The following is a 144,179-nucleotide window of genomic DNA, read 5'->3' on the forward strand; positions in this document are numbered from 1 at the left end:
TAGAGGGATGTTGACATCATGTAGGTATGAGGGATTAATGTTTGGATGTTATTAATTTGCTTTTTAGCTGGTTTGCACAACATTGTGAGCTGAATGGTGTGTTCCTATGCTGTACTGTTCTATGTTCTATGATGCATGAGAACAACATCAAAACCCTGCGGAATATGTCGAAATGCCGGGTGTTCGTAATTGAATTATACCAATGGCAATGTTATTGATTACGTTCTGTACGGCCAGAAAATTCCTTAGCACCAAGATCCATCTGTACTGAGTTGCCAGAATAATTGGCCATGAGTGATATTTTGATAATTTTGTAAGCCTTGTTATAATTATAATTTCATACATATTTAAGGATTAGTTCCCTTTTTAAGTATTTGCTTACCATAATCGATGTAAGCACAATGGTCACAGAAATCGGGACAACAGCTGCCATAATAGTGGCAGCTGGAATCACAGGAACATCCGAATGAAGACCCCCCACAGTTGTATCTGCAAGAACCATACCCTGTTGTAAAGAGAATGATAGGTTAAAGATTGAAGGCAGTTCAAGATTTACAATTTTGATGTGAAGGTATTTTATATTTTTAAAGGAGGGTCAATATATTCTCAAAGATTGCTGATTACCTGTTGTCTCCCATATCGGCGTTGACACTGTAAAAATAATATAAATAAAGGCAGAATCATTTATTTCTGTTGAAACTTCAAACATCTATCAAACTTTCTTAATAGGAAAGAAATACAGTAGAAATGGCCGGGTGAGGAAATATCCATTCATTGGGAATGTGTATATTGAAGATAGAAGTCTGCCAGTCTGATCTATGCACAGCTAGGAAGTGCAAGAGAGAGATGCCACAGTCTGCCTTTCTCAGGTGGTCAATTAATCTCCTTAGCTTTGAATGCTGTATCTAATAATTGACATGCTTGTAATACTTGATTACAATCATAATTGATAATAATTATTGATGTGCTTGTGGTACTCAGCAGCTCTCACTGTCAGGTCAGTGCAAGGTAAGTATTATTATTTCACATGTAAAATGGACTTGATTTGTCTTTGCACAAAATTAACAACTACCTCTCTTTTCTCCAGTGCTACTTGTGGAGCTAAGAAGAGTTTTCAGTCTGTTAGTTATGTCCCGATAGGAGAAGGACAACAGGCAATTCATGAGGAGTGAATTTCCACAGGTGCAATTTGTAAATCATGTTTCTAAAGATCATGATGTGGGAACTTTGGAAAAGTGGACCTACAATATCTTTTCAATAGCTTGCTTGCACTCTTCCATGACTCCTCTGACAATGTCATGGTACACTAGTGATTCACTGCTAATTACATACAGCACTTTGAATTTGATCAGCTGAAGGGTAATATTGTAAAATATAACATTTCATCTCAATACACATGAGGAAAGGGACTGCATTTTCGACAGTCATGACTGGCTCCGTCATTGTGAACTCACTTTTGTGAACTTCAGTTCTGAATGTCATTTGTTTACTTTTATTGTTTGCACAATTTGCTTTTCTTTACACATTGTGTGTTTGATGGTCTTCTTTGTTAATGGGTTCTAGTGGGTTTCTTTGTTTTGTGGCTGCCTGTAAGGAGATGGATCTCAAGGTTCTCTATAGTATACATACTTTGATTATCAGTGTACTTTGAACTTTACTAGTGAACCCTGTCATTCCATAATTGGAATGTGGACGTAATATCAGAAGCTGCTGGAAGTAAGGTCTTTGTCACATTCTTGTTTTGAAACCCACAGGAAGAGCATCATTTTTTTTTGAAAAAAATTGGAAGTGGCAACAAATTGCTTGAAATGCTTATCAGGGAAAAGAGCCATTTAGGGTCAATAAGAGACCAATGTGGAATCTGCAATGAGCTGGAGGGACAGGATGAGGACATAATAAATACTTTGCCTTTGTAGGCATGGGAGAGAAAGATGCTCGTTGGAGAACTCATAGATGAGTATGATGTTATTTGAAAATATACAGCTATTTTAAAGGAGGAGGTCTTAGATGTGTTCGCCGACCTAAAAGTACATAAATCTCCTTGGCTAGATGAGATGTTCCCAGACTGTAATCAGAATCAAGAGAGAATACTGCTGGATCTCCAATGGAAAATTTCACAACTATTTGAACAGGAAGCAGAAGTAAAGAAGACAATAAACATGGTACCTTTAGCCAATATAGGTAGCATAAAAACAGCCAGGTATTTACAGGACAGTGAGTCTAATTTCAATCTTACAGCAAATATTGGATAAAGTTCTAATCCTCAGATGAAATGCATCAAAAAATATAATCAACAACGCACTAACTTACTATGGACTTGTTCTAAGATTTTAGGCAGTGCAGAAAATATTTAGAAAATAAAAATGAATGTTTGAAGATACCTAATAAGAGTATCAATTGATTTCTAAAAAATCCCCACATGAATAGACTAATAATTTTATAAGAAAATTGACTTAAAATATCACTGACCTGTAGTTGTAGAACCACAGTATCCTAGAGGTAAAGACAAAGATTGAGTTACTTGCTTTATTCACTGCTTTTTCTGAATTAATTGAATATGTGACGGAATTGAAACGATAAAATTCAGCAAGTGCAGTTGGAACATCCAGCGAAATCTCTATGCTAACAACACATATGAAAGTTGCTGGTGAACACAGCAGGCCAGGCAGCATCTCTAGGAAGAGGTACAGTCGACGTTTCAGGCCGAGACCCTTCGTCAGGTCCTGAAACGTCGACTGTACCTCTTCCTAGAGATGCTGCCTGGCCTGCTGCACTCACCAGCAACTTTGATGTGTGTTGCTTGAATTTCTAGCATCTGCAGAATTCCTTAATGTTTATGTCTCTATGCTAACAATCACATTATACAGAGCTCCCACATATTCTCAAGACCAAAATGTCAAACCCAGTGTACAAATCTCCACCCCTCACTTTGCTGCATACACAGCCCCAATTTCACACGAACCCCAGAATTTTTGTATTGCCTTAAGTGAGGCAATTACATTCTCATGGAAGCGGAGAGAAACAGAAGGCGGGGTGGCACGGTAGCATAGTGGTTAGCACAATGCTTTTACAGTACCAGCGATCTGGGTTCAATTCCCGCTGTTGCTGGTAATGAATTTGTAAGTTCTCTCTGTGTGGGTTTTGGCTGTGTGCTCTGGCCTCCTCCCACATTCAAGGACATCCCAGATGGTAGGTTAATTGGTCAGTATAAACTGTCCTGTGATTGTACCAGGATTAACCTGGGGTATTTCTGGGCAGCTGAAAGGGCTGGAAAGAACTACTCCACACTGTATTTCAATAAAAATAAAATAAAATTTATATCCAGTCAATATTAGTTAAGGAGTCTCATGGTCTGAAAGTCATTGTAAACCGGTGCATCACCATTCACTTGAGAAATCAGAAGCTTGCTGTAAATACTCTCATGTACAATAAACTACAAAAACCCCTGTTCAGAACCACAGTTATAAGCATTGTATATCTCGTTTATGAGGCACTTGGACACACACATGGACAGGAACAGTTTAGAGTGATACAGACTATATGCAGGCAAATGGGACTGGATTAAATGTTTTATTCCGCATGGGCCAACTGGACCAAATGGCTTGTTTCCATCTTGTATTTGATATACTGGAGAGAAATCTCGATGCTAAAGATCATATTATATAGTGCTGTCTCATATCCTATGGCCCAAGCCAAACTGCTTTCATGTAACAACCATCCAAATGATTCTTTTTAATAAATTGGAGTCCCCTTTGGAAACAAATATTTTAAATTGAGCATATATTTAAATATTAGCTTGTCTTATAAATGTATCTCTACCATAATCGATGAAGGCGCAGTAGTCACAGAAATCCGTACAACAGTTGCCATTGTAACGACAGTTGTAATCACAGGAGCAACCATATGAATATCCCCCACAGTTGTATCGGCAGGAACCGCCTCCTGTGATCCAGTAAATGACAAGTTACTACTAAATGAGAGTTAAAACTTAACAATTTTCAATTAAATGAAATGTAGTTTTATCTTTTTATAGTCAATCCATATTTTCTCTAAGGATGTTTTAATACCTGTTTCCTCTATTCTTTCTCAGTGCGCTTCTCAAAATAATAAAATCAGAATTATTTTTTTCTGTTCAATCACCAAACTTTGTTCAAAATTTCTGAACAGCATTAAGGAAAGAAACTAACGTACGCATGTCTAATACAGCCAATATCCATCTGTTACATAGGAAATGTGCATAGTGAAGGGATTCACAAGAGATGCTACTGATGCTGTATATATTGAGAAGATAGTGTAGCAGTTTCCTTCCACAATCCAAACATGTACCATCTCATAGGCGAGTTGGTGTTCGTAAATTTCTCTCTGATTAAGCTACAGTTAAATCTGATGGTTCCTGGGGCAGCACGGCTCAATGGTCCTCCAGGATTTTGTTTCTGTTGTAATTTAAGAAGCCGTCTTTGGAGCAGTAAACAATCAGCTGGAGGACAACTCCTCTCTGTCCTCCGATGCTGCTTGACCAGCTGAGTTCTCCAGCAGATTGCTTGATGTTTCGGACTCCAGCATCTGCAGTCTCTTGTGCCACTTGTTCATCTGCTTGATTGCCTGCTCCATGAACTCTTCATTAATTGTAACAGGAACAGTTATTGGCTGTCTTTGGAAATTGGCTTTGGTTTGTTAACTATAGTGTTTTCGTTATTAAGATTCCACAAACATTTAAGAGTCAGATTTAGCTGTCATTTGGTGAAGACATTCATATCTCTTTTGTAAGGATAACTGGACCCATTCAGAAATCATAAATTACATTGGCTTTTTTGTAGAAATATCTATAGCCTCAGGTCAAGATGAGTAGCATTTGAAATTAGTTACCTGTTACTAGTTTTGTAAAGAAAGAAAAATATTAAAATCTGAAAATATAATTAGCATACATAAAAATAAAGTATATTGACAGGGTATCTATTAAAGAGTGCAATCTATTGAAGCTTTAAAATTTTAATGCTCACAACAATATCAAAATCAATGTCAAGATCAATGTCAAAATTTATCTACACAGAATTCAGAAGTTCTAATTAAATTAACACTTCCTGTTTCTGCATTCCTTCAATTCGTCTTCCACACATTCAATCTAATATTGAAAGATGATCCAACTTTTTCCCCAGTCACTCAGGTTACAAGTGAATTTTACCTCCACACCATCCCATCACACACTCCGGGGGTCAGACACAGAAGCTCCCTCCACACCGTCCCATCACACACTCCCGGGGTGAGACACAGAGTGAATCTCCCTCCACACCGTCCCATCACACACTCCCGGGGTGAGACACAGAGTGAATCTCGCTCCACACCGTCCCATCACACACTCCCGGGGTCAGTCACAGAGTGAAGCTCCCTCCACACCGTCTCATCACATACTCCGGGGGTCAGACACAGAGTGGAGCTGTGCTGACTGAGCTGGGAGAAATGTGAGGGAAAACTACTGGATAAAGTTCGTGGAATACTTTGGAGGCGGCTCTAAAAGTCTCTTGGACAACTGAGTGAGTGACGGCGTTGGTGTGGAAGCTCGGTGTGGAGTTTTACTGCCAGTTTGGACTGAGTTTGTTGGCGGCTGCTAACTGCGCAGCTCCCAGCTGCGGCCGCTGACAACTCGCCAGGAAGCCGGTTCGCTCCAAATCCGGAGACAAACGCTGTCGTTCCCCCACTAACATCGGGGCAACGTTCCTCCTCATTTCTCCTCCTGATTTTCGTCCGGTGTAGGAGCCGGAGCATCTGAAAGGACGTTTCAACCTCTCCCGGCCTGGGTTTCTGCAAGTCCGGCGGAGCCTTTCCTGGCGCTGACCCAGCAAGGTACTGTCGACTGCAAACTTTCCCGGCCAGTTATTCGACTCGCTCCAGGACTTCTAACCGGCACCGCTGTAAAATTCGCGGACTGGAAAGAGCGCCAGCATGCCGGACCGGTCTCCAGGGAGTCGCGGGCCTTCGGGGAGTTATGCAAAGGCGGCTGCCTCCCCAGCCTCGGACAACGCCCTGTTTCGGTCGGTGAAGGTGGAACGCGGGGTGCAATGTATTTTGCGCCCTGGAATGACACTAGAAAAGTGTGCGGAGGCCATGGAGGACCTGGTGGGGAAAGGTGGTATTTTGGCCACCGAAAAGGAGTTCGGAAAGGCAGTGTTCTATCTGGCGAATGAAGAGTTAGTGCACCGGGCTCTAAGCAGGGGAGTCACGGTAGAAAACATCCTTTTACCGATGGAGCTGGTGACGGCCCCCACACAACGTATCGTGCTTGGTCATGTTAAGCCTTTCATTCCCAATGAGGACCTGCTTCCCCCACTGGCCCGTTTGGGGCAAGTAAGGTCGGAGATAACTGCCATCCGACATAAATTTAAGAGACGCACCCTTCGCACCGTAATCTCTTTCCGGCGTCAGGTATTCATGCAGCTGGAAAGGGAGGACGACGTTGAGGGCCGGTTTACTGTCCGGCGCGAGGGGGTAGATTATCAGGTGTATTGGAGCTCCGAGCGCCCACGGTGCCATGCGTTCAGGAAGGTGGGGCACTTTCGGAGGGACTGTCCTACCACCCGGAACCCGAGGGAGCCCACTTCGGGCACCAGTGCCCCAGCTACCTCTGCCCCTGATCCTACTGATGCGCCTGCATCTGACCCTGCCCCCGCCCCTGATCCTGCCCCGGCCCCTCACCCTGCACCTACCTCTGTCCCTACTCCTACGGTTGGGTCGGTCCCTGCTCCTCCCTGTGGTTGTGCAGAAAGCTTGTGATAGCCCTGTTTGCACAAATGAGACAACCCTGGAGACCTCCACCCAGGATTTACTAGTCAGCGCCTCCCTGGAGGCAAGTGTATCGAATAGTGTAAGAAGAGACGAGACAAAGCTCTCTCATTCTCAGCACCAGGCTGCCTGTGAACCCCTTGGACCAAAGGTGCCGGGTTTCCCTTCATACCTGGCCCCTGGGAAGGACGATATTCTATGCACGTCCACCCCATTAATGGCTTGCAAGGAGTCCCTGGGGATTATCCCTCCACTGTTGCAAATGTGGATGAGACTGATGCGACGGTGGAGCGGGCAGGTAAGAGCGGGGTACCCGCTGCGCAGTGTGGGTCACAAGCGCGGCCATCTATTGGAGCATGCGGGGAGGACGATGGGGAATCTATCTGCAGTGAAGGGTTGGAGGGGGACTCACTCGATAGTGAGACAATGGACATCCTCACCCGTCCTGAGAAATCCTCATTGATACCTATAGAGGAAACTAAGCATTTCATTATCACCTCTGAGGGTACCAAGCACCGGCCTGAACTAGCCTCGCTTCGCTGGCCCAGCATGCCGAGGCTGGTGAAGTCCCTGAGAGTCATCCTCAGATGGAAGGGGAAGAGGAATGCGGTGTTGGGGAACGACAGACGGCAACTAAAATCTTTCCTGGATGACCTGGTAAGGGACATCGGAGGGAGAAGCAGCCTCGCTCCTACGGGGGATGGTGGGTCACAGGGTGGTGTTGGTACCGCTCAAGCCCGGAAAGCAAAAGGTATCCTTGCTTTCTTTCGGGACAGTGTGGTAGAGGGCGCCTCCGCTCTCACCGGAATGGGCACAGCTGTTGAGGCGTAGTGTACTCCCGACATGAAGCTTACCATAGCTAGTCTAAATGTAAATGGTAGCAGGGGTCCTTTTCGCAGGCATAACAATTTCTCAGACCTCAGGGATAGGCGGTATGCAGTGAGTTTCCTGCAGGAAACCCATACCATCCCTGGGGATGAGTCTGTTTGGCTCCTGGAGTGGCAGGGTGGGGTCTACATGAGCCACCTCAGCTCCAACTCTAGCAGGGTGGCGATCCTGTTGGCCCTTACCTTCCAGCCAAAAATCGAAAGGGTCCAAGACGTTGTGCCCAGCCGTCTGCTCCACCTGGCTGTGCGCCTGGATGGTGTACGATTGCATTTTATCAATGTGTATGCTCCGAGGCGCGGTGTGATGCAAACGCGCCTATTCTGTCAGCTGTCCACCCTGCTCAGCTCCATCGATCCTGGGGATTGCGTCATCCTCGGGCAGACTTCATTTGTACCCTTGAGGTGGAGGACCGCTCGGGCCTCCAACGCGACCCAGCATCGGCAAAAAAGTTAAAGGAGCTAGTCGGCTCCTTTGACTTGGTGGACAGCTGGTGGAATCTTCACCCCGACTCTAGCGCCTTCTCGAGAAGGTCTAGAGAGGGAGGTACCAGGATAGACCGCATGTACATCTATCTCTTGGGCTTACATCTCCCTCATGTCGGCGTCCTCCATGCGGCCAGTGTCGTGCTCGGATCATCACCTTGTGTGGATGAAATTTATTCCACTACACCCTCGGGTGGGATCCGGGTATTGGCATTTTAACAACTGGCTGCTGGAGGACAGCCGATTCCGGGATTCGTTCGGAGCGTTCTGGGTCACCTGGAAGGAGAGGCGGAGAGAGTTCTGCTCCCTACGGCTGTGGTGGGATGTGGGCAAAGCCCACATCCAGTTTTTATGTCGGGAGTACACTAGGGGGTCGACAAAGAGGTGGGGCTCTGAGATTGAGCGGCTTGAGAGAGCATTGCTTAACCTGGAGTCCCGCCTTGGTCCTACCGCTGGAGACCAACAACTGTGGCAGGAATACCAGGAGAAGAAGGACGCACTAAGGAACCTGCAGCTCCAGCAGTCCCGAGGTGCGTACGTGAGGTCACAGATCCAAATGCTGCAGGATTTGGACCGTGGCTCACCCTTCTTCTACTTGTTGGAGAAGTGGCGGGGAGTTCAAAAGCAGCTAGTGGAGTTGCTGGCTGCCAATGGCTCCTCCATCACGGACCCCGAAGAAATTAACAACGAAGTCCGTTCATTCTATCGGTCCTTATTCTCGCCTGATCCGTCAAATGCGGAGGCGTGCAATGAGGTCTGGAAGGATTTGCCTAAGGTCAGCCCAGTGGACGCAGTGCGTCTGGACGCCCCCCTGACTCGGGAGGAGCTGTCCACTGCCCTTCAGCAACTCCGGAGGGGTAAGTCCCCTGGCTTGGATGGACTGAGTGTTGAGTTTTATCAGGCTTTTTGGAATGTCCTGGGGGATGATTACAGCTTTGTCCTAGGAGAGAGCTTAGCCACTGGAGAAATGCCCCTCTCATGGTGAAGAGCTGCTGTGGTCCTACTGCCCAAGAAGGGAGACCTCCGCCTGCTAAAGAACTGGCGGCTGGTCTCCCTCTTCTGCGCGGACTACAAGATCTTCGCCCGGGCAATGGCCAACCGTCTGGGTTCGGTAAGTGGACAGGTGGTCCATCCTGACCAATCTTACACAGTCCCGGGCCGCTCCATCCAGGACAATGTCCACTTAGTACGGGACCTGATCCACCTGCTCCAGGAGACTGGGTCCCCGGCAGCGTTTCTTTCTCTTGACCAGGAGAAGGCGTTTGACCGGGTAGATCACAGTTTCCTGGTGGGCACCCTGCAGGCTTCTGGGCTCGGACCACACTTTGTGGCCCGAGTTCGGCTCCTGTACTCTGCCGCAGAGTGCCTAGTTAAGATTAACGGATCACTGACAGCACCTATTCCCTTCCGAAGAGGAGTGCGTCAAGGGTGCCCCATGTCTGGTCAACTGTATGCGATCTGTGTCGAGCCATTCCTCAGCCTTCTTCGGCGAAGGCTGCCAGGTCTGGTTCTGTGCGAACCGGACATGGAGGTCGTCCTCTCGGCCTACACCGATGACGTACTCCTCATGCTGACAGACCCCTGTGACCTGCGGAGGATGCGCGAGTGCCAAGATGTTTTCTCGGCAGCATCCTCTGCGAGGATCAACTGGGCAAAATGTTCCGGACTCTTAGTAGGCCAGTGGTAGGTGGACTCCCTGCCGGAGGAGATGAGAGCTTTTGAGTGGAGCACCAGATGCCTTCTCCATCTGGGAGTCTACCTGAGTCCTTCTGGGGAGACCTGGCTGGCGAACTGGCAGGACCTGGAGATAAAGGTCATGGCCCGGCTGGGGCGCTGGTCAGGCCTTCTCAGGGTGCTTTCCTATTGAGGCAGGGTGGTGGTCATAAACCAGCTGGTGGCCTCTATGTTGTGGTACCAGATAGTCACCTTGGCCCCCCCTGCCCCTTTTGTCGCAAGAATGCAGAGGAAGCTCGTGGACTTCTTCTGGGGTAACAGGAAACACTGGGTCTCTGTAGCGGTTCTGTGTCTTCCGGTAGGAGAGGGCCGACAGTCGCTGGTGTGTGTACGCACATGACTGGCGGCTCTCCGCCTCAGGACTCTGCAGAGATTCCTGTACGCCGAGCACCCTCCCAGGTGGCACGTGTTGGCGACTTTCTTCCTCCGGAGGGGCTACTGTCTTCACGAAGATAAGCAGCTACCACTGGTGGGCGTCAGCCGTGCTGCTTTGCAGAGGCTGCCCGGCTTCTATCAGGACCTACTGAAAGTCTGGAACATGGTTGCCTCAGGCCGGGAAACCCCTCCTCTGGCAGAGGGTGAGGTCCTGGCCGACCCTTGCCCTGCCTCAACGGGTGTCGGTACGGCTCAGGTGTGTGGAACGACTCAAGCTGAGCTGCTCGTCGGGCCCAGGTCCCGCAGCCTTACCCGGGAGCCGAATCCACACAACTTGAGCCGTCTTTCCTCGACACCCACAATCCCGTTCAGGGATGCAAGCGGGAAGAACCTTTACGGGCTGCTGCTCCACACCCTCCACTTCCTTGCCCTTGTCCACCGTCCCGACACGCCATGGCGGTCGGTCTTTCCACCTGGAGGTGAGGGGGGTCCCCAGTGGAAGTCCCTTTACGAGGGGGTTCTTTCCATGCACCTTGGGGATCTCGGCTGGAGGGTGCTGCACAGAGCGGTACCCTGCAATAAGTTCTTTAGTTTGTACACGGATCTCCCAGCCGCGTGTCACTTCTGCGGGCTGGAGGAGACCGTGTTCCACGTGTACATGGAGTGTGCGAGACTGCAGCCCCTTTTTGCGTATTTGCGTGGGCTGCTTCTCGCCTTCTGGTTGCATTTCAGCCCCACCCTATTTATATATGGTCATCCAGTAAGGAGGGGGGCACAGAGGGATGAGGATGTCCTTGTCAACTTGCTCCTGGGGCTGGCGAAAATTGCCATCCGTGGCTCCTGGAAAAGGGTGACAGGAGGATCTCCCCGGGCGGACTGCCTGGCTATGTTTAGGGGGTATGTTCGTGTTCGGGTGAATATTGGAAAGGAATACGCGCAGTCCACGGCGACCGTAGAGGTGTTCCGGGACCGTTGGGCTCCGCGGGGTGTAAATGCCATCATTGATGCAGATGGTAATATATTGGTTTAACATGTATTGTCTGTTTGTAGTGAAGTAAATGTGTTAGTCACTGTTTTTGTACATATTGTATAGCACCGACATTTGTAATAAAGAATTTTGTTATATAAAAAAAAGGGGTCAGTCACAGAGTGAAGCTCCCTCCACACTGTCCCATCCCATACTCCGGGGGTCAGACACAGAGTGAAGCTCCCTCCACACCGTCCCATCCCACGTTCCGGGGCTCAGACACAGAGTGAAGCTCCCTCCACACCGTCCCATCCCACACTCCGGGGGTCAGAGACAGAGTGAAGCTCCCTCCACGCCGTCCCATCACACACACCCAGGGTCAGACACAGAGTGAATCTCCCTCCACACTGTCCCATCACACACTAGACAGGATGTATTTGATTTCCTTGGAGAGAAGCCGGCACTGAGGCAAATTGGATCTGATATTTATGCGGGCATGTAACCAGGGCAGATAGTGAGAAAATTTGCTCATGAGCAGATATGAGACAGAGATGGTTTATAGGGATCTGAGGAGTAAACGTTTTACACAGAGAGTACTTGGTATCGGGAATGAGCTGCCAGAGAGGGTGGAGGAGACTGGAAGAGTAACACCATTGAAGATGCATTTGGACAGGTAACTGGAATGATATAGCTCAGTAGTTCGCAAGCAGCTATGATCGGTTTAGTCACATATTCAAAGAAAACCACAGCACAGTGACAGTACCTTCAGCCTATCAAACTCTTTCTCACCATCGAGGACACACAGTGTGAACATCAATTTATTTACAAAGATTCTGTCAAGGTGTCAATAACAAATTCATTAAACAGATTGAAATTAAATATTACTGACCTGGTGCAGTGGTGGTAAGACCACAGTATCCTATAAAGACAAAGATATCAGTCATTTGCTACTTTCAGTTCTTTTTGTCAATCAGTTTCCAGTCATATTCAAAAATATGAATTGAACACAAAATAGAAAGGAAATGATCGCCATCAGCAATGATCACATTATGTATCGGCGAGAAATTTCTCACATCCACTGTGCCTTACTATTCTTCGATAAGGTTCTATTATCTGAATAATTTCAGAGTTACCAAGTATTTCAATCGGGGGACTGTTCCATTGAGCACCTCCTCTCCCTCTGCCAAACTTGGAACATACCATTGGCCAAAGGTTTTAAGTCCCATTCCCTTTCCCATTCCAACATCTCCATCCATAGCCTCCTCTTGTGCCAAGATGAGGCCACCCTCAGGGTAGAAGAGCATCACATTATATTGCATTTCGGTAGCCTACAACCTGATGGCATAAACATCAATTTCTCAAACCAGTTAAAAAACTTTCCTTTCCCCTCTCTTCTTCTTCAATTCCCCACTCTGGCCTCTTACTTCACTTCACTTGCCTATCACCTCCCCCTGGTGCCCCTCCTCCTTTCCTTTCTCCTATGGTCCGCTCTCCTCTCCTATCAGATTCCGTCCTCTGCAGTCTGCAAAGCCTGAGGTGCTGGAAGAGTCTATTTCGTGCTGTGTGCCAATCAAAATAAAAAAGAAAGTTTGTATCCGATCAAAATTATTTAACTCATGAATGTCAATGTAAAGCGGTGCATCACCATTCACTAGAGGAATCAGAATCATTACCATAATCCATGTAGGCGCAGTAGTCACAGAAATCCGTACAACAGTTGCCATTGTAACGACAGTTGTAATCACAGGAGCAATAAGATGAATATCCCCCACAGTTGTATCGGCAGGAACCGTATGCTATGATTCAGTAAATGACAACTTGCAATTAAATGAAGTTTGAAACTTAACCATTTTCAAATAAATGTAATGAAATTTTATCTTTCTATACTGGATCCATATTTTCTCTAAGGATGTTTTAATACCTGCTCCCTCTATTCCTTCTCAGTGTGTTTCTCAAAATAATAAAGTCAGAATAGTTTGTCTCTGTTCAATCACAAAACCTTGTTCAAAATTTCTGAGCAGCATGAAGGAGAGAAAGTAATGTGGAAAAGACCAGGACAGCCAATATCCATCTGTTACATTGGACGTGTGTATTGAAGGAACTCACAAGAGATTATGCAGATGCTGGATACTTTGAGAGAATAGTGCAGTGTTTGCATGATGGTATTACAGAGTCAGGTGTCAGAGTTTGAAGTTCAGTTGCAGCATTCTATATTCAGAGTCAGTACATCCCTCCTATGGAATGTGTGGGTTTTCAATGGGTGCTCCAGTTCCCTCCCAGAGCCCAAAGCCATACCGTTTGGTAGATGAAGTGCTCATTGTATAATGTCTCATGATTAGTCTAGGGTTGAATTGGGGGTTTCTAGGGCTGTGCAGCTCAATGGGCCAGAATGGCCTACGCCTCATTGTATCTCTAAATGGCCGGACAAGGAAATATCCATTCATTGGGAATGTGCATATTGAAGATGGAAGACTGCCGGTCTGATCTCTGTATCCCGAGGAAGTGTAAGAGGGAGATGCCACAGTCTGTGCATGTCAGTTGGTCAGTTCAGCTCCTTAACTGCAAATGCTGTATCTAATAATTGACGTGGTTGTAATAGATGATTAAACAAAACTAAGGATTTTCAGAGGGGCTTGAGGATCAGAGGGTAGTTGGAACTAGAATACATTTCTGAGAAGGTGATGCAAACAGTGACTTTTATAACATTTAACAAGTATTTAGATAGTTGCTTTAAGTGCCATGACTTAGAAGACTACAGGGATTAGGATGATATAGATTAGTACTTGACAATGAGTTATAAAGGGTTTAGTCCTGGATTCATGGTCATAGAAAACTACAGCACAGAATCAGGACCATCGGCCGATCCAGTCCACACCAAGCCATTTACACGGCCTAATTCCATCAACCTGCACCGGGACCATAGCCCTCCATTCCCCTCCCAACAAAACTTCTCTGAAACGTTGAAATCAAAATCGCAAGCACCACTTGTGCTGACAGCTCATTCCACACTCACACCGGCTTCTGAGTGAAGAGGTTTCCCCTCATGTTTCCCCAAAACGTTTCACCTCTCACCCATTACCCATGACCTCCAGTCATAATCATAGTGTTATTCGATGCCATTGGGCTGTGACTTCATGAATAATTGTTGCAAAATTTTTATCAGTATGTGTAGATATCATTCTTAAATCACAGTTTCCCTTCAGTAGCCAAGCTGGCCTAATGTTCTCTGATGACTGATGTGGTTTACGTAATCAGAGTGAGAAAGATGCTCATTTAAATTGCATTGAAACAGCAAAATGAAAAACAAACTATGATGCTTGGTTGCAGTATATGGTGGCAATATACAGGATTATTCAGACTCAAAATTGATTTTTTCAATGTTTCAGTGGTTCCATTCAATATCAGAGAATGTATACCATATACAACCTGAAATTCTTACTCTTCACAGACACCCGCGAAACAGAGGTAAAACCCCAAAGAATGTATGACAGAAAAACATTGGAACCCCAATGCCCCCCTCCCCGCTCCCAATCATACACAGCAGCAAAGCCTCATCCCTCATCCCTCCTCCTCCAATTCCCCCCACCCTCCAGTTCCAGAAGAACCAATCAGCCCCACCTCCACCAGCCACCATGCAGGCTAAATCAAAGCTCACAGAGAGACCTTTATCTAGAGTCCATCAAAGACCACTGTTCATCACAATACCTCGACTCTCACAAGATCTCCCTCCCTAACAAGAGAGAGAGAGGTATCACTCCTACAACAGCGAGAGAGAAGACCAGCAGCTCGCTGTCTCGATGTTACAGTCTGCAGCATCGATCCCAGAACTCGAGATCAACAGCAAACTCTCTCTCACCATCGAGGACACACATTGTGAATATCGCAGGCCAGGCAGCATCTCTAGGAAGAGGTACAATCGACGTTTCAGGTCGAGACCCTTCGTCGGGACTAACTGAAGGAAGAGCTAGTAAGAGATTTGAAAGTGGGAGGGGGAGGGGGAGATCCAAAATGATAGGAGAAGATGGGAGGGGGAGGGATAGAGCCAAGAGCTGGACAGGTGACTGGCAAAAGGGATATGAGAGGATCATGGGATAGGAGGCCCAGGGAGAAGGAAAAGGGGGAGGGGGGGAAAAAGCCCAGATGATGGGCAAGGGGTATTGTCAGAGGGACAGAGGGAGAAAAAGGAGAGTGAGAGAAAGAATGTGTGTATATAAATAACGCATGGGGTACTGGGGGAGGTGGGGCATTAGCGGAAGTTTGAGAAGTCAATGTTCATGCTATCAGGTTGGAGGCTACCCAGACGGAATATAAGGTGTTGTTCCTCCAACCTAAGTGTGGCTTCATCTTTACAGTAGAGGAGGCCGTGGATAGACATGTCAGAATGGGATGTGGAAATAAAATGTGTGGCCACTGGGAGATCCTGCTTTCTTTGGCGGACAGAGCGTAGGTGTTCAGCAAAATGATCTCCCAGTCTGTGTCGGGTCTCGCCAATATATAGAAGGCCACATTGGGAGCACCGGACGCAACATATCACCCCAGCCGACTCACAGGTGAAGTGTCGCCTCACCTGGATGGACTGTCTGGGGCCCTGAATGGTGGTAAGGGAGGAAGTGTAAGGGCATGTGTAGCACTTGTTCCGCTTACAAAGATAAGTGCCAGGAGGGAGATCAGTGGGGAGGGATGAGGGGGACGAATTGACAAGGGAGTCACGTAGGGAGCGATCCTTGTGGAAAGCAGAGAGAGGTGGGGAGGGAAAGATGTGCTTAGTGGTGGGATCCCGTTGGAGGTGGTGGAAGTTACGGAGAATAATATGTTGGACCTGGAGGCTAGTGGGGTGGTAGGTGAGGACTAGGGGAACCCAATTCCTAGTGGGGTGGTGGGAGGATGGAGTGAGAGCAGATGTGCGTGAAATAGGGGAGATGCGTTTGACAGCAGAGTTGATGGTGGAAGAAGGGAAGCCCTCTTCTTTAAAAAAGGAGGACATCTCCCTCGTCCTGGAATGAAAAGCCTCATCCTGACAGCAGATGCAGCGAAGACGGAGGAATTGCGAGAAGGGGATGGCATTTTTGCAAGAGACAGGGTGAGAAGAGGAATAGTCCAGATAGCCGTGAGAGTCAGTAGCCTTATAGTAGACATCAGTAGATAAGCTGTCTCCGGAGATAGAGACAGAAAGATCTAGAAAGGGGAGGGAGGTGTTGGAAATGGACCAGGTAAACTTGAGGGCAGGGTGAAAGTTGGAGGCAAAGTTAATAAAGTCAACGAGCTCAGCATGCGTGCAGGAAGCAGTGCCAATGCAGTTGTCGATGTAGCGAAGGAAAAGTGGGGGACAGATACCAGAATAGGTTCGGAACATAGATTGTTCCACAAAGCCAACAAAAAGGCAGGCATATCTTGGACCCATATGGGTGCCCATAGCTACACTTTTAGTTTGGGGGAAGTGGGAGGAGCCAAAGGAGAAATTATTAAGAGTAAGGACTAATTCCGCTAGACTGAGCAGAGTGGTGGTACGGGGGAACTGATTAGGTCTGGAATCCAAAAAGAAGCAGAGAGCTTTGAGACCTTTCTGATGGGGAATAGAAGTATATAGGGACTGGACATCCATGGTGAAAATAAAGCAGTGGGGGCCAGGGAACTTAAAATCATTGAAAAGTTTAAGAGCGTGAGAAGTGTCACGAACATAGGTAGGAAGGGATTGAACAAGGGATTGTCCAGCTCTTGGCTCCATCCCTCCCCCTCCTGTCTTCTCCTATCATTTTGGATCTCCCCCTCCCCCTCCCACTTTCAAATATCTTACTAGCTCTTCCTTCAGTTAGTCCTGACGAAGGGTCTCGGCCTGAAACGTCGACTGTACCTCTTCCCAGAGATGCTGCCTGGCCTGCTGCGTTCACCAGCAACTTTGATGTGTGTTGCTTGAACTTCCAGCATCTGCAGAATTCCTCGTCATTGTGAACATCAATTGATTTACAAAGATTCTGACAAGGTGTAAAATAACAAATTCATAAAGCAGATTGAACTTAAATATTACTGACCTGGTGCAGTGGTGGTAAGACCACAGTATCCTATAGATAAAGACAAAGACATCAGTCATTTGCTACCTTCAGTTCTTTTTGTCGAACAGTTTCCAGTCATATTCAAAAATACTAATTGAACACATGATAGAAAGGAAATTATCACCTTCAGCTACGATCACATTATGTATTGCTGAGAAATTGCTCACATCCACTGTACCTCACTATTCTTCGATAAGGTTCTATTATCTGAAAAAATTACTGATTTCCCAAGTATTTCAATTGTGAGACCGCTTCATCGAGCAACTCCGCACCATCTGCTAAATGTGGCACATCCTGTTGGCCAAAGGTTTGAATTCCCATTTTCGTTCCAACATGTTCATCCATGGCCTCCTTGTGCCAAGATGAGGCTACCCTCAGGGTGGAAGAGCAACACATTATATTCCGTTTTGGTAGCCTACAACCTGATGGCATAAACATCAATTTCTCCTTCCAGTTAAAAAAACTTTCCTTTCCCCTCTCTTCTTCTTCAATTCTCTACTCTGGCCTCTTACTTCATCTCACTTGCCTGTCACTTCCTTCTGGTACCCTTCCTCCTTCCCTTTCTCCTAAGGTCAACTCTCCTCTCCTATCAGATTCCTTCCTCTGCAAACTGCAAAGCCTGAAGTGCTGCAGGGGTCTATTCCATGCTTTATGCCAATAAAAATAAAAAATAAAGTTTGTATTCGATCAAAATTATTTAATTCATGAATATCAGTGTAAACTAGTGCATCACAATAGACATAGGCAACAGACAATAGACAATAGGTGCAGGAGTAGGCCATTTGGCCCTTCGAGCCAGAACCGCCATTCACTGTGATCATGGCTGATCATCCACAATCAGTACCCCATACCTGCCTTCTCCCCATATCCCTTGACTCCGCGATCATTAAGAGCTCTATCTAACTTTCTTGAAAGCATCCAGAGAATTGGCCTCCACTGCCTTTTGAGGCACAGCATTCCACAGATCCACAACTCTCTGGGTGAAAAAGTTTTTCCTCAACTCCGTTCTAAATGGCCTACCCCTTATTCTCAAATTGTGGCCTCTGGTTCTGGCCTCCCCCAACATCGGGAACATGTTTCCTGCCTCTAGCGTGTCCAAACCCTTAATAATCTTATATGTTTCAATCAAATCCCCTCTCATCCTTCTAAATTCCAGTGTATACAAGCCCAGTCGCTCCAATCTTTCAACATATGACAGTCCCACCACCCTGGGAATTAACCTCGTGAACCTACGCTGTACTCCCTCAATAGCACAAATGTCCTTCCTCAAATTTGGAGACCAAAACTGTACACAATACTCCAGGTGCGGTCTCACCAGGGCCCTGTACAACTGCAGAAGGACCTCTTTGCTCCTATATTCAACTCCGCTTGTTATGAAGGCCAACATGCCATTAGCTTTCTTCACTGCCTGCTGTACCTGCATACTTACTTTCAGCAACTGATAAACTAGGACACCTAGATCTCATTGTACTTCCCCTTTTCCTAACTTGACACCATTCAAATAGTAACCTGCCTTCCTGTTCTTGCCACCAAAGTGGATAACCTCACATTTATCCTCATTAAACTGCATCTGCCATGCATCTGCCCACTCACCCAACCTGTTCAAGTCATCCTGCATTATCTCAACATCCTCCTCACATTTCACACATCTTTGTGTCATCTGCAAATTTGCTAATGTTACTTTTAATCCCTTCATCGAAATCATTAATGGATATCACCATTCACTAGAGGAATCAGAATCATTACCATAATCCATGTAGGCGCAGTAGTCACAGAAATCCGTACAACAGTTGCCATTGTAATGACAGTTGTAATCACAGGAGCAATCAGATGAATATCCCCCACAGTTGTATCGGCAGGAACCGTATGCTGTGATTCAGTAAATGACAATTTGCAATTAAATAAGGTTGGAAACATGAATGTTCAAATAAAAGTAATGAAGTTTTATCTTTTTGTAGTCAATCCATATTTTCTCTAAGGACATTTTGAAGTCAGAATTTCTTGTTTCAGTTCAATCTCAAAACTTTGTTCAAAATTTCTGAGCAGCATTAAGGAGAGAAAGTAATGTAGAAAAGATCAGGACAGTCAATATCCATCTATTACATTGGACATGTGTGTATTGAAGGAACTCACAAGAGATTTTGCAGATGCTGGATCATTTGAGAGAATAGTGCAGTGTTTGCATGATGGTATTACAGCATTCTTTTTTCAGTGTCAGTACATCCTTCATGTGGAATGCATGTGTTTTCTCTGGGTGCTCCAGTTCCCTCCCAGAGTCCTGTTGGCCCGAAGAAACTGCAGTCGGATCAAGGACAGGGGAAGCAGACAAGTCAGTTGTCTTTGTTTCCCCGCATTTTGTGGACTCTGAACAGTTTCTTGGTCTTGGATAATCTATTCAGAGCAACTGAATGTGGACATAGGGAGCTTCAGGTAATGTTCTGCTGAACCAGAGACCATTCTCAAACAAGTAGCCAATTGTTATGTAAAGGGCATGGACTCTGAACTGATTCTTGTTCTGGGACAATCTAATCAGAGAAATATACCTGAGAGCATTCTCAGAGGAGTAGCTACTTTTTATTTAAAATGCCAGACCTGCAATTGGTAATCTTGTTTGTCTGGGTTGCCTCATTTAACTGGTTTGGACCAGTCAGAGTGCAAAGACACAAATACACAAGGCTGGGGTGGGCAGAGCCATGGAACAATGTTGGCTGTAGCCCTGGACAGTGACCAGGTAGGTCAGGTGACCTTGAGCCATTGGGATGGAGATCCAATGGTTCAGTTGATGAGGAACAGTATCCAGCTTAGGAGCTCCAAATATCTCCAGCGGCCAGAGACCAATCATTGCGGATAAGGAGGACCCCACGGACACATGGAGAACGCCTGGCCAGCGTAGACTGCTTTTCCGGGTAATATATTTTTCTCTTCATTGACTGTTCATGGAGTGTCAGGGGTTCTAGTAGGGAGCACACAGGTAGATAAGAGTATGAACCCACATGCTTTGAAGCTTTAACATTTTAATGCTCCCAACAATGTCAAAATCAATGTCAAAATTTATCTACATAAAAATTAGAAGTTCTAATTACATTAACACTTCCTGTTTCCACATTCCTACAATTCCTCTTCCACACATTCAATCTAATATTGAAAGATGATCCAACTTTTGCCTCAGTCACTCAGTTTACAAGTGAATTATACCTTCTCTCTGACATTTTCTAAATCTCACCCTTTCTGGTTATTTCGCTTGTTCTCCACTCTGGGTTGTCTATTACTGGAAACTATTTGCTTCCATCTACCCTGCATCTTTAGATTAGGAATACCAGGAGGATGATCTGGTGATGATGAGGAATGTTAATATGTTTGCAAATCCGATTATTGTGTGATTTGTATGGAAGTTTTGCATACTAACTTTCTGCCCTTTTCCTTTGGGTTAAGCTGCTTTCAAAGTGGCCACTATAGGTTACTGCACTACAGCTTGTAAAATATAAACACAGCATCCAATCACGGACAGGTGGCTGTCTAAGATAATTGTAACGGAAACAAAATATCTTGTTTAATCAATGACATTTATGAGACTGGAATAATACCAGAAGAGATGAAAAAATCAGTATTTATCGCTCTTCCTAAGAAACCTGGAGCAATAGAATGTAAATTACATAGGACCATAAGTTTAATGAGTCATATCACTAAGATACTTCTAAGAATTTTGATGACAAGGGCTAAAAGTAAGATACAAGCTGAAATAGGTAAAGAACAATGTGGTTTTGTGAAAGACAAAAGGTACAAGAAACACAATATTGATGTTAAGGATACTATCAGAACGAGCTATTCAAGTGCAAAAAGATTTGTTTGTTTGTTTTATCGACTACACAAAAGCATTTGATAAAGTGAAGCACAATAAGTTATTTGAAATATTACAGGAAACTCTAGATCCGGATTTGAAAGACCTCCACCTATCAGAAATCTGTACTGGGAACACACTGCCGCTGGAAGAATAGATGGAGAAGTGAGTCAGTTAGCAAAAATCAAGAGAGACAAGGGTGTGTTTTCTCCCCGGAATTGTTCAATGTGTACAGTGAAATAATATTACAAAAAATAAGAGACATCTTAGGAATCAAAGTTGGCGGTGAAAACGTCAATAATTTCAGATATGCAGATAACACCGTGTTATTTGCACATATGGAGGAAGAACTACAAAACTTAATTGATATAGTTGTTGAAGAAAGTGCAAACATGGGTCCATCTATTAATCGCAAAAAGACAGAATATATGGTGATATCCAAAAAGAAAGGGAGTCCAATCTGCAGGCTGAAAATAAATGGAGAAAACATAAAACAAGTACAGAACTTCTGCTACATAGGAAGGTGGGTGACATCAGAAGGCAGGTGTGACATGGACATTGAAAGAAGAATAGGGATGGTAAAAGACACCTTTACGAGAATGAAGAGTATAATGACCAACACTAAACTAGGCATGACAACCTGTCTCAGAGTACTGAAATGTTATGTTTATCCAGTTATGTTATATGGTTCAGAATGTTGGACAATATCTAGTAAAATGAGGAAACAAATTGGGGCAGCAGAGATGTGGTTTTTGAGGATGATGCAAAGAATATCGTGGACAAGATGAATATCTAATGAGGATGTCATGAACAGAGCAAGCACAAAAAGAGCAATAATGTATGAGATCATAAAAAGGCAACGTAATTTCATTGGACATGTGATTAGGAAAGAGGAGTTAGAATGTACAGTAATTATGGGAAAGATTGAAGGGAAGAAAGCAAGAGGAAGGCAAAGATAAATGATGATGGAGACAGCAGCCAGAGAACTGGAAATGAGTACCAATGAATTGATCCACTTGACCCGAAACAGGAGTATGTGGGCCATGGCAGTCAAAGCTCAAACTGGGCATGGCACCTGATGATGATGATGACGGATTTTCAGAGGAGCTTGAGGATCAGAGTGTGATTCCAAACTAAGTAAGCGAAGGAGACATTGACTTTGATTACATTTAACAAGTATTTAGATGTTTAAGTGCCAGGATATAGAAGACTACAGGCTGAGTACTGGAATGGGGATGATATAGTTTAGTACTTAGCAAGCAGGCATAATGGTCTTAGTGACACATTCAAGGAAAACTACAGCACACTAATCGGCCCTACGGACATCCAGTCTGTACCAAACTATTGCACTGACTACTTCTTAAAATTTATTTTTCCAGCTCTTGGTTTAGCCCAATGTAATCCCTCTTTACAATAATCAACAAAAATGTTTCCATAATTATTTGATTTCAGGAGGCCACTTGTGGAAAATATCCGAACGATTAAGTTTTTGATCAGTAGATATAAATGGGCTACAAAAGTTTATCCAAAAAATTTATTCATTTGCCCACGGTATTTCGTCCTTTGTTGCATCAGAACAGACTATTGGATCACTGCATCTTCTGAAATTTTGATTTTGAAATTTGAAATCTACAATTTTAATGTAAAAATATTATATATTTTAAGGAGGATCAATATATTCTCAAAAATTGTTCATTACCTGTTGTCTGCCATGCCGTCGTTCGTCCTGTCAAAATAATATCAATAAAGACAGCATCATTTATTTCTGTTGAAGCTTCAAACATTTATCAGACTTTTTGAATAGGAAAGAAATACAGTAGAAATATCTGGGCGAGGAAATATCCATTCAGTGAGAATGTGTATATTGAAGATGGAAGACTGCCAGTCTGATCTATGCACTGCTAGGAATTGTAGGCGGGCGATGCCACAGTCTGCATTTCTCAGTTGGTTAATGCAGCTCCTTAGCTTTGAATGCTGTATCTAATAATTGACCTGCTTGTAGTACTTGGTTACAATCATAATTGATAACAATTATTAATGTGCTTGTGGTACTCAGCAGCTCTCACTATCAGGTCAGTGCAAGGTAAGTATTATTATTTCACATGTAAAATGGACTTGATTTGTCTTTGCACAAAATTAACAACTACTACTCTTTTCTCCAGTGCTAGTTGTGGAGCTAACTGGTTTTTATAGTCAATTGTCTGTTTGTTATGTCCTGAAAAGAGGAGTACAGGAAATTGGCGGGGACTGAATCTCCACAGGTGCAATTTGTAAATCATGTCTCTAAAGATCACGACGTGGGAACTCTGGGAAAGTGGGTCTACACCATCCTTTCAATAGCTTGCTTGCACTCTTCCATGATTCCTCTGACAATGTCATGGTGTACTAGTGATTCACTGCTAATTACATATAGCACTTTGAATTTGATCAGCTGAAGAGTAATATTTTAAAATATAACATTTCATCTCAATACACATGAGGAAAGGGACTACATTTTCTACAGTCATGACTGGCTCTGTGATTGTGAACTCACTTTTGTGAACTTCAGTTCTGAATATCATTTGTTTACTTTTACTGTTTGCACCATTTGATTTTTTTTGCACCATGGGTGTTTGACGGTTTTCTTTGTTCATGGGTTCTAGTGGGTTTCTTTGTTTTGTGGCTGCCTGTAAGGAGATGAATCTCAAGGTTCTCTATAGTATACATACTCTGATAATAAGAGTACTTTGAACGTTGAACTTCATTAGTGAACCTTGTCATTCTGTAATTGGAATCTGGACATAACCTCATAAGCTGCTGGAAGTAAAGCCTTTGTCACATTCTTGTTTTGAAGCCCACAGGATGAGCGTCTTTTTTGTAAGTGGCAACAAATTGCTTGAAATGATTCTCAAGAAATAGGTTATTGAGGGTCAATTGGAGACCAATGTAGAATCTATGCATTGAGCTGGAGGTATGTACGAGAGAGAAAGACGTTCATTGGAGAACTCATTGATAAGTACAGTGATATTTGAAAATAGATAGCTATTTTAAAGGAGGAGGTATAAGATGTGTTCGCCAACTTAAAAATACATATATCCCCTTGGCTAGCTGAGATATTCCCAGACTGTAATCGGAATCAAGAGAGAAGACTGCTGGATCTACAACGGAAAATTTCACAACTTTTCAAACAGGAAGCAGGAGTAAAGAAGACAATAAACATGGTATCCTTATCCAAAATAGGTAGCATGAAAAAAAAACAGGTATTTACAGGACAGTGAGTCTAATTTCAATCTTACAGCAAGTATTGGATAAAGTTCTAATCCTCAGATGAAATGTATCAAAAAAGTATAATCAACACACTAATTTAATACAGAACAGTTCTAAGATTTTAAGCAGTGTAGAAAATATTTAGGAAATAAAAATTATTTCTTGAAGATAGCCAATACGAATATCAATTGATCTCTAAAAAATACCTACATGAATAGACTAATAATTTTATAAGAAAATCGACTTAAAATATCACTGACCTTCTGTAGATGGAACACCACAGTATCCTAGAGGTCAGACAAAGATTGAATTACTTGCTGTATTCACTGCTTTTACTGAATTAATTGAATATGTGACAGAATTGAAACAATAAAGTTCAGCAAGTGCAGATGGAACATCCAGCGAAATCTCTATGCTAACAACACACATCAAAGTTGCTGGTGAACGCAGCAGGCCAGGCAGCATCTCTAGGAAGAGGTACAGTCGACATTTCAGGCCGAGACCCTTCGTCAGGTCCTGAAACGTCGACTGTACCTCTTCCTAGAGATGCTGCCTGGCCTGCTGTGCTCACCAGCAACTTTGATGTGTGTTGCTTGAATTTCTAGCATCTGCAGAATTCCTGTTGTTTGCGTCTCTATGCTAACAATCACATTATACAGAGCTCCCACATATTCTCAAGACCAAAATGTCAAACCCAGTGTACAAATCTCCACCCCTTACTCTGCTACATACACAGCCCCAATTTCACACATCACCCATAATTTTTGCATTGCCTTAAGTGAGCAATTACATTCTCATGGTAGTGGAGAGAAAGCGAGGACGGGGTGGCATGGTAGCATTCTCGTTACCACAATGCTTATACAGTACCAGTGACCTGGGTACAATTCCTTCTGGAGCCAGTAAGTAATCTGTACATTCTCCCCGCGTGGGTTTCTTCCAGGTGCTCTGGTCTCCTCCCACATTATAATAAAAACCGGATGGTAGGTTAATTGGTCATTGTAAATTGTCCCGTGATTATACTAGGATTAATCTGGAGTATTTCTGGGTGGCACGACTGAAAGGGGCGGAAGGAACTACTCCACTCTGTATGTCAATAAAGATAAAATAAAATTTATATCCAATCAATATTAGTTAAGGAGTCCCACGGTCTGAAAATCATTGTAAACCAGTGCATCACCATTCACTCGAGAAGTCAAAAGCTTGCTGTAAATATTCTCAAGTACAATAAACTACAAAAAAACCTGTTCAGAACCACAGTTATATGCATTGTATATCTCGTTTATGAGGCACTTAGACACACACATGGACAGGAACAGTTTAGAGTGATACAGACTATATGCAGGCAAATGGGACTGGATTAAATGTTTTATTCTGCATGGGCCAACTGGACCAAATGGCTTGTTTCCATCCTGTATTTGATATACTGGGAGAAATCTCGATGCTAAAGATCACATTATACACTGCTCTCTCATATCGCCTGGCCCAAGCCAAACCGCTTTCATGTAACAACTTTCCAAATGATTCTCTTTAATAAATTGGAGTCCCTTTTGGAAACAAATATTCTAAGTTGAGCGTATATTTAAATATTAGTTTGCTTTATAAATGTATCTTTACCATAATCCATGTAGGCGCAGTAGTCACAGAAATCCATACAACAATTGCCATAGTAACGACAGTTGTAATCACAGGAGCAATGATATGAATATCTCCCACAGTTGTATCGGCAGGAACCGTCTCCTGTGATCCAGTAAATGACAAGTTACTATTAAATGAGGTTTGAAACTTCACAATTTTCAATTAAAGGCAATAAAGGTGTTATCTCTTTATAGATGATCCATATTTTCTCTAAGGATGTTTTAATGCCTGTTCCCTCTATTCTTTCTCAGTGCCCCTCTCAAAATAATAAAGTCAGAATTGTTTGTTTCTGTTCAATCTCCAAACTTTGTTCAAAATTTCTGGAAAGAAATTAATGTACAAATAACCAGTGCAGCTAAGATCCATCTGTTACACAGAAATGTACATATTGAAGGGATTCACAAGAGATGCTGTATATATTGAGAAGATAGTGGAGCAGTTTCGTCCCACAATCCAAAGATATACCATCTGGTAAGCGAAGTGGTTATTGTAATTTGCTCTCTGATCAGGCTAGAGCTGATTCGGAGGGGGTCTGTGTTGGGCCAGAAGGGCGCACTACACACTGTACCTCTAAATAAATACAATGCTGGAGAATCTCAGCAGGTCAGGTAGCACTGATGGAGGGTTCCCCCTCACCTGGTCTCACCTATCACTGCCTGCTTGTATTCCTACCCTCCACCACCTTTATTCTGGTATCTGCCCCCTTCCTTTCCAGTCCTGAAGAAGGGTCCCTGCCCGAAAAGCAAACTGTCTATTTCCCTCCATAGATGCTGCCTGACCTGCTGACGTCCTCTAGCATTTTGATTGTGTTACTACTGAAGGAAGCTGTCTTTGGAGCAACAAATGATCAGCTGGAGGAAAACTCCTTTTCATCCTCAGATGATGCTCAACCAGTTGAGTTCCTCCAGAAGATTGTTTGGTGTTTCAAACCTCAGCATCTACAGTCTCTTGTGTCTCTGGCCATTTGTTCATTTGCTTAACTGTCTGCTCCCTGAACGCTTTATTAATTGTAGCAGGAACAGTTATTGGCTGTCTTTGGCAATTGGCCAGAGCAGACTTATTTAATTTTCTTTCATTTGCAAACTGGGCACCTCCAATTATAACAACTTGGCAAGATCAGTGTGCTTTAGATGCGCTGATTATAATAGAATCAAATCTGAAAATCTCATTTTTTAAACCTTATTTGTCCAGAGCTCTTGCTGGAGCCCAATGTTATGCGTCTCTGCAATAATCAACAAAAATGAGGCCACTTGTGTTAAGTATCCAGAAGAATCAGTTTTTGATCAGTAGGTGTGAATGGACTGCAAGAGTTTATTCAAAAAAGTGTCCAATCATCTTCAATGACCTGTTGTCATTTGTTGCTTCAGTACAGGTTATTGGATTACTGTATCTTCCGGTCTGCCATAGATCTATATTGATAAACTGTGTTGGTTTGTTTAATATAGTATTTTTTATTGTTAAGTTTTCATGAACATTTAAGTGTCAGAAATGAAAACACTTATTTGGTGAAGACATGCATATCCCCTTTGTAGGAATTACTGGACCCAGTCATAAATCATCATGTACATTGACTTTTTGCAGAAATATCTATAGTTTTAGGTAAAGATGCATAGCATTTGAAATTAGTTACCTGTTATTGGTTCTGTAAAGAAGGAAAAAGATTAAAATCAGAAAACATAATTACCGTACACAATAATAAACAATTTTTGACAGGGTATCTATTAAAGTGTGCAAACTATTGAAGATTTAACGTTTTATTGCTCACCAAAATGTCAACATCAAGGTCAAATTTGTCTACACGGACATCAAAAGTTCTAATTACATTAACACTTCCTGTTTCCAAATTCCTTCAATTCCTCTTCCACACATTCAATCTAATCTTGAAAGATATTTCAACTTTTGCCTCAGTTCCTCAGTGTAAAAGTGAATTATACCTCCTTTTCTGACATTTTCTAAATTTCACCATTTTCCTTGATTATTTCGCTTATTCTACAGTCTTGGTTTCCATTTATCCTGCATCATTGCTTCACAAGTCTAAATGAGCACTGTCTGCATTTTCAATTACGTAAATCACAAATAATCAAATTATTTAATGATTAATTCACTGCTCATTATTTCAGGAATCCAGTCTGACCCTAGTAGCTGTGCCGTTCATTATAATGTTGGGTAAAGACCATTTCTTTAGTTCACTTTTTTGCATCCATTCTCACACATTGGTGCCTGGAGCAAAGCCAACTCTCATTGCCACACCTTCATATTGTTGAGAAATACTGACGGGAGACAACTCCAATAGTTACAGGCCTTCCATTGCTCCTCTTGCATCTTTAGATGAGAATTCCAGGAGGGTGATCTCGTGATGATGAGGAATGGTAAAATGTTTGCAAGTCAGATTTAGATGGGAGTTTTACATATCAACCTTCTGTCCTTTTCCCTTGGGTGAAGTCGCTTTCAAGGTTGCCACAATAGGTTACTGCATTACATTTTGTAAAATATACACACAGCATCCAATAACTAAAGAGATATCTGTCTAAGATAATTGAGACGGAAGCAAAATATCTTGTCTTAATTGATGCTGATGCTCGGGAGTATAGAAGATTTTAAATCCAAATAGATATACAGTACTGTGCAAAAGTCTTAGTCAATCATAAAAAGTGAAGGATGCCTAAGACTTTAGCAGAGAACTGTGTCTCTCCATGTGGAGCAGAAAACAAGTTTGTAAATATGGTGGGAGCAAAGGATATTGACAATGGCGAGGGTGGAGTGCCGCAGGAGAGGTGTGAGACAGGTGGCAGAGAAGGAGTGCCGGGGCAGGAAGTTAGGAACAGGAAGGAAGCAGTTACTCTATTGGGGGTATTCTATAGGCCCCCTGGTAGCAGCAGAGATACAGAGGAGCAGATTGGGAGGCAGATTTTGGAAAGGTGGCAAAATAACAGGTTTGTTATCATGGGTGACTTTAACTTCCCTAATATTGATTGGCACCTGATTAGTTCCAAGGGTTTAGATAGGGCAGAGTTTGTTAAGTGTGTTCAGGACGAATTCCTGTCACAGTATGTGGACAGGCCGACTAGGGGGAATGCCACACTAGATCTAGTACTAGGTAATGAAACAGGTCAGGTCACAGATCTCTCAGTGGGTGAGCATCTAGGGGACAGTGACCACCGCTCCCTGGCCTTTAGTATTATCATGGAAAAGGATAGAATCAGAGAGGATAGGAAAATTTTTAATAGGGGAAGGGCTAATTATGAGGCTATAAGACTAGAACTTGCAGGTGTGAATTGGGATGATGTTTTTGCAGGGAAATGTGGTCGATGTTTAGAGATCTCTTGCAGGATGTTAGGGATAAATCTGTCCCGGTGAGGAAGATAAAGAATGGTAGGGTGAAGGAACCATGGGTGACAAGTGAGGTGGAAAACCTAGTCAGGTGGAAGAAGGCAGCAAACATGAGGTTTAGGAAGCAAGGATCAGATGGGTCTATTGAGGAATATAGGGAGCAAGAAAGGAGTTTAAGAAGGGGCTGAGAAGAGCAAGAAGGGGGCATGAGAAGGCCTTGGCGAGTAGGGTAGAGGAAATCCCCAAGGCATTCTTCAATTATGTGAAGAAGAAAAAAAGGATGACAGGAGTGAAGGTAGGACTGATTAGATATAAATGTGGGAGGATGTGCCTGGAGGCTGTGGAAGTGAGCGAGGTCCTCAATGAATACTTCTCTTCGGTATTCACCAATGACAGGGAACTTGAGGATGGTGAGGACATTATGAGTGAGGTTGATGTTCTGGAGCATGTTGATATTAAGGGAGAGGAGGTGTTGGAGTTGTTAAAATACATTAGGATGGATAAGTCCCCGGGGCCTGACGGAATATTCCCCAGGCTGCTCCACGAGGCAAGGGAAGAGATTGCCGAGCCTCTGGCTAGGATCTTTATGTCCTTGTTGTCCACGGGAATGGTACTGGAGGATTGGAGGGAGGCGAATGTTGTCCCCATGTTCAAAAGAGGTAGTAAGGATAGTCTGTTTAATTATAGACCAGTGAGCCTTACGTATTATATATTTTTAGGGAGGATCAATATATTCTCAAAGATTGTTTTATTACCTGTTATCCACCATGCCGTTGTTGTTTCTGTCAAAATAATATAAATAAAGGCAGAATCATTTATTTGTCTTGAAGCCTGAAGACTTGTACTGCCAGAATTGGGAACAGCTTCTTTCCAACTGTGATAAGACTGCTGAACGGATCCTTGACCCGGATCTGGGCCGTACCCTCCAAATATCCGGATCTGCCTCTCAGTTTTTTGCACTACCTTATTTTCCATTTCTCTATCTTCTATTTATGATTTATAATTTAAATTTTTATTATTTACTAATTTTTCTAATTTCTAATTTCTAAGTTCTAATTATTCTAACACTTCCAATTTCCAAATTCCTTCAATTCCTCTTCCACACATTCCATCTAATCTTGAAAGATATTTCAACTTTTGCCTCAGTTCCTCAGTGTAAAAGTGAATTATACCTCCTTTTCTGACATTTTCTAGATCTCACCATTTTCCTTGATTTATTTCTCTTATTCTACACTCTTGGTTTCCATCTATCCTGCATCATTGCTTCACAAGTCTAAATGAGCACTGTCTGCATTTTCAATTACGTAAATCACAAATAATCAAATTATTTAATGATTAATTCACTGCTCATTATTTCAGGCAATCTTCTGATGAATCCAGTCTGACCCTAGTAGCTCTGCTGTTCATTATAATGTTGGGTAAAGACCATTTCTTTAGTTCATTTTCTTGGATCCATTCTCACACATTGGTGCCTGGAGCAAAGCCAACTCTCATTGCTGCACCTACATATTGCTGAGAAATACTGACGGGAGACAACTCCAATAATTACAGGCCTTCGATTGCTCCTCTTGCATCTTTAGATTGGGAATACTAGGAGGATGATCCGGTAATGATGAGGAATATTAATATGTTTGCAAATCAGATTATTGTGTGATTTAGATGGAAGTTTTACATATCAACTTTCTGTCCTCCTTTGCGTAAAGCTGCTTTCAAAGTGGTCACAACTGGTTACTGCACTACATCTTGTAAAATATACACACAGCATCCAATCACAGAAGAGATGCCTGTCTAACATAATTTCGACAGAAACAAAATATTTTCTCCAAAATGATGTTAAGACTTTGGAGTATTGAAAATTCCAAACCCAAATAAGCATGCAGTACTTCGTCAAATATAAAAAGCTATGTGGCCTAAAACTTTAGCACAGAACATGGAGCAGAAAGCAAATTTGTAAATCTGGCGGGAGCAACGGATGTTGGGAATGGCGAAAGTTGAGCTCCATGGGAGGGGTGTTCGACAGGTGGCAGAGAAGGAGCGCCGGGACATGGTGTGGAGTAGTTGCAGTCACACCTAGCCGTGAGGCACCAGGCAAGGTGATTTGATTCCAAGCCAATGGTTCATAAATCATTACAGAATGTCTCTCTGCTGCTTCCTGCACCTTCCCCTTTCCCTCTCACCAGCAGCATAACGGGCAGTAAGTATGTAGATGAGAGACTAGACAGGATGTATTTGATTTCCTTTGAGTGGAGCTGGCACTGAGGCAAATTGGATCTGATATTTATGAGGGGGGTAACCAGAGTAGGTAGTGAGGAAATTTTTTTGTGAGCAGAGGTGAGAGAGAGGAGGTTTAAAGGGATCTGAGGAGTAAATGTTTCTCACGCAGAGAGTGCTTGATATCAGGAATGATCTGCCAGAAAGGGCAATGGAGACAGCAACAGTAACGCCATTGAAGATGTATTTGGACAGGTACTTGAATGTGTAAGGCATAGAGGGATATGTTATTAATGAAAGCAAGTGCAATTAATATAGTGAAACATGATGTTCAGCATTATTGTGATGAGCCAAAGGGTAGTTGTCTATGCTGTACAACTCTATGATTCCAGATGTCTATGACCAGAAGGCTTAGGTTTTAAACAAGATGAGGGATTTTCAGAGGGGCTTGAGGATCAGATTGTGGTTGGAAACTAAATAGATGAAGGAGACATTGACTTTCATTACATTTAACAAGTATTTAGATGTTTAAGTGCCAGGATATAGAAAACTGCAGGTTGAATACTGGAATTGGGATGATACACTTTAATACTTAGCAAGCAATTATAAAGAGCTTAGTCACAGATTCAGGGAAAACTACAGAACAGTAACAGGCCATTTGGCCCGTCCAGTCTGTACCAAACTATTGCACTGACTACTTCTTAAAACTTATTTTTCCAGCGATCTTGTTTCAGCCCAGTGTAATCGCTTGATGAGTTGACCTCAGACTGCAATGGAAATCAAGAGAGAAGACTGCTGGATCTCCAACAGAAAATTTTACACCTTTTCTGGTCACAGAACAGGAGGCAGAAGTAAAGAGGACAATAAACATGGTACCTTTATCCAATATAGGTAGCATAAAAACAGCCAGGTATTTACAGGACAGTGAGTCTAATTTCAATCTTACAGCAAGTATTGGATAAAGTTCTAATCCTCAGATAAAATGCATCCAAAAAGTATAATCAACAACACACTAACTTACTATGGACGTTCTAAGATTTTAGGCAGTGCAGAAAATATTTAGGAAATAAAAATGAATGCTTGAAGATACCTAATAAGAGTATCAATTGATTTCTAAAAACCCCCACATGAATAGACTAATAATTTTATAAGAAAATTGACTTAAAATATCACTGACCTGTAGTTGTAGAACCACAGTATCCTAGAGGTAAAGACAAAGATTAAGTTACTTGCTTTATTCACTGCTTTTTCTGAATTAATTGAATATGTGACAGAATTGAAACAATAAAGTTCAGCAAGTGCAGATGGAACATCCAGTGAAATCTCTATGCTAACAACACATATGAAAGTTGCTGGTGAACACAGCAGGCCAGGCAGCATCTCTAGGAAGAGGTACAGTCGACGTTTCAGGCCGAGACCCTTCGTCAGGTCCTGAAACGTCGACTGTACCTCTTCCTAGAGATGCTGCCTGGCCTGCTGCACTCACCAGCAACTTTGATGTGTGTTGCTTGAATTTCTAGCATCTGCAGAATTCCTGTTGTTTATGTCTCTATGCTAACAATCACATTATACAGAGCTCCCACATATTCTCAAGACCAAAATGTCAAACCCAGTGTACAAATCTCCACCCCTCACTCTGCTGCATACACAGTCCCAATTTCACACGAACCCCAGAATTTTTGTATTGCCTTAAGTGAGGCAATTACATTCTCATGGAAGCGGAGAGAAACAGAAAGCGGGGTGGCACGGTAGCATAGTGGTTAGCACAATGCTTTTACAGTACCAGCGCCCTGGGTTCAATTCCCACTGTTGCCGGTAATGAATTTGTAAGTTCTCCCTGTGTGGGTTTTGTCTGTATGCTCTGGTTTCCTCCCACATTCAAGGACATCCCAGATGGTAGGTTAATTGGTCATTGTAAATTGTCCCGTGATTGTACCAGGATTAACCTGGGGTATTTGTAGGCAGCTCAAAGGGCTGGAAAGAACTACTCCACACCATATGTCAATAAAAATAAAATAAAATTTATATCCAATCAATATTAGTTAAGGAGTCTCATGGTCTGAAAGTCATTGTAAACCAGTGCATCATCGAGGAATCAGGAGCTTGCTGTAAATATTCTCAGGAACAATAGGCATCTGTTAATCTCGTGAGACCATGGATTTGCACCTTGGAAGGTTTCCAGGGCGCAGGCCTGGGCAAGGCTGTATGGAATACCGGCAGTTGCCCATGCTGCAATTCTCCCCTCTCCATGCCACCGATGTTGTCCAAGGATGGACACAAGAGCCAATACAGCTTGGCACTGGTGTCGTCGCAGAGCAATGTGTGGTTAAGCGCCTTGCTCAAGGACACAACACGCTGCCTCAGCTGAGGCTCAAACTAGCAACCTTCAGATCACTAGACCGACGCCTTAACCACTTGGCCATGCACCAACACTCAGGTACAATAACTACAAAAAAACCTGTTCAGAACCACAGTTACATGCATTGCATATCACGTTTATGTGGCACTTGGACACACACGGACAGGAATGGTTCAGAGCGATACAGACTATATGCAGGCAAAGGGGACTGGATTAAATGTTTTATTCCGCATGGGCCAATTGGACCAAATGGCTTGTTTTCATCCTGTATTTGATGTACAGGAGAGAAATCTCGATGCTAAAGATCACATTATACACTGCTCTCTCGTATCCTCTGGCACAAGCCAAACTGTGTTCATGTTAAAATCTTCCAACTAATTCCTTTCAATAAATTGGAGAGCCTACAGGAAAGAAATATTTTAAATTGAGCATATATTTAGATATTACTTTGCCTGACAAATGCATCTTTACCGTAATCCATGTAGGCGCAGTAGTCACAGAAATCCATACAACAGTTGCCATTGTAACGACAGTTGTAATCACAGGAGCAATCAGATGAATATCCCCCACAGTTGTATCGGCAGGAACCATATGCTGTGGTTCAGTAAATGAAAGTTTGCAATAAATGAGGTTTGAAACTTAACAATTTTCAAATAAATGTAATGAAGTTTTATCTTTTTATCGTCCAGCCATTTGTTTACAAGGGTCGTTTTAATACCTGTTCCGTAATTTCCTTCTCAGTGCACATCTCAAAATAATAAAGACAGTATTGTTTGTCTCTGTTCAATCACCTAACTTTGTTCAAAATTTCAGAACAGCATAGAGTTAAGAAACTGAAGTAAAATGACTAGTACATTAAAGAAAGAAACTAATGTAGAAAAGACCAGGACAGCCAATAATCCACCTGTTACATTGGACATGTGTGTATTGAAGGAACCCACAAGAGCTTTTGCAGATCCTGGATACTTTGAGAGAATAGTGCAGTGTTTGCATGATGGTATTACAGTGTGCATTCGAGTTTGAAGTTTAATTCCAGCATCCTCTTAAGGTGTCAGTACATCCCTCCTGTGGAATACATGGGTTTTCTCTGGGTGCTCCAGTTCCCTCCCAGAATCCAAAGACGTACCATTTAGCAGGTTAGTTGGTCATTGTATATTGTCGCATGATTAGACCAGGGTAGAATTGGGGCTGTGCAGCTCGATGGGCCAAAAGGGCCTACTCCACACGGTATCTCTAAATAAATAAACTGCTGCACAATCTCAGCAGGTCAGGCAGCATCAATGGAGGGTCTCCCTCACCTGGTCTCACCTATCACTGCCTGCTTGTATTCCTCCCCTGCACCACCTTTATTCTGGTATCAGCCCCCTTCCTTTCCAGTCCTGATGAAGGGTCTCAGCCTAAAAAGTCAATAGTTTATTTCCCTCCATAGATGCGGCCTGACCTGTTGACGTGTGTGTGTTACTACTGAAGGAAGCCGTCTTTGGAGCAACAAACGATCTGCTGGAGGAAAATTCCTTTCCATCCTCAGATGCTGCTCGACCAACTGAGTTCCTCCAGCAGAGGTTTGGTGTTTTAGACTCCAGCATCTGCAGTTTCTTGTGTCTCCGGACACTTGTCCATCTGCTTGAATGCCTGCTTCATGAACACTTTGTTGATTGTAACAGGAACAGTTATTGGCTATGTTTGGCAATCAGCCAGAACCAATTTATTGAATTTACATCAAAGTTGCTGGTGAATGCAACAGGCCAGGCAGCATCTCTAGGAAGAGGTACAGTCGACGTTTCAGGCCGAGATCCTTCGTCAGGACTAACTGAAGGAAGAGTTAGTAAGAGATTTGAAAGGGGGAGGGGGAGGGGGAGATCCAAAATGATAGGAGAAGACAGGAGGGGGAGGGATGGAGCCAAGAGCTGGACAGGTGATTGGCAAAGGGGATATGAGAGGATCATGGGACAGGAGGTCCGGGGAGAAAGACGTGGGGGGGGGGGGAACCCAGAGGATGGGAAAGGGGTATATTCAGAGTGACAGAGGGAGAAAAAGGAGAGTGAGAGAAAGAATGTGTGTATATAAATAAATAACGGATGGGGTACGAAGGGGAGGTGGGGCATTAGCGGAAGTTAGAGAAGTCAATGTTCATGCCATCAGGTTGAAGGCTACCCAGACGGAATATAAGGTGTTGTTCCTCCAACCTGAGTGTGGCTTCATCTTTACAGTAGAGGAGGCCGTGGATAGACATGTCAGAATGGGAATGGGACGTGGAATTAAAATGTGTGGCCACTGGGAGATCCTGCTTTCTCTGGCGGACAGGGCGTAGGTGTTCTCTAACTTCTGCTAATGCCCCACCTCCCCCTCATACCCCATCCCTATTTATTTATATACACACATTCTTTCTCTCTCTCCTTTTTCTCCCTCTGTCCCTCTGACTATACCCCTTGCCCATCCTCTGGGTCCAACCCCCCCCCCCCGTCTTTCTCCCCGGACCTCCTGTCCCATGATCCTCCCGTATCCCCTTTGCCAATCACCTGTCCAGCTCTTGGCTCCATCCCTCCCCCTCCTGTCTTCTCCTATCATTTTGGATCTCCCCCTCCCACTTTCAAATCTCTTACTAACTCTTCCTTCAGTTAGTCCTGACGAAGGGCCTTGGCCTGAAACGTCGACTGCACCTCTTCCTAGAGATGCTGCCTGGCCTGCTGCGTTCACCAGCAACTTTGATGTGTGTTGCTTGAATTTCCAGCATCTGCAGAATTCGTGTTGTTATTGAATTTACTTTACTTTCCATACTGAGCACTTCCAATTCTAACAACTTGACAAACTCTGTGTGCTTGAGATGAGCTGATTATAACAGAATCAAATCTGAGAATCTCATTTCCTAAACCCTATTTTTCCAGAGCACTCAATGGGGCCAATGTTACCCTGCTCCACAGTAATAAACAAAAATGTTTCCATAAGTATTTAATTTCAGGAGGCCACTTGTGTTAATTATCCAAAAGATTAAGTTTTTGATCAGTAGATATGAAAGGGCTACAGAAGCTTATCCAAAAAATTTACTCATTTCTGAATGGTACTTCATCCTTTGTTGCTTCAGAACAGACTATTGGATCACTGTATCTTCTGAGATTTTGATTTTGAAATTTGAAATCTACAATTTTGATGTAAAGATATTATATGTTTTAAGGAGGATCAATATATTCTCAAAAAATTGTTTATTACCTGTTGTCTCCCATATCGGCGTTGACACTGTAAAAATAATATAAATAAAGGCAGAATCATTTATTACTGTTGAAGCCTCAAACATCTATCAAACTTTCTTAATAGGAAAGAAATACAGTAGAAATGGCCGGGTGAGGAAATATCCATTCATTGGGAATGTGTATATTGAAGATGGAAGACTGCCAGTCTGATCTCTGCATCCCTAGGAAGTGTAAGAAGGAGATGCCACAGTCTGTGTGTGTCAGTTGGTCAATTCAGCTCCTTAGCTGTGAATGTTGTATCTAATAATTGACATGCTTGTAATAATTGATTACAATCATAATTGATAATAATTATTAATGTGCTTGTGGTACTCAGCAGCTCTCACTGTCAGGTCAGAACAAGGTAAGTGTTACTATTTCACATGAAAAATGGACTTGGTTTGTCTTTGTACAAAATTAACAATGACTTCTCTTTTCTCCAGTGCTAGCTGTAAAGCTGACTAGTTTTTATAGTAAATTGTCTGTTTGTTCTGTCCTGAAAAGAGAAGGACGACAGGTAATTCATGGGGACTGAATCTCCACAGGTGCAATTTGTAAATCATGTTTCTAAAGATGATGGCGTGGGAACTTTTGGAAAGTGGACCTACACCATCTTTTTAATAGTTTGCTTGCACTCTTCCATAATTCCTCTGACAATGTCATGGTGTACTAGTGATTCACTGCTAATTACATATAGCACTTTGAATTTGATCAGCTGAAGGGTAATATTGTAAATTATAACATTTCATCTCAATACACATGAGGAAAGGGACTACATTTTCTACAGTCATGACTGGCTCTGTGATTGTGAACTCACTTTTGTGAACTTCAGTTCTGAATATCATTTGTTTACTTTTACTGTTTGCACCATTTGATTTTTTTTGCACCAAGGGTGTTTGACGGTTTTCTTTGTTAGTGCATTCTAGTGGGTTTCTTTGTTTTGTGGCTGCCTGTAAGGAGATGAATCTCAAGGTTCTCTATAGTATACATACTCTGATAATAAGAGTACTTTGAACGTTGAACTTCATTAGTGAACCTCGTCATTCTGTAATTGGAATCTGGACATAACCTCATAAGCTGCTGGAAGTAAAGCCTTTGTCACATTCTTGCTTTGAAGCGCACAGGATGAGCATCTTTTTTGTAAGTGGCAACAAATTGCTTGAAATGATTCTCAAGAAATAGGTCATTGAGGGTCAATTGGAGACCAATGTGGAATCTATGCATTGAGCTGGAGGATCAAGATGAAGGCATAATAAATATGTTGCCTTTGTACGTACGAGAGAGAAAGATGTTCATTGGAGAACTCATTGATAAGTACAGTGATATTTGAAAATAGATAGCTATTTTAAAGGAGGAGGTATAAGATGTGTTCGCCAACTTAAAAATACATATATCCCCTTGGGTAGCTGAGATATTCCCAGACTGTAATCGGAATCAAGAGAGAAGACTGCTGGATCTACAACGGAAAATTTCACAACTTTTCAAACAGGAAGCAGGAGTAAAGAAGACAATAAACATGGTATCCTTATCCAAAATAGGTAGCATGAAAAAAAAACAGGTATTTACAGGACAGTGAGTCTAATTTCAATCTTACAGCAAGTATTGGATAAAGTTCTAATCCTCAGATGAAATGTATCAAAAAAGTATAATCAACACACTAATTTAATACAGAACAGTTCTAAGATTTTAAGCAGTGTAGAAAATATTTAGGAAATAAAAATTATTTCTTGAAGATAGCCAATACAATTGATAGATCTCTAAAAAATACCTACATGAATAGACTAATAATTTTATAAGAAAATCGACTTAAAATATCACTGACCTTCTGTAGATGGAACACCACAGTATCCTAGAGGTCAGACAAAGATTGAATTACTTGCTGTATTCACTGCTTTTACTGAATTAATTGAATATGTGACAGAATTGAAACAATAGAGTTCAGCAAGTGCAGATGGAACATCCAGTGAAATCTCTATGCTAACAACACACATCAAAGTTGCTGGTGAACGCATCAGGCCAGGCAGCATCTCTAGGAAGAGGTACAGTCGACGTTTCAGGCCGAGACCCTTCGTCAGGTCCTGAAACGTCGACTGTACCTCTTCCTAGAGATGCTGCCTGGCCTGCTGTGCTCACCAGCAACTTTGATGTGTGTTGCTTGAATTTCTAGCATCTGCAGAATTCCTGTTGTTTGCGTCTCTATGCTAACAATCACATTATACAGAGCTCCCACATATTCTCAAGACCAAAATGTCAAACCCAGTGTACAAATCTCCACCCCTTACTCTGCTACATACACAGCCCCAATTTCACACATCACCCATAATTTTTGCATTGCCTTAAGTGAGCAATTACATTCTCATGGTAGTGGAGAGAAAGCGAGGACGGGGTGGCATGGTAGCATTCTCGTTACCACAATGCTTATACAGTACCAGTGACCTGGGTACAATTCCTTCTGGAGCCAGTAAGTAATCTGTACATTCTCCCCGCGTGGGTTTCTTCCAGGTGCTCTGGTCTCCTCCCACATTATAATAAAAACCGGATGGTAGGTTAATTGGTCATTGTAAATTGTCCCGTGATTATACTAGGATTAATCTGGAGTATTTCTGGGTGGCACGACTGAAAGGGGCGGAAGGAACTACTCCACTCTGTATGTCAATAAAGATAAAATAAAATTTATATCCAATCAATATTAGTTAAGGAGTCCCATGGTCTGAAAATCATTGTAAACCAGTGCATCACCATTCACTCGAGAAGTCAAAAGCTTGCTGTAAATATTCTCAAGTACAATAAACTACAAAAAAACCTGTTCAGAACCACAGTTATATGCATTGTATATCTCGTTTATGAGGCACTTAGACACACACATGGACAGGAACAGTTTAGAGTGATACAGACTATATGCAGGCAAATGGGACTGGATTAAATGTTTTATTCCGCATGGGCCAACTGGACCAAATGGCTTGTGTCCATCCTGTATTTGATATACTGGGAGAAATCTCGATGCTAAAGATCACATTATACACTGCTCTCTCATATCGCCTGGCCCAAGCCAAACCGCTTTCATGTAACAACTTTCCAAATGATTCTCTTTAATAAATTGGAGTCCCTTTTGGAAACAAATATTCTAAGTTGAGCGTATATTTAAATATTAGTTTGCTTTATAAATGTATCTTTACCATAATCCATGTAGGCGCAGTAGTCACAGAAATCCATACAACAGTTGCCATAGTAACGACAGTTGTAATCACAGGAGCAATGATATGAATATCTCCCACAGTTGTATCGGCAGGAACCGTCTCCTGTGATCCAGTAAATGACAAGTTACTATTAAATGAGGTTTGAAACTTCACAATTTTCAATTAAAGGCAATAAAGGTGTTATCTCTTTATAGATGATCCATATTTTCTCTAAGGATGTTTTAATGCCTGTTCCCCCTATTCTTTCTCAGTGCCCCTCTCAAAATAATAAAGTCAGAATTGTTTGTTTCTGTTCAATCTCCAAACTTTGTTCAAAATTTCTGGAAAGAAATTAATGTACAAATAACCAGTGCAGCTAAGATCCATCTGTTACACAGAAATGTACATATTGAAGGGATTCACAAGAGATGCTGTATATATTGAGAAGATAGTGGAGCAGTTTCGTCCCACAATCCAAAGATATACCATCTGGTAAGCGAAGTGGTTATTGTAATTTGCTCTCTGATCAGGCTAGAGCTGATTCGGAGGGGGTCTGTGTTGGGCCAGAAGGGCGCACTACACACTGTACCTCTAAATAAATACAATGCTGGAGAATCTCAGCAGGTCAGGTAGCACTGATGGAGGGTTCCCCCTCACCTGGTCTCACCTATCACTGCCTGCTTGTATTCCTACCCTCCACCACCTTTATTCTGGTATCTGCCCCCTTCCTTTCCAGTCCTGAAGAAGGGTCCCTGCCCGAAAAGCAAACTGTCTATTTCCCTCCATAAATGCTGCCTGACCTGCTGACGACCTCCAGCATTTTGATTGTGTTACTACTGAAGGAAGCTGTCTTTGGAGCAACAAATGATCAGCTGGAGGAAAACTCCTTTTCATCCTCAGATGATGCTCAACCAGTTGAGTTCCTCCAGAAGATTGTTTGGTGTTTCAAACCTCAGCATCTACAGTCTCTTGTGTCTCTGGCCATTTGTTCATTTGCTTAACTGTCTGCTCCCTGAACGCTTTATTAATTGTAGCAGGAACAGTTATTGGTTGTCTTTGGCAATTGGCCAGAGCAGACTTATTTAATTTTCTTTCATTTGCAAACTGGGCACCTCCAATTATAACAACTTGGCAAGATCAGTGTGCTTTAGATGCGCTGATTATAATAGAATCAAATCTGAAAATCTCATTTTTTAAACCTTATTTGTCCAGAGCTCTTGCTGGAGCCCAATGTTATCCGTCTCTGCAATAATCAACAAAAATGAGGCCACTTGTGTTAAGTATCCAGAAGAATAATTTTTGATTAGTAGGTGTGAATGGACTGCAAGAGTTTATTCAAAAAAGTGTCCAATCATCTTCAATGACCTGTTGTCATTTGTTGCTTCAGTACAGGTTATTGGATCACTGTATCTTCCGGTCTGCCATAGATCTATATTGATAAACTGTGTTGGTTTGTTTAATATAGTATTATTATTGTTAAGTTTTCATGAATATTTAAGTGTCAGAAATGAAAACACTTATTTGGTGAAGGCATGCATATCCCCTTTGTAGGAATTACTGGACCCAGTCATAAATCATCATGTACATTGACTTTTTGCAGAAATATCTATAGTTTTAGGTAAAGATGCATAGCATTTGAAATTAGTTACCTGTTATTGGTTCTGTAAAGAAGGAAAAAGATTAAAATCAGAAAACATAATTACCGTACACAATAATAAACAATTTTTGACAGGGTATCTATTAAAGTGTGCAAACTATTGAAGATTTAACGTTTTAATGCTCACCAAAATGTCAACATCAAGGTCAAATTTGTCTACACAGACATCAAAAGTTCTAATTACATTAACACTTCCTGTTTCCAATTTCCTTCAATTCCTCTTCCACACATTCAATCTAATCTTGAAAGATATTTCAACTTTTGCCTCAGTTCCTCAGTGTAAAAGTGAATTATACCTCCTTTTCTGACATTTTCTAAATCTCACCATTTTCCTTGATTATTTCGCTTATTCTACACTCTTGGTTTCCATCTATCCTGCATCATTGCTTCACAAGTCTAAATGAGCACTGTCTGCATTTTCAATTATGTAAATCACATATAATCAAATTATTTAATGATTACTCAGTGCTCATTATTTCAGGAATCCAGTCTGACCCTAGTAGCTGTGCCGTTCATTATAATGTTGGGTAAAGACCATTTCTTTAGTACATTTTTTTGGATCTATTCTCACACATTGGTGCCTGTAGCAAAGCCAACTCTCATTGCCACACCTACATATTGCTGAGAAATACTGACGGGAGACAACTCCAATAGTTACAGGCCTTCCATTGCTCCTCTTGCATCTTTAGATGAGAATTCCAGGAGGGTAATCTCGTGATGATGAGGAATGGTAATATGTTTGCAAATCAGATTTAGATGGGAGTTTTACATATCAACCTTCTGTCCTTTTCCCTTGGGTGAAGTCGCTTTCAAGGTTGCCACAATAGGTTACTGCATTACATTTTGTAAAATATACACACAGGATCCAATAACTAAAGAGATATCTGTCTAAGATAATTGAGACGGAAGCAAAATATCTTGTCTTAATTGATGCTGATCCTCGGGAGTATAGAAGATTTTAAATCCAAATAGATATACAGTACTGTGCAAAAGTCTTAGTCAATCATAAAAAGTGAAGGATGCCTAAGAATTTAGTAGAGAACTGTGTCTCTCCATGTGGAGCAGAAAACAAGTTTGTAAATATGGTGGGAGCAAAGGATATTGACAATGGCGAGGGTGGAGTGCCGCAGGAGAGGTGTGAGACAGGTGGCAGAGAAGGAATGCCGGTGCTGGAAGTTAGGAACAGGAAGGGAGCAGTTACTCTATTGGGGGTATTCTATAGGCCCCCTGGTAGCAGCAGAGATACAGAGGAGCAGATTGGGAGGCAGATTTTGGAAAGGTGCAAAAATAACAGGGTTGTTATCATGGGTGACTTTAACTTCCCTAATATTGATTGGCACCTGATTAGTTCCAGGGGTTTAGATCGGGCAGAGTTTGTTAAGTGTGTCCAGGACGGAATCCCGTCACAGTATGTGGACAGGCCGACTAGGGGGAATGCCACACTAGATCTAGTACTAGGTAATGAAACAGGTCAGGTCACAGATCTCTCAGTGGGTGAGCATCTAGGGGACAGTGACCACCACTCCCTGGCCTTTAGCATTATCATGGAAAAGGATAGAATCAGAGAGGACAGGAAAATTTTTAATAGGGGAAGGGCTAATTATGAGGCTATAAGACTAGAACTTGCGGGTGTGAATTGGGATGATGTTTTTGCAGGGAAACGTGGTCGATGTTTAGAGATCTCCTGCAGGATGTTAGGGATAAATTTGTCCAGGTGAGGAAGATAAAGAATGGTAGGGTGAAGGAACCATGGGTGACAAGTGAGGGTGAAAACCTAGTCAGGTGGAAGAAGGCAGCAAACATGAGGTTTAGGAAGCAAGGATCAGATGGGTCTATTGAGGAATATAGGGAGCAAGAAAGGAGCTTAAGAAGGGGCTGAGAAGAGCAAGAAGGGGGCATGAGAAGGCCTTGGCGAGTAGGGTAGAGGAAAACCCCAAGGCATTCTTCAATTATGTGAAGAAGAAAAAAAGGATGACAGATGTTAAGGTAGGACCGATTAGATATCAATGTGGGAAGAAGTGCCTGGAGGCTGTGGAAGTGAGCGAGGTCCTCAATGAATACTTCTCTTCGGTATTCACCAATGAGAGGGAACTTGAGGATGGTGAGGACATTATGAGTGAGGTTGATCTTCTGGAGCATGTTGATATTAAGGGAGAGGAGGTGTTGGAGTTGTTAAAATACATTAGGATGGATAAGTCCCCGGGGCCTGACGGAATATTCCCCAGGCTGCTCCACGAGGCAAGGGAAGAGATTGCTGAGCCTCTGGCTAGGATCTTTATGTCCTCCTTGTCCACGGGAATGGTACCAGAGGATTGGAGGGAGGCGAATGTTGTCCCCATGTTCAAAAGAGGTAGTAAGGATAGTCCGGATAATTATAGACCAGTGAGCCTTACGTCTGTGGTGGGAAAGCTGTTGGAAAAGATTCTTAGAGATAGGATCTATGGGCATTTAGAGAATCATGGTCTGATCAGGGACAGTCAGCATGGCTTTGTGAAGGGCAGATCGTGTCTAACAAGCCTGATAGAGTACTTTGAGGAGGTGACCAGGCATATAGATGAGGGTAGTGCAGTGGATGAGATCTGTATGGATTTTAGTAAGGCATTTGACAAGGTTCCACACGGTAGGCTTATTCAGAAAGCCAGAAGGCATGGGATCCAGGGAAGTTTGGCCAGGTGGATTCAGAATTGGCTTGCCTGCAGAAGGCAGAGGGTGGTGGTGGAGGGAGTACATTCAGACTGGAGGATTGTGACTAGTGGTGTCCCACAAGGATCTGTTCTGGGACCTCTACTTTTCGTGATTTTTATTAATGACCTGGATGTGGGGGTAGAAGGGTGGGTTGGCAAGTTTGCAGACGACACAAAGGTTCGTGGTGTTGTAGATAGTGTAGAGGATTGTCGAAGATTGCAGAGAGACATTGATAGAGCATAGAACATAGAATAGTACAGCACATTACAGGCCCTTTGGCCCACAATGTTGTGCCGACCCTCAAACCCTGCCTCCCATATAAGCCCCTACCTAAGTCTCTTAAACTTCACTAGTGTATCTGCCTCCACCACTGACTCAGGCAGTGCATTCCATGCACCAACCACTCTCTGAGTAAAAAACCTTCCTCTAATATCCCCCTTGAACTTGCCACCCCTTACCTTAAAGCCATGTCCTCTTGTATTGAGCAGTGGTGCCCTGGGGAAGAGGCACTGACTATCCACTCTATCTATTCCTCTTATTATCTTGTACACCTCTATCATGTCTCCTCTCATCCTCCTTCTCTCCAAAGAGTAAAGCCCTAGCTCCCTTAATCTCTGATCATAATGCATACTTTCTGAACCAGGCAGCATCCTGGTAAATCTCCTCTGTACCCTTTCCAATGCTTCCACATCCTTCCTATAGTGAGGTGACCAGAACTGGACACAATACTCCAAGTGTGGCCTAACCAGAGTTTTATAGAGCTGCATCATTACATCGCGACTCTTCAACTCTATCCCTCGACTTATGAAAGCTAACACCCCATAAGCTTTCTTAACTACCCTATCTACCTATGAGGCAACTTTCAGGGATCTGTGGACATGTACCCCGAGATCCCTCTGCTCCTCCACACTACCAAGTATCCTGCCATTTACTTTGTACTCTGCCTTGGAGTTTGTCCTTCCAAAGTGAACCACCTCACACTTCTCCGGGTTGAACTCCATCTGCCACTTCTCAGCCCACTTCTGCATCCTATCAATGTCTCTCTGCAACCTTTGACAATCCTCTACATTATCCACACCACCAACCTTTGTGTCATCTGCAAACTTGGCAACTCACCCTTTCACCCCCACATCCAGGTCGTTAATAAAAATCATGAAAAGTAGAGGTCCCAGAACAGATCCTTGTGGGACACCACTAGTCACAATCCTCCAATCTGAATGTACTCCCTCCACCACCACCCTCTGCCTTCTGCAGGCAAGCCAATTCTGAATTCACCTGGCCAAACTTCCCTGGATCCCATGCCTTCTAACTTTCTGAATAAGCCTACCCTGTGGAACCTTGTCAAGTGCTTTACTAAAATCCATATAGATCACATCCACTGCACTACCCTCATCTATATGCCTGGTCACCTCCTCAAAGAACTCTATCAGGCCTGTTAGACAGGATCTGCCCTTCACAAAGCCATGCTGACTGTCCCTAATCAGACCATGATTCTCTAAATGCCTATAGATCCTACCTCTAAGAATTGATAGGATGCAGAAGTGGGCTGAGAAGTGTCAGATGGAGTTCAACCCGGAGAAGTGTGAGGTGGTGCACTTTGGAAGGACAAACTCCAAGGCAGAGTACAAAGTAAATGGCAGGATACTTGGTAGTGTGGAGGAGCAGAGGGATCTCGGGGTACATGTCCACAGATCCCTGAAAGTTGCCTCACAGGTGGATAGGGTAGTTAAGAAAGGTTATGGGGTGTTAGCTTTCATAAGTTGAGGGATAGGGTTTAAGAGTCGCGATGTAATGATGCAGCTCTATAAAACTCTGGTTAGGCCACACTTGGAGTACTGTGTCCATTTCTGGTTGCCTCACTATAGGAAGGATGTGGAAGCATTGGAAAGGGTACAGAGGAGATTTACCAGGATGCTGCCTGGTTTAGAGAGTATGCATTATGATCAGAGATTAAGGGAGCTACGGCTTTACTCTTTGGAGAGAAGGAGGATGAGAGGAGACATGATAGAGGTGTACAAGATAATAAGATGAATTGATAGAGTGGATAGCCAGCGCCTCTTCCCCAGGGCACCACTGCTCAATACAAGAGGACATGGCTTTAAGGTAAGGGGTGGGAAGTTCAAGGGGGATATTAGGGGAAGGTTTTTTTACTCAGAGAGTGGTTGGTGCATGGAATGCACTGCCTGAGTCAGTGGTGGAGGCAGATACACTAGTGAAGTTTAAGAGACAGGTATATGGAGGAATTTAAATTGGGGGGTTATATGGGAGGCAGGGTCTGAGGGTTGGCACAACATTGTGGGCCGAAGGGCCTGTACTGTGCTGTACTATTCTAGGTTTTTATGTTTGACATGGTGTGACCAGGGTGCAGTCACACCCAGCCCTGAGACACTAGACAAGGTCATTTGATTCCAAGCCAATGGTTCATAAATCACTACAGAATGCCTCTCTTCTGCTTTCTGCACCCTCCCATTCCTTCTCACCAGCAATGTAACAGACAGTAAGCATGTAGATGAGAGACTAGACAGGATGTGATTTGATTTCCTTGGAGTGGAGCTGGCACTGAGGCAAATTGGATCTGATATGTATGCGGTGGGGGGGGGGGTGTAAACTGGAAAGATAGTGAGAAAATCTGGCCATGAGCAGAGAATCAGAGGGTGGTTGGAAACGACATAGGTGAACCCAACATTGACTTTGATTACATTAACAAGTATTTAGATGATTAAGTGCCAGGATATAGAAGGCTACAGACTGAGCTCTGGAATTGGAATGATATGATTTAGTATTTAGCAAGAAGTTATAATGGGCTTAGTCACACATTCAAGAAAAACTACAGCACAGTAACAGGCCGTTCGGCCGATCTAGTCTGTACCAAACTATTACGCGGACTACTTCTTGAAACTTATTTTTCCAGCTCTTGATGGAGCCCAATGTAATCCATCTATGCAATAATTAATAGAAATGCTACCATAAGTACTTCATTTTAGGAGGCCACTTGTGGAAAGTATCCCAAAGATTAAGTTTTTGATCGGTAGGTGTGAAAGGACTACAAAAGTTTATTCAAAAAATTCTACTCATTTCTCTAATGTATTTCATCCTTTTTTGCTTCAGAGCAGTCTATTGCAGCACTGTATCATCTGAAATTTTGTATTTGAAATTTGAAATCTATAATTTTGATGTAAAGATGTTATATATTTTTAAGGAGCATCAATATATTCTCAAAGATTGTTTTATTACCTGTTGTCTCCCATACCGTCGTTGTTTCTGTCAAAATAAGATAAATAAAGGCAGAAACATTTATTTCTGTTGAAGCCTCAAACATTTATGATTAATTCACTGCTCATTATTTCAGGCAATCTTCTGATGAATCCAGTCTGACCCTAGTAGCTCTGCTGATCATTATAATGTTGGGTAAAGACCATTTCTTTAGTTCATTTTTTTGGATCCATTCTCACACATTGGTGCCTGGAGCAAAGCCAACTCTCATTGCCACACCTTCATATTGCTGAGAAATACTGACGGGAGACAACTCCAATAGTTACAGGCCTTCGATTGCTCCTCTTGCATCTTTAGATTGGGAATACTAGGAGGATAATCTGGTAATGATGAGGAATATTAATGTGTTTGCAAATCAGATTATTGTGTGATTTAGATGAGAGTTTTACATATCAACCTTCTGTCCTTCTCCTTTGTGTAAAGCTGCTTTCAAAGTGGTCACAACTGGTTACTGCACTACATCTTGTAAAATATATACACAGCATCCAATCACAGAAGAGATGCCTGTCTAACATAATTGCGACAGAAACATAATATTTTCTCTGAAATGATGTAAAAACTTTGGAGTATTGAAAATTCCAAACCCAAATAGGCATGCAGTACTTATTCACATATAAAAAGCTATGTGGCCTAAAACTTTAGCACATATTTCTCAACATGGAGCAGAAAGCAAATTTGTAAATCTGACGGGAGCAACGGATGTTGGGAATGGCGAGAGTTCAGCTCCATGGGAGGGGTGTTTGACAGGTGGCAGAGAAGGAGCGCCAGGACATGGTGTGGAGTGGTTGTAGTCATACCCAGCCGTGAGGCACCAGGCAAGGTGATTTGATTCCAAGCCAATGGTTCATAAATAATTACAGAATGTCTGTATGCTGCTTCCTGCACCTTCCCCCTTCCTTCTCACCAGCAGCATAACGGGCAGTAAGTATGTAGATGAGAGACTAGACAATATGTATTTGATTTCCTTTGAGTGGAGCTGGCACTGAGGCAAATTGGATCTGATATTTATGAGGGGGATAACCAGAGTAGGTAGTGAGAAAATTTTTTCATGAGCAGAGGTGAGAGAGAGGAGGTTTAAAGGGATCTGAGGAGTAAACGTTTCTCATACAGAGAGTCCTTGGTATCAGGAATGAGCTGCCAGAGAGGGCAATGGAGACAGCAACAGTAACGCCATTGAAGATGTGTTTGGACAGGTACCTGAATGTGTAAGGCATAGAGGGATATGTTATTAATGAAAGCAAGTGCAATTAATATGGTAAGACATGATGGTCAGCATTATTGTAATGAGCCAAGGGGTAGCTGTCTATGCTGTATAACTCTATGATTCTAGATGTCTATGACCAGAAGGCTTAGGTTTTAAACAAGATGAGGGATTTTCAGAGGGGCTTGAGGATCAGATTGTGGTTGGAAACTAAATAGATGAAGGAGACATTGACTTTCGTTACATTTAACAAGTATTTAGATGTTTAATTGCCATGATATAGAAGACTACAGGCTGAGTACTTCAATTGGGATGAAATAGTTTAGTACTTAGCAAGCAGTTATAATGGGCTTAGTCGCTCATTCAAGGAAAACTACAGAACACTATCATGCCATTCGGCCCATCCAGTCTGTCCCAAACTATTACACTGACTACTTCTTCAAACTTATTTTTCCAGCGATCTTGGTGGAGCCCAGTGTAATCCCTCTCTGCAGTAATCAACAAAGCCAACAAAGTATTTGGTTTTAGGAGGCCACTTGTGGAAAAAATCCAAAAGGTTACGTTTTTGACCAGTAGGTATGAAAGGACTACAAATGTTCTTTCAAAAAAATCAACTCATTTCTCAAATGTATTTCGCCTTTGTTGCTTCGGAACAGACTGTTGGATCACTGTACCTTATGAAATTTTGATTTTGAAATTTGAAATCTACAATTTTGATGTAAAGAGATTGTATGTTTTTAAGGAGGATCAATATATTCTCAAAGATTGTTTTATTACCTATTGGCTCCCATGACGTCGTTGGTCCTGTCAAAATAATATAAATAAAGACAGCATCATTTATTTCTGTTGAAGCTTCAAACATTTATCAGACTTTCTGAATAGGAAAGAAATACATTAGAAATGTCTGGGTGAGGAAATATCCATTCAGTGAGAATGTGTTTATTGAAGATGGAAGACTGCCAGTCTGATATATGGACTGCTAGGAATTGTAGGCCGGAGATGCCACAGTCTGCATTTCTCAGTTGGTCAATGCAGCTCCTTAGCTTTGAATGCTGTATCTAATAATTGACGTGCTTGTAATACTTGATTACAATCATAATTGATAATGATTATTGATGTGCCTGTGGTATTCGGCAGCTCTCACTGTCAGGTCAGTGCAAGAGAAATGTTATTATTTCACATGTAAAATGGACTAGATTTGTCCTTGCACAAAATTAACAACTACCTCTCTTTTCTCCAGTTCCAGTTGTGGAGCTGAGAAGACTTTAAAGTCAATCGTCTGTTTGTTATGTCCCAAAAAGTGAAGGACCACACAACTGCCTGACATACAAGATGCTCTTTCCAAGGTTCATGAGTGTGTTTGGAAGAGCTATGCAGTATTTGTCAAACGTGTAGATGTTCATTAAGAAAGAGCCCTTTAAAGCAATTTAAACCTATAATTTGTTTTTGCATTTTAAATGATGAAAAAATGAATTTTTTGAGGAACAATTTCACAAAGCTCACCATTGTTGATGGGCAAAGAATGATAGTTTGCAGAGAAACCCCGTGGTGTTACGCTCTGATCTGTTCGAAAATAAATTGTCATACTGTTGGACGATGATGTATAAGTTTCACTTGGCTGACGACAGATCTTTGCAAGCAAAGGATAACTTGTTGATGGCCCGTTGTAGATTTCAACGTAATCATATGAGCAACCTGAATTGACTTCCAGCCTGTCAACAGAATGATCACAGTATGATGATAAATTTCACTGCAATTGCCTTTTATTTATTTCTTTACATAAAACATCGAGTGATAATAAATATATCTTTGTCAATAATCAAGAGTGGAAGCTATTAGAGAAACCCAAGATAGAAGATGTGAAAATAGCTATGGACACAGCTCAGCAGCTTATGAAACGTGCATCCCCTCCATGGATTCTGTCTACACTCCTTGCTGTCTTGGTAAAGCAGTCAGCATAATCAATACCCTTCCCACACACACAGAACATACTGTTTAACCACCCTCTTGCTTTAGGCAGAAGATACAAATGCCAGAGAGCACCTACCATCAGGCTCAAGGACAGCTTCTATTTTGCTGGTACAAGACAATTGAATGGACCTCTTGTAAGGTAAGACTCTTGACCTCATAATCTGGCTCTTCATAGCCTTGCACCTTATTGTCTGCCGGCATTGCACTTTCTTGTAACTATAACACTATGTCGGAGTCGATTATTAAGAATGAGGCTTTAGGGTAGTTCGAAGCACATGATAAAATAGGCCGTGGTCAGCGTGGTTTCCTCAAGGGAAAATCTTGTTTGCCAAATTTGTTGGAATTTTTTGAGGAAATAACAAGTAGGATAGATAAAGGAGAATCATTTGATGTTGTGTCCTTCGATTTTCAGAAAGCCTTTGACAAGGTGCCACACATGAGGATGCTTAACAAGCTACGAGCCCATGGTATTACAGGAAAGATTCTAACATGAATAAAGCAGTGGCTGACTGGCAGGAGACAAAGAGTGGGAATAAAGGGAGTCTTTTCTAGTTGGCTGCCAATTTACATATTACTATTAAATATTTATGGTTTTATTACTATTTATTATTTATGGAGCAACTGTAATGAAAATCCAATTTCCCCAGGGATCAATAAAGTATGACTATGACTATGACTATGACTATGACTATATTCTGATTCCCTTTGTTATATTTCCCTTCCAACACCTTGATATACTGAGCTGATGAATTGATCTCTACGCAGGGCATGCACTGAACCTTGGTATATAGGACACTAATGACTTAATTACAATTACAATATTGAGCAACTCTTGGGTGCCTAACACATTCAGGTTGTCTTTACCTTTGCCTCAATTTACAATATAATCTGAAAACTTTACTCATAAATTTACTTGCCTAACTTTTCACATTCATGGCCACACACTCAAATATCTACCTGGAGTTTAACTCTTTCCTTTAACAAAGGCTGCTTCCTTCCAACATGGAATCATTTTGCATGGTTTTAATCAATTATCTGCTCTAAATTCAGCTTAATCAGCATCCTTACATATTGATTGCACCTCATACCATTTTACTCCATCCACACTAATAGATTTCACTTCATAAATTTAATGCTCAAAACTTCTGTGCCATTAGCAGCGGGTTTGTGGGAACTTCAGATAGGCAGCAGAATGCAACAGTCAAAAGTACAATTCAGTAATTGGAAACCCAAAGAATATTCTATGGCAGTCTTTTGTAATTCAAAAGTAGCCAGTGCTCAGTTATCAGGTTAAAATTAAGGTATTCCTGACTTAAAAATCAAATACCTGTGAGATATCTCTTGGAATTTGTGGAAGCATACAATTGTTATGACCCAGAAGACTGGTTGCCTTGTTTTGTTGGTGCTAACCTTTGGTGTTGCTGTTACATGTGTTGTTCTGCTTAATATTATGGGTATTCTACGTTGCACTGGAATGTCTTGTAACACTTGTGGGCAGCCCTCAGTTCAGCCTTGGGAGTGCTGGTTGTTGCATTTGCACAGAAATGATGCATTTCACTGCATATTTTCATGTACATGTGGTAAATAAATCTGAATCTGTAATTGACGTTTACTCGTAAATTATCTGTTGACTAATTGTTTTATTTTCAATCTACCTCTCCGTCCCATGTCCCTGCAGTTTATCTTTTCCTGCATGACTGCGGTTTCCTTCTAAAAGCCCACATTGACTCGTTTTCCAACAACTTCACGGGCAGTGCTCCAAATCATAAGCAGATAAATAAGGTCATTGAAGACATAGAAGGATCCCAACTGAATGTGGGCGTGGTTAGGTAGAGATGGACAGAATGGCCGACACGGACATACTGCACCACAGAGCCGGGTTTCTTGTTGCTACATTTAATTTCTTCAGTTCTGCAGAATTTAGGCATGAAGTTGTAAGTATGTTTCTCCACTGCTAACTCTATGGCTAAGTTCTGCAGATAAAAGAAAATTAAGTGTTTTTGATTATCACATTAAAATCACTTTTTATTTTCAAAAAGTGATGGAGAAAGAAATCGGGAAATAAATGCCAGTTAGCTGAAATCTGAATTAGGTAAAATATTAAAACACGTTGTTTCAGATCTCAGGTACAGCACATAGAAATGTTCAAAGAAATCATGCAAAAGGTCAGCAGGGTTTTCAAAAGGGACCAAAGTCATGATCCAACACAGCTGCTTTATCAACAACACACCGCAGCGTAGTGGTTAGCACAATGCCAGCGACATGAGTTCAATTCCCACCGCTGACTGTAAGGAGTTTGTACATGCTCCTCGTGATCACATGCGTTACGTCAAGGTACTCCGGTTTCTTCCCACCGTCCAAGGACATATGGGCTGGGAGGTTAATTGGTCATTGTAAGTTGCCCCGTGAGGTATAAATCAGGGGGATTACTGGGCACCACAAGTCTAAGGAACGGAAGGGCGTACTCAGCGGTCTATCTCAATAAATTAAATGAAGTAAGATAAACCTTAAATAATTAATCCCAGTAACATATTAAGATAATTTGAATTAATTCGTCAGCAATAACCAACTGACAGCAAATGTCTTGTCTCTGTTTACACTATAAAATGAAGAAGAAATAATTTTCACTTACTCGAAATCAGTAAACTGCAGATTTATTATTTGGTTGCTGTTCACTCTAATGTACCAAATGCAGTTTGCATTATTTGGATAGGAGTTTGGATAACCAGGACTGGCAAAAGATCCATAAGATTCATAAAGATAACCTCCACATGGTACATCTATGAACAATAAGGAAATAGATAAGCTTCACTACGAAAAGATATTGTAAGATAAACAATTATTTATTTCTGTTTCTCTCCCAATTTTTGTTGCCACATTTCTTCAGTTCTAAGCAATACATGTCTAAAGTGGCTAGTCATCCTCCTCTGCTGATCATCCTGGGACTTGACAATGAATATTCATTAATTTACACTAACAGCCATTGGCATGTGAACATTCCCCAAACTCCTTATTGACTTCCCATTCCATCTGGGCACATCTAATTCCAGCATTTTGACAAATTCCGTCTGCTGGAGATAAGCTCATTACAATAGAATCAAATCTGAGAATCTCATTGCTTTAACCTGATTTTTCCAGAGCTCTTGATGGAACCCAATGTAATCCCTCTCTCCAATAATCAACAAAAATATTTCAAGAAGTATTTGATTTTAGGAGGCCTCTTGTGGAAAATATCCAAAAGATTACACTTTTGATCAGTAGGTGTGAATGGGCTGCAGAGGATTATTCAAAAAATCTGTTCATTTTTAGATTATCTTTGTAGCTTCTGAACAGATTATTGGATATCTGTATCTTCTGAAATTATGGTTTTGAAAATTTGAAATTTACAAGTTTGATGTAAAGGTATTTTATATTTTAAGGAGAATCAATATATTCTCAAAGATTGTTTTATTACCTGCTGTCATTGTTTCTGTCAAAATAATATAAATAAAGGAAGAACTATTTATTTCTGTAGAAGCCTCAAATATTTATCAATCTTTCTGAACAGTAAAAGAATACAATTGTAATTGTAGGGCAAGGAAATATCCATTCATTGGGAACGTGTATATTGAAGGTGGAAGTCTGCCAGTCTGATCTCTGCACACCTAGGAAGTGTAAGAGGGGGATGCCACAGTCTGCATTTGTCAGTTGGTCAGTTCATCTCCTTAGCTCTGAATGCTGTATCTAATAATTGATGTGCTTGTAATAATTGATTACAATCATAATTGATAACAATTATTAATGTGCTTGTGGTACTCAGCAGCTCTCACTGTCAGGTCAGTGCAAGGTAAGTGTTATTATTTCACATGTAAAATGGACTTGATTTGTCTTTGCACAAAATTAACAACTACCTCTCTTTTCCCCAGTTCCAGTTGTGGAGCTGAGAAAATTTTTAAGTCAATTGTCTGTTTGCTATGTCCCGAAAAGAGAAGGACGACAGACAATTCATGAGGACTGAATCTCCATGGGTGCAACTTGTAAATCATGTTTCTAAAGCTCATGATGTGTGAACTTTGGAAAAGTGGACCTATATCATCCCTCCACTAGTTTGCTTGCACTCTTTCATTACTCCTCTTTCATGAACTTCAGTTCTGAATGTCATTTGTTTACTTGTATTGTTTGCATGATTTGTTTTTCCGCACATTGGATGTTTGACGGTCTTCATTGTTCATGTACTCTAGTGGGTTTCTTTGTTTTGTGGCTACCTGTAAGGAGATGAATCTCAAGGTTCTCTATAGTATAAATACTTTGATAATAAGTGTACTTTGAACTTTGAACTTTATGTAGTGAACCCTGACGTTCCATAATTGGAATCTGCTGGAAGTAAATCCTTTGTCACGTTCTTGCTTTGAAACCCACAGGAAGAGCATCTTTTTTTTGAAAAAAAAATTGAAACTGGCAACAAATTACTTGAAATGATTATCAAGGAAATGAGTCATTCAGGGTCAATTGGTGACCAATGTGGAATCTGTGCATTGAGCTAGAGGGTCAAGATGAGGGCATAACAAGTACTTTGCCTTTGTTGGCACAAGAGAGAAAGACGCTCGTTGGAGAACTCATTGATAAGTACAGTGATAGTCAAAAATAAATAGCTATTTTAAAGGAGGAGGTATAAGTTGTGTAAGCTGACTTTAAGGCACATATATCACCTTGGCATGATGAGATGTTCCCAGGCTACAATTGGAATCAAGAGAGAATACTGCAGGATTTCCAAAAAAAATTTCACTACCCTTCTGTTCACAGAATAGGAAACAGAAGTAAAGAGGACAATAAACATGGTACCTTTATCCAATATAGGTAGCACAAAAACAGCCAGGTATGTACAGGACAGTGAGTCTAATTTCAATCTTACAGCAAGTATTGGATAAAGTTCTAATTCTCAGAGGAAATGTATCAAAAAATATAATCAACAACACACTCATTTACTATGGAATTGTTCTAAGGTTTTACACAGTGTAGAAAATCTTTAGGAAATAAAATTGATTGCTTGAAAATAGACAATGTGAATATCAATTGATTTCTAAAATTATTATTATTGTTCCTATTTCTCTTTTGTATTTACCCTGTTTGTTGGTTGTTTGTCCGCCTTGTTGGTGTTGTCTATCATAAGACCTTAAGACCATAAGATATTGGAGCAGAAGTAGGCTATTTGGCCTATCGAATCTCCTCTGTCATTCAATCATGAGCTGATCCAATTCTTCCAGTCATCCCTATTCCCCTGCTTTCACCCCATACCCTTTGATTCCCAGGCTAATCAAGAACCTATCTAACTCTGCCGTAAATACACCCAATGACTTGGCCTCTACAGCCGCTTGTGGCAACAAATTTACCACCCTCTGACTAAAGTAATTTCTGTGCATCTCAGTTCTAGATGGATGCCCTTAAATCCTGAAGTCATGCCCTTTTGTCCTAGAATCCCCTACCATGGGAAATAACTTTGCCATATCTAATCTGTTCAGGCCTTTCATCATTTGAAATGTTTCTTTGAGATCCCCCTTCATTCTCCTGAACTCCAAGGAATATAGCCCAAGAGCTGCCAGATGTTCCTAATACAGTATCCCCTTCATTCCTGGAATCATTCTTGTGAATCTTCTTTGAACCCTCTCTAATGTCGGTATATCCTTTCTAAAATAAGCAGCCCAAAACTATACACAATACTCCAAGTGTGATCTCACAAGTGCCTTATAGAGCCTCAACATCACATCCCTGTGCATATATTCTATACCTCTAGAAATCAATGCCAATATTTCATTTGCCTCTTCACAACCGACTCAACCTGGAGGTTAACCTTTAGTGTATCTTGCACAAGGGCTCCCAAGTCTCTTTGCGCCTTTGCAGTTTGAGTTCTCTCCCCATCTAAATAATAATTTGCCCATTTATTTCTTCCACCAAAGTACATGACCATACTCTTTCCAAAATTGTATTTCATTTGTCACTTCTTTACCCATTCCCCTAAACTATCTAAGTCTCTCTGTTTCCTCAGCAATACCCACTCCTCCACCTATCTTTGTATCATCAGCAAATTTAGCCACAAATCCATTAATACCATAATCTAAGTCATTGGCATGCATCGTAAAAAGCAGCGGTCCCAACACCAAACCCTGTGGAAATCCACTGGTAACCAGCAGCCTGCCAGAATAGGATCCCTTTATTCCCACTCTCTATTTTCTGCGGACCAGCCAATGCTGCATCCACTCTAGTAACTTCCCCATAATTCCATGGGTTCTTATCTTGCTGAGCAGCCTCATGTGCGGCACTTTGTCAAAGGCCTTCTGAAAATCCAAGTAGACCACGCCTACAATATCTCCTTTGTCTACTCTGCTTGTAAATTTCTCAAAGAATTGCAGTAGGTTTGTCAGGCAGGATTTTCCTTTCAGGAAACCATGCTGGCTTTGGCTTATCTTATCATGTGCTTCCAGGTACTCCGTAATCTCATCCCTAGCAATCGATTCTAAGAACTTCCCAACCACTGATGTCAGGCTAACAGGTCTATAGTTTCATTTCTGCTGCCTCCCACCCTTCTTAAATAAAGGAATAATGTTTGTAATTTTCCAGTCATCCGATTCTTGAAAGATCATTGGTAATGCCTCCGCAATCTCTCCAGCTACTTCCTTCAGACCCCGAGGGTGCATTCCATCAGGTCCAGGAGAATTATCCACGCTCAGATCATTAAGCTTCCTGACCACCTTCTCAGTCGTAATTTTCACTGCACAAACTTCACTTCCCTGACACTCTTGAATGTTCGGTATACTGCAGACGTCCTAACACTGTGAAGACTGATACAAAATACGCATTCAGTTCTTCTGCCATTTCTGCATCTCTCATTACAATATCTCCAGCGACATTTTGTATTGATCCTATATCTACCTTCGACTCTCTTCTACCCTTTATATACTTAAAAAAGCTTTTAGTATCTTCTTTGATATTAGTCACAAACTTCCTTTCATAATTCATCTTTTCCTTCCGAATGACCTTTTTAGTTTCCTTCTGCAAGTTTTTAAAAGCTCTCCAATCTTCTATCTTCCCACTAGCTCTGGCTTCCTTGTGTGCCCTCTCTTTTGCTTTTACTTTAGCTCTGACTTCACTTGTCAGCCACGGTAGTGTCCTTCTTCCCTTTGAAAACTTCTTCTTATTTGGAATATATCTGCCTTGCACTTCATACTTTCATTACCTGCTGTTATGGTGTATTCTGTGGGTATTGCAAACAAAAATTCAGTTAGTAAAATTACTTCAACACACGTTAAAGCTCATCAACAAATAAAGAAATCTAACAACAACGATATATACCCTTGAACATCAAATGGGTCACACACGTTGTTCAATTCACCTTTATTTCTGCTTTTCTCTCTTAAAATTATGATGAGACTAATAAAATTAAAATAGGAAAACATACCCTGCATTTTGTTCAGTTTTAATTTGTACTTTTTATCTTAAAGACACTCAATCAACCCAATACAATAAGAATTGTCCTTTCATCAATTAACAATATCACTTTTGAACACTAAATGTCTTAATAATGCATAATTTCTGACTTACCATGACTTGGCACAAAGAAGGTAATGAGAAGGGCACATAAAAGAACTCTTGCTTTCAATGCCATTTTCTCATCTGGCATAAGACACCGAGAAACTCCTTTCATTTATACTTAAACTAGTGGAATGGGTATGTCATTATCTCCCACTAAATTAAGTAATATAATTTCTTATTTCCTGAAAAGTATTGATGTCTTGCATACACTACCTAATAAACACATTGGTGTAAATTAGAATGTTTGTTAATTTCAAACATAGGCATGGGAATTGGACAACTGTTACTTTATTGGACTTTCAGATGTTATCCATGTTGGACGTTGACTATAAAGTTTAGTTTTATTATTTGTGAACAAAAACATCTTGCATTATCTTTTTAAATAAGGATTTCCTTACAATTTTACACAAACTGATTAATCACAATTGGCCCCATGCCTGCTATTACTGTACGTGCATTTCTCATATCATGATATTGCTTGATTTTATTCTACACTATTTTGTACTACTCTGTTGAGTGAAACGATATCAGCTAAATTTGATCTGCATTGATATTAAAACATTTCATAAGAAGTTGCTTCAAAGTATTACTGTATTTCTCTATTGCATTTACCATCACAAATAGGTGGGCGGAGGGGGTGTTGATGCTTTTGCTGTTGCTACTTTTGAAAAGGGTGAGGGAGTTTGTTTAGGGACTTCAGTGTTCTATCATTCTGTGGGGTCTCTTGTTTCGTGGATGTCTGTGAAGACTACAAATTTCAGGTTATATATGGTATACATTCTCTGATAGTAAATCAACCTAAATGTAACTCTAATCTAAATCAATCTAGTTCATTAAACCAAGCCCATTGCATTCAGTCCAGTTATTTAAGTATAACATAATTTCTAGCCCATTGAACAATGGAGTACAGATTAATAAAGGGGAATTTCAAAAATAATATATATTATTTATAAAGAAGGAATAATGATTTTAAGCATAAATTAGACAATCATGTGAAATTTGTTATATTAATTAGATATTTTGTTCACGGCAACTTTAACAAAATTTCAAATTAAGTTTTCATAATATTGAACCAGCTAATCAGGAGAACCGAGAAGAAACTGAATTTTCTACTTTAAGATAGGAGTTAAAGCAGTGAAATAGGGGCAAAAATTACCCAGATTAAAGTTGGTTTCAGGAAGAGAGGCTTTAATGCTGAAGATATCTCAGAAAGGCAGACATGAAGAGGTTTATGGGTACTCTTTTATATTAAATCTACAGTGTGATTAAGATTCAAAGCCATGCACACAAAATGCTAGAGGAACTCAGCAGGTCAGGCAGCATCTGTGGAAATGAATAGTCAACATTTCAGGCAAAGATCCTTCTTCAGGACTGAGAAGGAAGGGGGTAGATCCCAGAATAAAAAGGTGCAGAGAGGAGAAAGAGGCCAGACTGAAAGTGATAGGTGAAACCAGGTGAGTTGGAAATATAAAGGGCCGAAGTAGAAGGAATCTGATAGTAGAGGAGGGTGGACCATAGGAGAAAGGGAAGGAGGAAGGGACCTGGGGGGAAGTAATAGGCAGGTGAGAAGAAGTAAAAGGTCTGAGTGGGGAATGAGGGGGGGGGGCGGCTGGAATTTGTTTACTGGAAGCAGAAATCAATATACACGCCATCAATCTGGAGGGTACCCAAATGGAAAATAAGATATTGCTCCTCCACCCCGGGGTGGCCTCATCTTGGCACAAGAGGAGGCCATGGACTAAGATTCATGGTGGGATATGAATTCACTGTTCTTATTGAATCATCTACTTGGCTAGCAGCAAGCCTATTGTAGGATGGTCTTCCATTTAGGTACTGATATAGCCCAAGTCTGATTAACTGGATGCTGATAGGGAGCTTGACAATCTCATCGATCCATTGTTCCTGTTGTCACTTTATTTTGTGTTGTTTTTCTTCTTCCTTCTCATGACAATGACACAGATAATTGGGAGAGGAGGTCACATTCCCATGAAGAATGACATATTGCCTTCTGATGCTGATGGAGACTGTTGATCCAGGAAATACACAAGTTTGATGAGGTCTTAACACAGGTGAGGAGAGGGGTTAGGTAGTCAAAGTGCAAAATCTTAGGGATGAAAAATGTATTGATAAACTTGGTAAAAACAACTTCTTTGAGCAAAGTTTGGAGATGGGTTTGGAACTGTAAACTGAGTGAAGTGAAGCATCACATCCCTGCTCTTATATTCTATACCTCTAGAAATGAATGCAAACATTTCATTTGCCTCTTCACAACCGACTCAACCTGGAGGTTAACCTTTAGTGCATCTTGCACAAGGACTCCCAATTTAATTTGCACCTCTGCATTTTGAGTTCCCTCCCCATCTAAATAATAGTTTGCCCATTTATTTCTTCAACCAAAGTGCATGACCATACTCTTTCCAACATTGTATTTAATTTGTCACTTCTTTGCTCATTCCCCTAAACTATCTAAGTCTCTCTGCAGGCACTCTGTTTCCTCAGCAATACCCGCTCCTCCACCTATCTTTGTATCATCACTAAATTTAGCCACAAATCCATTAATACCATAATCTAAATCATTGACATACATCGTAAAAAGCTGCAGTCCCATCACCAACCCATGTGGAACTCCACTTGTAACTGGCAGCCAGCCAGAATAGGATCCCTTTATTCCCACAATCTGTTTTCTGCGGACCAGCCAATGCTGCACCCAGTCTAGTAGCTTCCCCATAATTCCATGGGTTCTCATCTTGCTAAGCAGCCTCATGTGCGACACTTTGACAAAGGCCTTCTGAAAATCTAAGTAGACCACGTCTACTGCATCTCCTTTGTCTACCCTGCTTGTAATTTTCTCAAAGAATTGCAGTAGGTTTGTCAGGTAGGATTTTCCTTTCAGGAAACCATGCTGGCTTTGGCCTATCTTATCATGTGCCTCCAGGTACTCTGTAATCTCATCCCTAACAATCGATTCCAAGTACTTCCCAACCACTGATGTCAGGCTAACAGGTCTATAGTTTCCTTTCTGCTGCCTCCCACACTTCTTAAGTAAAGGGGTAACATTTTTCAGTCATCCGATTCTTGAAAGATCATTGTTAATGCCTCCGCAATCTCTCCAGCTACTTCCTTCAGAACCCCAGGGTGCATTCCATCAGGTCCAGGAGAATTATCCACCCTCAGATCATTAAGCTTTCCGAGCACCTTCTCAGTTGTAATTTTCACTGTACAACCTTCACCTCCCTGACACTCTTGAATGTTCAGTATACTGCAGACGTCTTAACACTGTGAAGACTGATGCAAAATACGCATTCAGTTTTTCTGCCATTTCTGCATCTCTCATTACAATATCTCCAGCATCATTTTGTATCCATCCTATATCTACCTTCGACTCTCTTTTACCCTTTATATACTTAAAAAAGCTTTTAGTATCTTCTTTGATATTAGTCACCAGCTTCCTTTCATAATTCATCTTTTCCTTCCGAATGACCTTTTTAGTTTCCTTCTGCAAGTTTTTAAGAGCTCTCCAATCTTCTATCTTCCCACTAGCTCTGGCTTTCTTGTATGCCCTCTCTTTTGCTTTTACTTTGGCTCTGATTTCACTTGTCAGCCACGGTAGTGTCCTTCTTCCCTTTGAAAACTTCTTATTCTGAATATATCTGCCTTGCAATTCCCTCATTTTTCACAGAAACTCCAGCCATTGCTGCTTTGCTGTCCTTCCTGAAAATGTCCCTTTCCAGTCAACTTTGGCCAGTTCCCCTCCAATGCCATTGTAATTTCCTTTATTCCAATGAAATATCAATAATTATATTACGATTCTTGGATTTGCTGAGTATGCTCACAAAAATGAAGATCAGGGTTGTATTGATGACATATATGTACTTTGATAATAAATTTACTTTGAACTTTAAACTTTGATTTCATACCTGTTCCAGTTGTTGTTTCAGTCGTGTCTGTTACAATAACAAAAAAAAGTTAGAATAGTTTATTTCTGTTTAAGTCTCAAACTATTTTTTCAAACACTATGTTCTGAAAGAATCTACTTCTATAGGAATACACTCCCATCACAAAAAGAATCAAATAAGAAGGAGGTCCAACATTCTGGATTTGTCACTTGGCCAAAACAGATCCCAAAAGGTAAATAATATTCCTAATTGCTGACCAGTGCATGTTCTTGCTGTTCAGCTTTTAACATTGAGTTACCTTAATGAATAGAAAGCATCAATCATTCAGATTTAAAAAGGATGTGTCTTTATTCAGACTTGAAAATTACATCTCCTTTCCCAGTACCATATGTGGGGACATGAGGTCTTGAAGGGAATCATCAATTTGTTATGTCCTGAAGAGACGAGGGGCCTTCAGATGATTGGAATGCTAGAACTGAATCCTCATCAGTGAAGTTTGTAAATGATGCTCCTAAAGATCACAGCTCAGATACTTTGAAATGGAGCTTCAGGTTTATTTTACTGTTTGTTTTATACCCTCTCAGACAATGTCATGGAACAGAAGTATTTATTCCTGTCCCCTACTGAAGGTAGATGATGTTTTGCATTTGTTCATCTGGGACTGGGTTGGGAGGGAGGAATGAATCAGGATCAGAATTAGGTTTAATATCACTGACATACGTTGCGAAATTTGTTATTGTGCAGCAGCAGTACAATGCAGTATATATTAATAGAAAAAATAATTATTAAATAGTTAAATAAGTATGCAAAAATCAAAATAAAAAGGTAGTGAGTTAGATTCATGGGTTTGGTGTCCATTCAGAAATTGGATGGCAGAAGGGAAGAATCTGTTTCTGAATCATTGAGTGTGTGCCTTCAGGCTCCTGTACCTCCTCCTGACGGTACAATGTGAATAGGCCGTATCCTGGGTGATGGGATTCCCTAATGATGGACGCCACTTTTTTGAGGCATTGCTCTTTGAAGATGTCCTGGACACTATGGAGACTAGTGCCCATGCTGGAGCTGACTGAGTTTACAGCTCTGCAGCTTATTTCAGTCCTGTGCAGTAAAGCCCTTGAAGTTCTTGATCAAAAGGTGATAACTACACTCATTTGCCCCATCATTGAACTGTTCCACGATCTCACTTTAAGGGCTCTTTAACTTGTTATTTCATGTTCTCGTTATTTATTTATATTTGCATTCGCATAGTTTGCTGTCTTTTGCACTCTACTTGATCTTTCATTGATCCTGTTATAGGTTCTATTCTATAGATTTGCTGAGCACGCCTGCAGGAAAATGAATCTCAGGGTTATATGTGGCGACATATATGTACTCTAATAATAAAAATCACTTTCAACTTTGATTTTGAATGAAATCTCTTTGGTTTGGTGGAAGTGAATTAAAGAAATTTCTCAGGGTAGGTTGTATCGTGTAGTTGGAATACAAAGTTGTTAATGAGAAAGCAAAGAGTGATGCTAAATTTATTTCTAATATTTGGGCATTCTTTCCACCAACAACACCAAAATAACTTTTAATTTGATGGAACTTCTGGTGGAAGGTCCTAGATGTAAAACATTAACTGTTTCTCTTTCTACAGAAGTTACCTGACGTGTGGAGGTTTTCCTGCATTTCCTGATCTTTTATTTTAGCTTTTCAGCAGCAGTGTATATTTATTTTGATTTTTGAAGCTCAGTGGGACACTGACAACACATCATTGGATCAAAGAGATAGAGGGGTTGAGGTAGACTGCGAGGGTTTCGCAAGGCCAAGAATATCTGAGAAATTACTATTTTAAAAAATCCCATCCAGGACTGATACAATTCTGAAGAACCTGCTCACAGATGGAATATTTCATGATGTCACCTCAAATGGAGATGAAATGTTTGCAAATGGATTGCCAAAATTGGAGAATAACTCAACCCAACCATCAACCACCCAAGCTGTACATTTTCAGTTATTTCCAATGTTGGACATATTCATGGTTGTAAAGTATAAAGAGGTGTTCAAGGGAACACAAGTATTTCATATAAATAATAAAACAAAATTGAAAGCAATGTCTTCCAGTCGAGAAGCTGGAGTAAGCTGCCCATTCATGAAAGCGAAAAAAATCCTTTTTATTATTCTAAGAAAAAGAAGAAAATTGGCTCTCAATTTTACCTCAACAAAAACAGATGATTTGTTAAACTATTAAAATGCTACTTTTGAGAATTTGTGGGATGCAATTGTCTACTGTATTTTGCACAGTACATGGCTATAATGCACATGTGGGCAATCCTAGAATTAGGAAGCTGCTACAGAAATGCAAGTCATTTCATTCTTTTTTCGGATCTCGGCTGCCTCTAACTGGTGAGCTGCCAGTTCTCACCTGGGAGTGGGGTGACTGCATAATGTTCTTGGCTAAAATAGGCAAATTCACAATAATAATGAAACCATCTTGCTTATGTTTAATTTGTTGATGGTCTTTCTGCAGGAAGTGCATGAAGGAGAGTAGTCTTTCAAGTAGCCAAGGCTATCTTTCTGCTGAATCAGGGGGAAGGCTTTTCGGTCACCTAGGTTCATTGCCCCAAGATCAATGGAGGACGATCTGCAGTTGACTAAGGTAATGTAACTGGTTATATAACTCATGAATTCGCTCCCTCTCAAAATCTATAATACCAAATGAAGTGGTTTAAGGCCACAGCGATCCTATAGTATCTCCACTACCCAAGACTAACTTCCTAACACAGATTTTCCTCCCTTTTGGAATATTGGCTACGTTGCAGGTCAGAAAAGATTAAGCTCATCATCATTGGCATGGTCTTGACTGCTTCCAGAAATTCTATGTCCTTTCCAGAAGATGTCTTCACCTCACTGAGGAAGTCATAGAAGTGATGAACCTCTGAATTATAATATCAATGAGAATCGTTACCAGTATGAAGTGCAAGCAGGATTCTCTATCATTTGATACAGTAGAGGATATTATTCAACCAACCTCATTTCACTTCTATATGACAGTCTCAAAAACATAAACTTTAAATTAAGGATATTTTCATTACCTGCTGTTATGGTGTATTCTGTGGGTATTGCAAACAAAAATTCAGTTAGTAAAATTACTTCAACACACGTTAAAGCTCATCAACAAATAAAGAAATCTAACAACAACGATATATACCCTTGAACATCAAATGGGTCACACACGTTGTTCAATTCACCTTTATTTCTGCTTTTCTCTCTTAAAATTATGATGAGACTAATAAAATTAAAATAGGAAAACATACCCTGCATTTTGTTCAGTTTTAATTTGTACTTTTTATCTTAAAGACACTCAATCAACCCAATACAATAAGAATTGTCCTTTCATCAATTAACAATATCACTTTTGAACACTAAATGTCTTAATAATGCATAATTTCTGACTTACCATGACTTGGCACAAAGAAGGTAATGAGAAGGGCACATAAAAGAACTCTTGCTTTCAATGCCATTTTCTCATCTGGCATAAGACACCGAGAAACTCCTTTCATTTATACTTAAACTAGTGGAATGGGTATGTCATTATCTCCCACTAAATTAAGTAATATAATTTCTTATTTCCTGAAAAGTATTGATGTCTTGCATACACTACCTAATAAACACATTGGTGTAAATTAGAATGTTTGTTAATTTCAAACATAGGCATGGGAATTGGACAACTGTTACTTTATTGGACTTTCAGATGTTATCCATGTTGGACGTTGACTATAAAGTTTAGTTTTATTATTTGTGAACAAAAACATCTTGCATTATCTTTTTAAATAAGGATTTCCTTACAATTTTACACAAACTGATTAATCACAATTGGCCCCATGCCTGCTATTACTGTACGTGCATTTCTCATATCATGATATTGCTTGATTTTATTCTACACTATTTTGTACTACTCTGTTGAGTGAAACGATATCAGCTAAATTTGATCTGCATTGATATTAAAACATTTCATAAGAAGTTGCTTCAAAGTATTACTGTATTTCTCTATTGCATTTACCATCACAAATAGGTGGGCGGAGGGGGTGTTGATGCTTTTGCTGTTGCTACTTTTGAAAAGGGTGAGGGAGTTTGTTTAGGGACTTCAGTGTTCTATCATTCTGTGGGGTCTCTTGTTTCGTGGATGTCTGTGAAGACTACAAATTTCAGGTTATATATGGTATACATTCTCTGATAGTAAATCAACCTAAATGTAACTCTAATCTAAATCAATCTAGTTCATTAAACCAAGCCCATTGCATTCAGTCCAGTTATTTAAGTATAACATAATTTCTAGCCCATTGAACAATGGAGTACAGATTAATAAAGGGGAATTTCAAAAATAATATATATTATTTATAAAGAAGGAATAATGATTTTAAGCATAAATTAGACAATCATGTGAAATTTGTTATATTAATTAGATATTTTGTTCACGGCAACTTTAACAAAATTTCAAATTAAGTTTTCATAATATTGAACCAGCTAATCAGGAGAACCGAGAAGAAACTGAATTTTCTACTTTAAGATAGGAGTTAAAGCAGTGAAATAGGGGCAAAAATTACCCAGATTAAAGTTGGTTTCAGGAAGAGAGGCTTTAATGCTGAAGATATCTCAGAAAGGCAGACATGAAGAGGTTTATGGGTACTCTTTTATATTAAATCTACAGTGTGATTAAGATTCAAAGCCATGCACACAAAATGCTAGAGGAACTCAGCAGGTCAGGCAGCATCTGTGGAAATGAATAGTCAACATTTCAGGCAAAGATCCTTCTTCAGGACTGAGAAGGAAGGGGGTAGATCCCAGAATAAAAAGGTGCAGAGAGGAGAAAGAGGCCAGACTGAAAGTGATAGGTGAAACCAGGTGAGTTGGAAATATAAAGGGCCGAAGTAGAAGGAATCTGATAGTAGAGGAGGGTGGACCATAGGAGAAAGGGAAGGAGGAAGGGACCTGGGGGGAAGTAATAGGCAGGTGAGAAGAAGTAAAAGGTCTGAGTGGGGAATGAGGGGGGGGGGGCGGCTGGAATTTGTTTACTGGAAGCAGAAATCAATATACACGCCATCAATCTGGAGGGTACCCAAATGGAAAATAAGGTATTGCTCCTCCACCCCGGGGTGGCCTCATCTTGGCACAAGAGGAGGCCATGGACTAAGATTCATGGTGGGATATGAATTCACTGTTCTTATTGAATCATCTACTTGGCTAGCAGCAAGCCTATTGTAGGATGGTCTTCCATTTAGGTACTGATATAGCCCAAGTCTGATTAACTGGATGCTGATAGGGAGCTTGACAATCTCATCGATCCATTGTTCCTGTTGTCACTTTATTTTGTGTTGTTTTTCTTCTTCCTTCTCATGACGATGACACAGATAATTGGGAGAGGAGGTCACATTCCCATGAAGAATGACATATTGCCTTCTGATGCTGATGGAGACTGTTGATCCAGGAAATACACAAGTTTGATGAGGTCTTAACACAGGTGAGGAGAGGGGTTAGGTAGTCAAAGTGCAAAATCTTAGGGATGAAAAATGTATTGATAAACTTGGTAAAAACAACTTCTTTGAGCAAAGTTTGGAGATGGGTTTGGAACTGTAAACTGAGTGAAGTGAAGCATCACATCCCTGCTCTTATATTCTATACCTCTAGAAATGAATGCAAACATTTCATTTGCCTCTTCACAACCGACTCAACCTGGAGGTTAACCTTTAGTGCATCTTGCACAAGGACTCCCAATTTAATTTGCACCTCTGCATTTTGAGTTCCCTCCCCATCTAAATAATAGTTTGCCCATTTATTTCTTCAACCAAAGTGCATGACCATACTCTTTCCAACATTGTATTTACTTTGTCACTTCTTTGCTCATTCCCCTAAACTATCTAAGTCTCTCTGCAGGCACTCTGTTTCCTCAGCAATACCCGCTCCTCCACCTATCTTTGTATCATCACTAAATTTAGCCACAAATCCATTAATACCATAATCTAAATCATTGACATACATCGTAAAAAGCTGCAGTCCCATCACCAACCCATGTGGAACTCCACTTGTAACTGGCAGCCAGCCAGAATAGGATCCCTTTATTCCCACAATCTGTTTTCTGCGGACCAGCCAATGCTGCACCCAGTCTAGTAGCTTCCCCATAATTCCATGGGTTCTCATCTTGCTAAGCAGCCTCATGTGCGACACTTTGACAAAGGCCTTCTGAAAATCTAAGTAGACCACGTCTACTGCATCTCCTTTGTCTACCCTGCTTGTAATTTTCTCAAAGAATTGCAGTAGGTTTGTCAGGTAGGATTTTCCTTTCAGGAAACCATGCTGGCTTTGGCCTATCTTATCATGTGCCTCCAGGTACTCTGTAATCTCATCCCTAACAATCGATTCCAAGTACTTCCCAACCACTGATGTCAGGCTAACAGGTCTATAGTTTCCTTTCTGCTGCCTCCCACACTTCTTAAGTAAAGGGGTAACATTTTTCAGTCATCCGATTCTTGAAAGATCATTGTTAATGCCTCCGCAATCTCTCCAGCTACTTCCTTCAGAACCCCAGGGTGCATTCCATCAGGTCCAGGAGAATTATCCACCCTCAGATCATTAAGCTTTCCGAGCACCTTCTCAGTTGTAATTTTCACTGTACAACCTTCACCTCCCTGACACTCTTGAATGTTCAGTATACTGCAGACGTCTTAACACTGTGAAGACTGATGCAAAATACGCATTCAGTTTTTCTGCCATTTCTGCATCTCTCATTACAATATCTCCAGCATCATTTTGTATCCATCCTATATCTACCTTCGACTCTCTTTTACCCTTTATATACTTAAAAAAGCTTTTAGTATCTTCTTTGATATTAGTCACCAGCTTCCTTTCATAATTCATCTTTTCCTTCCGAATGACCTTTTTAGTTTCCTTCTGCAAGTTTTTAAGAGCTCTCCAATCTTCTATCTTCCCACTAGCTCTGGCTTCCTTGTATGCCCTCTCTTTTGCTTTTACTTTGGCTCTGATTTCACTTGTCAGCCACGGTAGTGTCCTTCTTCCCTTTGAAAACTTCTTATTCTGAATATATCTGCCTTGCAATTCCCTCATTTTTCGCAGAAACTCCAGCCATTGCTGCTTTGCTGTCCTTCCTGAAAATGTCCCTTTCCAGTCAACTTTGGCCAGTTCCCCTCCAATGCCATTGTAATTTCCTTTATTCCAATGAAATATCAATAATTATATTACGATTCTTGGATTTGCTGAGTATGCTCACAAAAATGAAGATCAGGGTTGTATTGATGACATATATGTACTTTGATAATAAATTTACTTTGAACTTTAAACTTTGATTTCATACCTGTTCCAGTTGTTGTTTCAGTCGTGTCTGTTACAATAACAAAAAAAAGTTAGAATAGTTTATTTCTGTTTAAGTCTCAAACTATTTTTTCAAACACTATGTTCTGAAAGAATCTACTTCTATAGGAATACACTCCCATCACAAAAAGAATCAAATAAGAAGGAGGTCCAACATTCTGGATTTGTCACTTGGCCAAAACAGATCCCAAAAGGTAAATAATATTCCTAATTGCTGACCAGTGCATGTTCTTGCTGTTCAGCTTTTAACATTGAGTTACCTTAATGAATAGAAAGCATCAATCATTCAGATTTAAAAAGGATGTGTCTTTATTCAGACTTGAAAATTACATCTCCTTTCCCAGTACCATATGTGGGGACATGAGGTCTTGAAGGGAATCATCAATTTGTTATGTCCTGAAGAGACGAGGGGCCTTCAGATGATTGGAATGCTAGAACTGAATCCTCATCAGTGAAGTTTGTAAATGATGCTCCTAAAGATCACAGCTCAGATACTTTGAAATGGAGCTTCAGGTTTATTTTACTGTTTGTTTTATACCCTCTCAGACAATGTCATGGAACAGAAGTATTTATTCCTGTCCCCTACTGAAGGTAGGTGATGTTTTGCATTTGTTCATCTGGGACTGGGTTGGGAGGGAGGAATGAATCAGGATCAGAATTAGGTTTAATATCACTGACATACGTTGCGAAATTTGTTATTGTGCAGCAGCAGTACAATGCAGTATATATTAATAGAAAAAATAATTATTAAATAGTTAAATAAGTATGCAAAAATCAAAATAAAAAGGTAGTGAGTTAGATTCATGGGTTTGGTGTCCATTCAGAAATTGGATGGCAGAAGGGAAGAATCTGTTTCTGAATCATTGAGTGTGTGCCTTCAGGCTCCTGTACCTCCTCCTGACGGTACAATGTGAATAGGCCGTATCCTGGGTGATGGGATTCCCTAATGATGGACGCCACTTTTTTGAGGCACTGCTCTTTGAAGATGTCCTGGACACTATGGAGACTAGTGCCCATGCTGGAGCTGACTGAGTTTACAGCTCTGCAGCTTATTTCAGTCCTGTGCAGTAAAGCCCTTGAAGTTCTTGATCAAAAGGTGATAACTACACTCATTTGCCCCATCATTGAACTGTTCCACGATCTCACTTTAAGGGCTCTTTAACTTGTTATTTCATGTTCTCGTTATTTATTTATATTTGCATTCGCATAGTTTGCTGTCTTTTGCACTCTACTTGATCTTTCATTGATCCTGTTATAGGTTCTATTCTATAGATTTGCTGAGCACGCCTGCAGGAAAATGAATCTCAGGGTTATATGTGGCGACATATATGTACTCTAATAATAAAAATCACTTTCAACTTTGATTTTGAATGAAATCTCTTTGGTTTGGTGGAAGTGAATTAAAGAAATTTCTCAGGGTAGGTTGTATCGTGTAGTTGGAATACAAAGTTGTTAATGAGAAAGCAAAGAGTGATACTAAATTTATTTCTAATATTTGGGCATTCTTTCCACCAACAACACCAAAATAACTTTTAATTTGATGGAACTTCTGGTGGAAGGTCCTAGATGTAAAACATTAACTGTTTCTCTTTCTACAGAAGTTACCTGACGTGTGGAGGTTTTCCTGCATTTCCTGATCTTTTATTTTAGCTTTTCAGCAGCAGTGTATATTTATTTTGATTTTTGAAGCTCAGTGGGACACTGACAACACATCATTGGATCAAAGAGATAGAGGGGTTGAGGTAGACTGCGAGGGTTTCGCAAGGCCAAGAATATCTGAGAAATTACTATTTTAAAAAATCCCATCCAGGACTGATACAATTCTGAAGAACCTGCTCACAGATGGAATATTTCATGATGTCACCTCAAATGGAGATGAAATGTTTGCAAATGGATTGCCAAAATTGGAGAATAACTCAACCCAACCATCAACCACCCAAGCTGTACATTTTCAGTTATTTCCAATGTTGGACATATTCATGGTTGTAAAGTATAAAGAGGTGTTCAAGGGAACACAAGTATTTCATATAAATAATAAAACAAAATTGAAAGCAATGTCTTCCAGTCGAGAAGCTGGAGTAAGCTGCCCATTCATGAAAGCGAAAAAAATCCTTTTTATTATTCTAAGAAAAAGAAGAAAATTGGCTCTCAATTTTACCTCAACAAAAACAGATGATTTGTTAAACTATTAAAATGCTACTTTTGAGAATTTGTGGGATGCAATTGTCTACTGTATTTTGCACAGTACATGGCTATAATGCACATGTGGGCAATCCTAGAATTAGGAAGCTGCTACAGAAATGCAAGTCATTTCATTCTTTTTTCGGATCTCGGCTGCCTCTAACTGGTGAGCTGCCAGTTCTCACCTGGGAGTGGGGTGACTGCATAATGTTCTTGGCTAAAATAGGCAAATTCACAATAATAATGAAACCATCTTGCTTATGTTTAATTTATTGATGGTCTTTCTGCAGGAAGTGCATGAAGGAGAGTAGTCTTTCAAGTAGCCAAGGCTATCTTTCTGCTGAATCAGGGGGAAGGCTTTTCGGTCACCTAGGTTCATTGCCCCAAGATCAATGGAGGACGATCTGCAGTTGACTAAGGTAATGTAACTGGTTATATAACTCATGAATTCGCTCCCTCTCAAAATCTATAATACCAAATGAAGTGGTTTAAGGCCACAGCGATCCTATAGTATCTCCACTACCCAAGACTAACTTCCTAACACAGATTTTCCTCCCTTTTGGAATATTGGCTACGTTGCAGGTCAGAAAAGATTAAGCTCATCATCATTGGCATGGTCTTGACTGCTTCCAGAAATTCTATGTCCTTTCCAGAAGATGTCTTCACCTCACTGAGGAAGTCATAGAAGTGATGAACCTCTGAATTATAATATCAATGAGAATCGTTACCAGTATGAAGTGCAAGCAGGATTCTCTATCATTTGATACAGTAGAGGATATTATTCAACCAACCTCATTTCACTTCTATATGACAGTCTCAAAAACATAAACTTTAAATTAAGGATATTTTCATTACCTGCTGTTATGGTGTATTCTGTGGGTATTGCAAACAAAAATTCAGTTAGTAAAATTACTTCAACACACGTTAAAGCTCATCAACAAATAAAGAAATCTAACAACAACGATATATACCCTTGAACATCAAATGGGTCACACACGTTGTTCAATTCACCTTTATTTCTGCTTTTCTCTCTTAAAATTATGATGAGACTAATAAAATTAAAATAGGAAAACATACCCTGCATTTTGTTCAGTTTTAATTTGTACTTTTTATCTTAAAGACACTCAATCAACCCAATACAATAAGAATTGTCCTTTCATCAATTAACAATATCACTTTTGAACACTAAATGTCTTAATAATGCATAATTTCTGACTTACCATGACTTGGCACAAAGAAGGTAATGAGAAGGGCACATAAAAGAACTCTTGCTTTCAATGCCATTTTCTCATCTGGCATAAGACACCGAGAAACTCCTTTCATTTATACTTAAACTAGTGGAATGGGTATGTCATTATCTCCCACTAAATTAAGTAATATAATTTCTTATTTCCTGAAAAGTATTGATGTCTTGCATACACTACCTAATAAACACATTGGTGTAAATTAGAATGTTTGTTAATTTCAAACATAGGCATGGGAATTGGACAACTGTTACTTTATTGGACTTTCAGATGTTATCCATGTTGGACGTTGACTATAAAGTTTAGTTTTATTATTTGTGAACAAAAACATCTTGCATTATCTTTTTAAATAAGGATTTCCTTACAATTTTACACAAACTGATTAATCACAATTGGCCCCATGCCTGCTATTACTGTACGTGCATTTCTCATATCATGATATTGCTTGATTTTATTCTACACTATTTTGTACTACTCTGTTGAGTGAAACGATATCAGCTAAATTTGATCTGCATTGATATTAAAACATTTCATAAGAAGTTGCTTCAAAGTATTACTGTATTTCTCTATTGCATTTACCATCACAAATAGGTGGGCGGAGGGGGTGTTGATGCTTTTGCTGTTGCTACTTTTGAAAAGGGTGAGGGAGTTTGTTTAGGGACTTCAGTGTTCTATCATTCTGTGGGGTCTCTTGTTTCGTGGATGTCTGTGAAGACTACAAATTTCAGGTTATATATGGTATACATTCTCTGATAGTAAATCAACCTAAATGTAACTCTAATCTAAATCAATCTAGTTCATTAAACCAAGCCCATTGCATTCAGTCCAGTTATTTAAGTATAACATAATTTCTAGCCCATTGAACAATGGAGTACAGATTAATAAAGGGGAATTTCAAAAATAATATATATTATTTATAAAGAAGGAATAATGATTTTAAGCATAAATTAGACAATCATGTGAAATTTGTTATATTAATTAGATATTTTGTTCACGGCAACTTTAACAAAATTTCAAATTAAGTTTTCATAATATTGAACCAGCTAATCAGGAGAACCGAGAAGAAACTGAATTTTCTACTTTAAGATAGGAGTTAAAGCAGTGAAATAGGGGCAAAAATTACCCAGATTAAAGTTGGTTTCAGGAAGAGAGGCTTTAATGCTGAAGATATCTCAGAAAGGCAGACATGAAGAGGTTTATGGGTACTCTTTTATATTAAATCTACAGTGTGATTAAGATTCAAAGCCATGCACACAAAATGCTAGAGGAACTCAGCAGGTCAGGCAGCATCTGTGGAAATGAATAGTCAACATTTCAGGCAAAGATCCTTCTTCAGGACTGAGAAGGAAGGGGGTAGATCCCAGAATAAAAAGGTGCAGAGAGGAGAAAGAGGCCAGACTGAAAGTGATAGGTGAAACCAGGTGAGTTGGAAATATAAAGGGCCGAAGTAGAAGGAATCTGATAGTAGAGGAGGGTGGACCATAGGAGAAAGGGAAGGAGGAAGGGACCTGGGGGGAAGTAATAGGCAGGTGAGAAGAAGTAAAAGGTCTGAGTGGGGAATGAGGGGGGGGGGCGGCTGGAATTTGTTTACTGGAAGCAGAAATCAATATACACGCCATCAATCTGGAGGGTACCCAAATGGAAAATAAGGTATTGCTCCTCCACCCCGGGGTGGCCTCATCTTGGCACAAGAGGAGGCCATGGACTAAGATTCATGGTGGGATATGAATTCACTGTTCTTATTGAATCATCTACTTGGCTAGCAGCAAGCCTATTGTAGGATGGTCTTCCATTTAGGTACTGATATAGCCCAAGTCTGATTAACTGGATGCTGATAGGGAGCTTGACAATCTCATCGATCCATTGTTCCTGTTGTCACTTTATTTTGTGTTGTTTTTCTTCTTCCTTCTCATGACGATGACACAGATAATTGGGAGAGGAGGTCACATTCCCATGAAGAATGACATATTGCCTTCTGATGCTGATGGAGACTGTTGATCCAGGAAATACACAAGTTTGATGAGGTCTTAACACAGGTGAGGAGAGGGGTTAGGTAGTCAAAGTGCAAAATCTTAGGGATGAAAAATGTATTGATAAACTTGGTAAAAACAACTTCTTTGAGCAAAGTTTGGAGATGGGTTTGGAACTGTAAACTGAGTGAAGTGAAGCATCACATCCCTGCTCTTATATTCTATACCTCTAGAAATGAATGCAAACATTTCATTTGCCTCTTCACAACCGACTCAACCTGGAGGTTAACCTTTAGTGCATCTTGCACAAGGACTCCCAATTTAATTTGCACCTCTGCATTTTGAGTTCCCTCCCCATCTAAATAATAGTTTGCCCATTTATTTCTTCAACCAAAGTGCATGACCATACTCTTTCCAACATTGTATTTAATTTGTCACTTCTTTGCTCATTCCCCTAAACTATCTAAGTCTCTCTGCAGGCACTCTGTTTCCTCAGCAATACCCGCTCCTCCACCTATCTTTGTATCATCACTAAATTTAGCCACAAATCCATTAATACCATAATCTAAATCATTGACATACATCGTAAAAAGCTGCAGTCCCATCACCAACCCATGTGGAACTCCACTTGTAACTGGCAGCCAGCCAGAATAGGATCCCTTTATTCCCACAATCTGTTTTCTGCGGACCAGCCAATGCTGCACCCAGTCTAGTAGCTTCCCCATAATTCCATGGGTTCTCATCTTGCTAAGCAGCCTCATGTGCGACACTTTGACAAAGGCCTTCTGAAAATCTAAGTAGACCACGTCTACTGCATCTCCTTTGTCTACCCTGCTTGTAATTTTCTCAAAGAATTGCAGTAGGTTTGTCAGGTAGGATTTTCCTTTCAGGAAACCATGCTGGCTTTGGCCTATCTTATCATGTGCCTCCAGGTACTCTGTAATCTCATCCCTAACAATCGATTCCAAGTACTTCCCAACCACTGATGTCAGGCTAACAGGTCTATAGTTTCCTTTCTGCTGCCTCCCACACTTCTTAAGTAAAGGGGTAACATTTTTCAGTCATCCGATTCTTGAAAGATCATTGTTAATGCCTCCGCAATCTCTCCAGCTACTTCCTTCAGAACCCCAGGGTGCATTCCATCAGGTCCAGGAGAATTATCCACCCTCAGATCATTAAGCTTTCCGAGCACCTTCTCAGTTGTAATTTTCACTGTACAACCTTCACCTCCCTGTCACTCTTGAATGTTCAGTATACTGCAGACGTCTTAACACTGTGAAGACTGATGCAAAATACGCATTCAGTTTTTCTGCCATTTCTGCATCTCTCATTACAATATCTCCAGCATCATTTTGTATCCATCCTATATCTACCTTCGACTCTCTTTTACCCTTTATATACTTAAAAAAGCTTTTAGTATCTTCTTTGATATTAGTCACCAGCTTCCTTTCATAATTCATCTTTTCCTTCCGAATGACCTTTTTAGTTTCCTTCTGCAAGTTTTTAAGAGCTCTCCAATCTTCTATCTTCCCACTAGCTCTGGCTTCCTTGTATGCCCTCTCTTTTGCTTTTACTTTGGCTCTGATTTCACTTGTCAGCCACGGTAGTGCCCTTCTTCCCTTTGAAAACTTCTTATTCTGAATATATCTGCCTTGCAATTCCCTCATTTTTCACAGAAACTCCAGCCATTGCTGCTTTGCTGTCCTTCCTGAAAATGTCCCTTTCCAGTCAACTTTGGCCAGTTCCCCTCCAATGCCATTGTAATTTCCTTTATTCCAATGAAATATCAATAATTATATTACGATTCTTGGATTTGCTGAGTATGCTCACAAAAATGAAGATCAGGGTTGTATTGATGACATATATGTACTTTGATAATAAATTTACTTTGAACTTTAAACTTTGATTTCATACCTGTTCCAGTTGTTGTTTCAGTCGTGTCTGTTACAATAACAAAAAAAAGTTAGAATAGTTTATTTCTGTTTAAGTCTCAAACTATTTTTTCAAACACTATGTTCTGAAAGAATCTACTTCTATAGGAATACACTCCCATCACAAAAAGAATCAAATAAGAAGGAGGTCCAACATTCTGGATTTGTCACTTGGCCAAAACAGATCCCAAAAGGTAAATAATATTCCTAATTGCTGACCAGTGCATGTTCTTGCTGTTCAGCTTTTAACATTGAGTTACCTTAATGAATAGAAAGCATCAATCATTCAGATTTAAAAAGGATGTGTCTTTATTCAGACTTGAAAATTACATCTCCTTTCCCAGTACCATATGTGGGGACATGAGGTCTTGAAGGGAATCATCAATTTGTTATGTCCTGAAGAGACGAGGGGCCTTCAGATGATTGGAATGCTAGAACTGAATCCTCATCAGTGAAGTTTGTAAATGATGCTCCTAAAGATCACAGCTCAGATACTTTGAAATGGAGCTTCAGGTTTATTTTACTATTTGTTTTATACCCTCTCAGACAATGTCATGGAACAGAAGTATTTATTCCTGTCCCCTACTGAAGGTAGGTGATGTTTTGCATTTGTTCATCTGGGACTGGGTTGGGAGGGAGGAATGAATCAGGATCAGAATTAGGTTTAATATCACTGACATACGTTGCGAAATTTGTTATTGTGCAGCAGCAGTACAATGCAGTATATATTAATAGAAAAAATAATTATTAAATAGTTAAATAAGTATGCAAAAATCAAAATAAAAAGGTAGTGAGTTAGATTCATGGGTTTGGTGTCCATTCAGAAATTGGATGGCAGAAGGGAAGAATCTGTTTCTGAATCATTGAGTGTGTGCCTTCAGGCTCCTGTACCTCCTCCTGACAGTACAATGTGAATAGGCCGTATCCTGGGTGATGGGATTCCCTAATGATGGACGCCACTTTTTTGAGGCACTGCTCTTTGAAGATGTCCTGGACACTATGGAGACTAGTGCCCATGCTGGAGCTGACTGAGTTTACAGCTCTGCAGCTTATTTCAGTCCTGTGCAGTAAAGCCCTTGAAGTTCTTGATCAAAAGGTGATAACTACACTCATTTGCCCCATCATTGAACTGTTCCACGATCTCACTTTAAGGGCTCTTTAACTTGTTATTTCATGTTCTCGTTATTTATTTATATTTGCATTCGCATAGTTTGCTGTCTTTTGCACTCTACTTGATCTTTCATTGATCCTGTTATAGGTTCTATTCTATAGATTTGCTGAGCACGCCTGCAGGAAAATGAATCTCAGGGTTATATGTGGCGACATATATGTACTCTAATAATAAAAATCACTTTCAACTTTGATTTTGAATGAAATCTCTTTGGTTTGGTGGAAGTGAATTAAAGAAATTTCTCAGGGTAGGTTGTATCGTGTAGTTGGAATACAAAGTTGTTAATGAGAAAGCAAAGAGTGATGCTAAATTTATTTCTAATATTTGGGCATTCTTTCCACCAACAACACCAAAATAACTTTTAATTTGATGGAACTTCTGGTGGAAGGTCCTAGATGTAAAACATTAACTGTTTCTCTTTCTACAGAAGTTACCTGACGTGTGGAGGTTTTCCTGCATTTCCTGATCTTTTATTTTAGCTTTTCAGCAGCAGTGTATATTTATTTTGATTTTTGAAGCTCAGTGGGACACTGACAACACATCATTGGATCAAAGAGATAGAGGGGTTGAGGTAGACTGCGAGGGTTTCGCAAGGCCAAGAATATCTGAGAAATTACTATTTTAAAAAATCCCATCCAGGACTGATACAATTCTGAAGAACCTGCTCACAGATGGAATATTTCATGATGTCACCTCAAATGGAGATGAAATGTTTGCAAATGGATTGCCAAAATTGGAGAATAACTCAACCCAACCATCAACCACCCAAGCTGTACATTTTCAGTTATTTCCAATGTTGGACATATTCATGGTTGTAAAGTATAAAGAGGTGTTCAAGGGAACACAAGTATTTCATATAAATAATAAAACAAAATTGAAAGCAATGTCTTCCAGTCGAGAAGCTGGAGTAAGCTGCCCATTCATGAAAGCGAAAAAAATCCTTTTTATTATTCTAAGAAAAAGAAGAAAATTGGCTCTCAATTTTACCTCAACAAAAACAGATGATTTGTTAAACTATTAAAATGCTACTTTTGAGAATTTGTGGGATGCAATTGTCTACTGTATTTTGCACAGTACATGGCTATAATGCACATGTGGGCAATCCTAGAATTAGGAAGCTGCTACAGAAATGCAAGTCATTTCATTCTTTTTTCGGATCTCGGCTGCCTCTAACTGGTGAGCTGCCAGTTCTCACCTGGGAGTGGGGTGACTGCATAATGTTCTTGGCTAAAATAGGCAAATTCACAATAATAATGAAACCATCTTGCTTATGTTTAATTTGTTGATGGTCTTTCTGCAGGAAGTGCATGAAGGAGAGTAGTCTTTCAAGTAGCCAAGGCTATCTTTCTGCTGAATCAGGGGGAAGGCTTTTCGGTCACCTAGGTTCATTGCCCCAAGATCAATGGAGGACGATCTGCAGTTGACTAAGGTAATGTAACTGGTTATATAACTCATGAATTCGCTCCCTCTCAAAATCTATAATACCAAATGAAGTGGTTTAAGGCCACAGCGATCCTATAGTATCTCCACTACCCAAGACTAACTTCCTAACACAGATTTTCCTCCCTTTTGGAATATTGGCTACGTTGCAGGTCAGAAAAGATTAAGCTCATCATCATTGGCATGGTCTTGACTGCTTCCAGAAATTCTATGTCCTTTCCAGAAGATGTCTTCACCTCACTGAGGAAGTCATAGAAGTGATGAACCTCTGAATTATAATATCAATGAGAATCGTTACCAGTATGAAGTGCAAGCAGGATTCTCTATCATTTGATACAGTAGAGGATATTATTCAACCAACCTCATTTCACTTCTATATGACAGTCTCAAAAACATAAACTTTAAATTAAGGATATTTTCATTACCTGCTGTTATGGTGTATTCTGTGGGTATTGCAAACAAAAATTCAGTTAGTAAAATTACTTCAACACACGTTAAAGCTCATCAACAAATAAAGAAATCTAACAACAACGATATATACCCTTGAACATCAAATGGGTCACACACGTTGTTCAATTCACCTTTATTTCTGCTTTTCTCTCTTAAAATTATGATGAGACTAATAAAATTAAAATAGGAAAACATACCCTGCATTTTGTTCAGTTTTAATTTGTACTTTTTATCTTAAAGACACTCAATCAACCCAATACAATAAGAATTGTCCTTTCATCAATTAACAATATCACTTTTGAACACTAAATGTCTTAATAATGCATAATTTCTGACTTACCATGACTTGGCACAAAGAAGGTAATGAGAAGGGCACATAAAAGAACTCTTGCTTTCAATGCCATTTTCTCATCTGGCATAAGACACCGAGAAACTCCTTTCATTTATACTTAAACTAGTGGAATGGGTATGTCATTATCTCCCACTAAATTAAGTAATATAATTTCTTATTTCCTGAAAAGTATTGATGTCTTGCATACACTACCTAATAAACACATTGGTGTAAATTAGAATGTTTGTTAATTTCAAACATAGGCATGGGAATTGGACAACTGTTACTTTATTGGACTTTCAGATGTTATCCATGTTGGACGTTGACTATAAAGTTTAGTTTTATTATTTGTGAACAAAAACATCTTGCATTATCTTTTTAAATAAGGATTTCCTTACAATTTTACACAAACTGATTAATCACAATTGGCCCCATGCCTGCTATTACTGTACGTGCATTTCTCATATCATGATATTGCTTGATTTTATTCTACACTATTTTGTACTACTCTGTTGAGTGAAACGATATCAGCTAAATTTGATCTGCATTGATATTAAAACATTTCATAAGAAGTTGCTTCAAAGTATTACTGTATTTCTCTATTGCATTTACCATCACAAATAGGTGGGCGGAGGGGGTGTTGATGCTTTTGCTGTTGCTACTTTTGAAAAGGGTGAGGGAGTTTGTTTAGGGACTTCAGTGTTCTATCATTCTGTGGGGTCTCTTGTTTCGTGGATGTCTGTGAAGACTACAAATTTCAGGTTATATATGGTATACATTCTCTGATAGTAAATCAACCTAAATGTAACTCTAATCTAAATCAATCTAGTTCATTAAACCAAGCCCATTGCATTCAGTCCAGTTATTTAAGTATAACATAATTTCTAGCCCATTGAACAATGGAGTACAGATTAATAAAGGGGAATTTCAAAAATAATATATATTATTTATAAAGAAGGAATAATGATTTTAAGCATAAATTAGACAATCATGTGAAATTTGTTATATTAATTAGATATTTTGTTCACGGCAACTTTAACAAAATTTCAAATTAAGTTTTCATAATATTGAACCAGCTAATCAGGAGAACCGAGAAGAAACTGAATTTTCTACTTTAAGATAGGAGTTAAAGCAGTGAAATAGGGGCAAAAATTACCCAGATTAAAGTTGGTTTCAGGAAGAGAGGCTTTAATGCTGAAGATATCTCAGAAAGGCAGACATGAAGAGGTTTATGGGTACTCTTTTATATTAAATCTACAGTGTGATTAAGATTCAAAGCCATGCACACAAAATGCTAGAGGAACTCAGCAGGTCAGGCAGCATCTGTGGAAATGAATAGTCAACATTTCAGGCAAAGATCCTTCTTCAGGACTGAGAAGGAAGGGGGTAGATCCCAGAATAAAAAGGTGCAGAGAGGAGAAAGAGGCCAGACTGAAAGTGATAGGTGAAACCAGGTGAGTTGGAAATATAAAGGGCCGAAGTAGAAGGAATCTGATAGTAGAGGAGGGTGGACCATAGGAGAAAGGGAAGGAGGAAGGGACCTGGGGGGAAGTAATAGGCAGGTGAGAAGAAGTAAAAGGTCTGAGTGGGGAATGAGGGGGGGGGGCGGCTGGAATTTGTTTACTGGAAGCAGAAATCAATATACACGCCATCAATCTGGAGGGTACCCAAATGGAAAATAAGGTATTGCTCCTCCACCCCGGGGTGGCCTCATCTTGGCACAAGAGGAGGCCATGGACTAAGATTCATGGTGGGATATGAATTCACTGTTCTTATTGAATCATCTACTTGGCTAGCAGCAAGCCTATTGTAGGATGGTCTTCCATTTAGGTACTGATATAGCCCAAGTCTGATTAACTGGATGCTGATAGGGAGCTTGACAATCTCATCGATCCATTGTTCCTGTTGTCACTTTATTTTGTGTTGTTTTTCTTCTTCCTTCTCATGACGATGACACAGATAATTGGGAGAGGAGGTCACATTCCCATGAAGAATGACATATTGCCTTCTGATGCTGATGGAGACTGTTGATCCAGGAAATACACAAGTTTGATGAGGTCTTAACACAGGTGAGGAGAGGGGTTAGGTAGTCAAAGTGCAAAATCTTAGGGATGAAAAATGTATTGATAAACTTGGTAAAAACAACTTCTTTGAGCAAAGTTTGGAGATGGGTTTGGAACTGTAAACTGAGTGAAGTGAAGCATCACATCCCTGCTCTTATATTCTATACCTCTAGAAATGAATGCAAACATTTCATTTGCCTCTTCACAACCGACTCAACCTGGAGGTTAACCTTTAGTGCATCTTGCACAAGGACTCCCAATTTAATTTGCACCTCTGCATTTTGAGTTCCCTCCCCATCTAAATAATAGTTTGCCCATTTATTTCTTCAACCAAAGTGCATGACCATACTCTTTCCAACATTGTATTTAATTTGTCACTTCTTTGCTCATTCCCCTAAACTATCTAAGTCTCTCTGCAGGCACTCTGTTTCCTCAGCAATACCCGCTCCTCCACCTATCTTTGTATCATCACTAAATTTAGCCACAAATCCATTAATACCATAATCTAAATCATTGACATACATCGTAAAAAGCTGCAGTCCCATCACCAACCCATGTGGAACTCCACTTGTAACTGGCAGCCAGCCAGAATAGGATCCCTTTATTCCCACAATCTGTTTTCTGCGGACCAGCCAATGCTGCACCCAGTCTAGTAGCTTCCCCATAATTCCATGGGTTCTCATCTTGCTAAGCAGCCTCATGTGCGACACTTTGACAAAGGCCTTCTGAAAATCTAAGTAGACCACGTCTACTGCATCTCCTTTGTCTACCCTGCTTGTAATTTTCTCAAAGAATTGCAGTAGGTTTGTCAGGTAGGATTTTCCTTTCAGGAAACCATGCTGGCTTTGGCCTATCTTATCATGTGCCTCCAGGTACTCTGTAATCTCATCCCTAACAATCGATTCCAAGTACTTCCCAACCACTGATGTCAGGCTAACAGGTCTATAGTTTCCTTTCTGCTGCCTCCCACACTTCTTAAGTAAAGGGGTAACATTTTTCAGTCATCCGATTCTTGAAAGATCATTGTTAATGCCTCCGCAATCTCTCCAGCTACTTCCTTCAGAACCCCAGGGTGCATTCCATCAGGTCCAGGAGAATTATCCACCCTCAGATCATTAAGCTTTCCGAGCACCTTCTCAGTTGTAATTTTCACTGTACAACCTTCACCTCCCTGACACTCTTGAATGTTCAGTATACTGCAGACGTCTTAACACTGTGAAGACTGATGCAAAATACGCATTCAGTTTTTCTGCCATTTCTGCATCTCTCATTACAATATCTCCAGCATCATTTTGTATCCATCCTATATCTACCTTCGACTCTCTTTTACCCTTTATATACTTAAAAAAGCTTTTAGTATCTTCTTTGATATTAGTCACCAGCTTCCTTTCATAATTCATCTTTTCCTTCCGAATGACCTTTTTAGTTTCCTTCTGCAAGTTTTTAAGAGCTCTCCAATCTTCTATCTTCCCACTAGCTCTGGCTTCCTTGTATGCCCTCTCTTTTGCTTTTACTTTGGCTCTGATTTCACTTGTCAGCCACGGTAGTGTCCTTCTTCCCTTTGAAAACTTCTTATTCTGAATATATCTGCCTTGCAATTCCCTCATTTTTCACAGAAACTCCAGCCATTGCTGCTTTGCTGTCCTTCCTGAAAATGTCCCTGTCAACTTCGGCCAGTTCCCCTCCAATGCCATTGTAATTTCCTTTATTCCAATGAAATATCATCACTTATATTATGATTCTTGGATTTACTGAGTATGCCCACAAAAATGAATATCACGGTTGTATTGGTGACAAATATGTACTTTGATCATAAATTTACTTTGAACTTTAAACTTTGATTTCATACCTGTTCCAGTTGTTGTTTCAGTCGTGTCTGTTACAATAACAAAAAAAAGTTAGAATAGTTTATTTCTGTTTAAGTCTCAAACTATTTTTTCAAACAGGATGCTCTGAAAGAACCTACAGGAATGCACTCTCACCACAAAAAGAATCAAATAGGAAGGAGGTCCAACATTCTGGATTTGTCACTTGGCCAAAACAGATCCCAAAAGGTACATAATGTTCCTAACTACTAACCAGAGCCTGTTCGTGCTGTTCAGCATTTAACGTTGAGTTAGCTTAATGAATAGGAAGCATCAATCATTCAGATTTAAAAAGGATGTGTCTTTATTCAGACTTGAAAATTACATCTCCTTTCCCAGTACCATATGTGGGGACATGAGGTCTTGAAGGGAATCATCAATTTGTTATGTCCTGAAGAGACGAGGGGCCTTCAGATGATTGGAATGCTAGAACTGAATCCTCATCAGTGAAGTTTGTAAATGATGCTCCTAAAGATCACAGCTCAGATACTTTGAAATGGAGCTTCAGGTTTATTTTACTGTTTGTTTTATACCCTCTCAGACAATGTCATGGAACAGAAGTATTTATTCCTGTCCCCTACTGAAGGTAGGTGATGTTTTGCATTTGTTCATCTGGGACTGGGTTGGGAGGGAGGAATGAATCAGGATCAGAATTAGGTTTAATATCACTGACATACGTTGCGAAATTTGTTATTGTGCAGCAGCAGTACAATGCAGTATATATTAATAGAAAAAATAATTATTAAATAGTTAAATAAGTATGCAAAAATCAAAATAAAAAGGTAGTGAGTTAGATTCATGGGTTTGGTGTCCATTCAGAAATTGGATGGCAGAAGGGAAGAATCTGTTTCTGAATCATTGAGTGTGTGCCTTCAGGCTCCTGTACCTCCTCCTGACAGTACAATGTGAATAGGCCGTATCCTGGGTGATGGGATTCCCTAATGATGGACGCCACTTTTTTGAGGCACTGCTCTTTGAAGATGTCCTGGACACTATGGAGACTAGTGCCCATGCTGGAGCTGACTGAGTTTACAGCTCTGCAGCTTATTTCAGTCCTGTGCAGTAAAGCCCTTGAAGTTCTTGATCAAAAGGTGATAACTACACTCATTTGCCCCATCATTGAACTGTTCCACGATCTCACTTTAAGGGCTCTTTAACTTGTTATTTCATGTTCTCGTTATTTATTAATATTTGCATTCGCATAGTTTGCTGTCTTTTGCACTCTACTTGATCTTTCATTGATCCTGTTATAGGTTCTATTCTATAGATTTGCTGAGCACGCCTGCAGGAAAATGAATCTCAGGGTTATATGTGGCGACATATATGTACTCTAATAATAAAAATCACTTTCAACTTTGATTTTGAATGAAATCTCTTTGGTTTGGTGGAAGTGAACTAAAGGAATTTCTCAGGGTAGGTTGTATTGTGTAGTTGGAATACAAAGTTGTTAATGAGAAAGCAAAGAGTGATGCTAAATTTATTTCTAATATTTGGGCATTCTTTCCACCAACAACACCAAAATAACTTTTAATTTGATGGAACTTCTGGTGGAAGGTCCTAGATGTAAAACATTAACTGTTTCTCTTTCTACAGAAGTTACCTAACGTGCAGAGGTTTTCTTGCTTTTCCTGATTTTTTATTTTAGCTGTTCAGCAGCAGTGTATTTTTACTTTGATTTTTGAAGCTCAGTGGGACACTGACAACACATCATTGGATCAAAGAGATAGAGGGTGTGAGGTAGACTGCGAGGGTTTCGCAAGGCCAAGAATATCTGAGAAATTACCATTTAAAAAAATCCCATCCAGGATTGATACAATTCTGAAGAACCTGCTCACAGATGGAATATTTCATGATGTCACCTCAAATGGAGATGAAATGTTTGCAAATGGATTGTCAATATTGAAGAATAACTCAACCCAACCATCAACCACTCAAGCTGTACATTTTCAGTTATTTCCAATGTTGGACATATTCATGGTTGTAAAGTATAAAGAGGTGTTGAAGGGAACACAAGTACTTCATATAAATAATAAAACAAAATTGAAAGCAATATCTTCCAGTCGAGAAACTGGAGTAAGCTGCCCATTCATGAAAGCGAAAAAAATCCTTTTTATTATTCTAAGAAAAAGAAGGAAATTGGCTCTCAATTTTACCTCAACAAAAACAGATGATTTGTTAAACTATTAAAATGCTACTTTTGAGAATTTGTGGGATGCAATTGTCTACTGTATTTTGCACAGTACATGGCTATAATGCACATGTGGGCAATCCTAGAATTAGGAAGCTGCTACAGAAATGCAAGTCATTTCATTCTTTTTTCGGATCTCGGCTGCCTCTAACTGGTGAGCTGCCAGTTCTCACCTGGGAGTGGGGTGACTGCATAATGTTCTTGGCTAAAATAGGCAAATTCACAATAATAATGAAACCATCTTGCTTATGTTTAATTTGTTGATGGTCTTTCTGCAGGAAGTGCATGAAGGAGAGTAGTCTTTCAAGTAGCCAAGGCTATCTTTCTGCTGAATCAGGGGGAAGGCTTTTCGGTCACCTAGGTTCATTGCCCCAAGATCAATGGAGGACAATCTGCAGTTGACTAAGGTAATGTAACTGGTTATATAACTCATGAATTCGCTCCCTCTCAAAATCTATAATACCAAATGAAGTGGTTTAAGGCCACAGCGATCCTATAGTATCTCCACTACCCAAGACTAACTTCCTAACACAGATTTTCCTCCCTTTTGGAATATTGGCTACGTTGCAGGTCAGAAAAGATTAAGCTCATCATCATTGGCATGGTCTTGACTGCTTCCAGAAATTCTATGTCCTTTCCAGGAGATGTCTTCACCTCACTGAGAAAGTCATAGAATTGATGAACCTCTGAATTATAATATCAATGAGAATCGTTACCAGTATGAAGTGCAAGCAGGATTCTCTATCATTTGATACAGTAGAGGATATTATTCAACCAACCTCATTTCACTTCTATATGACAGTCTCAAAAACATAAACTTTAAATTAAAGATATTTTCATTACCTGCTATTATGGTGTATTCTGTGGGTATTGCAAACAAAAATTCAGTTAGTAAAATTACTTCAACACACGTTAAAGCTCATCAACAAATAAAGAAATCTAACAACAACGATATATACCCTTGAGCATCAAATGGGTCACACGCGTTGTTCAGTTCACCTTTATCTGCTTTTCTCTCTTAAAATTATGATGAGACTAATAAAATTAAAATAGGAAAATATACCCTACATTTTGTTCAGTTTTAATTTGTGCTTTTTATCTTAAAGACACTCAATCAACCCAATACAATAAGAAGAATTGTCCTTTCATCAATTAACAATATCACTTTTGAACACTAAATGTCTTAACAATGCATAATTTCTGACTTACCATGGCTCGGCGCAAAGAAGGTAATGAGAAGGGCACATAAAAGAACTCTTGCTTTCAATGCCATTTTCTCATCTGGCATAAGACACCGAGAAACACCTTTCCTTTATACTTAAACTAGTGGAATGGGTGTGTCATTATCTCCCACTAAATTAAGTAATATAATTTCTTATTTCCTGAAAAGTATTGATGTTTTGAATACATTACCTAATAAACACATTGGTGTAAATTAGAATGTTTGTTAATTTCAAACATAGGCATGGGAATTGGACAACTGTTACTTTATTGGACTTTCAGATGTTATCCATGTTGGACGTTGACTATAAAGTTTAGTTTTATTATTTGTGAACAAAAACATCTTGCATTATCTTTTTAAATAAGGATTTCCTTACAATTTTACACAAACTGATTAATCACAATTGGCCCCATGTCTGCTATTACCGTACGTGCATTTCTCATATCATGATATTGCTTGATTTTATTCTACACTATTTTGTACTACTCTGTTGAGTGAAACGATATCAGCTAAATTTGATCTGCATTGATATTAAAACACTTCATAAGAAGTTGCTTCAAAGTATTACTGTATTTCTCTATTGCATTTACCATCACAAATAGGTGGGCGGAGGGGGTGTTGATGCTTTTGCTGTTGCTACTTTTGAAAAGGGTGAGGGAGTTTGTTTAGGGACCAGTGTTCTATCATTTTGTGGGGTCTCTTGTTTCGTGGATGTCTGTGAAGACTACAAATTTCAGGTTATATACTGTATACATTCTCTGATAGTAAATCAACCTAAATGTAACTCTAATCTAAATCAATCTAGTTCATTAAACCAAGCCTATTGCATTCAGTCCTGTTATTAAAGTATAACATAATTTCTAGCCCATTGAACAATGGAGAACAGATTAATAAAGGGGAATTTCAAAAGTAATATATATTATTTATAAAGAAGGAATAATGATTTTAAGCATAAATTAGACAATTGTGTGAAATTTGTTATATTAATTAGATATTTTATTCACGGCAACTTTAACAAAATTTCAAATTAAGTTTTCATAATATTGAACCAGCTAATCAGGAGAACTGAGAAGAAACTGAATTTTCTACTTTAAGATAGTAGTTAAAGCAGTGAAATAGGGGCAAAAATTACCCAGATTAAAGTTGGTTTCAGGAAGAGAGGCTTTAATGCTGAAGATATCTCAGAAAGGCAGACATGAAGAGGTTTATGGGTACTCTTTTATATTAAATCTACAGTGTGATTAAGATTCAAAGCCATGCACACAAAATGCTAGAGGAACTCAGCAGCTCAGGCAGCGACTGTGGAAATGAATACATAGTCAACATTTCAGGCAAAGATCCTTCTTCAGGACTGAGAAGGAAGGGGGAAGATCCCAGAATAAAAAGGTGCAGAGAGGAGAAAGAGGCCAGCCTGAAAGTGATTGTATTGAAAAGACAGGCAGGTAGGCAGAGGGGGTGACATGGCCCTGTTGGTAAAAGGTGATATCAAGTTCTTAGAAAGAAGCATCATAGGATTGGAAAATGTTGAATCCTCGTGGGTAGCGTGAAGAAACTACAAAGATAAAAAGACCCTGATCAGAGTTACATACAGACTTCTGAAGAGAAGCCAGGGTGTGGGATACAAATTAGAATGGGACATAGAAAAGACATGTAAAAAGGGCAATGTTAGGATAGTCATTTCAATATTCAGGTAGATTGGGAAAATCTTGTTGATGCTGGATCCCAAGGCAGAGAATTTGTAGAATGCGTGCAAGATAGCTTTACAGAGCAGATTGTGGTTGAGCCCACTAGGGGAAAGTCAAGTCTGGATGGGGGTTGAGTGAACCAGATTTGATTAGGGAGCTTAAGGCAAGGGGGCCCTTAGGAGTCGGTGATCATAATATGATAGAGTTCACCCTGCACTTGGAAGGGAGAAGCTAAAGTCAGAAATATTAGTATTACAGTGGAGAAAAGGGAATTACAAAGGTGTGAGAGAGGAGGTGGTGAAAGTTGACTGGAAGAAGACACTAGCAGGGATGACAGCAGAGCAGCAAAGGCTTGAGTTTCTGGGAGCCGTTTGGAAGGCACAGGATAGATACATCCCAAAGAAGAACTTTTCAAAAGGTAGAATGATATAACTGAAGCTGACAAAGGAAGTCAAAGTCAACATAAAAATAAAAGAGGGCATATCATATAATAGAGCAATAATTAGTGTGACATTAAGGGATTGGGAAACTTTTAAAAATAGAAGCCAACTAAAAAAGGTGAAAAGTTTAAATACATATGAAAGTAAGCTAGCCAATAATATCAAAGAAGATACCAAAAGTTTTTTCCAGGTATATAAGGAGTAAAAGAGAGGTGAGTAGATATTGGACTATTGGCAAATGACGCTGAAGAGGAGATAATAGGGGACAACGAAATGGCGGATGAACGGAACAAGTATTTTGGATACCTTCACTGTGGAAGACACTAGCAGTATACTGGGTGTTCAAGAGTATTAGGGGGCAGAAGTGAGTGCAGTTGCTATTGCTAGGGAAAAAGTGCTTATGAAAGTGAAAGGTCTAAAGGTACCTAAGTCCTCTGGACCAGATGGACTACACCCCAGGGTTATGATAGAGGTGGCTGAAGAGATTGTGGAGGCATTAGTAGTGATTCTATCATGTTTCTGGAGAACTGGAAAATTGTAAATGTCACCTCACTCATCAAGAAGGAAGCAAGGCTGAAGAAGGCAAATTATAGACCAATTAGCCTGCCTTCAGTACTTGGGAATTTGTTGGAGTCAATTGTTCAGGATGTGGTTTTGGGGTACTTGGAAACACATGATAAAATAGGCAAAGTCAGCATAGGTCCTTAAGGGAAAATCTTACCTGACAAATCCATTGGAATTCTTTGATAAACTAATAAGCAGGATAGACAAAGGAGGATCGGTTGATGCTGTGTATTTGGATTTTCAGAATACCTTTGACAAGGTGCCACACGAGCCGATGGTATTATCAGAAAGATATCAGCATGGATAGAGAGTTGACTGATTGGCAGGAAGCAAAGAGTGGGAATAAAGGGAGCCTTTTCTAGTCGCCAGCTGATGACTGGTGGTGTTCCACATGGGTCTGTGTTAGGACTGTTTCTTTTTCTGTTGTATGTCAGTAATTTGGATGATGGAATTGGTGGCTTTGTGGTCAAGTTTGACAGTGATACAAAGGTAGGTGGAGGGGTGGAGGGGTAGGTAGAGTTGAGGAAGCAGGAAGTTTGCAAAAGGACTTAGGCAGTTTAAGAGAATGGGCAAATAAGTGGCAGATGGAATAGTGTCAGGAAGTGTATGGTCATGAACTTTGGTAGAAGGAATAAAAGCATAGATTATATTCTAAACTTAGATAAACTCAAAAATCCAAGACACAAAGGGACTTGGGAGGACTGGGGATTCCCTAAATGTAAATTTGCATGTGGAGTCAGTGTTGAGGAAGGCAAGTGCAATGTTAGCATTCATTTGAAGAGCACTAGAATATAAAAGAAAGGTTGCAATGCTGAAGCTTTACAAGGTACTGGTGAAGCCTCACTTGGAGAATTTTGAGAAATTTTGGGCCTCTTATTTAAGAGAGGATGTGCTGACATTAGAGTGGGTTCAAAGGAGGTTCATGAGAATGAATGAAAGGCTTATTGCATGAGGAACATTTGATGGCTCTGGGTGTTTACTCGCTGAAATTTAGAAGAACCTATTGAAAGTTGAAAGGCCTAAATAGAGTGAATGTGGGGAAGATGTTTCATATTGTGGTGAAGTCTAGGACCAAAGGGCATAGCCTCAGAATGGAGGAACGTCCACTTAGAATGGAGATGAGGAGGAATTTCTTTAGCCGGATAATGGTGAATCTGTGGAATTCTTTGCCACAGGCAGTTGTGGAGGCCAGGTCATTGGATGAATTTAAGTTGGAAGTTCTTTCTGTCCTGTTGAAGGGTTTTGGACGAAAACATCAACTGTACTTTTATCCATAGATACTTCCTGGCCTGCTGTGTTCCTCCAGCATTTTGTGTGTGTTGCTCAGATTTCCAGCATCTGCAGATTTTCAGTAGCTTAAGATAGAGGTTGATCAATTCTTGATCAGTCAGGGCATGAAAAGTTACGTGGAGAAGATAGGAGAATGGAGTTGAGAGGGAAAGTGGATCAGCCATGATGAAATAGTGGAGAAGATTCAATGAGCTAAATGGCCTAATTCCATTCCTACGTCTTATGGTCTTATGCACAACTTCGAGATACAGAGTAAACCTGAACTCTGAATGTATCAATGTTAAGATGTCTCATCTGCTCACTGGAAGATGTCAATTAACTACAGTGGTGCTTTCCTTTTAAGCTTCGCAAAGTTTCAAGGAAGGGAACAGAATGTTAAGGGGTCAAGAATAGGAAACATCCGTTTGAGTGGTACAAACACTACTTTTTATACACTAACTGATATTGGGCAAGTCACTATCCTGCCACAAATAGGTTCAATTCACGTTAGTTTACTTATTTATTTGTTTGTTTGTTTGTTCATTTATTTATTGAGATACAGCGTAGGATAGGTTCTTCCGGCTCATCGAGCCACACCACCCAGCAGTCCCCCAATTTAATCCTGGCCTAATCTCAGGACAATTTAAAATGACCAATTAACCTACCAACCAGTATGCCTTACCAGGAGGAAACCCACGCGGTCACGGGGAGAACTTACAAGCTCCTTACAGGCAGTGGTGGGAATTGAACCCAGGTTGCCTGTACTGTAAAGAATTGTGCTAACCACTACACTACCATGATGCCCCATTTATATGTAAACCTTTAACTAGAAAATAGTTAAACAAATCATTTAAAACATAGACCCAACAAAGTCAAATAAATGCCTTAAGGGCAACACACTCCCCACCTGACCTTTGTAAGGTCACTATAAACATGGTATAGAACTTTAGTCTCTAGATCAGTCTTTAGGTAGAAGTAGAACAACCTCTGTAACTGGTCTCAGGTTTCCTTTTCAGGGGTCGTTGTAAAGATGTAAACCGGTTGACTGCCTGCTCTTTGTTGTTTGGCAAGCGCTGGCATGGTACTCTGAATGGTAGTGGGGCGACCCAGTTGTTCGCTTCGTCTCTAAAGACCCTTGTGTTCATTATTTTTAAGGAGATAGCGTCTTCCACTGGTGGAGCAAGTTTATTATCGTGCTTAGTTTGAGCGAAGGCTGACTGTCCCAGTGTCTTCTCAGTTACTTTACTATGCTCCTGCCTTTTTTGTTCTTCCTTGATACACATAACACTTGTGGAGGGCTGAGAAATTGAACGGCGGCCTCTCTCTAGCATGTTAGTCTTGAGCGTGTTAACTGTCAGTTTGTGCACGTTGCCAGGGCACATCTCTCCTATCACCACCCAGCCCAGATCCAGACGTTGGGTGAAGAGGGCGTTGTGTGGTCCATTGACTTGCTGCCTGACTTTGTGCACCCTAAGAACGTCTCTTCCGAGTAGCAGGAGTATTTCTGCTTCCGGATCTAGTTCTGGGATGTGCTTGGCAATGTGGTGGAGATGGGGCTGGTGTAGCACTGTGCTTGGCGTTGGAATCTCAGATCGGTTATTTAAGATCTCATTGCACTCTAAGAGTGGAGGGAGACTAATGACGACTTTGCCATCCAGCGACTCGAGCTGGAAACCTTCTGCCTTCCTGCCATATGTTTCTGCGATGCCAGAGCAAGCCCTGAGGTAGTATGGGAATGGATTACCCTTTACGCTGCACAACTTGAAGAATTCTGGTCTCACTAGTGAGCGATTGCTCTGGTCGTCCAGAATTACATAGGCCTTGATGGCCTTGCCTTAGGGTATACCTTAGTGAGGCAGATCTTTGAGCACGAACGACTCGACTGACCTGGACTGCAAACCTCTGTGCAGCTCGAGCTGACAACAGTTGTATCAGAGTGATGCTCTCCCTCCCCACCATCCTCTTGTGGGAGCAGAGGAGCCTTGGCAGTTTGCATTGACAGGCCGGGATGCATGGCTCCATCGTGATTAGTGCTGTTACATTCCGAGCACTTTACGGGGAACGTACACTCGTTAGCGAGGTGGGAGGTAGAGGAACAGCACTTAAAACATATTCGTTTTTCCTTGAGAAGGGCCTTTCTTTCGTCAAAGGGTTTGCTTTGAAACATTCTGCATTTTTTGAGGGGGTGGGGTTTGTTGTGCAATGGACAGTTCTTGCTAGGGTCATCGTTGATTACGGAGACTTCAGTTTTATGCACTAAGACGGGTTTATTGATGACAAAATTGTTCAAAATGGGTTTGACTGGGTTGGTGTGAGTTGTGGTGCTGCCTTGATTCATGAAGCTAGGGTCGTTTTGTCTCTTCGCCTCCTTGCACACAAACCTACTAAAGTACTCAAAGGGAGGGAATCGACCACCGTTCTCTTCCTTGTACTCTGAGCCAATAGACACCCAGCTTTCCTGCAGCCCAAATGGAAGCTTGTTCACAATTGGTCCAACTCCGCGTGAGGTATCCAGATAGAACAGGCCAGTTAAATAGCCGTCTTCTTTAGCACCTTGAATCTCCATGAGTAAATCTCCGAGTTCTCGTAATTTAGTGTGGTCCTTGGCTGATACCCTAGGAAAATTGGCCAGCCGTTGCAATAGCGCCCTCTCAATAATTTCAGGGGCCGCATAGCAGTCTCGAAGTCTCTCCCATGCTTTGTGTAAGGCTAGTTTGGGGTTGCTGACGTACAGTCAACGTATGCATTTCACCTGTTCATTCGATTCCTTTCCTAGCCATTTAGTCATAAGGTCCAACTCTTGGGTTGCTGTGAGCTGGACTCCACAGGTGAAACTGGTGAATGAGGAGTACCACGGTAATTTTCATGCTTATCATCAAACTGGTACAGTCCTGAATTGACGAGGTCTCGTCGCGCTAAATACTGTACCAAGGGTTCTGCTGCAGGTGCTGTGCTAGCTGGGGGAATATGTTGGGGAACATATGACTGAGCGTGTACGTTCATGATGGGATTTGATGTTCTGACTTCAGCCTTTGTCTCTGATCTCACCAGATCTGGTAAGTTTGGTGTTGGGAAGAATTTGTAGTCAGCCCTTTCATACTTGAGTTTGTGGCAAGGGTGCAATTGTGAGTTGTCTTCCCCAGGTGGACATAGAAACATAGAGACATAGAAACATAGAAAATAGGTGCAGGAGTAGGCCATTCGGCCCTTCGAGCCTGCACCGCCATTTATTATGATCATGTCTGATCATCCAACTCAGAACTCTGCACCAGCCTTCCCTCCATACCCCCTGATCCCCGTAGCCACAAGGGCCATATCTAACTCCCTCTTAAATATAGCCAATGAACTGACCTCAACTGTTTCCTGTGGCAGAGAATTCCACAGATTCACCACTCTCTGTGTGAAGAAGTTTTTCCTAATCTCGGTCCTAAAAGGCTTCCCCTTTATCCTCAAACTGTGACCCCTTGTTCTGGACGCAATGCAACGAAGCTTCCCTGTGATTTCACATGAGATGGGAAGCCAACAGGCAAGTATGGAGAGGGAGAATGAATCTGCAGCTCAATTTGAGATTGGACATATTCGCTGGTGTGTTCCAATTTGGCCCTTTCTGACATAGATTTTCCTGTTTCGTCTAGAACGTGAATTTCTTCAGCGTTTTCCAACACATGTGCTTCCACTGCGGCCCCATCAGCTTCTCATTCTAGCGTCAGCACTTCTAACTCTGTATCTATCCTAGCCTTTTCCAACTGGTTTTCCACTTCTCTGGCAGCTTTTTCCTTCTGGTTTTCCGCTTCTCTGGCAGCCTTTTCCAACTGGTTTTCCGCTTCTCCGGCAGCCTTTTCCATTTTCAGTTTTGCTTCTTGGTTAGCGTATGATGCTCGCATCTTGGCGGCTTCTGCTTTAGCTCCTGCGAGGGCAGCCACACTTGTCGATGTCCTACTGCTCTTGGCGCTGAGGGCAAGTGACTTGACTGATCGCGAAGCCATCGTACCACTTGTCGAAACGTCTAATGATCTCGCCTTTTCATTGTAGTGTTCTCACGCAGTGTGTTGAAACTCTGGCTAAACACCAAGTTAAACCCGAGCCAATGAAGACAGAGTCATAGTAAGGTTAAACATTTACTGTGCACTCTTCCACATTAACATCGTATGGTGAAAACTGTTGCTAAAGAAGCACAAACATAGACAGCGTCTGTTTCATTCTGGAGACCAGGAGCTCTCTCTTTGCGCGAGTGTCTCCAACCGCCCCGAGAAGCGCGCGAGGGGTCGCGTCAAACCGCCATCCGGCTCGTGCCCACCCCGCGTATGAAATTGAAAAGCCGGCACGCGCGCCGCCCCAACCGCCGCTTCCTTAACAGAAACCGCGTTAATATTTTTACTTCAAATACATTCTTATGAACTTATGGCGTTGCTTCTATAATGTTTCTTTGTGGGTAGAAACGGAGCTCTTCACGATCATGCCGCACGCATGGCGCCCACCTTCACACCTTCTCCGAACCGAGACACGCCAAAACCGGAAGAGACGTCATCACATGGCCGCGGTGTACCATAGACAACGAATTTACCTTTGTTAGACTGTAACGTAGTTATCAACCTTTAACTTTAACTAGAAAATAGTTACGAACAAATCACTTAAAACGTAGACCCAACAAAGTCAAATAAATTCCTTAAGGGCAACACACACATAATAGATCAACAATTAGTGTGATATTAAGCGATTGGGAAACGTTTAAGAATAGAAGCCAGCTAAAAAAGGTGAAAAGAACAAATATGTATGAAGGTAAGTTAGCCAATAATATCAAAGAGGATACCAAAAGTTTTTTTCAGATATATAAGGAGTAAAAGAGAGGTGAGTAGATATTGGACTATTGGCAAATGACGCTGAAGAGGAGATAATAGGGGACAACGAAATGGCGGATGAACGGAACAAGTATTTTGGATACCTTCACTGTGGAAGACACTAGCAGTATACTGGGTGTTCAAGCGTGTTAGGGGGCAGAAGTGAGTGCAGTTGTTATTACTATAGGAAAATGCGCTTACGAAAGTGAAAGGTCTAAAGGTAGCTAAGTCCCCTGGACCAGGTGGACTACTCCCCAGGGTTATGATAGAGGTGGCTGAAGAGATTGTGGAGGCATTAGTAGTAATTCTGGCATGTTTCTGGAGGACTGGAAAATCGTAAATGTCATTCCACTCTTCAAGAAGGGAGCTAGGCTGAAGAATGGAAATTATAGGCCAATTAGCCTGCCTTCAGTGGTTGGGAAGTCATTGGAGTTGATTGTTAAGGATGTGGTTTTGGGGTACTTGGAGGCACTTGATAAAATAGGCAAAGTCAGCATAGTTTCCTTAAGGGAAAATCTTACCTGATAAATCTATTGGAATTCTTTGATAAACTAATAAGCAGGATAGACAAATTCACAGGTTGATGTTGTGTATTTGGATTTTCAGAATACCTTTGACAAGGTGCCACACATGAGCCCATGGTATTACCAGAAAGATACTAGCATGGATAGAGAGTTAACTGATTGGCAGGAAGCAAAGAGTGGGAATAAAGGGAGCCTTTTCTAGTCGCCAGCTGATGACTGGTGGTGTTCCACATGGGTCTGTGATAGGACTGTTTCTTTTTCTGTTGTATGTCAGTAATTTGGATGATGGAATTGATGGCTTTGAGATCAAGTTTGAGGTCGATATAAAGGTAGGTGGAGGGGTGGAGGGGTAGGTAGAGTTGAGGAAACAGGGAGGTTGCAAAAGGACTTAGGCAGTTTAAGAGAATGGGCAAGTAAGTGGCAGATGGAATAGTATCAGGAAGTGTATGGTCATGAACTTTGGTAGAAGGAATAAAAGCATAGATTATATTCTAAATTTAGATAAACTCAAAAATCCAAGACGCAAAGGGACTTGGGAGGACTGGGGATTCCCTAAATGTAAATTTGCATGTGGAGTCAGTGTTGAGGAAGGCAAGTGCAATGTTAGCATTCATTTGAAGAGCACTAGAATATAAAAGAAAGGTTGCAATGCTGAAGCTTTACAAGGTACTGGTGAGGCCCCACTTGGAGAATTTTGAGCGATTTTGGGCCCCTTATTTTAGCGAGGATGTGCTGACATTAGAGTGGGTTCAAAGGAGGTTCACGAGAATGATTCCAGGAGCGAAAGGCTTATTGCATGAGGAGCATTTGATGGCTCTGGGTGTTTACTCACTGAAACTTAGAAGAACCTGTTGAAAGTTGAAAGGCCTAAATAGAGTGAATGTGGGGAAGATGCTTCCTGTTGTGGGGAAGTCTAGGACCAAAGGGCATAACCTCAGAATGGAGTGACGTCCACTTAGAATGGAGATGAGGAGGAATTTCTTCAGCCGGATAATGGTGAATCTGTGGAATTCTTTGCCACAGGCAGTTGTGGAGGCCACGTCATTGTGTGAATTTAAGTTGGAAGTTCCTTCTGTCCAGCTGAAGGGTTTCGGACCAAAACATCAACTGTACTTTTATCCATAGATACTTCCTGGCCCGCTGAGTTCCTCCAGCATTTTGTGTGTGTTGCTCCGATTTTCAGTAGCTTAAGGTAGAGGTTGATCAATTCTTGATTAGTCAGGCGTGAAAAGTTACGGGGAGACGATAGGAGAATGGAGTTGAGAGGGAAAGTGGGTCAGCCATGATGAAATGGTGGAGAAGATTCAATGAGCTAAATGGCCTAATTCCATTCCTACGTCTTATGGTCTTATGCACAACTTCGAAATACAGAGTAAACCTGAACTCTGAATGTATCAATGTTAAGATATCTCATCTGCTCACTGGAAGATGTCAATTAACAGCAGTGGTGCTTTCCTTTTAAGCTTCGCAAAGTTTCAAGGAAGGGAACAGAATGTTAAGGGGTCAAGAATAGGAAACATCCGTTTGAGTGGTACAAACACATTACTTTTTAGACAATAGCTGATATTGGGCAAGTCACTATCCTACCACAAATAGGTTCAATTTGCATTAGTTTATTTATCTATTTGTTTGTTTGTTTGTTTATTTATTTATTGAGATACAGCGTAGGATAGGTTCTTCCGGCTCATCGAGCCACACCACCCAGCAGTCCCCCAATTTAATCCTGGCCTAATCTCAGGACAATTTACAATGACCAATTAACCTATGAACCAGTATGCCTTACCAGGAGGAAACCCACGCGGTCACGGGGAGAACCTACAAGCTCTTTACAGACAGTGGTGGGAATTGAACCCAGGTCGCCTGTACTGTAAAGAATTGTGCTAACCACTACACTACCATGATGCCCCATTTATATGTAAATCAAGTTCAATTTAAAACTGTGCATTGAATCAACCACTTCTCTGCTCCCATTATATATCAGTTTCTTTGTCCATCTCATTTCCAGTCTCTCTCGACAATCCTAAATGTGGATGTTCTGCCCCTTTCTCAATCTAGCCTCTCTTCTCACAACCATAGTCCCTTTCCCTTCTGTTGATTGCAACTGTTATCCACTTTATATAACAGCCTCTACTAATACCACTCAAGACAGAGCCTTTGGCCCATCCCCACCCTCCAATCACAGCTTTTCCTCCATGTTAAATGTCTCCTACTTTCCCTCCTGACCTTAATCTTGCTCCCCTCTCCAAGAGTCACTCTTCCTCTTGATAGTAACTTCCCTATTCATGTGATCACATCTCACCCTCCTGTTACCAACTGAGAGCTCCCTCTCCACTACCAGGTTTCGATTTATAACACATCCCCTCATTGTCAGACAAGCAGCCAGACAGCAATCATCTGCCCCCTTTTATTTTCTCCTGACTTCCATTTTTGTGAGCAACGGACCCAAGTGAGGCCTGGTTCTAGATCAGAAAAATAGAGTGAAGATACACATAAGAAAATAGGAGCAGGAGTGAGCCACAGGATTATTTTCTGGGGCAGAGTTTGTTAACTAAATTCAGAAGGACCTAAATATCCTCAGCCTCATCCTGAAGAAGGGTCTTGGCTAAAAACATTGACTGTTTATTCATTTCCATAGATGCTGCCTGACTTACTGAATTCCTCCAGCATTTTGAGCCTGTTGCTTATTAGGGTCAGTTGTTCACACTTTACCCTCATCTTTCCCATGGATGACAGCTGGGATTAGATTTTTTTATTTTATTTATTGATATAGTGTGGAATAGGACCTTCCAGCCCTTTGAGCTACACCACCCCAACAACTCCAGAGCCCTGATTAACTCTAACCTCATCACACAACAATTTCCAGTGACCAATTAACCTATGCGGTACATCTTTGGACTGTGGATGGAAACCAGAGCACCCAGTGAAAATGCACATATTCCACGGGGAGAATGTACAGAGACTCCTTACAGGACAGAATTGAACTCCAAACTATGGAACAGTAATAGTGTCTCACTAGCTGCTCTGTTGCTGTAACATTTGGAAGACGGTAAGTATTGTAGGAGTAGTTGTGAAAGTGGGATATAATCCTCACAGGGGTGGATAGGAAGGCTGAAAATTGTCTTTTGTATAAACAGAAAGCTCTGTACAGATCAAAAGCAGAAGCAATATTTGGACAAATCAAATCCTCAGCAGTGTCTGTTCAGAGGAGAGGGCATTATTAGTAAAATGCTTCTGTGTAATAGGAAGTTGTTACTCTCTTTACATAGGAGACGCCCTTTTGTGTTTGCACCCGCACAGAGCAATGTATTATTTAATTGTACTTTTATTAGCTTTTATAAACATGCATGTTTATTAATGAATTCAATATGACGTTGTTCCCATTCTAATCTGCAATTTACTATCATCTTGACTGTGTTGTGTACTCTTCGTATCTGTCTAAACTTGTTTAAATAAAGATAAAACTCTTCTAGTGAGCACTTAAGTCATAAAAGTAATCATTTGGAATTAGCAGTCTTATTGAACCAGGATACAACATCAGAGTGTTTCACACCAGCTCACAGACTCAGATTTACCTTGTTGCAACACAAGGGCAAAAATCCAGTCAGAAAACTAACATATATTATCCAGTAAATACATAAAAGCTTAACTCCTCTAACCTAGTTTATTTCAAACAGTAAATCACTGAAATGAATGTAACAGACATGATCATTTTGCACAAGCACAATAGGTACCAGTAGTAATTGAACTGACAATCAATGAAGACTGCAGATTTTGAGAGGCTTTTGAGGTGAGAACGTTGTCCAATTTATTCGAGGTAGCCCTCCTGGGCAGTGAATACAATGTTATGTAAAGAGGAAGAAAATACTGGAAAAACTCAGCAGGTCAGGCAGCAACTATGGTCAGAGGAACAGTTAATACTTCCGGTCTGCAATCCTTCATCAGAACTGGGAAAGAGAGAAGTTTGTTATTTGTCAATGAGAGAGAAGGTGGGGGGAGGGGTGTGTAGAAATAAGGGAATATCTCTGTTAGAGTTGAATAGGCATAAAGGGGAGGGGTGTATTTTACCAGCATTTTAAATATCTTGGTTTGTGCAATGAGTTGTTAATGGTACAGTTGTGGGGCCTTTTGGGGAGATCAGACTATACAAGCAGAATAAGAAAAACTGAGTTGACATGTTATAAAACAAAAAATTGGAAAAAGATGGGAAAAAGACAGATAAAGCTGAATTTGGGGAAAGAGAAACAGTTAAATGTCTCATATAAGGGATGCTTCATTGAACTTGAGAAAGGGTGAAGCAAGTTGGTCTAGGTAGCAGTGAAGATGAAATAAGGCAGTAGGTGGAAAAGGGGAACATTTTCTGATGGAAGAAAGCCATGCACCAGGCTCAAATTAAGCTATTTTGTGTGTGTAATTTGGTGTCAATGTGGCTCTGATCAATCCTCACCTGGATTCACCTATTGTTTGTCTGCTGTTGCATCCCCCTCACCTCTTTATACTGGCCAACACCTCTTTACAGTCTCACTTAATCTAAAATGCCAACTGCCAAGTAGATGCTGTCTGACCCACTGAGTTCATTCAGTAGCCTGTTTTTATTTCTCAATTATTGTCATGGTCCGGTCCATGAAGACCATATTCCGGTTCATGGTCCAGTCCATCGACCCTTGCTCCAGGTTTTCCTGTCTACCCTGTTTCTGTTCTTGTTGAGGTCTAATTGAGGCAGCTGATGCTCGTTGGGGCTGGCTGCATAAATACCTTCAGAGACCAGGGCGTGGGTGGTGGTTTACCCTTGTCCTTACTCCTTGTATCCCTTCCTCTGCCTTGTCTTGCTGGTAACTCACGCCTCGTCTCGCCTGCAGTCTTGTCCTGGAGCCACCCTGTACCTAGCTCCCTTCCTGTCCCTTGCCTCTGCCCAGGTAAGCCAGGTTGTCTTGCCGTTACCTGCGGTTGGTTCTGTCCCTTCCTGTCCCTTGCCTCTGTCGGGTAAGCCAGGCCATCTTGCCGTTACCTGCGGTTGGTTCTGTCCCTTCCTGTTCCATGCCTCCGTCGGGTGCTCATCCGTGCCCTGCCCAGGAGAATCTGCACCCTGCCCAGGAGTATCCACGCGTGGCCTAGGAGGAGCCTGCCTAGCCTCAAGCCTGAAGACTCCAGTCTCCTGCCTAGCCTCAAGCCTGAGACTCCAGCCTCCTGCCTAGCCTCAAGCCTGCAGACTCCAGCCTCCTGCCTAACCTCAAGCCTGACGACTCCAGCCTCCTGCCTAGCCTCAAGCCTGAAGACTCCAGCCTCCTGCCTAGCCTCAAGCCTGAAGACTCCAGCCTCCTGCCTAGCCTCAAGCCTGACGACTCCAGCCTCCTGCCTAGCCTCAAGCCTGACGACTCTAGCCTCATGACCAGCCTCAAGCCTGATGACTCCAGCCTCATGTCAAGCCTCAAGCCTGACGACTCCAGCCTCCTGCCTAGCCTCAAGCCTCAGGTCTCTAGCCTCCTGCCTAGCCTCAAGCCTCAGGTCTCTAGCCTCCAGCCTCTTGCCTAGCCTCCAGCCTTGGGTCTCTAGCCTCCAGCCTCCTGCCTAGCCTCAAGCCTCAGGTCTCTAAGACTCCAGCCTCGTCCTTGCCTAGGTCTGGGTCCGAGCCAGAGGCAAGACCCAGGTACTGGGTCCCTGTCCAGTCTCTGGCTCGGAGTCCAAGCCCGGGCTCCTAGCTGTCTTGGCCAGTCCTGTTCTGGGTTCCCGGTTTTCGTGTCCATGTCCTTGCTCTCACCCTATATCCTAGTCCTGTCCCTACTACTTCAGTGTCTGTGTCTTAATCTTGAGTCCGTTCCCAGCTACCTCCTTACGACAGAACGATCCAGCCACCCATGGACCCAGCGACACAGACACTGTCGTTTTCCTCTTGGCACCCGGGGTTCCTTTCTGTTAAATACCCTCCCACCCACATGGGTCATCCATAGTCTGGATACCTTGTTTGGTTGCCAGGAGGCTCCCGTAGAGGGGGGATACTGTTCTGGTCCGGTCCGTGAAGACCATATTCCGGTTCACGGTCTGGTCCATCGACCCTTGCTCCAGGTTTTCCTGTCTACCCTGTTTCTGTTCTTGCTGAGCTCTAATTGAGGCCACTGTTGCTCATTGGGGCTGGCTGCATAAATACCTTCAGAGACCGGGGCGCGGGTGGTGGATTGCTCCTGTCCTTACCTCTTGTATCCCTTCCTCTGCCTTCTGTTTCCTCGCCTGAAGCCCTGCCTTGTCTTGCCAGTAACTCTCGCTTCGCCTGAAGTTCTCGTCTAGCCTTGCTTTGCCAGAAGCCTTGCCTTGTCTTGCCAGTAACTCTCGCCTCACCTGAAGTTCTCGTCTCGTCTTGCATTGCCTGAAGCCTTGCCTTGTCTTGCTGGTAACTCTCGCCTCATCTCGCCTGCAGTCTTGTCCTGGAGCCACCCCGTACTTAGGTCCCTTCCTGTCCCTTGCCTCCACCCAGGTAAGTCAGGCCGTCTTGCTGTTACCTGCAGTTGGTTCTGTCCCTTCCTGCCCCTTGCCTCCGTCGGGTAAGCCAGGCCGTCTTGCCGTTACCTGCGGTTGGTTCTGTCCCTTCCTGTTCCATGCCTCCATTGGGTGGTGATCCGCGCCCTGCCCAGGAGGAGCCCGCCTAGCCTCAAGCCTGAAGGCTCCAGCCTCCCGCCTCCTGCTTCCTGCCAAGCCTCGCCTCGAGTCTCTCGCCTCCTGCCAAGCCTCGCCTCGAGTCTCTAGCCTCCTGCCAAGCCTCGCCTCGAGTCTCTAGCCTCCTGCCAAGCCTCGCCTCCTGCCAAGCCTCGCCTCGAGTCTCTCGCCTCCTGCCAAGCCTCGCCTCGAGTCTCTAGCCTCCTGCCAAGCCTCGCCTCGAGTCTCTAGCCTCCTGCCAAGCCTCGCCTCCTGCCAAGCCTCGCCTCGAGTCTCTCGCCTCCTGCCAAGCCTCGCCTCGAGTCTCTAGCCTCCTGCCAAGCTTCGCCTTGAGTCTCTAGCCTTCTGCCAAGCTTCACCTCGAGTCTCTCGCCTCCTGCCAAGCTTCACCTCGAGTCTCTAGCCTCCTGCCTCCTGCCAAGCTTCGCCTCGAGTCTCTAGCCTCCTGCCAAGCTTCGCCTCGAGTCTCTAGCCTCCTGCCTCCTGCCAAGCCTTTCCTCGAGTCTCCTACCTCCTGACAAGCCTCGTCCTGCCTGCCAGCCAAGCCTCGTCCTTGCCTAGTTCTGGGGTCCGAGCCAGGGGCAAGACCCAGGTACTGGGTCCTTGTCCAGTCTCTGGCTCAGAGTCCAAGACCAGGCTCCTAGCTCTCTTGTCCAGTCCTGTTCCGGGTTCCCGGTTTTCATGTCCATGTCCTTGCTCTCACCCTGTATCCTAGTCCTGTCCCTAGTACTTCAGTGTCTGTGTCTTGCACTTGGGTCCGTTCCCAGCCACCTCCTTATGACAATTATAGTTATTTAGTATTCTTGCATTGTTCAACACCAGACTCGTGCAACAAACTTTGAGCTCTGTAATGGAAGGGATTACTGGAGATAGATGCAAAGATTCAGCAGGACATCTAAAACTTCGACAAATGTCTATAGATGCACATTGGAGAGTTTATTGATTGGCTGCATTACAGCCTGGTATGGAAACACCAATGCCCTTGAAAGACAAATCCTACAAAAAGTAGTGGATATGGTCCAGTCTATCACGGACAAGGGCCTCTCTAGAACTGAGCACATCTACATGAACTGTTGTCGCAGGAAAGCAGCATCCATCATCAAGGACCCCCACCGCTTAGGACATGCTCTGTTCTCACTGCTGCCATCAGGAAGAAGGTACAGGAGCCCCAGGACTCACACCACCAGGTTCTGGAGCAGTTATTACTCTTCAACCATAAGGCTCTTGAACCAAAGGGGATAACTTCACTTGCCCCATCATTTAACATTCCCACAACCTGTGGCTGACTTTCAAAGGACTTTCATCTCAAGTTCTCAAAATTTGTTGCTTATTTATTTATTATTATTATTTCTTTCTTTTTGTATTTGCACAGTTTATGTCTTTTGCACACTGGTTGAGCACTTAAGTTGATGCAGTCTTCCATAGATTCTATTAGGGTTATTATTCCATTAAGGATTTATTCAGTAATCCCACAAGAAAATGAATCTTGGAGTTGTATATGGTGACATACATGTACTTGGATGATAAATTTACTTTGAATTTTGAACAAAAAGATTCAAGGATGTGCTGAAGAACTTAAAAAAAATGGAACATCCCCCTAATTCCCCAGAAAGCTGAGCTATTTGCCACTCAGTATGGAGAATCAGCATTGAGAATCTCAGGTATCTACACTGGGCGCACACAGAAAACCTACATAAACATCAATCAATGCATGTCCTACCCATCCATCAGTTACCCTCTGTCCCTTTCACGGGAAATTCTGTGGATCTTGCATAGGCCTCAATATTCAACTCTGAATCAATATAATTAGACTGGGAATATGTCATCCTCACTCCAAATACATTGCTGAAGAAAGATTTAATGTTATGTTATTTTCTCTTTCTCTTTATCTGACATTAAATCCATTCTTTCCATGCATTGAAATTCCCAGAATGTTACGATTAATCTTCAAAAATCTATTTTATTTCCTCGGAATTGCAGGCATTTGTCCAAAAATAAGTTCTGCCAGATAAGTTGATCACAAATTGGAATTTCCTAGCACTTACAGTTCAGAGGAGGAAAGTTAAGAACATTACATTTGTTTTACTATTTTTAATGTTTAGTTTTTGTTTCTAATTAAATGTATGTGGGGTTAGTGTTTACGCTGTATTAGCTTTACTTCGGAAATTGTGTACTTTGGATTGTGGTTAACTTAGCACCAGTAAATCAGAACAGCTGCTTCTTTGGGAAAACTCTTAAAGAGCAAAAACTAATCCAGAAAACAGCCAGGATTCCCCTCACTTATTTGGGTCACTATGCCGCTTAATTGGGACAGGATATAGCTGCCAATCGATTTCTAACTAGTAGCTGTTGTATGAACTTGTGTGGCCATTAAACGCTATACAATGCTTTAGAGCGAACAGTTTTCAGTGTCAGTTGCATGTGCTTGTGTTCAGAAAACAGTGATTTTTGTCACTGATAACTGGTGAGACATAAGCAGCAAGACAATTTAGAATTGTTTTGCTCACTGTGGTTTCAAGTTTGGGGATGCTAGATATGGCCAGGAGTGAAAATGAAATGATTTCACTACTTTAACAAGTTAGGAACTATGAAGAATTTGAAGGTATTAACAATCATCTTGAATACTACAATGAAAATTAAGATTTGGAGAGGGCAATAATTGAAAGCACTGTATGAAGGCAGTCTGTTATCTGAACTAGATAATGGACCCTGCCACAGATGAGAACTGAGTGTCCAGCTAGTTGAAGCAGCCGCTTAATTGGGCCAAAGTGTCCTGGCCCCTATGTGTCCCAGTTAACCGGAATGCACTGTACTGTATTTAAATTTTTAGTCACTAGATGGCACTGTCCTCGCATTTTCATACCGCGATTCTACGCAAAATTAATTTCAATCTAAACTTGCTTATAAATGGACCAAGATGTTTCAAAAGAGCATTATCGTTCCACAAGAACAAAATCAGACAAAGAACAATTAGCAGTGAACCCCATAATGTTATACTGGGGCATGTGACCAATACCTAACCACGAAGCCCGACCAAAATAGGGCAGGTGGTCAAGGAGGAAGGAAAGATGGAAGGTATAGCAGGACATCCTAGAACTCAGGCTTTTGCTGCCAACGCAAGGTAATAAAAATTTAAAAATATACAAAAGGCCAGAAATTAATAAACAATGTGATGTTCGAAGGTTGATGAGTATGGTTGGGTACTGAGATGGGGTGTGGTGCTGGGCTATATTAGGGATGGTGATTTGCAAGTGAGACATAATACTAATTAGAGGCAGCGTTCTGGATGAGTTTATGAACTTATGGGTGTAACCTGGGAAACCATACCCTGAGGGAACTGGAATGATTGGCTATAAAGATATAAGAAAATGCATTGATAAAGGTTTCCATAAGATATGAGCTGGAGTAAATCTAGAGGCAGACATTGTTAGGGAGTTAACTATGGCTGTTTTGGTGGTGTAGTGTAACTCCTGGTGAAAATGGATGCCAATTTGTGAACAGTGCGTTGCTGCCTCAGACAATCGCAAGAGAAAGTAAAGGAGTTAGAAACTGTGGCTCGGTGTCTATGTTGGGAGAATGGCTCAATTTTCCACGTAAAGCTGGGAGATTGGTTTGGATATTGAAACTTTAGTGCAGCATTGGAGACCAGTAGATCAGTGCAGTTCTCCTCAGTTCCTACATGCCAGGTTCAACCAGGTGAAAATAGAGCAGTGAAACGTTAGAGCTAACAGCTGAAGATGAAAGAGTAAGCAGATATTTTGATTTAATTCAGTAAGTTTAAATACACCAATGCATGTGTCTGTGTGCATGTGCTTTTCATGTGTCAGTTCTTTTCAAATGTTGGCAGTTTATTTGTAATATTATTTTTATTTTTGACATTTTCCCTGTCTTTATCTGCTTGTGAATGGGATTCATTAATTAAAACAAGTGAATCGGATTCTCGAAGGTTGAGGGAGATTAAGGGAGCAGGAGGAGAGTCTCAGGTGGTGGATAAACTTGTAGGAGTTGGTGGTGAGGAAGGGAGACGAGGAACAGAGGTAATGTAAACACAAAGGACTCAGCAGATGCTGGAAATCCAGAGCAACATAGAAAAAACGGTGGAGGAACTCAGCAAGTCTATGGAAAGGAATGAACAGTCAACATTTCAGGCTGAGAATGGAAAAGAATGGAAAGGAAGGGGGGAGAAGCCAGAATAAGAAGTTGGGGTGGGGGGGGAAGGAGTACAAGTTGGCAAGTAATAGATGAAACCAAGTGACAGGAAAGGTGGGTGTGTAGTGGGGGGGGGGTAAAGAGAGGGGGAAGAGGTAAAGACCTGAAAAAGAAGAAATCTGATAGGAGAGGAGAATGGACCATGGCAGAAAAGCAAGGAGCAGGGGGCACCAGAGGAAGGCGATGGTCAGATGAGGAGAATGAAAGGGACTCAGAATGGAACTATGTTTCTTGAGAGACATGGGAAAGGAGGCAAAGGGTACTGGCCCATCAATATCCCAAAAGTAAAAGTAAAAGCCTTCTTTGAATTTCAGTTTCATTCCATGTTCCACAACATGTGATGGGTCTTACAGCTTTTATAACCATTTCACTTTGGATGAAGGTGTTGTGGTATGAGTGTTGAGAAGAGTCATAAAGAAGAACAGCACAGAACCAGGCCCTCTGGCCCATCCAGTCTGTGCTGAGCCATTTAAACCACCTACTCCCATCAACCTGTAGAACGTGAAAAAGGAAATGAACAGAAGCATGACTGTAAGAGGGGACAAGAGAAGCATTGAGCAAAACACTTGAAAGCCTTTAATGATATTTTACAAACTGATGACTGGCAAACACAAAGCAGAAGATATTCACAAATCATGTATCAGATTCTAGCATTAAATAGAGACTATTTGAACAAAGAGTACAGAGAAGCTTTATACAGTGGATAATGCCCAAATCATAAGAATTTTTTGAAACTGAAATTCATTGTCAGTAAATTCACAGGCAATCAATAAAAACAGCAAATGCTGGATATACACAGCAGGTCAGGCAGTATCTGTGCAAAGAGTTAATATTTCAGGTCACCTCTCAGATTTTTACCATCTGCACTTGTCTGACTTACAGAAGTGAAAATGTTCAAAGTACAAAACCCTCACTAATTCATTCACTGTCTTATTTAATCACAAAAACATCTGTACATGAAATAATAATAAGTACTTTATTGGTCCCGAGTGGGAAATACTTTCATTACAGCAGCAACATTTAAAAACATACTTAGCAGTGCACAGACTTAAGTAACAATAAAGTACAGAACACTAATATACACAATAATAATGTATGAAACAATGAAGCAGAGACTGTTGTAGTATGATGTGTATTCTCCTGTTACACAGAGGTGAACGGTTGCTTATTGCATTTGGTAGGAAAGATTATCTGTAACGATCCTTGTGACAGCGGAGCTGAATGAGCCTGTTCAAAAGGGTGCTCGGCTGCTCATTCAGTAAGTCATGGAGAGAATGTGCCTTATTGTCCATAATGGATAGCAGTTTGTTTAGTGACCTTCTCTCCACCACTAACTCAAAAGAGTTCAGATTGTAGCCAAGGACGATTCCAGCCTTTTTGCATCACCAGCACCAACACTGCTCCCCTATATATATATATATATATATATATATATATATATTGAGTAGATAGTTTCTGTGAATCAATATTAAAATACTGTATATCATCAGCCATTAATAATAAAATGGGAGTGTGGAATGAGCTGCCAGATGAAGTGGTAAATGCGGGCTCACTTTTAACATTTAAGAAAAACTTGGACAGGTACATGGATGAGAGGTGTATGGAGGGATATGGTCCAGGTGCAGGTCAGTGGGACAAGGCAGAAAAATGGTTCAGCACAGCCAAGAAGGGCCAATGTGCTGTTATGTTCTATGGTTCTATGGTTCTAAAATATTTTGACTTTTTTATCCCATTCTGTTCAGAAAATAAAATCTACCAAAATGTAAGACTATAAACATTGAGGTAATATAACAGCTTCCTAATTACCCCATCATGGTTGGTCACGTCAGAGCCTCTTGAGAATGACACGTACATATATTGTTGCTGATGTACCAGATTTCCATCTGTTCTGTATACCATCATTGAGTCTTATGCAGGGTTTTGGCTATACAGAGGAGATGCTGTGATGTAGAGGTGGTGTGAAATAGTTGAAAAGCATACTCCAATACAAAGTGGAAAAAAAATTTGGGGAACCGACAGCTCCTATCTGTTCCAGAAAACTAAAATCAATGCAGGGCATTCCTACAGAAATAGTTGCTAGGCTGCATTTTTAGGCCACGGAATGTTTGGACTACAGTCAGCAACTTCCCCTTTCTTTATTTAGAAGTCCAGAAATTGATTCAGAAAATGCACAAATTTTTTGCCTCTGTAAGGTTGTCCTATAAATACAGACCACTCAGCAGTTGGCACAAACAATGAGCTCTGGGGCCACCGTCCCTTCCCCCTTGCAGTATACTAACTTGCCTACCGTGCTTTCTGTAACATGTCAATGACTATATGTTAAAAGTATTTTGTTGTTTGTAGAATGCTTTTGGGACTTCTCAAGATTGTGAACAGTGTAATAAAATTGTGAGGCAATCTGCCTCCAATAAGTGAAGAAATATCACTGTTATAATCTCTTTTCTAATTTATTGAGCCTGATCAGTCTCCAGCACATTTAATCAGCCATGATTCCTGCTAGCACACTACTCACCCACAGATGAAATATAAATAGACCCAAGTCTTGGGTAAAAAAAATATACAGGAGGAAAGTGGAGTGACAATTTTATTTATCAATGACAGAGAATTCACAAGGAATATAATACTTAAAATTCATTCTGAAATGCTTTGTTTTAAATAAATCGTGTGTCCAGCCTTGCCTGGGTGCCGGGTTCACCACAGAAGAACGATTGACACAGCACAGTAACAGGCCCTCATCCTACTATCCCATGTCTTAGGAATCTGGGAGAAAACCAGAGCACCTGGAGGAATGGAGAGAGTCCTCACAGATAGTGGTGTAATTGATCCCAGGTCGCTGGTGCTGTAGTAGTGTTACACTACTGTGCCGCCCCTTAATAACCCGCTAACGTCTTCAAATTATTAAAAAAGAAGGGAAATATCAAACATGACAGGCCAGAGAGAGGGTGAAGGAGAACCTTGGCCGAGGTAGAGGAGTATCTCCAGTTTACTAAGCAGATTCCGCAGACTAACTGCAGTTGTTTAAATCAGATGCCAATTTATTTACAGTTTCCAGTGTACTTGGTAACAATGGAAACTGGGTTGCGTACTCATACAATAGGCCAAAAAATTTACAGTGACAGCTATTGTTGTCAAGCATAAAGAGAATTTGAACTTAAGACAGGAAATACCTTCACACAAATCATATTTTCAGCTAAAAGTGATCGTCTTAAAAAATAATCCTTCCTGCTGTTTCAACATTGGAAACTGATGTTTTAATGTACACTGAGAAATAAAGCTATTCTCTCCTATTTTTATATCTCATTATTACATTAAGAGCTTCACAGAGGGAACTGACGGTTGTTGTCATTGGCAACTACACAAAGTCACTGCATTATGTGACAACAGACCAAATTATCAGAAGATTGATGCTGATAAGAGGACAATGGGGGAACATTCAGAAATGTTAATGGGAGATGAAAGAGATTAACGAAAGGGAGACACAGTTCCGAGTATTGTCAAGACCGGTTGCTTTGAACTTGAACTGTTTGAAGTTTGATGGACAGGCAATACCCCAGCAGGGGGATAAAAGGGACAGGTTCGCTAAGGCAACAGACACCATGACACCACGAGGTAACGAGACCCTGGAAGCGGTATGCCCCCACAAGTTGGTGAGAGTTTTTGGAGGTCTGGTCGCGGAACCAGCCATAGATGCACAGGGTGGAAAGGTACGGTCGGGCGGGAACCCGGTGTGTGTGTCCACCCTTGCCTGGGTGCCGGGTTCACCGCAGAAGAACGATTGTATCCAGAACGAAGGGGTCACAGTCGGTGACCTCAGAAGACATTACAAAGGGCTCGCCCAGAAGCTAACTGCGAGGAATATCGAAAGTCTGTTTGGAATCCGATTTGCATATTCATTCGCTCTCTCTCCCTCCCCAACGGCACAACAGCGATTACTGCGAACTGAACTAAATTGAACTGAACTCTGTGTCACTTGAGACTGATCATTTTACCCCTGGACTGCGATAGAGCTTCATTGATCCTATTATCCTAGTTCTGTGTACATGTGTGTTTATTCATTGCTAACCTGTTGCATTTGTATCCTTACTATTAGAGTACTGTGTTACTTATTTCTTTAATAAAACTTTCTTAGTTCCAGTAATCCAGACTCCAACTAAGTGGCCCATTTCTGCTGGTTTGGCAACCCAGTTACAGGGTACCTAACAATTAATATAACGTCAGAAAGAACTCCTGAAGAAAGATTCTTGAGCACTTTAAAAAATTTTGCTGTTTAAACTTTCAAATCCAGACAAACAAATCCAAGATACTTCGAGGTAGTTTATTTCTAACCACAGACTGTAAGTGATTTCTGACCTTGAACTCAAACAATTGGAAAATATTAGAATGGAATAGCATAGGAATTTGTTGCTTTGCTCAGAACAGTGAGATTGTGGTGCTAGTCCAGTCCATGCAGAACAGATATTTATATTGCATGCAGTATACTTAATTTTTTAATGCACAGGGATTGTGGATTTCTGCTGTGTATTCCTGCTGGGCAAAGCTCCCATTGAGAACATGGCATCAGAATTGCTTCAATTGGTTTGTATTTTAGCACCATAGAACATAATTATGAAAATAGATCAGGGTCAATAAAACAGTTGTAATTTAAGATCCATGCTTTTTCATCCCTCCACTAGAAAATCAAACTAGAGGCTAATTTGTTAGCTGCAAGACGCATCTCCTCCATATTATGTGATGATGAATTATACTGAAGATCCATTCTGGTTAGAATGAAGTAGCATCATGTGATGCCGTTTGCTCAAAATGGAAGCACACAAAATGCTGGAAGAACTCAGAAGATCAGGCAGCATCTATGGAAGGGAATAAATAGTCAACGTTTCAGGTCGAGTCTCTTTATCAGGCCCGAAACATCGACTGTTTATTCCTTTCCATTGCCTGACCTGCTGAGTTCCTCCAACATTTTGTATGTTTTGATTTCCAGCATCTGCAGAATCTGTTGTGTTTATCAAAATGCAAACAGGTCTGGTTTGGAGGTAGTCCATTACGGGCCAGATTATATGTGCATGGAGATCAAATTTCAATGGATCAGATTTAAAATCCAGGAAAGACAGTTGACAATCTTCATACATGAATAGTTCAAATGTTCCCTTGACATTCCTCTGGCATTTTTTTGATTAAATCATTAACCAATTTAGAATGAATGCAACAACAATAACAGGCAGATGCATATTATTGACAGTAAAAAGATTCTTGTTAGTTGGTATCGAGTCGTTAAGTTTCAGCTGGTGTGCTGTATAGTTATGTAAGCTGGCATTGGCGAGGAGCACAATCTGCTTCAAATCAAAAGTGAATTTACTGTACATAGACTTGAAAGGCTTTGTAAATTCATAAGAAGTACAGAAAGAATGTTGCATGCATTGCACAGAACTAACCCCCTCCCCATTTTTTTGCACGCCTTGTGGCGCATCTGGCAGCAACTTTTCCGTTTCTTTAGCAACCTTGTCTGTTTTTTATGTGGCCAAGTTGCTAGCTCGACACTCAATCCAGCACGAATGGAAAGCGTGCAAGGAGCTGGTTAGATTCGAACCTGGGAGCACCCGCCTCAAAGTCTGGTGCGAGTACCACTATACCACTGGCCGGAGATAAACCAGAAAAACATAAATATTTTCCTTAAACCAAATTTTTACTTATGTGTGTTTACATCATCTTTGTAAATAACTAGATATATCTATTTACCACTGGTATTTAATAATTGTTCATCACACAAAACTGCAGCTATGATTTTTAGCATTGAGCTCTATCAGAAAGACTCAGAAACTGATTAAATAATCTTTATTATCTGGTTATCATGCCATTTGTAGAATATATAGTATATAGTTTCTGTAAGGAGTCTCAGTATGTCCTCCCTAGGGAGCTCATGGGTTTTCTCCAAGTCTTTTGGCTTACTCCCACTGTCCAAAGATAGACCATAAGGCCAAAGACACAGGAGCAGAATTAGGCCACTCATCCCAGTCTGCTCCACCATTCCATCATGGCTGATCCCGGATCCCACTCAACCCCATTCAGCTGCCTTCTCACTATATCCTTTGATGCCCTGACCAATCAGGAAACTATCAACTTCCACCTTAAACATATCCACAGACTTAGCTTCCATCACAGTCTGTGGCAGAGCATTCCACAGATACACTACTCTCTGCCTAAAATAATTCCTCCTTACCTCTGGTCTAAAAGGTCGCACCTCAATTTTGAGGCTCCGCCCTCTAGTCCTGGATACCCCCACCATAGGAAACATCCTCTCCACATCCACCCTATCTAGACCTTTCAACATTCAGTATGTTTCAATGAGATCCCCATGCATTCTTCTAAATCCCGGTGAGTACAGGCCCAAAGCTGCCAAACGGTCCTCATACGTTAACCCCTTCATTCCCGGAATCATCCTCGTGAAAATTCTCTGGACTCTCTCCAATGACAACACATCCTTTCTGAGATCTGGGGCCCAAAACTGTTGACAATACTCCAAGAGCAGCATGATAGTGCATTATCTCCTTGCTTTTATATTCTATTCCCCTTGAAATAAATGCCAACATTGCATTTGCCTTCTTTACCACAGACTCAACCTGTAAATTAATCTTCTGGGAGGATTGCACGAGGACTCCTAAGTCCCCCTGCTTTTCTGACGTTTGAACCTTCTCCCCATTTAGATAACAGTCTGCACTATTGTCCCTTTTACTAAAATGCATTATCAGACATTTCCCAACACAGTATTCCATCTGCCACTTTTTTACCCGTGTTTCCAATTTGTCTAAGTCCTGTTGCAACTGCATTGTTTCCTCAGCACTACCTACCTCTCCACCTATCTTTGTATCATCCCCAAACTTTGCCACAAAACCATCAATTATCAATTCCACTATCTAAATCATTGACAAAACAATGTGAAAAGTAGTGGTCCAAATACTGACTCCTGAGGAACACCACTGGTCACTGGCAGACAACCAGAAAAGGTCTCCTTTATTCCCACTCACTGCCTCCTGCCTGTCAGCCATTCCTCTATCCATGCCAGTATCTTTCCTGTAACACCATAGGATTTTATGTTGTTAAGCAGCCTCACCTGTGGCACCTTATCAAATGCCTTCTGAAAATCCAAGTAAATTACAGCCACTGTCTCTCCTTTGACAACCCTACTTGTTACTTCCTTAAACAACTGTAACAGATTTGTCAGGCAAGATTTCCCTTTTGCAGAAACCATGCTGACTTTGACTTATTTTATCATTAGGTGCCAAGTACCTGAAAACTCATCCTTGATAATAAACTCCAACACTTTCCCAACCACTGAGATTAGGCTAACTACAATTCCCAGGTAGGTTAAGTGGTCATTGTAACTTGTCCCATAATTGGGTTTGTCGGGGGTTGCTGGAGTGGCATGGCTCTGGGGGTCGGAAGAGCCTACTCTGCTCTGTCATCGAGTCATAGAAAAATACAACACAGAAACAGGCCCTTTGGCCCATCTAGTCCATGCTGAACCATTTATATTGCCTGCTCCCATTGATCTGCACCTCTACCATCCATGTACCTATCCAAACTTTTCTTAAACGTTGGAATTGAGTTTGCATGCATCACTTGCGCTGGCAGCTTGTTCCACACTCTCACTACCTTCTGAGTGAAGACGTTCCCCTTACATTCCCTTCAAGCTTTTCACCTTTCTCCTTTCACCCTTAACCCATAATCTTAGTTGTAGTCCCACCCAACCTCAGTGGAAAAAGCCTGTTTTCATTTGTCCTATCCATACATCTCATTATTCTGTCTATCTCTATCAAATCTCCCCTCAATCTTCTACATTCCAAGGTTCTAACCTATTCAATCTTTCCTTATAACTCAGGTCCTCCAGACCCGGCAACATCATTGTAAATTTTCTCTGCACTCTTTCAACCTGTATCGCTAAATAAATACATAATTTTATAATTTAAAAGTCTGAACATAGGTGACATTGAACATTGTGGATTAGTTTTGATTTTCTGCATGTCTGCCCTCATAAATCTACAGAATTAACATCAGATGTGAAGTAGATATATTGAGGTCCTCTTCAATTCCTTTACTGCGACTTCAGTGGAATGCCAATTTACTGTTTAAATTGGGATTTTCGTCAAAGTTACGCCCACTGGTGTTACAGCTGAAGTCTGGAAAAATTCACTACCACAGCAGCTGATGCATATATTTTAAGCCATGAGCATTTGTAACACAATTTCAACGTTAATCAAAAATGTTCAGTGCTGTATAGTTAAATATTCATATTAAATTGTCGGACAGAAATCAACCAATATTTATGTCTATTTTGTGTAATTATTCTCAGCTGAATCAACAGAGAGAGAAAGGGAGAGAGCTGTTTAGAAATAGGAATGTCTGGCCAACTTGGAGCCGTGATAAGTAAATTATAGAGTCCAAATCTGAATGAGTTATTGCACTACAGGCCACATTAGCTATTAGTCTTAACAACATCGGATTCCATTACTTCCACTTTATTACAGATCTGAAATAAAGTTACTTGCCTCAGTATCTAATCAGGATGAAATTGGCTTACAAGGGCTTAGGCACAGAAAATTAGTGATGGATGAAAAGATGCTAAACGATGACTCTAGCTGCATTTCCACTTTCCCTACTTTATTAAGTATCACTCTCTAACATTAGACTGTTACATTTTTTTCATCTCTGAAAAGAATAGGATGAAGAACAAATTAGGTTGTCTTATTCAACAAATAACTTAATGTAAGTTAACTTTCCAGATGAGGAAGATGGCGCCAGTGAACAATGTGACCAAGTGCGACGTCCTCCAGGCAGTTCACAAAACTACTTCTTTAACCTCTTTTACTGCTTTTTCTTTCAAATATGGTGCTGCTAGTGTTGGAGCCTGTGATCTGCATTTTACTGGTGTGTTTTCTAGCTGACTGAGTGATTTGGCGCTTTGCTGTCTCCAAGGGGGTTTAGCAAGGTTTAGAGCAAAGTATGCAGCCTGGAGATGGGGCATCAGCCCATGATCGACTCCATTTCTTGTCGATCTCGCTGATTAAAGTGTCGAGGAAGATTGAAATCAATGAGCAGGAGGGCAGAAGTTGAGTGGGTGTTCAGCGCTGTCTACCTGCATGTGATCGGTCTCTCTCTCACTCTCACCTGTTGCTCCAGGAGGGAGATGCCTCCGGAGGAACGGTCTCTCTCTCTCCCTCTCACTTGAATCTGCTGGACGATGGTGTCAGAGTCCTGGGTCTTGTGCAAGGTTTAATCGACTCAGTTTGTGGATTGGGCTCTGTGGTTCATGTCTTGATGTGCTTCTGTTTTCTGGTTGCTCCTTTTTTTGTTGCTATTTTGTGCACTTTTGGTCTGGGCAGATTGGCTCTGCCGCCTTCAGTAAAATACAACACTGCATTAGACTGAACTGAACTGAGCTGAACTGAATAGGTCTGGACATTTTCGATGACTTTGGTGGATTGATGTTTTACATTCTGTGTTTTTCACACTTCTTTGCTGTTTGCACAATTAGTTCTTTTGTTTGTGTGTTGGGAGTTTGAAGCTTTTCTTTGTTTCGTCGCTGTCTGTGGGAAGACATATCTCAGGGTTGTATACTGCATACATACTTCAATAATAAATGTAATTTGAACCCTGCAAGTTCATAGTCTAATAGTGTCACACCACAGTAACGGGCCTTTTGGCGCACTAAGTCCACGCTGAGCATCAACCAGCCACTTTTCAAAACAATTCACCCGATTTTTTTATTCCCTCCATGTTCTCTACCCAACTTCTACTACTCAGTCACGATTAACTGTGGCCAACTCGCCAACCAACCCGTGTGAGATGTGGAAGATAAGTTGAGATGGGAAATCTACGTGGTCCGAGACAGAATATGCATACCCCATACAGACTGCACCTTAGGTTGGTAATGAACCCAGGTCTCTGCAAGGTTGTGCCACTACGCAGACCTGATATCTCCATGTGGATCTGCTTTATCCAGTGGAAATGAAGACTTCCGGGCAAGACAGCACCAGCAAACAATGATTCTTCAGGCAATATTTTCCTGATAGCACATCTCTCCAATTATTTCACTCTTCTACGCCTCCTGCTTGTTCTTTTTGTGTTATTGGAGTTACGGAACCTGTTGGAGCCAATGTCGTACAGTTCAGAACTCGACGGCAGGCTCCAGACTGATACTGTGTCCGGAAAGCTGCCCCGTGGAAATTAGAGATGGAGGGAGGGGCGAAAAGGACCGAGAACAGAAGCTGACTCGTGGAAAAGAGCAGAGGTGAGGTGCGAAGTCATGAGTGACGCCATCTTGAAATGGAGAGAGGGATTGAAGCATTAAGGTGAATATGCTGGGGGTGGGGGGTCAGCAATGGTCCCCAACGGAAGCAGCCAGATTGGCAGCATTAGGACCTGAGTCTGTGGTCACTCTTTATGGAAGGACTAACTCAGGCGGCTCCTCTTCTCAGATGCAGATGAAAAGACGTTTCTCATTCTGAGGTTTATGTGATTATTGGACTGTACTTTATATTGGCTTCCTTCAGCTTTTCAGTGTTTTCTTTCTTGTGGCCAATTGGCAGGTTGGTGATCTGTTAACTTGTGTGTATATGTGAGTGTGGGAGGGTGTTTGGTGCTACTGTCACTGTTCTTTTCTGCGACTGAGGGGGTCAGGGACTGTTATTGTCACTGTTTTTGCTGCAGGGGAGGGGCGGTTTTGGGGTCCGCAAAAATTTATTTATTTTCTTTATCGTGCCGGGTGGGGAGTTGATGTCTTTACTTTCATCATCTCTCATGGCCTTCCTGTATTTAATGGCTTTCTAGAGAAGACAAATATCAGAGTTGTATTGTACCTGCCTACATTGACAATAAAATGAATGTTTGAACCTTCTGAGTGACAGATACAAAACAGTCTCAATTATCCTTTTCAAAGTCCGTAACTCAAGACTCAAGGTTCAAAGTAATTTATCAAAGTACATTTATGTTATCATATACAATCCTGGGATTCAGTTCTTGTGGGAATATTCAATAAATCTATAGAATAATAACCATAACAGAATTAATGAAAGACCACCCACCTAGACAACAAACTGTGCAAAAGGAAAAGGAAGAAATTATAATAATAGATAAATAAGCAATAAATATTGAGAACATGAAATGAAGATTACTAATAACTGGTGGTCCCAGCATGGATGCTATGCAGACTCCCCCCTGATGGGAGTGGGACAAATAGTCCATGAGCAAGGTGGGTGGGATCCTTCATGATGCTCTGGCTGTCATCTGGCACCTTTCTGTATTTACGTCCTTGATGATGGGAAGTGATGCGGATCACTGGTATGGAAATTATGATGGTAGATGTTGCAACTTTAAAATGGAAACTAAGTAAATATTTGGAACAAAGCTAGCTATAAGGTTAATGTGACAGAATAATTTTAGATTCTGCTATACAGATTTTCTTTGCTGTATACTTTGGTGTTCTCTGCTCACGATCATAAAATGCAAGTGTAATACCTATTTGAGTTGGGTTGAGTTGTTCTCTGATCTTGGCAGTTTATTTGGAAATGTTTCATCACCATACAAGAAGACATTGTCAATGCGACTGTTAATTGTGGTGTGTCCCACAAATGTTTGGCCTTTATATTATTATCGATCAGCTGACTGGTTGCTATTTTGAAAACTCAGCTGGGGGGGGTGGCGGGATATCTTGTCACTGATTGGCTGTGTGGTGAACTTTAAGCATTGTGGTCTGGAATTTTGCCATCATCAGCTCATAAATAGGATCAAGGTCTATGTGTTTGCTTACAGAATTGTTCACGGAAAGCTTCACTTCTAGGAATTCTCTTGCATGTCAGGTGTTTGCTTGTGCCATAACTTTCACTGATGCCCAGTTGAATTTGTGTCTCTCTCGATCTTCGTGGGTAGAGACTAGGGAGAGGTGGTCATGGGTAGAGATGAGGGAGAGTTCGTCATGCTGCTCTATAGCAAGTTGATGTTCATGGATACTTACGGATAATTTTCTCCCAGTTTGGCCAAGATTTCATCCCCAAATTACAATTACAATTGAGTTTCTGTAATGATGACCAATCAGCTGATTCATATGTATATAAAGGCCAAGTATTCAGAGGATGCCACAATTAACAGCACCCTGATGATATCTCCTTGCATAGTGACAAAATGTTTGCATGTAAATAGCCAAGATTGGAGAACAACTCAGCCCAACCATCAACAGTCTGAGCTTCATACCTTCTGAATTATCTCCAACCTATTTAAGTCTTAGCACATATTGCAAGCCGATAAATTAATAAAGGTCTCAGCTATGTTTAAATTAAGTGGATAACTTAACATTTTGAGATTCACAGAAAGCTGTATTGTCACATTATGTATTCAAAATAAACTTAAGAAATTGGGCAACTGCACTGAGAGTTCACAAAAAAGAATCTTCACAATATATTGAAATTGCATTACAAGTTAATGGAACACACACAAAATGCTGGAGGAACTCAGCAGGCCAGGCAGTATCTATGGAAAAGAGCAAACAGTCAACATTTTGGGTTGAGACCCTTCATCAGGACAAATGAAGTTTCTCCAGCATTTTGTGTGTGTCGCTTTGGATTTCCAGCATCTGCAGATTTTCTCATGTTTGTGATATTACTAGTTAATGGATTGAGTTGTTAAGTAGCATAATCAAGAAAATTGCAAACAATTACAAATTTTAGCCATGATCAAATTCAATGCTTGTTTAGGATTTGAAGTCTATTTCCTTTTTTCCCCTCATATGGTTATTTGAGATAATGGAGCTCTCTTCAGATGTATAACTATGCCATGACTAAGACTCCTTTCCTATACTATACCACATGACCTCTCCTCTGTTACTGAAACTGCTTATCCTTAAGTGCTCTTTAGACTTCACTCTTCCAGTACAATCTTGGTCTTTCTTCTGTTTTCCAGTATCCAGAAACTTAAGAAGTCCATTACAATGTCATCCATTCCTTAAACTCTCATTTTCTGCTCACTGTCCTACATTCTGATTCAGCAATGTTTCAATTAAAAAAATGTCTGAAACTCTATGCTTCATCATCACACACATGGGAGATGTTTTTAATGGGTGTATTCACATTGCAGTGAGAGAGAGGGAGAGAGAGAGAGAAAACAACGTGCATGCATAGACAATCAATCAAGGCACATGCACAGACAACAGTTCATACATAGTGCTAAGGGTAGTCATTGCTCTAAAAGAAACAGATCCGTATATTACAAAGGCAAACTGTTTAAATTCCTTCATAATAATTCTCAGTTAACTTATGTTGATGATATAATTGTTAATCTGAATAAATGCTGTATTTGGTGCCTTTCACTGTGATTTATTGAGTTAATTTGTTAAATGTTGAATGGCATCTGTCAATTAAAAAAATCCATTGTTGAACAATGTTGGTTTATTGCAACCAGTAAAAGAGTAAATGTGTATTTCATAAATTCCTCTCCTGAATTTAATCATAACCATTCCATATATACCTCTCATGAGAACGAAGATTTGTGGGATATTCAGAAAGCAGAATTTTAAAGTCTCATTTCCGAGCTAGATTTTCTTGAATAGTACATAGTCTCTCCTGGTCAGTGGTGAGCAAGAAGTTCTACAGAAAGTCCTATTATGAGTGTGAAGTGGTTCATTTTGGTAGGTCAAATATGATGGCAGAATATAGCATTAATGGTAAGACTCTTGGCAGTATGGAGGATCAGAGGGATCTTGGGGTCCGAGTCCATAGGACATTCAAAGCTGCTATGTGGGTTGACTCTGTGGTTAAGAAGGCATATGGTGCATTGGCCTTCATCAACCGTGGGTTTGAGTTTAAGAGCTGAGAGGTAATGTTGCAGCTACATAGGACCCTGGTCAGGCCCCACTTGGAGTACTGTGCTCAATTCTGGTCGCCTCACTACAGGAAGGACGTGGAAACCATAGAAAGGGTGCAGAAGAGATTTACAAGGATGTTGCCTGGATTGGGGAGCATGCCTTATGAGAATAGGTTGAGTGAAGTTGGCCTTTTCTCCTTGGAGCGATGGAGGATGAGAGGTGACCTGATAGAGGTGTACAAGATAATGAGAGGCATTGGTCGTGTGGATAGTCAGAGGCTTTTTCCCAGGGCCGAAATGGGTAGCACAAGAGGGAATAGTTTTAAGGTGCTTGGAAGTAGGTACAGAGGAGATGTTAGAGGTAAGTTTTTACTCAGAGAGCGGTGACTGTGTGGAATGGGCTGCCGGCAGCAGTGGTGGAGGCAGAAATGATAGGATCTTTTAAGAGACTCCTGGATGAGCATATGGAGCTTAGAAAAATAGAGGGCCATGGATAAGCCTAAGTAGTACTAAGGTAAAGACAAGTTCAGCACAGCTTTGTGGGTCGAAGGGCCTGTATTGTGCTGTAGGTTTTCTATGTTTCTAAAAACATAGCATGTGATAAGCAGACCAAAATGTTACATTGTTTCACCAACGCCCTGTATAATTGCATAAATCAGCATCAAGCCTGTATTCAAATCTCATTTCAATAAAGGCCAACATTCCCCGTGGACAAGCTGGGCTTAGGGACCCATTTCTGTACAGCTATATGACGGTATGACCATCTATCTTTCTAGTCACCTGATACAGCTACTTGTTGGCTTTCAGTGACTTGTGTGTTGAGATACCTAGATCCCTTTGAAAACAAATATTACTCAACCGCTCACTATTTTAAAAATTACTCAGCTTTTCTGTTTTGTGTACTGCATTGCATCTTGCCATTCATGCTGCTTCTCTCTACCCCCTTAAAGCCCTCTATTTGCCTGCACTTCCCCACGCACAATCCCATCCGATTAATATAATCAGCAAAACTAGAAATAAGACATTTGGTGCTGTTGTGCAGATCATTATCATAGATTGTTTATAATAAATAGTTGGGGCAAATTGAGCCCTGTGGTACCACCATTGTCACAGCTTACCAACCAATAACCATTTTTTCCAATCAATGTCAGCATAATATCCCTCTTGAACCATACTGGTCAATACTTGTGTGGGACCTTAGGAAAAGTCTTCTGAAATTGCAAATTCACTATATCGAACTATTGCTGGAGGTCCTAAGCCAAGCATTAAACTGCCTGATTTGTATGACACTCTGTAAATTCTTGGAAATCTTAAGGAATAATCCATAGAACATTACCTTATTTATTTATTTATTGATTGATTGATTGATTGACTGAGATACAGCACGAAACTGTACCTACCAACTGGTACATTTATTTATTTAGTAATACAGCTCTGAGTAGGCCCTTCTGGCCTTTTAAGCCACACCTGCCCCAGCAACCCCCGATAAACCCGATCAACCCTAGTCTAATCACAGGACAATTTACAATAACTAATTAACCTACTAACGTCTTTGGACTGTGAGAGGAAATTGGAGCATCCAGAGAAAACCCATGTTTTCCACTGGGAGGACGTACAGATGACAGTGGAATTGAGCTCCAAACTCCAATGCCCCAAGCTGAGTAGCGTCGACTAACCACTATGCAACCACCGTGCCTAATTGTTTATTATCGTTGTCACCCTTACTTTACACTTTGCTCCCAAGTCCCTCAAATTCTTTTTAGCAGAACTTCATTCTGGCTTCAATGGTTGCTGAGGAGCAAATGGACAGTTTCCATTGGGACTTCTGATTCTAGATGCAGGGTGCATATATCCTCTAACTATATCAGCCCAGCAACCAGCACAGTCCTTTTCACTACCTCCACTTGAACAGATCTGACACCATAATGAATAATTAGTTTACTCAACTTTCTGAGGTCCTTGGTCTCATCCACAGAAGTAGGAGGTATTAGATTAGATTATCTCATACCAGTTAGGCAATTTGAAAGACTACTTTCTTGTTCCCTGGTCACAATTACTATGATATGAGGAGGGCTGTGGAGGCCAAGTCACTGGTATATTTAAAGCAAGGTTTGATGGCTCTTGATTAGTAAAAGGTTATGGAGTAAAGGCAGGGGAATGGGATTGAAAGGGAGTAATAAAGCAGCCATGATTGAACAATGGAGCAGACCTGATGGGTCGAATGACCTAATTCTTCTCCAATGTCTTATGGTCTTGTGCTCTAAAATAAACTGAGAAAATAGATTAAAAGCCAGCTCAAAGTTGGCAGCCATTTAAGGAGATATTTTAAAATCTGTATTGCTGTGAGGAGGAATAACTCCAGAAGAAGCATGTACCATTTGTGGCATCCTAAGAAAGTTAAGGATGATACCAAATTAAAAGAAAAGCTATATAAAATTGCTGAGAATAATGATGGGTCACAGGATTGGAAACTTCTCTGAAGTCACCAGACAATGACCAAAGCAGAAAGAAGAAAGAAGAAAGACAATAATAAGCATTAATATTATGAGACAATATAAGATTCCACAGGTAAGCAAAAATTGAGAGTGTACTTCAAGTAAATATTGACCTTTGAAGGATGGACTGAAGAATTAATAATGAAAATAAAGATAACCACTGAAAACCGAAGCAATTAATGTAGATTAGTCTTTATAGTAGAAGACACTGAAGATAGGAAAACCCCACTAAGGTAATTCTCCCATTCAGGGAAAGAGAGAGGTGAGATGCAGGAAATCAGAGGTTTTTGGGGAAATGGTGGAATTTGTTATTTTTGCGGTGCTAATAGCATATTTAGAATACCATAATTCAATCAAGTAGAGCCAATTGGATTAAGAACAAGAAATTATGTTTCACCAACTTGCAACTCAGGTACCATTAGGACACAGAAAAGGAAGTATTCAATTGGAAGGGATGAAGAGACTGAATAAGGCAAACTGTGGTAAGGCAAGCTAAGAGAGGAATGTGAAGACTTGTTAATTGCCGGTGACCTGAAACATTAACAAGTCTGACCTGATGAGTGTTTCCGACATTTTGCGTTTTTAATTTTATATTAATAAAATGAAGTCTCAACACATGCAATTGGGAAGAAAGCACGTCAGTGCCTTTGCTTCCTTAGGAGTCTGTGGAGATTCAGCATGACATCTAAAACTAACAAATTTCTATACATATGTAGTGGAGAATGTATTGACTGGTTGCAGAATGACCAGGTATGGAATTACCAATGCCCTTGTATGGAAAATCAAACAAAAGGTAGTGGATTCAGACCAGTACATCACAGTAAAGCTCTTCCAACCATTGAGCACATCTACATGAAACATCAGAGATCCCCACCACCTGGATCACACTTCCATCTTGCTGCTGCCATCAGGTCAAAGGAACAAGAGCCTCAGGACTCACACCAGCAGGATCAAGAACAGTTACTATCCCACAGCTATCTGGCTGTTGAATAAATGCAGATAACTACACTCACTTGCCCATCCATTGAGATGTTTTCACAACCAATGATCTTAATTTAAGGACTCTTTATAATGTTATCTCACTATTTATTGCTATCTATTTATATTTGCATTTCCACAGTTTGTTATCCTCTGCACTCTGATTGATCTTTCATTGATCCTGTTATAGTTACTATTCTATAGGTATGCTGAGTAAGCCCGCAGGAAAATTAATCTCAGGGTTGTACATGGTGGCATTTTATATATATACTTTGATAATACGTTTACTTTGAACTTAGAACTTTAAAGTAAAAAACTGACCAGGTTGTGTCATGCTTTGAAAATGCTTTATTGTTCCACTTTTTAATTACAGTTAATATATTTCTTTGCAACAGATTAATGGAAATAGAAGCAAATGGACAAGTAATTTTAGTCAAGATTTGTGTTCTAGTTGAGACAAGTATTTTAATAAAGCTAACCGTAATTGCTGGGCAGAGTGTGGTAGCTTGCAGTGAAGCCACGTCTGGTTACACTGCCATCTGTCCGGAAATAAACTGTCATACTGTTGGATGATGATGTGAAAGCCGAATTTGGCTCACGGCAAAACTTGGCAAGCAGAGGAGAATTTCTTGTAGGTCCATCATACACTGCAACAAAATCATACAGGCAACTTGATGGAGCCTCGAGCCTGTCAAGAAAATAACCAGAGTTAATAAATAAGGCAAAATAGTTAAAAAAGAGCAGAAGAAAAAAAACTGGCTAGAGTTTGATACCCAGCCTATTCCTTCAGTATATTTGTATTAGCAAAAATTTTTAACATTTTCACGTGCAAAATCACTTCTCTAATCCTGCAAGGTGAATCAGCATTTGCCAGAATATTATCCAACTTCTCCTCTGATTACTTATCACAGCCTTCTTCCTTCCCAAATATTAATATACTGCTCCTTACCTTTCTACTCTCAAATCAGATTAAATAGCTTCTTTCTATACTGAATATGCCTCCTGATATTAACTCCAACTTTGTGATATAACCTAGCATAGAATACTTAAGGCTACATATGTGGATAATAAGGTTCATGCCAGCTGTGTGTACAGCAGTCCAATTAGTCCCAATATTCCCCACTTTCCCTTATGTCTGTAATTTTTCTTTTTCTCGCCTGGCTGTCCAATTCCCTTATGAAAGCTCGCGTTGACTCACTTTCCATCAGTGAGATCAGAATCTAAGACGCACGCTTGTTAAAAAAAAATCTTTACTTCACATACTCACTGTAACTATTACCCATCAATCTCTATTTTCCAATCATTCCCTTATGGGATCAATTTTGTTTGTTTTGAAGGGGGGACTTCGGGGCTTTGATTTCTCTATCACTCATTCTATGGGGTTCTTGTTTTGTGATGTCTGTGAGTTTCAGGATGTTTATTGTATACATTCTCTAATATTAAATGAACCCTTGAGCCTTTAATATATCCAAACCATCTGTGATCTTTATTCTAGATTTATTTCCTAGTCATAGTCATACCTTATTAATCCCACGGGAAATTGGTTTTCGTTACAGTTGCTCCATAAATAATAAATAGTAATAGAACCATAAATAGTTAAATAGTAATATGCCAGTAAATTATGAAATAAGTCCAGGACCAGCCTATTGGCTCAAGATGTCTGACCCTCCAAGGGAGGAGTTGTAAAGTTTGATGGCCCATGAATTCTCTAGTCACCATTGTAAGATTCAACCTCATCTCACCACCTCATTGGTCCAGCACCCTGCCCCCCCCCGCCAGAGAACAGTCCAGTAACGTAGCATTCATGCTACCATATCACTTCTGATTGGGTTATCCTTAAATCCAGTAGTTTTCTAGGCAAAGAACATCCATAATTAATGAACAGTTACCACATTCAGATCAGTTTGTTTTAGAAAGGGTGGGTGACATGAAAAACAAAACTACAGGACAGTGTACTTAACACTAATCATATGATCAAGACTAAAACCTCTAATTAAAGAAGTTTTGGCAGGGCAATTAGACACATTCAGAGAAATCAAACACAGTCAATATGCTTTGTAAAAGTGGAGAGTCCTAAGTTCCAACACAGCTTCTTTTGCACACAAATTCATATGATTCATCCCATGTTTAGAAAAAGTTACTACCTCTCAACCATCAGGCTCTTGGACCCAATGAGATAACATCACTCAACTTCATTTATCCATCACTGAAATGTTCCCACAACCAAGGAACTAACTTTTAAGGACACTTCATCACATGTTCTCAAGATTTATTGCTTATTTATTTATTTAATTTATTTATTTATGTATTTGCACAGTTTGTTGTCTTCTGCACTCTGGTTGAACATCCCAACTGATATGGTCCTTCATTGATTCTGTTAATGGCTATTGTTCTATAGATTGATTGATTATGCCTGCAAGAAAATGAATCTCAGGGTTGTACATGGTGACATATATGTAGATTGATAATACATTGACTTTGAACTTCATAAAATAAAAATTATAAAAAGGTGACAGCAACTTCACTTACTCTAAGTCAGTGATCCGCAAATATATTACTTTTGAGCTGTTTGTTCTTATGTACCAAGTGCATTCTGCGCTATTTGGATGCAAGTCTGGATAATTAGGACTCATAATGGATCCAAAGGCCTCATCAAGGAAACCGCCACACGAATAACCTGTGACCAATAAGGAAGTGGATATGTCCAGGTAAGAAAATATAGTAAAAATATTTTTTCTTTGTCTTTCCCCTAAAACTTTCTTTACATTCATTGTTCAATTCAGTTACTCTTCATTGCAATAATTTTCTAATGCAGCCGGTCAGCATGTCCTACTGGTGATTTACTGAACCTTGACAATGACAATTCCTGGTCTCAATGAATCATTAGATTGCATTCCTTCTAATCTGGATGCTGTGGCCAATTATAACATCCTTTTCTGTGCCCTTCTGGAGTGGAGGTACTTCAAAAGGGTATAGACTCTGGGAATTTCCTATCTTAAAATCACACTTATTGACCAGATGGGATAAACTTGCCACATTGTAACTTATAAATGCAAGAAACTTGTACATTGCAACTTTCCCTCAATTTTTTTTTTTACAGCTGCATGAACCAACCATTGCTCCGAGGAGGAGTTTATTTATTTATTTATTTATTTATTTACACCGCCTGAAAATTGCATGGCATTTTAAATATTTTTTTTGTTATATGCATATCGAACAAACACAAACCACAATTCACAACACAAACAAACTATGTCAAGCAAGCAAAACAACTGGCAGACTGAATGGCAAAAGTAAAATGTTTTGACTAGATGGCGTTGGTGTTCAGCGGGCTAGTGGCTTATTAACAATGAGCTACCAACTTCCATTCTGTGTTTACTAACACAAATTGTAACACTATTGTAACTTGAAACAATGGCAATGTAAATACGTTGAAGCTTTAAAATGTTTCAAAGTTAAGGACATTGTACTTTTATTATTTATAAAATTTGTGGATTAGATTCATTAACACATAGTTACAAGGTATTTCACAATTATATTAACATAGATTTCAAAATTTAAAATGTGCATGATTCCTTCTTCTCCAGCCCTTGACCTTTCCCACCCACCTGGCCTCACCCATCACCTTCCAACTAGCTTCTTCCCCCCCAAACCCCTCATCCCCTCCACCCTTTTTATTCTGGCATCTTTCCCCCTTCCTTCTCAGTCCTGAAGAAGGGTCTTGGCCTGAAACATCAAATGTCTGACCCGATAGAGGTGTACAAGCTGATGAGAGGCATTGATCATGTGGATAGTCAGAGGTTTTTCTCCCCAGGGCTGAAATGGCTAGCATGAGAGGGCACAGTTTTAAGGTGCTTGGAAGTAGGTACAGAGGAGACATCAGGGGTAAGTTTTTTACACAGCAAGTGGTGAATGCATGGAATGGGTTGCCGATGACGGTGGTGGAGGCAGATACGATAGGGTCTTTTAAGAGACTCTTAGATAGGTACATGGAGCTCAGAAAAATAGAGGGCTATGGGTAAGCCTAGGTAATTTCTAAGTTAAGGGCATGTTTGGCACAGCTTTGTGGGTCAAAGGGCCTATAATGTGCTGTAGGTTTTCTATGTTTCTATGTCGCTTCGTTTCCATAGAAGCTGCCTGATCTGTTGAGTTCCTCCAGCATCTTATGTGTGGTCCTAAGGTACACTAGGCACTCGCAAGATTCTTGATTACAATTATAATTTCTGCAGTTATCTCTTTTTCGAATTTTGGGATTTTTTGAATTCAAAAATATAAAATCTTTTAAGGCAACTTAGGTTATAACATGATCCATTTCCTAATCTTTCTAGTATGGAACTTGGAACAAGTAATTTCAGAAAGCTCACCATTATTGATGGGCAGAGAGCGGTAATTTGCAGCGAAACCATGTCTAGTTACACTAGAATCTGTTCGAAAATGGACTGTCATACTGTTGGATGATGATGTAAATGTTCCATTTGAAGCACGGCAGAGTTTTTCAAGCAAATTATAAGCTGTAGAAGGTCCGTCATATATTGCAACATAATCATAATGACAACTTGATGAAACTTCCAGGCTATTAAGAGAATGATTACAGTTTGAAAATGAATTTCACAATAATTTTTATTTATTTATTAACTTTAACAAAATCAGACAATGATAGATGCTTCTACTTTTAAAACAATTGCAAAAATTATTTGAGTAACTCTGCAAAGGAACATAAAATTATAGAGGATTACCACACAGAGACAGGCCCATCTAGTCCATGCCAGTCTGCTATTTTGCCTGGTCCCATTGACCGGCATCTGGACCATAGCTCTCCCATTCTCTCATCTACGTACTACTCTTAAACGATGTAATCAGACCCACATCCACCACTTCCACCGTCAGCTCATTCCACACTCGCCCCAACCTCTGAATGAAGAAGTTTCCCCCTCAGGTTCCCCTTAAGTATTTCCCTTTTCACCCTAAACTTATGTCCTGTAGTTCTAGTCTCATCCAACCTCAGTGGGGAAAGTCTGCTTGCATTTACCCTATCTATACCCCTCACAGTGTTGTATACTTCTGTTATGTCTTCCCTCATTCTCCTGCCTTTCAGTGAATAAAATTAAATGTTTCCAGATAACTCAGGTCCTCAAGACCCGGCAAAATCTGTGTAAGTTTTCACTGTGCCTTTTTAATCTTATTGATATCTTTCCTGTAGGTAGGTGACCAGAACTGCACACAATATAGATCCCACCAATACAACCTCAACATAACAAAGCAACTCTTGTACTCAATACTCTGAGTTATGAAGGCCCAGGCCATAAGAAAATACTGGACTACTCCTGGATATCCATACCTTCTGGGGCATGCATTATGATACCATTTATCTTCTGACAAAATCTAACAGACTTATTCGTAAAATCAATCACCTGACTTCCCAAGTTTATAAAGCATATACTCAACTATAGATGTGATTTCAACTTAACATTATACACACAGTTGTTGTAGTTGTTCCTATCCACGCCTTGTGGTGCATTGGGTGGCAACCTTGCTGTTACTTTAGCATTTTGTCTGTTTTGTACACGGCCGAGTTGCTAGCTCGATGCTCAACCCAGCACAGATGGAAAGCCTGCAAAGGGCCACCAGTTTCGAACTTGGGACTACTTGCCTCGAAGTTCAGTGCGGATGCCATTATGCCACCGACCAGCTAATCCAACACTGTCCCCACACACAATAGTTTTGCATTCATAGTAAATTCCTATTATTCAAGTAAGTCTGCTTCTCCTCTACATGGAATAACATTATTCCATGCATGTCCTTCAATTTTCTGCTCTTAATTGAAAATTCATAGCTTTCTTACACACTAAATATGCTTTGTAATATTTACTTCATCTTTGAGAGGCATCTTGGCATTTAAAGAAGAAAGAATTGTTATGGCCCAGGTTCATGTCAGTTCATTCAATTCCTTTGCACTTTTCCCCTCTTTATCTATCCCTGCAGTTTATTTTTTCATTCTGAAAGCTGAGAGTGACTCAGTTTCCAACACCTTTACAATCAGTGATATCTGAAACAAGGCACACTGCATAAAAAACTTTGACCTCACAAGCTTGGTATAACTATTGTTCCATTATTCTGAATCTATATTCCTAAATCATCCCCTTATGGGATTAGGTTTTCTCAATTTACAATGTCTAAGGCCATCATAATCTGTATTCCAGATTTATTTCATTCCATGAATTGCTCAGCTGACATTTGTGAGGTTTTAATGCTCCTTTCCAACACACTCGTAACTTAGCTACCATAACATTTTTGATCTGACTGTTCAGTTCCTTCACTTTCAAGGAATACCCATAACCAAGAGTATTTCTTTTGCATTTCAGAATAGATTTTCACATTGTTTTCAGAAAGAGGAGGATGGAACCAAGCCGGAAAATACAGACTCAAGAAAATCTGCATACGCTGGAAATCCAAAGCAACACGCGCACACACAAACACACACAAAATGCAGGAGGAACTCAGCAGGCCAGGCTGCATCTATAAAAAGGAGAAAATAGTCAACGTATTGGGCCAAGATGCTTCATCAGGACTGGAAAGGAAGGGGAGAAGTCCGATAAGAAGGGTGGGGGGAGGGGAGGAAGAAGTACAAGGTGGCAGGTGATAGGTGGAACTGGGGGATGGAGGTGAAGTAAAGATCTGGGAAGTTGATTGTTTAAAGAGATAATGGGCTGTAGAAAAGGGGAAATACAGACCAATCATTAATATCTATCATAGGGAAAATGCGAAAAGCTCTTATAAAAGTGTTTGGACAATGCCCTTGAAAAAATTCAAGAAAATCAAGCAAAGTTAACATGGTTTTATGAAAAGGAATAAACATATGATTCGACACAGCTTCAAAAGATTGATGGCATGAATGCATTGAGGTAATCTGAATCAGTCAAGACACAATAGTTATTTGACGACATGAACCTTGACAGTGCATATTTATATAATTAAAAATGAGGGTGAAATCATTTTCACTTACTCAATGTCAGTAAACCACAGATCTATTATATAGCTATCGCTCACTCTTATGTACCAGACACAGGTTTCAGAATTTGAATAGCTGTATGGATAGCCAGGACTGAGAAGAGATCCATCGAGATTATTGAGATATCCTCCACATACACCTATGAACAAGGAAATACATATGTCGAGGTGAGACAATATCTAGTAAAAATAAACAACTTTTTTTGTCTCTTTGCTAGTAATTGCTACCAATTTTCGTTCCTTTTGTGTTCAGGCAAACTGCCGTTCACTGGAATAAGCTTCTGCAACTGCCCGTCCACCTCTGCTACACGTTGATCTAATCCTGAATGTTTATATCCTTCCAATTACAGTTCCTGGTCTCAATTAATCCTTATTTTACCTCTCTTTCTAATCTGGACATTGTGGTCAATTCTAAAGCACATACATTTGCCCTGCTGGAGTTGGGATGATTGAAAAGAAAGTCACATAGGATTTTCATTTCTTAAAATGTCAGCAGCTGGTAGGACAAGACAAACTTGCCACATTGTAAGGCATTTATAAGTGATAAAATAATATAAATATTGGTGGCTCCTTATTATATGACAATTGACATTACTGTAAATAAACCCAGTATGCTCTAGCTCATTCTGCTTCATATGCATGTGAACCACACAACTTCCTGATGTACACTATGCTGTACCAAGATTAGTAAATCTAGTTAGAAGTGCTTTGAAGTTATTGTCAAACTTATATGACTTTAAGCAATTTAAATGTGTAATGTGTTTCCATTTCAAATGATGAAAAATGCAAATTTGTGAGGAACAATTTCACAAAGCTCACTATCACTGATGAGCAGAGAATAGTTTGAAGAGAAACCACGTAGAGCATTTGAAATTAGTTACCTGTTACTGGTTCTATAAAGAAGAAAAAAGATTAAAATCAGAAAAAATAATTTACCAAATATAATAATAAAGTATTTTTGACAGGGCATCTATTAAAGAGTGCAAACCATTAAAGCTTTAACATTTTAATGCTTGTTTTGCCCCCGACAGATCAATGTCAAAATTTTACAGAATTCAGAAGTTCTAGTTACATTAACACGTCCTGTTTCTACATTCCTTCAATTCCTCTTCCACACATGCAATCTAATACTGAAAGATGATCCAGCTTTTGTCTCAGTCATTCAATTTTGAAGTGAATTATTCCTCCTCAATAATGGTTTCTAAATCTCACTCTTTCTTTAATTATTTCGCTTGTCCTCCTCTCTGGGGTGTCAACTGCTGGAAGCTCTTTGCTTCCATCTACCCTGCATCATTGTTTCATAAGCTTAACCAATTCCACAAGCACACTCTGCATTTTCAATTGTATAAATCACAAATAATCAAATTATTTAATGATTACTTTGCTGCTCATTATCAATGATATGATATTATTTCCTCCAGTTACCCTGACTAAAGGAGAGCTGGAGCACTTCTCCTAGCTCACAAAAGTACCCAAAGGAAATGTGGCAGTGGTGAGGTAGCCGAAATGACAGTGGTCAGAAACATGAACTGAAGTGAACTTCTACAGCATCTTTTACCTTGGCATCCCATAACCTCAAATAAAAGAACATAATGGAAAAGAAGTAAGACCCAGCAACATTGCCCCTTGATCGAGTCTTGCCATTCAATAAGATCAAAGCTGATCTGGTCTTAGACTCATCTCCACTTTCCTTCATGTTTCCCATAATGCTGCTGATCGAACCAGAAAAATATAGTTACACTCAGATAAAGTGCATCAAACGTCACATTCAATGCTTCCATGAATGAACAAAACTGATTTTGTACAGCACTAGAACCATTAACTGAAAAATGACTCTTTGGAAACAATCACTGAGACTAATAACTCATTTTTCTGTCGTGTATCAAACTCAGATTTAGATTCAGCTTGATTTTATTTATCACACGTGCATCGAAACAGAGTGAAATGTGCCTTTTGTGTGAACAACTGACACAACATAAGGACTTGCTGGGGGTATTCTGCACGAGTTCCCACATATTTCAGCACCAACACAGCATGCCCAAAGTGCAAGGGTTAACTGAAGCAACCCATGAACATGTTTGAACAGAAATATAAACTGAACAGACCTGCTGTGCTAATTCCACAGTACCCTAAAGAAAAACACATACAATTTGTTTGCTTTGTTAAACATATTTGATCAGTCTTCTTCCAGTCTTACTCATAGAAATAATAATAGGTAAATGATAGAAATTAAATGATCAATGAAAGCTATGACTCACTTGAATGAACACATTTATTTTTCTTTATGTATTGGAATAAGAGCACTGTTAGCAAACCCAGCATTTATAGTCAATCATTTTTGCTTTTGATAGTGTGGTGATCAGCCACCTTCTTCAGCCACTGAGCTACAGCAATAATTCATTGAAAGGGTTGTTTCCGTAAGTTGTACAGGAATATAAATATATTCCACTAATAATGTTGTTCTGTCAGAATTTACTTCCTGCCTGGCACTGATAGATCTTATCCTTTCTAGATGGAATTATCCTCACATTAAACACAATGCCAAAGAAAGGCATAGTTCCTTGAAAGTGGCTACACAGGCTGATAGGTTGAAAGAATGCTTGCTTTTATTAGTCAAGGCATTGAGTTCAAAAGTCAAGAGGTTATGCTGCAAATTTATAGAACTCTGGTTAGGCCACATCTGGAATATTGTGTACTGTTCTGTATAGGAAGGATTTTGAGGCTTTGAAGAGGGTTCACCAGGATGCTGCCTGGTTTGGAGGGCATGTGCTATCACGAGAGGTTCGATAAACTTGGGCCATCTTCTTGGGAGCACTGAAGGCTGAAAGGAGATCTGGTAGAGAGTTATAAGGTTATGAGAGGCACAGATAGCGTAGACAGGCAGTGTCTGTTTCCCAGGGTTGAAATGTCTAGTACCAGAGGGCATGCATTGAAGGTGAGATGGGGTAGGTTAAAGTGGATGGGAGAGTTAAGTTTTTTTACTCAGAGAGTCGTGGATGCCTGGAATTCTCTGCCTTGTGTGGTGATAGAGACAAATACATTACAGGCTTTTAAGAGATGTTTGAATGGTAACATGGATGTAAAGAAAATAGAGGGATATTGACATCATGTAGGTATGAGGGATTAGTGCTTGGATGTTATTAATTTGCTTTTTAGCTGGTTAACACAACATTGTGAGCTGAATGGTGTGTTCCTATGCTCTACTGTTCTATGTTCTATGATGCATGAGAACAACATCAAAATCCTGTGGAATATGTCGAAATGCTGGGTGTTCGTAATTGAATTATACCAATGGCAATGTTATTGATTACATTTTATATGGCCAGAAAATTCCTTAGCATCAAGATCCATCTGTACTGAGTTGCCAGAATAATTGACCGTGAGTAATATTTTGATAATTTTGTAAGCCTTGTTATAAATATAATTTCATACATATTTAAGGATTAGTTCCCTTTTTAAGTATTTGCTTACTATAATCAATGTAAGCACAATGGTCACAGAAATCGGGACAACAGCGGCCATAATAGCGGCAGCTGGAATCACAGGAACATCTGAATGAAGACCCCCCACAGTTGTATCTGCAAGAACCAGACCCTGTTGTAAAGTGAATGATAGGTTAAAGATTGAAGGCAGTTCAAGATTTACAATTTTGATGTGAAGGTATTTTATATTTTTAAAGGAGGATCAATATATTCTCAAAGATTGTTGATTACCTGTTGTCTCCCATATCGGCGTTGACACTGTAAAAATAATATAAATAAAGGCAGAATCATTTATTTCGGTTGAAGACTCAAACATTTCTCAAACTTTCTTAATAAGAAAAAAAACCGAGAGGCAGGTCCGGATATTTGGAGGGTACAGCCCAGATCCGGGTCAGGATCCATTCAGCAGTCTTATCACAAACTGTCTTAGGACCACACAACTGCCTGACATACAAGATGCTCTTTCTAAGGTTCATGAGTGTGTTTGGAAGAGCTATGCAGTATTTGTCAAATGTGTAGATGTTCATTAAGAAAGAGCCCTTTAAAGCAATTTAAACCTGTAATTTCTTTTTGCATTTTAAATGATGAAAAAATGAAATTTTTGACGAACAATTTCACAAAGCTCACCATCGTTAATGGGCAAAGAATGATAGTTTGCAGAGAAACCCCGTGGTGTTACGCTGTGATCTGTTCGAAAATAAATTGTCATACTGTTGGACAATGATGTATAAGTTTCATTTGGTTGATGACAGATCTTTGCAAGCAAAGGATAACTTGTTGATGGCCCGTTGTAGATTTCAATGTAGTCATATGAGCAACCTGAATTCACTTCCAGCCTGTCAAGAGAATGATCACAGTATGATGATAAGTTTCACTGAAATTGTCTTTTATTTATTGCTTAACATAAAACGTCAAGTGATGATAAATATATCTTTCTCAATAATCGAGAGTGGAAGCCATTAGAGGAACTCAACATAGAATTTGTGAAAATAGCTATGGACACAGCTCAGCACCTTATGAAACCTGCATCCCCTCCTGTCATAGTCCGGTCCATGAAGTCCATATTCTGGTTTATGGTCCGGTCCATCGACCCTTGCTCCAGGTTTTCCTGTCTACCCTGTTTCTGTTCTTGTTGAGGTCTAATTGAGGCAGCTGATGCTCGTTGGGGCTGGCTGCATAAATGCCTTCAGAGACCAGGGCGTGGTTGCTGGATTGTTCTTGTTCTTACTCCTTGTATCCCTTCCTCTTCCTTCTGTTTCATCGCCTGAAGCCTTGCCGGTAACTCTCGCCTGGCCTGAAGTTCTCATTTCGCCTTGCAATGCCTGAAGCCCTGCCGTGACTTTCCGGTAACTCTCACCTCACCTGAAGTTCCGTCTTGCCTTGCATTGCCTGAAGCCTTGCCTTGTCTTGCTGTCTTGTCCTGGAGCCACTCCATACCTAGCTCCCTTCCTGTCCTTTGCCTCCGTTGGGTAAGCCAGGCCGTCTTGCCATTACCTGCGGTTGGTTCTGTCCCTTCCCTCCGTCAGGTAAGCCAGGCCATCTTGCCATTACCTGTGGTTGGTTCTGCCCCTTCCTGTTACTTGCCTCCGTCAGGTAAGCCAGGCCGTATTGCCGTTACCTACAGTTGGTTCTATCCCTTCCTAACCCTTGCCTCCGTCGGGTAAGCCAGGCTGTCTTGCCGTTACCTACAGTTGGTTCTGTCCCTTCCAGACCCTTGCCTCCGTCGGGTAAGCCAGGCCATCTTGCCGTTACCTATGGTTGGTTCTGTCCCTTCTTGTCCCTTGCCTCTGTCGGGTGGTGATCCGCACCCTGCCCAGGAGTACCACGCCCTGCCCAGGAGTACCGCGCCCTGCCCAGAAGGAGCCTCAGCCTCCGGCCTCCAGCCAAGCCTCTAACCTGAAGACTCCAGCCTCCTGCCTCCTGCCAAGCCTCGCCTCTGGTCTCTAGCCTCAAGCCTGAAGACTCCAGCCTCCTGCCTCCTGCCAAGCCTTGCCTCTGGTCTCTAGCCTCAAGCCTGAAGACTCCAGCCTCCTGCCTCCTGCCAAGCCTCGCCTCTGGTCTCTAGCCTCAAGCCGGAAGACTCCAGCCTCCTGCCTCCTGCCAAGCCTCGCCTCGAGTCTCTAGCCTCTAGCCTCAAGCCTTAAGACTCCAGCCTCGTCCTGCCTGACAGCCAAGACTCGTCCTTGCCTAGTTCTGGGGTCCGAGCCATAGGCAAGACCCAGGTTCTGGGTCCTTGTCCAGTCTCTGGCTCGGAGTCCAAGCCTGGGCTCCTAGCTCTCTTGTCCTGTCCTCTTCTAGGATCCTGGTTTTCATGTCCATGTCCTTGCTCTTACCTTGTATCCTAGTCCTGTCCCTAGTTCCTCAGTGTCTGTGTCTTGCACTTGGGTCCCTTCCCAGCCACCGCCGTATGACACCTACATGAATTCTGTTTACACCTCTTATTGTCTTGGTAAAGTAGTCAGCATAGTCAATACACCTTTCACACGGGACGTACTGTTTAACCCCCCCTCTTGCATTGGACAGAAGATACAAATGCCAGAGAGCACCTACCATCAGGCTCAAGGACAGCTTCTATTTGCCTTGCACCTTATTGTCTACCTGTATTGCACTTTCTTGCAACTATAACACTATATTCTGAAACACTTAGTTATATTTCCCTTCTAACACCTTGGTATACTGAGCTGATGAATTGATCTATATGGAGGGCATTCATTGAATCTTGGTATATAGGGCACTAATGACTTAATTACAATTACAATATTCAGCAACTCTTGGGTGCCTAACACATTCAGGTTTTCTTTCCCTTTGCTTCAATTTACAATATAATCTGAAAACTTACTCATAAAATTACTTGCTTAACTTTTCACGTTCATGGCCACACACTCAAATATCTACCTGGATTTTAAATCTTGCCTTTGACAGAGGCTGCTTCGTTCTAACATGGAATCACTTTGCATAGGATTTAATCAATTATCTGCTCTAAATTCAGCTTAATCAGCATCCTTACATATTGATTGCACTTCATACCATTTTACTCCATCCACACTAATAGATCTCACTTCATAAATTTAATGCTCAAAACTTCTGTGCCATTAGCAGTGGGTTTGTGGGAACTTCAGATAGGCAGCAGAATGAAACAGTCAAAAGTACAATTCAGTAATTGGAAACCCAAAGAATATTCTATGGCAGTCTTTTGCAATTCAAAAGTAGCCAGTGCTCAGTTGTCAGGTTAAAATTAGGGTATTCCTGACTTAAAATTCCAACACCTGTGAGATATCTATTGGAATTTGTGGAAGCATACAATTGTTATGACCCAGAAGACTGGTTGCCTTGTTTTGTTTTGCTAACCTTTGGTGTTGCTGTTGCATGTGCTGTTCTGCTTAATATTATGGGTATTCTACATTGCACTGGAATGTCTTGTAACACTTGTGGGCAGTCCCCAGTTCATCCTTGGGAGTGCTAGTTGTTGCATTTGCACACAAATTATGCATTTCACTGCATATTTTCATGTACATCTGGTAAAGAAATCTGAATCTGTAATTGACGTTTATTTGTAAATTATCTGTTGACTAATTGTTTCAGTTTCAATCTACCTCTCTGTTCCATGTCCCTGCAGTTTATCTTTTCCTGCATGACTCTGCAGTTTCTTTCCAAAAGCCCACATTGACTCAGTTTCCACCAATTTCACAGGCAGTGCTCCAAATCATAAGCAGATAAATGCAGCTCCGTGAAGGCATAGAAGGATCCCAACTGAATGTGGGCATGGTTAGGTAGAGATGGACTGAATGGCCAACATGGACATACTGCACCACAGAGCTGGGTTTCTTGTTGCCACATTTAATTTCTTCAGTTCTGCAGAATTTAGACATGAAGTTGTAAGTACGTTGCTCTACTACAAACTCTATGGCTAAGTTCTGCAGATAAAAGAAAATTAAGTGTTTTCGATTATCACATTAAAATCATCTTTTATTTTCAATAAGTGATGGAGAACGCTTTGCAGTACCAGCAACACAAGTCAATTGCCACCGCTGCCTTTAGGAGTTTGTACAGTCTCCTCCTGCCCACATCAGTTTCCTCTGGGTGTTCCAGTTCCTTCCCACCGTCCAAGGACATATGGGCTGGGAGGTTAATTGGTCATTGTTATTTGTCCCATCACGAATAAATCGGGGGGGGGGGATTACTGGTCACCGCGGGTCTAAGGAACAGAAGGGCGTACTCGGTGGTCTATCTCAATAAAGTAAACAAAATCAGATAAACTTTAAATAATTAATCCCAGTAACATATTAAGTTAATTTGAATTACTCTGTCAGCAATAGTCAACTGACAGCAAATGTCTTGTCTCTGCTTACACTACAAAATGAAGAAGAAATAAGTTGTACTTACTCAAAATCAGTAAACTGCAGATTTATTTTTTCGTTGCTGTTCACTCTAATGTACCAAATGCAGTTTGCATTATTTGGATAGGAGTTTGGATAACCAGGACTGGCAAAAGATCCATAAGATTCGTAAAGATAACCTCCACATGGTACATCTATGAACAATAAGGAAATAGATAAGCTTCACTGATAAGAGATATTGTAAGATAAACAATTATTTCTTTCTTTCTCTCCCAATTTTTGTTGCCACATTTCTCTATTTCTAAGCAATAAGTGTCTAAAGTGGCTAGTCATATAAGTGACTTGACAATGAATATTCATAGTATACATTGACAGCCATTGGCGTGTGAACATCCTCCAAACTCCTTATTGACTTCCTTTTCCATCTGGGAACATCTAATTCTAGCATCTTGACAAATACTGTGTGCAGGAGATGAGCTGATTATAATAGAATCAAATCTGAGAATCTCATCTTTTAAACCTTATTTTTCTCGAGCTCTCGCAGGAGCCCAATGTTATCCCTCTCTGCAATAATCAACAAAAATAACCTGAGGAAAATATCCAGAAGATTAAGTTCTTGGTCAGTCGGTATGAATGGACTGCAAGAGTTTATTCAAAAAAGTGTCCAATTATTTTTCAATGATCTGCTGTCCTTCGTTGCTTCAGAACAGATTATTCTAAAGTCTGCCATAGACTTTAATTGCCAAACCATGTTTGTTTGTTTAATATAGTGTTTTCATTATTAAGTTTCCACAAACATTTAAGAGTCAGAAATGAAAACAGTTATTTGGTGAAGATATACATATCCCCTTTGTAAGGATAACTGGACCCATAAGTTACATGGACTTTTTTTGTAAAAATATCTATAGTTTTAGGTAAAGATGAGTAGCATTTGAAATGAGTTCCCTGTTACTGGTTCTGTAAAGATGGAAAAAGATTACATTGAGAAAATATAATTTACCATACATAATAAAGTATGTTGACATAATATCTATTCAAGAGTGCAAACTATTGAAACTTTAACATTTTAATGCTCCCAACGATGTCAAGATCAATGTCAAAATTTATCTACACATAAATCAGAAGTTCTAATTACATTAACACTTCCTGTTTCCACATTCCTTCAATTCCTCTTCCACACATTCAATCTGGATACTGAATGTGGATGATCAGCCATGATCACAGTGAATGGTGCTGCTGGCTCGAAGGGCCGAATGGCCTACTCCTGCACCTATTGTCTGTTGTTTATAATATTGAAAGATGATCCAACTTTTGCCTCAGTCACTCAGTTTACAAGTGAATTGTACTTCCTCTCTGACATTTTCTAAATCTCACCCTTTCTGGTTATTTCGCTTGTTCTCCACTCTGGGTTGTCTATTACTGGAAACTATTTGCTTCCAATGACCCTGCATCATTGCTTCACAAGTTTAAATGAGCACACTCAGCAATTTCAATTATGTAAAGCACATATAATCAAATTATTGAATGATTACTTCAGTGTTCATTATTTCCGGAATCCAGTCTGACCCTAGTAGCTCTACTAATCATTATAATGTTGGGTAAAGACCAGTTCTTTAGTTCATTTTTTTGGATCCATTCTCACACATTGGTGCCAGTAGCAGAGCCAACTCTCATTGCCATACCTTCATATTGCTGAGAAATACTGACGGGAGACAACTCCAATAGTTACAGGCCTTCAATTGCTCCTCTTGCATCTTTAGATTGGGAATACTGGGAGGATGATCTGGTAATGATGAGGAATATTAATATCTTTTCAAATCAGATTATTGTGTGATTTAGATGGAAGTTTTACATATCAACCTTCTATCCTTTTGCTTTTTGTGAAGCTGCTTTCAAAGTGGTCACAATTGGTTACTGCACTACATCTTGTAAAATATACACACAGCATCCAATCACAGAAGAGATGCCTGTCTAACATAATTGCCACAGAAACAAAATATTTTCTCTGAAATGATGTTGAATCTCTGGAGTACTGAAAATTCCAAACCCAAATAGGCATACAGTACTGTACTTAGTCACATATAAAAAGCTCTGTGGCCTAAAACGTTAGCACAGAACAGTATTTCTCAACATGGAGCAGAAAGCAAATTTGTATATCTGGCGGGAGCAACGGATGTTGGGAATGGCGAGAGTTGAGCTCCATGGGAGGGGTGTTCGACAGTTGGCAGAGAAGGAGCGCCGGGACATGGTGTGGAGTAGTTGCAGTCACACCCAGCCCTGAGGCAGCAGGCAAGGTGATTTGATTCCAAGCCAATGGTTCATAAATCCTTACAGAATGTCTGTCTGCTGCTTCCTGCACCTTCCCCTTTCCTTCTCACCAGCAGCATAATGGCAGTAAGCATGTAGATGAGAGACTAGACAGGATGTATTTGATTTCCTTTGAGTGGGGCTGGGACTGAGGCAAATTGGATCTGATATTCATGAGGGGGGTAACCAGAGTAGGTAGTGAGAAAAATTTTTCATGAGCAGAGGTGAGAGAGAGGAGGTTTAAAGGGATCTGAGGAGTAAACGTTTCTCACACAGAAAGTACTTGGTATCAGAAATGAGTTGCAGAAAGGGCAATGGAGACAGCAACACTAACGCCATTGAAAATGTATTTGGACAGGTACTTGAATGTGTAAGGCATAGAGGAATATGGTATTAATGAAAGCAAGTGCAATTAATATAGAAAGACATGATGGTCAGCATTATAGTGATGAGCCGAAGGGTAGCTGTCTATTCTGTATAACTCTATGATTCTAGATGTCTATGACCAGAAGGCTTAGGTTTTAAACAAGATGAGGGATTTTCAGAGGGGCTTGAGGATCAGAGTGTGCTTGGAAAATAATAGATGAAGGAGACATTGACTTTGATAACAGTTAATAAGCATTTAGATGTTTAAGTGGCAGGATATAGAAGACTACAGGCTGAGTACTGGAATTGGGATGATATAGTTTAATACTTATCAAGCAGCTATAATAGGCTTAGTCACACATTCAGTGAAAACTACAGAACAGTAACAGCCCATTTGGCCCATCCAGTCTGTACTAAACTGTTACACTGACTACTTCTTCAAACTTATTTTTTCAGCTCCTGGTGGAGCCCAATGTAATCCCTTTCTACAATAATCAACAAAATCAACATACTATTTGGTTTTAGGAGGCCAGTTGTGGAAAAAATCCAAAAGTTTACGTTTTTGATCAGTAGGTATGAAAGGACTACAAAAGTTATTTCAAAAAATCTACTCATTTCTCAAATGTATTTTGTCCTTTGTTGCATCGGAACAGACTGTTGGATCACTGTACCTTATGAAATTTTGATTTTGAAATTTGAAATCTACAATTTTCAAGTAAAGATATTATATCTTTTTAAGGAGGATCAATATATTCTCAAAGATCGTTTTATTACCTGTTGTCTGCCATGCCGTCGTTCGTCCTGTCAAAATAATATAAATAAAGACAGCATCATTTATTTCTGTTGAAGCTTCAAACATTTATCAGACTTTCTGAATAGGAAAGAAATACAGTAGAAATATCTGGGTGAGGAAATATCCATTCAGTGAGAATGTGTATATTGAAGATGGAAGACTGCCAGTCTGATCTATGCACTGCTAGGAATTGTAGGCGGGAGATGTCACAGTCTGCATTTCTTAGTTGGTCAATGCAGCTCCTTAGCTTTGAATGCTGTATCTAATAATTGACATGCTTGTAATACTTGATTACAATCATAATTGATAATAATTATTGTGCTTGTGGTACTCAGCAGCTCTCACTATCAGGTCAGTGCAAAGTAAGTGTTATTATTTCACATGTAAAATGGACTTGATTTGTCTTTGCACAAAATTAACAACTACCTC

Source organism: Mobula birostris, chromosome 21 (genome assembly GCF_030028105.1).
Source record: "Mobula birostris isolate sMobBir1 chromosome 21, sMobBir1.hap1, whole genome shotgun sequence".
NCBI lineage: Eukaryota > Metazoa > Chordata > Chondrichthyes > Myliobatiformes > Myliobatidae > Mobula > Mobula birostris.